Here is a 144,179-nt window from a genome sequence, read left to right on the forward strand (position 1 = left end):
TCCCTGACCCGACTGGTCCCCCACAGTCGCCTCAGGATGAGATCCCTCCAGTGGCGACTAAAATCCCAGTGGAACCAACACTCCGATTCCCGGGATCGCCTAGTCCGCATAGTGTTAGAGGAACAGTCGGACCTCGGGTGGTGGCTGGCGGAGCTGAAACTCTGCAAAGGGGTCGATCTTCTCATCTCCCCCCTGGAATTGAGGCTTTTTTCGGATGCATCAAAAGGACGGGGGGCTCACGTGCTGCACCATTACATCTTCGGCCAATGGTCCGAATCAGAAAGGTACCAGCACATAAATCTCTTGGAGATGAGGGCAGCCTTTCTGGCCCTCAAAGAGTTCCACCTGGTCCTGGCGGGGCACTTTGTGGTGTTGATGAGCGACAACACCACGGTAGTAGCTTATCCAAGCAAACAGGTCGGTACCTTTTCGCAGCAGCTGTGCCATCTTGCAGTAGATACTCAGATGGGCAGAGGACAATGCGTTGACCCTATCAACTCGCTTCATTCCGGGGCAAGCGGAATGTGCTAGCAGACAAGCTGAGCAGAGCAACTCAGATAGTTGGCACCGAGTGGTCTTTGAATCCTCTGATATCCAACAAAGTCCTGACTTTGTGGGGTTCCCCGACTGTGGATCTGTTCGCAACGGCCCTGAATTTCAGGCTCCCGTTGTACTGCTCCCCAGTCCCAGATCCCCAAGCTCTTTGGCAAAATTCTTTCCAACAACAGTGGATAAACCTGGACGCTTACGTGTTTCCCCCGTTCAGTCTGATGAGAAAAGTCCTCAACCGGATACGAGCAAGCAACAGCTTGCAAATGACCCTCATAGCTCCGCTATGGCATCACGCAGAATGGTTCCCGGACCTTCTGCATCTCCTCACGGAGATCCCGAGGGAGCTTCCTCCACAGCACGACCTTCTCAAACAACCACATGCCAACATCTTCCACAAAGCCGTAGCTTTGCTTCGACTTCACGCCTGGAGACTATCCAGCACCTCCTCACACACAGAGGCTTTTCGCAACCGGTTGCGAAAAGAATGGCTGGACACCTCAGGAGATCCACAGAGGCAGTCTACCAGGCGAAGTGGTCAATTTTCTGTGGTTGGTGTCATGGAAGGGGTATCTCTCCCCTCGATGCCTCTGTTCCAACTATTGCAGAGCTTTTTGTTTACCTCCGGGAAGAAATGCTTCTCTCGGTCTCGGCAGTCAAAGGCTATCGCTCAGCCTTGAGTCTCGCCTTTAGACTGAAAGGAGTCGATATTTCCTCCTCGGAACTTTCTTTGCTCATACACAGTTACGAGCTTACTTGTCCCCAGGCAGAGCTAAGACCTCCCCCTTGGAACGTGGTTCGGGTCCTCAGGTCTCTGAAGGGCTTCCCCTATGAACCACTACGCCAGGCCTCCAATCGCCACCTCACGTGGAAGACGGTGTTCCTGCTTGCTCTGGCTTCGGCTAAGAGAGTCAGCGAACTTCGTGGTCTATCTGCTGATGTCTCCCACTCTAGGAGATGGGGTAAGTAATCCTCAACTACGTCCCTGAGTTTGTAGGTAAGACTCAAAACCCGGGTGTGCCGGACTCCAGGTTCGGCCCATTTCGTATAGAGAGTTTTCGTTCTGTAACCAAAGATCCAGACCAACTGTTACTATGTCCAGTAAGGAGTCTGAGGTGTTACTTAAAAAGAACAGCAAAAGCTTGCCCCCGTGTACGAGCACTATTTGTCAGCACGGGGAAGGTCAAGAGGAGGGTCACGAGGAATACTATTTCCTCTTGAATAAGGAAAGTATTAGAATAAGCTCTGTATCCAGATCCTCCTCTGTCCAACCGACCCAGAGCTCATGATGTCAGAGGCATTGCAATGTCTCTGGCGTTCAAGAAGAATTTTTCTGTGGCACAGGTATTGCAAGCAGGCGTGTGGAAGTGTCAGACGACCTTCGCAGCCCACTATCTGAAAGACGTAACCCACAGGAGCATGGAAACCTTCTCCATTGGTCCTGTGGTGGCCGCACACAAGTGATCTAATGGCTCAGGCTCCTTGATGGACAAGTAGCAAAGGGTTGAGGGCTGAGGTTACCCGGGTTAGTCTGGGGTGAATGAAAAGAATGTCTGGCTCCTTTCTTTCTTTCTCCTTCTCCCCCCCTGGGGAAATAGCTCCGCAAGACCGAAGCATAGCTGACCTCACCCCTCTGCAGGTAAGATTCATTTCCCTTGTGCATCCTGAGTATGGATGAATACTTTGTTACGTCACCAATACCTCATGAGGGAGGATATTGGATATGTCTTAGAATCCTCGAGTTCCTACGTAAAGACAAGCCACGAGTCTCTCTGACACAAGCTTCTGCAGGCCGCTATCAGTGAGTTACCTTGTAACTACTTTGATTTTAGCAAGGGTAGAGTTCCTACTAATTAGATAAAAAATCAATTAGAAGGAACCCCGGGTCATGACCAAGGCCAGCTGGTAGAACTTCCTCCCTCCTAAGAGTAAGTCACGCTATAAATAGCGAAGGTTTGTATCTGTCGGAACAAATAACAAATTTGGAAATAATTTGTATTTTTCCTAACATACAAACCAGGAGCTATTTATACAATTGGCCCGCCACCCTGTCCCCCTAGAAGTCCTGCCATAAAGCACAAGTGGTTACTCAACCAACAGGTGAGTGAGCGGGGTAGCTAGTCTACCCCAACCCGCTCCCACTAACTAGCGGATGGGGTAATTACCCTCACTGAAATTGTCTTGGCTGGTTTTCAGCGTTGCCAAAAGTAATACCCTATAAATAGCTTCAGGTTTGTATGTTAGGAAAAATACAAATTATTTCTAAATTTGTTTTTTCTTGTATCTATTACAAATAGACATAACCATAAAAGATTAAGAGTAATTCAATATGAGGGGATTGTAGTCTCTACTGGAGTTCTTTTAAATCTTTCTCGTAATATGCAATGGACAGTGAACTGCCTCTTTATCTTGACATTGGTAACTGCGCAAAGGGCGATATATTTAAGTTACTATAAAAGCAAAAAGGTATTTTGTAAAGGAGGCATTATATAAGCAAGCACTTACTGTCAACTCCAGTTTACATTTACACCCTTTTTTTGAGTCTAGAAAGTCATTAAATTTCTCCTTTTATTAATTCCCACTTGCTTTGATTATTCATAGATTGGAAGTTTATATTTGTGCTGTTAACCGACAAATATACACACAACCTGTAGCACCATAAACATCATACTAGGAACATCTAGATTCTCATTACATAACTATCTTGTTCTGACAGATCCAAATATGGAAAAGTGAGTAATATTGTTTTCGTGATTTTCGCAATAGTTGTTGACAATATTATCTGCAAGAAATTGATGATAAAGAGGGTTATAACAATTTATGATTTATTATTTAAGTCCTTTGCATTTAAAGAGCTCTTTTAAGTATTGAGCTTTACTCATTTGTCTGGTAAATTTCATCCCCTTTTAATGATAATAATTTAAAGAGCTGTTCATTAAAGTGTCCTGAGGGTGCTGCTCAGTAGTTGTGTAGCACTCCTAGCTCCCTCACAATACTTGGTATACATCCCATCTAAGGTACTTGTTCGGCATGAGTCTTGAAGAAAGGTAGAATGAATGGCTTTCCTACCCTTTCTTATTGCTCCCAAGGGGATACAGCAACCACAGCCATTATATTCTGGTTGGATGTCTGATGCAGGTGAGTTACATCTGCCGTGAAGCAACTCCTCCATCCTCCTGGGAGGGGGGATGTTTGTTGACAGGTCTGTCTTGCCAAACATTTCTCTCGGTGGACTTGGGTTTGACACGGCCAGTACTATTGTTTCTCAAAGTTTTAAAAAGATATTAAGAAAGAGAAAGAGTAGATTTTAGAATGGGAATACAAGTCTGAAGATGAATCTGCTTTTGTAACTTTTTTTTAATTAAATTGTAGAAGCAATTCCAGAAAAAAATGACTAATACTTACTTAGCCAGCATATTCATATATGTAGACTCAGTTGGATGAGTTTCCTCAAAAGAGATTTAGCCCACAATTTTCAAAATTTTTGAAGAGAAGAAAAATAAGATTGAGCACAGTGGCATTAAGTATAATAATCTTACAGAATGGGTCAGTTAAATAGCTTTTTGGTCTTCAGATCAGTCTATTTAACTAGAACCAGCAGTTGAACCTAGTTAGGTTTTCATTAGATATGTGGTATACAACTTTGTTGACCAATGTGTTAGCGTTAGAAAAGAAAAGGTTGGCAATTTGCTGGAAATACTCCCTTGCCAATTCTATTATTATAAAGGAACTAAATGAAAGTCCGATAAACAAAGAGATCACAAGGAAGCGACACCAAAATGGCCACGGGCGAACCCCGTAAGGGAACCCGAACAAGCGGCGATAAAATGATATAATTAGAAAAACCCAACACTGTAAAAGATTAAATAAGTGTCGCTACCTAGAAATCCCAAACAGACAAATATAATACTCAACTTGGGAGCAGGGATCTCTAAAAAGTTGGACATCTTCAAAAACACAAAACAACACAGAGTAAAGCAAAACACGTCTGACCAACGCTGGTGCTATGGAGTAATAGGTTAAGGGGGTGGGGAGGTGTAGGGGTGGGGAAGGATAGTCGTAGTAGGAGGCAGCAGACGGGTGTAGGACGGCACCTTGTTCCGGGCGATGTTGATGAGGGAGAGGTCTAATTGGTGAGGGACCTATGGTCGTGGTTCAATCACGCCCCAGTTTACTATACCGACACTTATAGAGTGAGCAAGCTAGGTTTATTTCTGGCATTCCATGCATCCTTTTTTTTCTCTGGTATATTTAGCAATAACTATGCCTTAGAAATGGTGTTAGAGGAGCATTTCACGGAGCGACACAGGTCGAGCCCAGAAATAGATTTTTCCTTCGTCAAAATCCCTTTATTATTATTATTATTATTATTATTATTATTATTATTATTATTATTATTATTATTATTATTATTATTATTATTATTACTAGGCAAGCTACAACCCTCGTTGGAAAAGCAAGATGCTATAAGCCCAAGGGCTCCAACAGGGAAAGATAGCCCTGTGTGGAAAGGAAATAAGGAAATAAATAAATGATATGAGAAAAAATTAACAATAAGATGTTTTAAAAACAGTAACATTAAAATAGATATGTCATATATAAACTATAAAAAGACTTATGTAAGCCTGTTCAACATAAAAACATTTGCTGCAAGTTTTAACTTTAGAAGTTCTACCTACTCAACTACCCAATTAGGAAGATCATTCCACAACTTGGTCACAGCTGGAATAAAACTTCTAGAATACTGTGTACAGTTGTATTGAGCCTCGTGATTGAGAAGGCCTGACTATTAGAATTAACTGTATGCTTAGTATTACGAACAGGATGGAACTGTCCAGGAAGATCTGAATGTAAAGGATGGTAAGAATTATGAAAAATCTTATGCATCATGCATAATGAAATAATTCAACGACAGTGCCAGAGATTAATATCTAGATCAGGAATAAGAAATTTATAGACTGTAAGTTCCTGTCCAACAAATTAAGATGAGAATCAGCAGCTGAAGACCAGACAGAAGAACACTACTCGAAACAAGGTAGAACGAGAAAATGAAAACACTTCTTCAAAATAGATTGATCACTGAAAATCTTAAAAGACTTTCTCAATAAGCCAATTTTTTGTGCAATTGAAGACACAAATCTAATGTTTCTCTAAAGTAAATTTGCTTCTCGAGAATCATGCCTAAAATTTTAAAAGTCATACAAAGTTAAAGAAACATTATCAATGCTGAGATCTGGATGTTGAGGAGCCACTGTTCTTGATCTACTTACAATCATACTTTGAGTTTTATTAGGATTCAACTTCATGCTCCATAATTTGCACCATGCACTAATTTTAGCTAGATCTCTATTAAGGGATTCAACAACCCCAGATCTACATTCAGGAGATGGAATTGATGCAAAGAGAGTAGCATCATCTGCATATGCTTGTTTTCTAGGAGTTTTATCCTCTACTATAAAGGTTGCAGACAACCCTAATTATTATTATTATCATTATTATTATTATTGATGTTACTAGCTAAGCTACAACCCTAGTTGGAAAAGCAAATGCTCTAAGTCCAAGGGTTCCAACAGGGAAAAAACAGCCCAGTGAGGCAAGGAAATAAGGAAATAAATGAATGATCTGAGAAATAATGAACAATTAGAATAAAATATTTTAAAAACAGTAACAACATTGAAACAGATATTTCATATACAGTATAAACTATAAGAAGTCTTATGTTATCCTGCTCAACATCAAAACATTTGCTGCATGTTTGAACTTTTGAAGTTCAATCGATTCAACTACAGTACCCAATTAGGAAGCTCATTCCACAACTTGGCCACAGCTGGAATAAAACTTCTAGAGCTTTATGTAGTATTGAGCTTCATGATGGAGTAGGCCTGATTATTAGAATGAACTGCATACAGTACCTAGTATTACGAACAGAATGGAACTGTCCGGGAAGATCTGAATGTAAAGGATGATCAGAATTATGTAAATTCTAAATCTTGGTATTGCAGATTCCAATTGATTATCCTTGAAACTACTTTTGCTCAAAGCTGAAACTCAATGAATTAAAAAACTTCAATGCATTGCTATATGTCTACTGTATGTTACAGTACAGTACTGTATATGATAAACTGAAGATTTCACATTGGATTTAAGGATTTTATATAAAGGCTTCGATATTAAAACTAAGTAGAAAGGCATTATGTTACATAGTTGAAGGTAACTTTTGAACAATAGAACTTTAATCCACATTCCTTCTTCAAGACAAAAATGTCAGGGAGTTACGAAAGTTATCACACTAGTATTAATGCACAATCTAAATATTTTTCTTTCATTTGTATATTGGTTTCCTATAACAATAAGTACTATATCTAAGACCTAAGTCATTCAGTCATTAATTACCTCATGAAATTCAGAACATGGAAAGAAATGCTGGGAAGTGTCAAACTCAAGTCTGTCCGAGATTGATTGGGGAGCAGAGGCCATAGGAAGGTGAAGTCTAAGGAAGGAAGAGGAGAGGGTAGAAGCTCAGCCTATAATGCCCAAGCTGTCAGCAAAAGGATACGTATCAGTTGGTGAATAAACTGCAAGTACATTTTCCTAGATTTTATGCATAAGTTAGCATAGGCTTTCTGATGCTATGCACCATTGATAAACCACAAATGCATAAGGTTTGTGGACAATGAAGTCCCATCCACAAAAATTAGGCTAGAACAGACTTTCTTCGAACCGTTTGACGAGCGTGTTCGACAACCTAATACCCCGTTCACATGTTTGAACATCGCTTCAAACACTTGTCTGTCGAGCTGCGTTTGACGAACCATTCGACCGCGTAAACCCGCCTTAAGAACACATGTATTCTTCAATCTGATATCATCAGCAACTTATGGTATCAAGTTATGTCTCAAACTATCGACCTAAACACACCAGGACTCTCCACTGCTGGGGGAAGGACACTGGAAAATGGTACAACACATGAACATGCACTACCGGTGTCTTGAGTGATGTCAAGCAGTGCAGGCGATCGGTCTACCCCAAAGCCAAAGCAAAGTCCTTTAAAAAGGAGGCAACTGTACTACCCCATACAAATGGGAAAAAAGCATGTTAATAGAAGAGGGTACCAAGTTGAAACCATGCTCATGGCTTAATAGATTTCATTAGTAAACACGAAGTTATCTTCCTTATGAGCTAGAGGGGCTCATATGTCTACTTGAGCTGAATTATCTGCAGCCATCGGTAGATTCTTCCTAATCCTAGCTTGGTCTGTGGCACTGATCGTGTTTATATCTGTTGGGTCTTTAGAACTTTACCATTGGAGCACAAACCTATCCTGTGCCACTGCTGATCATAAGCAATTTTTAAAAACCTACAAAACCAGGATGAATCTACCGTATAGTCACTTAGAACAAAGATGGAAGCATACACTGCAAGGTTTGTAATGTAAACATATCGACAAGCAACTTAGATGATTGCTGTAAGAGAATAAAGTTGAATGCACAAAATAGATTGTAACTACAGTACGAATGGTGAGACAATTCACAGAAGATGCTTGAGATAAATACACATACTATATGCTACCAAACAGGACACCTTAATCTCCCTTTCTCATAAACAATGATATAGAAGCATGTCCTCCCAACATACCTCAGTCTAAGTGCTGCTAAATGTACATCCAATCCTGATACTTTATCAGTATCTCTTTTGGTTTTGTAAAGATCTTTTAGGTTAATAATCTTTGTTTTCCCATATGGTTAAACAGGAAAGTTCCAGTGTTCTGTTAAAATGTTACAGATCTTTCAACTGCCAAGTTTCTGTGAAAAAAGTCATTTCTTTTCTCTTTAGAAACGGGGTTAATAGGATCTGTTATTGTGTTATTTTAATGTCATGATAAACTCCATGCTCACTGTAGTAAGAGAGAAGCTTGGCATTTGAGGAAAAGGATCCACTGTTGTTTAAGAAGCATTGGCTTAAAAAAAATAAAGTCAGTTGATTCCATCTGATAAATATCAGAAAGCGAATGGAATTACATTAAAGGTTTATGAAAAGGAAATGTAACTAATTATGTTTTGACTAAATGTAATCAAGCATTAGTAAATTTGGTGGAATGTGCCAAGCATGAACATTAGAAACTAGCAATCTGTAGTCCCTGAGTTTCGGTTACACTCGCGGCATGTCCTATACTCAATTTTTTTTATCTAGGCAGATTTGCACCGACTCGCAGGGGTGGCCTTTTAGCTAGGAAAAGTTTCCTGATTGCTGATTGGTCAGAATTATTTCGTCCAACCAATCAGCGATCAGGAAACTTTTCCGAGCTAAAAGGGCACCCCTGCGAGTTGGTGTAAATCTGCCTCGATTAAAAGAAATTGACTATAGTGAGCAAGGGGTGGGGTTTATTAGGAGCCTATAAGTCTACTTGGGTAGTCTTAAACAGCCATTGCCTAGTGATCCCGGGTTCTAGCTTGGGTGAAGGTAGGGGCTTAGATGCCAGTCATATATTAGTGTGTTCAGTCTAATATTTGACCTGTCTCTTACTCCTGCCACTCATGAGTAACCATTTAACCTAAAGCCTTATATTAGTTCTGCTTCCTGTGACATTTGATCCAGTTCCTCTTCTGATTACGTTGAAGTTTGGGTTTGTTATGTATTTGTGATATAGAGAGCTGGTACTGATGGGTTGTGTGACATTCTTCTGGTTCATTTCCTCTTGCCATCTTAGAGGAAACTTGACTTCACCACTGCATAGGAACAGATCTCCGTCATAAATTGAGACTGGTGAACGCCAGACTGGGGTTCGAGTCCAGCTGAAACTCGTTAGTTCCTTTGGTCGCTGCAACCTCACCATCCTTGTGAGCTAAAGATGGGGTTTTAGAGGAGCCTCTAGGTCTATCTGATGAGTCATCAGCAGCTCTTGCCTGGTCCTCCTTGGTTCTAGCTTGGGTGGAGAGGGGGTCTTGGGCGCTGATCATATGTGCATATGGTTAGTCTCTAGGGCATTGTCCTGCTCGATAGGGAAACGTCACTGTCTCTTGCCCCTGCCATTCATGAGCTACCTTTAAACCTGTTACCAATTGGTTGTTAATATAGTCATCTCTTGGCTTACATGTCACTTCAATGGATTATGAAAAAATTAAAACACACATGAGTGTTTGTTTTTATCTAATTCATCGAATGAAATACAGTATGATGAACTACCTATTTTAGAGGAGATATCTACATTTTAGAAATAGGTCATTCAAACTTTTCCAACATAATTTGCCTCACATGCGCAGAATTTTTATTATTATAAAAGTTTTCAAGTACTGATGGACAGCAAGAAATAATCATTTCATTTTAACATTTAAGAGTTGCGAACTGCATTCAGTTTCGTTGTCAAGGCTGAAATTCCAGTCACAATACAGTACGTGTAGTGTTTATTGCCCTGTCAGTATTAAATAACTTTAAAAACAGACGACAAGATATTGAAAGGCTTGGTCTGATAATATTAGAAGTTTGTAAATATATGATTAAAGATGCACAATTTATAAAATGAGATTTCTGTCATTTTTTTTATTCTGTCTGGTAGAACAAATGAATTTTTAAAATCCCAAAATGAGTACCGGTATATAATTTTGGCACTCGGATAATTTTGTTTATTTTACTGTTGGTTTGCATTCCATTAAAATATACAACGCCTCCAGAAGGCTAAAATCACAGGCTACACTACCACTCGCACTTAAAGCACTGCCTCTACAATGTTTACAATTCTTCCAGAAGGCCAACACCTAAGCTCTCTTTGGTAACCAGAACGTTTAGTTTGCTACTTTTTCTTACTTGAATAAAAACTAGAATATTAAACCATGTTTCCCATAATCCGTCCAGCTGTAAATCTAAGTTTATCCAATTTTTATATTTTTCCATAGAATTGTAATATTAAATGGTTTTCTTTGTCCAAGAACTTATATTAAGATTTTGGTTAAAATGATTCGAGGTTTTTGTATTATTTTTTAAACAAAACAAACCTCTCAAAAATTGGTAGTACACAATGTGTTTTGGCATCAACAACAGAGGTTGAAGTGACTTTTCAGAAATTGGATTACAATTGGCTATCTATGTAAAGTGATGTAAGAAAAGCTGTCATTCTTGTGTAGTTAGTGGTATTGTTTTAGACACAATCTGTAGGCAATGCTGTAACATTTCAATGTATCTGTACTTAAATATAAAAGATTTATATTGAACTTAACATGTGTTGAACCAGTGAAAGTGTGTTGATTTTATTCATGTATGATTTTAATGCAATTGTTAAATGATATTGGGTTTTGAAGAGACCTTCATGGTTGCACGAAAATTCCTTTTGAACCAGGCTTATAAATTTAGGTTTATCACGGTTAGGCCTATAGGGTAAGGTAAGACTCGCAAGGTGACTTGCTGGAATTAAGACCGGTATTATGATGCTATAAGAAGTGTGAAGATATAATTATGAGATTGACTTTAGAGGTACTCTTTAATATTTTAATGTTCAATATGTACTGTATTTATAATAAGAATATGTTCAGTAATTATTGATCTACTTAAGGTTTTATTTTGAGAAACAATACACTTTGTTATAAAAGTTCACTAGAGTCAGAGAAACAGTGAAATATAGAGGCTGGTCTCCAAAACTGCAGGTTGCACTGGTAGTTACTGAAAAGTTCCTAAGATGTTATCAGCAGATATGGTATTATGGTGAGCAGATATGGTTATTCACATAATTTGTACTTAATTTAATTTTTTATATTACTTTTTTTTTTCTTCTATGGGTCTGTGGAAATGTGGATAGATTAAATCCCCCAGAGTTGATGTTCTCATAAAATATCTTTGTTAGTTTTTTGTGATATTCTTAAATGCATAATATTTGTAGTTTTAAGTAATGCAATATGTATAATGTATATATTACATTGTACAGTGTAAGAATACAACCTGTAAAAATACTCTTAAATGGTTGCTAAAAAAAGAAAAAGAAAAAAAGATTTGTACATCTGTAAATACTGTATTGTAATTTATAAAACTGCTTTTCTTAAAGCAGGAAATTTTATTTCATTAAATAAGTTAATTCAGATATTTTTTTTCATATGCAACACATTCTTGATGGCCTGGCCTATCCTTACCTTTTAAAATGCTGAAGCTCCCACTTAATTGTTGAATAATATTTACAGTTGTTATCCTTTTGAGTTTATGAAGAGATTTATATAGGACATTTTAGTATTGAGTAATGGATGATCATAATTTGATACAAAGTAATGAATATCTTGAGAAATTATGGGTTCTATTTATCAAAAATACTATTTTAATCCATCTCTTTGTCGATGTCTCACAGGATGTAGATACAGGATATGAATGTGTTGAGGTGGTTTGGCCATGTTGAGAGAATGGAAAATGGCTGTCTTCTAAAGAAGGTGATGAATGCAAGAGTTGATGGGAGAAGTACAAGAGGAAGGCCAAGGTTTGGGTGGATGGATGGAGTGAAGGAAGCTCTGGGTGATAGGAGGATAGATGTGAGAGAGGCAAGAGAGCGTGCTAGAAATAGAAATGAATGGCGAGCGATTGTGACGCAGTTACGGGAGATCCTGCTGCTTCCTCCGATGCCTTAGATGACCGCGGAGGTAGCAGCAGTAGGGGATTCAGCATTATGAAGCTTCATCTGTGGTGGATAATGTGGGAGGGTGGGCTGTGGCACCTTAGCAGTAACAGCTGAACTCGCTTGAGTCCCTTGTTAGGCTGGAGGAATGTAGAGAGTAGAGGTCCCCTTTTTTGTTTTGTTTCATTTGTTGATGTCGGCTACCCCCCAAAATTGAGTTGACCCTCACAAAGACCCAAGGAGCTCTTCGGACAGGCGTAAGGCCTCGAAACAGGCTTCTCTACCCGCCCAGCGGAGGGAGTCGTCTTTTCGGACGGGAAGCCTCGTCGAGTTAGCTCAGCCGAGCGATATAGAGGGACGGCTTCCTCCGTCGGGCAAACCCACGGAAGCCTCGCCCCCTAGAAGAAAGGCAAATGAGGACGGAGGTTCCCGCGCCCTCCGCAATGCCCATCCTCAGACCACAACCTAGTGCGGAGGCCCCCGTCAGTACGGTTCCTCAACCTCGGACGGAAGGCGCGGACGGCGACACTGAAGCCGCGCCCGCGCCAGCGGAGGACTCCGCTTATAGGAGGGTTATTGGTCTGATTCGCCACCACAGGATTGAGGAACCACTTCCTTCCGACGAGGATGCCTGGCGGTCTAGCCTTAATAGACTGATGGAGGAGCCCGTTCAACAGAAGCCCTCCTTAGCCCTACCTGTGGCCAGAGATGTGAGGCTTGGCCGTCCTCACATAGACAAGGTTATGGCACGAAACGCTGAAGGTTCCAAGGTTCAGGGTTCCTCCAAGTTACTCCAGGGGTTGAAGTCCCAAAGTAAATACTATTGGATGGAAGGACAGCCACAAGGAGCCAGCAAATTGGAAGACTCCTTGGAAGTTTTAGGTCAGGGAGCTTCGGAGGACAGAGCTTCTTCAGCACCTATCTGTTTTTATCCATCGGAGGTGACGATGCTGGAGGAGATGTCCAAAGATCTCGTCAACGTCGCCTCTTGGTTAGACCGGTGGGCCTCGACACTAGTAGGCTTCCAAGCTTCCGCCGACTCTGCAGTTCCGTCCAACCAAGCACTGCTGAAGGAACTTATCAGCTCCGGAGGACGGGCCTTGAAGTTCCTAACTTTTCAGTCCCTAGCGTTATCCGCCAACTGGGTTCTGCGACGAAGGGACACAGTCTTAAATAAATTATCCAGGCGTATGCCGGACAGGGAGGTGAGGACTTTGAGGAACCTTCCTGTGTGGGGTGACGGACTCTTTCCCCTGAAACAGACAGAAGAAATGGTTGAGAAACTTCTGAAACGGAAGGAAGTGAACACTCCCAGACCTCATAGCATGAGGAGGCCCACTTACAGAAGGCCTCCTTTGGATGGACCGTCGACGTCTCGAGCCCCCCCTAACCAGGTGAGGAGAGAGGCCCCGGCGTCCCTGTGGTCTCAGCCTTCGCAGCCCTCCCGCAGGGGCGATCCCACAGCCCCAGCCTCCTATAGAACAGCCCACTCAGCTTCCAGGAGAGGACAGTCAGGTTGCTCCTCTAGAAGGAGGTAGGGTGAGAGGCCCCCAACTCCTGCCCAAGCCTCAGGTAGGGGGATGCCTCAAACAATTTTGGCAAGCATGGAAGAATCACGGAGCAGAACCATGGACGGTAACAGTGTTAAAAGAGGGGTATAGGCTTCCGTTCCTGGCAGATCCTCCACCTCTTATCCCAGCAAGTCAGGTGGAGTGGTTAGCCCCCAGGGACCCCTTGAAGAGGGAGGCCTTGCAAGAAGTCTCCACTATGTTAACAAAAGGGGCATTGGAAACGGTGCTACAACTGGGTCCAGGTTTCTACAGCCGAGGCGGCTGTAGAAACCTGGACCCTGGTGGAGAAAGCGACGGGAGGTTGGAGACCAGTCATAGATCTGTCTGCCCTCAACAAGTTTGTGTGCAAGACCAGCTTCAAGATGGACACCCCGAAGTTGGTCCTGGAGTCCTTGAGGGAAGGAGACTTCATGATTTCCATAGATCTCAAGGACGCCTATTTCCAGATCCCTATTCACCCCTCCAGCAGAAAGTACCTTCGGGTGAAGTGGGATACCCAGATCTTGCAATTCAAGACTCTTTGCTTCGGCCTGTCGACAGCACCCCAAATCTTCACGAGAATCTTCATGACTGTCTCCGTATGGGCTCACGAACGGGGAATTCGTCTGATTCGCTACCTGGACAACTGGTTACTCCTTTCTTCCTCAGAGGCAGTTTTGAAGGAACAAGGCGCGAAGCTACTGCAATTCTGTTCTCCTGTCCCAGACCCAAAGGCGGCATTGGAAGACGCCTTTCAACACAGGTGGGACAATCCCTTCACACTGATCAGGCAAGTGCTCAACAGAGTAAGAACGGCTCTCAATCTAAGGATGACTTTGGTAGCGCCTTGGTGGCCGGAGAGGGAATGGTTCGCGGATCTAAAAGAGGTAGCGTGCCTTCCCCCGTGATCTCTGCCAGACAGACCAGATCTCCTAAGGCAACCACACTTCCAAAGGTTCCACGACAATCAACGGTCTCTGCACCTTCACGCGTGGAGGTTATCCAGCGGCTCCTGAGGAAAGAAGGTTATTCGGCAGGAACAGCTGAAAGAATGTACCGTTATCTGAGGCACTCATCGGCAGCGGTGTACCAGGCAAAATGGGCCACTTTCACGAAATGGTGCACCTCCAGAAACATCAAGCCCTTAGGAGCCTCGATTCCGGACATTGCGGATTTCCTCGTACATCTAAGGGACGTGGTGGGCATGTCAATTCCAGCCATCAAGGGAATCCGTGCAGCGTTAGGCCAAGTTTTCCTCCTGAAAGGCATTGATCTGGGTTCCTCTAGGCACATCTCTATGCTCATCAGGAGCTTTGAGCAAACCTGTCCTCCCCATGCCTCCAGGGTGCCGCAATGGGATGTAGCTAGAGTTCTGAAAATGCTGAGTGAGCCACCATTTGAACCTTTGAAGGACATAGTAGATAGAACTCTCACGCTCAAAACGGTCTTCCTGTTGGCTTTGGCTTCAGCTAAGAGAGTGGGCGAGATCCATGGTTTGTCCTACAAAGTCTCGCACACAAGAGGTTGGCGAGAGGTCTCCTTCAAGTTCGTTCCTACGTTTGTGGCTAAAACACAAAATCCAGCAGTCTGGGATCTGAAATTCGAAGGGTTCACTGTTCCAGCAATTCCTCGGTCAGGCAATCCGGAAGATTTGAAGTTGTGTCTAGTCAGGGCCATAAGGAAATATCTGGAGAGGACTGCCAGTCTCCGACCTGGTATCAAGAACCTCTTCGTCTCCACGGGCACGGTGAGAAAGCCGATCTCTAAGAATACCAACTCCTTTTGGCTTCGACAGGTGATCATCAAGGCCTATAGTAGTGCCGGTCTTCCCCTTCAAGGTAAGCCCAGACCACACGACATTAGAGGTATAAGTACCTCTCTTGCCTTTGAGAGAAACATGGCAGTAGCGCAGATCCTCAGGGCAGGCACCTGGTCGAACCAATCTACGTTTACAGCCCACTACCTCAAGGAATGTTCGAGGAAGTCTCTAGACGGGTTCTCTATAGGGACAGTCATCTCCGCGCTCCAAGCGATTTAACGGCCAAGCCCCAGGTATAATCGCGGTTATCAAGACCAAAAAGACACAGGTTCGTTTTCCCTTTTCCCCTTGTCTTCTCTTTTCTCTTCTTTCCCCGGAGATTTGACCAAGTAGAGACTGCACAAGACATGGATTCACAGTTTCATCACTGGATACAACAGCAAGCAATTTTTTAAGGGTGAGTACTTAGACACTAGCATGAGCTCTTTGTGTAGTTTTCCTACGGTTCGTTTTCCGTCAACCTTTGGAACCTAGTCTCCTATCTAGGTTCACAGCCGTTCTGCTTTGTTGGGTCTAGGTCAGGTAGACACTCCCACCTCCTAAAGTGTAAGTCTCCTAAGAAAGTAGTTTGAGGTAAGTCTCTGTGTTGGAACAAATCACAAATTTTTACATACATACATATACCAAAGGCACTTCCCCCAATTTTGGGCGGTAGCCGATATCAACAATGAAACAGAACAAAAAGGGGACCTCTACTCTCTACGTTCCTTCAGCCTAACCAGGGACTCAACCGAGTTCAGCTGGTACTGCCAGGGCGCCACAGCCCAACCTCCCACATTATCCACCACAGATGAAGCTTCATAATGCTGAATCCCCTACTGCTGCTACCTCCGCGGTCATCTAAGGCACCGGAGGAAGCAGCAGGGCCTACAGGAACTGCGCCACAATCGCTCGCCATTCATTCCTATTTCTAGCATACTCTCTTGCCTCTCTCACATCTATCCTCCTATCACCCAGAGCTTTCTTCACTCTATCCATCCACCCAAACCTTGGCCTTCCTCTTGTACTTCTCCCATCAACTCTTGCATTCATCACCTTCTTTAGCAGACAACCATTTTCCATTCTCTCAACATGGCCAAACCACCTCAACACATTCCTATCCACTCTAGCCGCTAACTCATTTCTTACACCCGTTCTCTCCCTCACCACTTCGTTCCTAACCCTATCTACTCGAGATACACCAGCCATACTCCTTAGACACTTCATCTCAAACACATTCAATTTCTGTCTCTCCATCACTTTCATTCCCCACAACTCCGATCCATACATCACAGTTGGTACAATCACTTTCTCGTATAGAAATTTGTATTTTTCCTAACATACTTACCGAGAACTACTTTCGGGTAATGGCCCTCCCTTCCTTCCCCGAGTGCCTTTCTGACCCTTAGTTAATTTTTAACATCCAAGAACTTACTGAGGGTCGAGACCCAAGCTAACACGCGACCTGGCTCAGGACTAGCCTCAGGGCACGTATCCTTCCGCCTGGGATAGTCCTCACAGAAAACGGAAGTAGGGTAAACTACACAAAACTCTGGTCGGTTGAGAGGAGATTCCAGGTACCTCCTAAGAAAGTAGTTCTCGGTAAGTATGTTAGGAAAAATACAAATTACTAAAAATTTGTGATTTACTGTAGCTTTTGTTCAAGTAATTTAAAATCCTTTTCTGCCTATGTAATGCAACCAAAACTGACCTTTTATTTCAGAGCTTAGGTCCCTATGTTTATTCTTCCATAAGGCAGAGGAGCTGCACTCTGGTAAAGGAAGCTTGAAAGATGTACTATATCCTCATTTTGTTATATAGACAAAGCTTTGCAACTAGGTAACTTATCCTCATATCCAGAAATTGTCTATTAATTGACACAAGACCCAGCAGTTTTGCCTGAATGTGGGCCTGAAATTTCCACCAACTGAGCTTGTTTGTACCTAAGTACAATGAAAGATTACTATGACTCATAACTAACACAGGAAACATCACTGAGAAGAGAACTCTAATTATTACTAAAATTGCTTGTTCTTATGAAAATATAAACCAATGTCCCTCATATAGTTGTATTCTAACGTAAGCTTGCAACAGTTGTGAAAGGTTGGTAACAAGATGGTTTTATTGGCAGGTGAGGGAGTGAGGTGTCAAAAACCCAGCTATTTTCCTCCAGTTGTCACTGTGTACAGACATCCTTTTTACACTGCTGACTTCATTTTGAAGCTCTCTTTTCAAGTATTCTAATCTTTAGCAGTCCATCATCACCGATGATGATGTTTAAAGTTCCTCAATAGATGTTAAATGAAGTGCAAATACTCCTGCCATTTATGTGCATTGACATGGCTCCCCAGGCTAGCCTTGGACGTATACCTTGCCCCAAATGAGGATTTGTAGTTACGTGAACATCTTTACTTGCTTGTCCAGAAGTCCTCCCTTGCTGCGCCATCCTCATCTGTTATACGACCTGCAAAAGAACCACGTGATGTGGTGCTCCTCAACTGAAGTGTATGCATTTGCCTTCCCATATTATCTCACGTGCTAATTTATCTTTTTCCTCGCCTGTTGCCGAGGCTTCTTACACGATGCCTGTAGCCCTGAAGAGAAGGAAGTAGTAGTCACCGAAGCATAGGATAACTGATTGGGCTAAGTCTCACAAGACATCGGCCAATTTCTCTAAACAGTTTCGTGGAAGAAACAGTGCTGTACCAAAACCCTGCTGGTCAGGGTGTTGGCCGCCACCTCGTTCTCGGAGGATTTGTGAATCAGCTGAAAGCCCTGTGCTTTGGACAGTGTTAATGTAAGTGTCCACTCTTGCATGTCTTGGCCCCTCTCGAAAGGGATTCATCTTCAGAGGTATCTCAACGATTGGTTGATCCTTTTGTTCTCAAGGAGGAGGCAGTCGATCCAGGATTGAGAAAGAATTCTTTCTTCAAACTGGGGATCGTGATCAATTGGAAGAAGTCAAGTCTTATGCCCAAGAGAAGGATGGAGTACCTGGGAATGCTGATACTGTAGACACTGTAGCAGTGAGAGTCCTTCCATTAGACAATCGTATCAACAAACTCAACGTCCGGCTCGTCAATGGCAATATCTTCTGGGCATCTTTCGTTGTTGGAAAAACTCGTACCTCACCGATCTCGCCTATCTTCAGGTTCCGGTGGAACAAGAAGTGAGGGATGACTTGCTGTGGAAGCTTAATGATGAAAACCTCATCTGGGGAGTTCCATTAATTATTCACCTCTGGAGATTGTGCTTTTCACAGACTCATTTAAAGAGGGTTGAGGCGCCCCCCCTTGGATTGTGGTTTGAAAAAGAAAAGCTCCTGACATCAACATGATAGGGCACTCTGTATTGTTGAGGGACACCATTACCATCTTCGCCATCGTCGACGAGCTCCCAGAGTGCATGGTCCTCCTCAGTGGTTGAAACGAAACTACTCTGTGGCGAAAGTACTACATGCAGGCGCGTGGAAGTGTCAGACGACCTTCACTGCCCACTACCTGCAAGACGTCTACAGGAACATGAAAACCTTTTCTATTGGTCCTATGGTGGCTGCACAACAAGTGGCTTAATGCCTTAAAGCTTTGATGGACAAGTAGCAGAAGGTAGAGGGCAAAGGTTACCTGGGATGAATGTTCAAGAATGACTGACTCTTCCTTTTTTCCATCTTCCCCTTTCTTGGGGATTTAGCACCTAGGGTCCTCTGCAAAGCTGACCTCAACTATCTGCAGGTAAACCATTTTCCCTTATGTAACCTGGTATTGTTTAAATACTTGTTGCATCTCCATACCCTAACGATTGGGTTATTGGGGTAATGTCTTGGTAACCTCTGAAGATTTGTATGACTCGGAAGAACTCTTACCTAGACAGTCACATTACTAGTATCACGAGCACACAGCTTGTGTAGGCCACGGACCATGCACAGAACGGTTTTAGCGAGGTGTAGGGTTTCCTGTAGATATGTGCAAAACACACAAAGGGGAAAACCCCGGGTCACCACAAAGCCAGTTGGCAAGGACTTCTACCCTCCTAAGGGATAAGTCATCCCCTATAAATAGCATTTATTCGTATTAAGTGATGGAACAAATGGCAAATTTGGAAGTAATTTGAATTTTTCCTAACAATACAAACCTGTAGCTATTCATACAAATTGGACTGCCAGCACCAGTCCTCCTTGAAGTCCTACCTTCAAGCAAAGTGGGTTCATAGCCCAGGTGTGTGAGTAAGTGGGGTAGCCACCACCCCCTCATCCCACTAACTAGCAGGTGGGTGGTTAACCCTTGCTAAAAGTCTAATGGCTCTTCTTTCCGCTTTGCCGAAATTAATATCCGCTATAAATAGCTACCCGTTTGTATTGTTAAGAAAAATACAAATTGTTTCCGAATTTTTCATATCAAACCCTCAACAAAATTCCCAGGAAATTTTAAATTTATGCAGTAACAGTGATTGCTCAAATTACTCAAAATGTAATTTATTGGTGGGAAATATGAGTAAGAAAGTCGATATTCTAAATCTAATTTTAATATTTTAAATAAAATCAACATCACAGTAATATTTAACAAGGAATGCATTACAGCACAACCCTTACTCAACTTGGAATACATACATGAACACTTAACAGTAGTGCAAAGTTGTAAACAAATTTTATTTCATACAATTCCAATTTACATGTACTTTATTGGAGTTCATGTTTTTGTGGAGATTCCCAGGCATTCCTTAAAACAATCATTTTAGCTCTGTGGTCGTTCTTGCACAGTCGTGGGGTTGGGTATTGCCTCTTCCCTCTAGAACACATATAGTACGTGTAACACGTTAATTTGAATAATATTTTACAGCTTTTGTGTCTATTACAGTATACTGTTAATGTTCATACGTAAAGATAGAGAAATTTTCGTTAATTTAACCCTTTCACCCACAAAGGACGTACTGGTACGTTTCACAAAACTCATCCCTTTACCCCCATGGACGTACCGGTACGTCCTTTTTTTTTTTTGCATATTTTTGATAATTTTTTGAGAAACTTAAGGCATTTTCCAAAAGAATGAGACCAACCTGACCTCTCTATGACAAAAAACTAAGGCTATTAGAGCAATTTAAAACAAATATACTGAAAAATGTGCTTGGAAAAAAAAATGCCTGGGGGTCAAGGGTTGGAAAGTTCCAAATACCTTGGGGTAAAAGGGTTAAAAGGGAAATGGAGGTCTCGGAGTGTTATTAAGGGGGCTGCTCCTAATTGCAGATATTATACATCCATGGGTATCTCTGTTATGTATCCCCAGTAAATGTCAAAAGATAGCTAAAAAATATATGCAATATGATATATTGAATAAAAATCTTGTGAATTTTCATTTATGGGGTAGTAACAGCCTCAATGAAGTTGTTAACTGGCTTTGTGATGATCTATATTCCATTGAGGTATTGGAATATTCTTGTTGAAATCTGTCGTATAAAAATTATTCATTACCATTTCTTTAGCAAAGCAATAGTCATAAATGCAGTTATTTAAATATTTATTATCAATACCGTAATAGTGTATCAGTTCATACCGTTTCACTAAAAAAAAAACCTTCATAACATGCAGCCAACAGTATCATGAATAAAACATTCAATTAGTAATTACTCAATGCGCTGGTAACAAGAGAAATTAGGCTTTTACGTGTCTGAACAGAAAATCCAGAACTATAGTTTTATGCACCAAAGTTCATCCAAGAGGAGAAGAAAGCTTGTTTCTCCTCTGATTTTTCATTATTGACGAAGACTTGTGCAAGATTTTCATACTTGTACGTACGCTTGAGGAAAGTGTCAGTGAGGCGAACTCCAGCTATTGTCTGAAATGAGAAAGAGCAAATTAAAGGCCACATTTTAGGCTAAAAATTACTGAGAATTCAAAACTGAACTTGAGCCAGGAATTCAGATAAACATACAAGGCACTTTATAGCTAATACCATGAGACATGGTACTCAGTTTGTGGCAGAACAGAAAAAGAAAGTCAAGTGAAATCTGAGAGGGAACAAACCTGGACATTTGAATAATGCCCATTATTCTTTCTATGCTTAAAAGAACCTACAATTGTGGGTTATTATTTCAGTGTTTACTTTGTAATTACCATACTAATAAATCACCAATCTAAGTGCATGAAAATATTCATAAAATTATCTGTGGGGCAACTAACATTCCAAGCATGAAGTTGTTGGCACACAGTCAAAGAAGATAAGGAAAAGAGGTGAAATATGAGAGAAATTACACCATGTCTTGGTAAAACCAGATATCCTCCAAAACACATTTCCCATTGCTGTCCTAATTCTCTTGGATGTTAAAAAGAATGGCAATTATTACAGATTTCTGTTAGTGCATTGTTAACTTTCAAGTAACATGTTAATCTTAAATTCACAATTTTGTACAACTTTCCATCATTGCGGTTTTGATATTCCATATATTAATAGCCATGTAATATTTTAAATAAAATTTTGATTTTTTACGGATCCTCGTGGTTAGGCTTGCTGCACACAGCCCAATGTTTGAAATCACCCGCGTTGCTTTGCACCCGGCCTTAGCGGTTTCCCTCCTGCACGACACGACTTCTCTGGCCGACTCTCTCTCACTCTGCAGGGTCTTAAATCATGGAAGCATCTTCTACAAGTGTTTGTCAAGCAACAAGTGCTCTTTCTTTACTCATGCCATGGCTCCTAAGAGAGCTGCTTAACCTTCTCAAGCTACTACTAAGCGGCAGAGGAAGGTTGTGACTTATAGAGAGGTGCCAAGTTCTTGATATGTATTAAGTTATGTATCTGTTATGCGAGGATTTATTACATACTGTGTACCTATGTTGCACACTTTATGTTCGATACTGAAAGCTACTATTGCGCCTTAAGGACTGCATCATGCGTCACGAGATTTTGCTGTGCAGAACTTCTTTGTAAACAGTAAGTTGTGTAGTACAGCGAGTTATTTAGGGTGTTAGTTGACCATGTGTAGGCAGTGGTGTAGTAATTTGTTTTGGAGGGAGGGTTATGAGATGATTCACCCTAAGGAACCAATATTACAGTACTGTATGCTATTTTTCACTCTTTGTGGGTATCTTTGTTGCTTAACAAAGATAGAAGGCTGACTGTACTAACATTTAATATAATACCCTTTGCATGATTGTTATGGAATTAGGGAGAACATTCATCACTAAGGTGCAATTGGAGACTGCAGTTATATAGTAAAAATGCTAGAAGAGGTTGGATTAAAGAAATGGAAGCAAAGAAGTAAAAACAGAGAACATTAGTAAAGTACAAGGCGAGGGTGGATCTCTTAGCTGAAGGGACACAACAAAAACCCAATGTAATGGTAGTTTTATGTCTAGGTTAATAGGCAAAAGACCTGAGATGGCAGCCTGGATCATTAAATCCATCCTCTTGCTAAAGTAAGAGCCTCTAAACAACAGCTAATTTCCTATGTGCACTGAGATGGTAGTCTAGATTATATCACTCCTCTCAATGAAGCAAACAAACCTCTTATTACATATGTTGATATTGGAAATTGTATGATTACCTTTGACCAAAATATCTTTTTTTTTCAATTAATCTATTAAAGGTTTGGCTAAAACTGTTCGGTTGCTTCCTGTTTAAATGGCTATGTGCGTAGTTTGTTTACAAACTCGGCCACTAGCTCATCACAGGTTTCTCTCTTACAAGGTATATGTAAGAATTAGTACCTAAACTGCTAAAACGAGTCCCTTTAAACAAATGAACACCAGTTCCCGTATTAAGTAAATAAACAATTGAACAACAGAGTGGTATTGTCTCAGGAAATCCTTCCGATAAAAAAGATAAGGATAAAGCATGATCAAATGAGGTATACGTTTAGTCTTTAAGCATCTTATTTCTGAAAGATATCTAAATAAGTTACTTAAGGTGAGCTATGATGTTGATTATTATTCTGAATCATCTAAAGACGACTTGGATATCTCAATTTTCCTACTTCGTTTTGGATAAGATCTATAAATTGTTATCCCAAATATGAATATTACAATGTAATTAAATTTCTTAGCCTCTGGTTGTACCTCCATTTCTGCTAATTTTTTTTTTTTTTTCATCTTGATGTCAAAGCTCATTTTAACTTTTATTTCATGGTAAAACTGTACGAGTTTCCGTCAGTGTTAAACAGCGCTCTTCAGATCCCAGTCCCAGGTCACTTGGCCTAAATGTATATATCCAATTATCTACATCTCATAAAGAGGTACAACTTACATTTGGCCTTACAAGGCACACAGCAGATAGCAAAATCGATTCTTTGAAGTGCCCTTTGACATAGATTTTTGGTTTTTATTTCTAAATAGTCTCTTATTAAGTTGCTGAAAGCCTAAAAGTATGACCAAGTAGTTTTGTTAAATTTACAATAAACAAATGGAAAATATCAACAGTATGCCACAAAAGGTACACTGTAAAATGTAAAATGTACCTCTAAAAGAACTTCATTTATATGTTTGCCACATTTTAATAGGTAATTACACCAATACGAGCACTAGGCTTGTAATTACCATGCCAGACATTGGATTCCCTATTAATTACACCAATACGAGCACTAGGCTTGTAATTACCATGCCAGACATTGGATTCCCTATTAATTACACCAATACGAGCACTAGGCTTGTAATTACCATGCCAGACATTGGATTCCCTATTAATTACACCAATACGAGCACTAGGCTTGTAATTACCATGCCAGACATTGGATTCCCTATTAATTACACCAATACGAGCACTAGGCTTGTAATTACCATGCCAGACATTGGATTCCTCTCTGGTTACGGCTCATTTTTCTTTTGCCTACACATACACCGAATAGTCTAGCCTATTCTTTACACATTCTCATCTGTCCTCATACACCTGACAACACTGAGATTACCAAACAATTCTTTTTCACTCAAGGGGCTAACTACTGCACTGTAATTTTTCAGTGGCTACTTAACTCTTGGTAAGGGTAGAAGAGAGACACTTTACCTATGGTAAGCAGCTCTTCTAGGAGAAGGACACTACAAAATCATACCATTGTTCTCTAGTCTTGGGTAATGCTAGTCTCTGTATCATGATTTTCCACTGCCTTGGGGTAGAGTTCTCTTGCTTGAGAGTACAGTACTGTACACTCGAGCATACTATTTTATCTTATTTTCCTTCTTGTTTTTTTTTTAAATTTTTATAGTTTATATATGAAAGATTTATTTTAATGTTTTTACTGTTCGTAAAATATTTGATATTGATTGTTCACTACTTCTCTTATATTTATTTACTTCCTTACTTCCTTTTCTCATTGGGATATTTTTCCCTATTGGAGCCCTTGGGCTTATAACATCCTGCGTTTCCAACTAGAGTTGTAGCTTAGCAAGTAATAATAACAACAATAATAATAATGTACCTCAGATAATCTTATCAGAGTTCACATCAAAGCATAAATTTAAACTAAATTAATTATGAAATAAGTTACTTGTAATCCAGTCTGCAACGGCACGATATGAAGAGTGAGCTGTGTGCTCTCTCCTGGCTGCAAAGGAGGTAAACTGCGACTGCTGACTCCACTCCATTCGGATCCTCCTCCGCCACTAAGAAAGTCTAGATTCAGCTCCAAAACACGCTCACTGAAAAAAACCCAAGGGTTAAAATATGTAATTACTGTATATTAAATAGGGTATTGTAAATAGAAGAGGCACTAGAAGAGTTGGAAGCCCCAGGCCTACATGGCAGAGGACTACGAAGCGCAAAGTAGGAGATGATGAATGGAAAAGTATTGAATTAAAAGCTCAAGATAAGAGACGACTGGCGAAATCTAACTAAGGCCCTTTGTGTCAATACACGTGGGAGGAGAAAATGATGATGAAATAGATTATGATGCTCTCTGAATTCCAAATTTGCAATACATAAAATCTTAATAGTTGAAAATGTTATTTTTATTAGTAAAATAAATTTTTGAATATACTTACCCGATAATCATGTAGCTGTCAACTCCGTTGCCCGACAGAATTCTATGGAGGGATACGCCAGCTATCACAATACTAGAAGGGGGTGTACTCACCAGCGCCACCTGTGGCCAGGTACTACAGTACTTCTTGTTGACATCTCCTCAATTTTTCCTCGGTCCACTGGTTCTCTATGGGGAGGAAGGGAGGGTCAATTAAATCATGATTATCGGGTAAGTATATTAAAAAATTTATTTTACTAATAAAAATAACATTTTTCAATATTAAACTTACCCGATAATCATGTAGCTGATTCACACCCAGGGGGGTGGGTGAAAACCAGTGTACAAGATTAAAGGATAGCTAAGTATCCCATATTTCATATAACAGTTATCTCAAATAACAATGAAATAATAAGTACCTGGTAAGGAAGTCGACTTGAACCGTTACTCTGCCTCTTTTTTAAGTTCGTCTTCCTTACTGAGCACAGCGTTCCTCTTGGAGGCTGAATCAACTCAAAGGTGCTAAAGTATATAGGGCTGCAACCCCTACTAAAGGACCTCTACACAACCTCTAACCCAGGCGCTTCTCAAGAATGAATTGACCACCCGCCAAATCAAAAGGATGCGGAAGGCTTCTTAGCCTACCGTAACAACCATAAAAACAACAATAAAAGTATTCAAGAGAAAGGTTAAAAAAGGTTATGGGATTAAGGGAATGTAGTGGCTGAGCCCTCACCTACTACTGCACTCGCTGCTACGAATGGTCCCAGGGTGTAGCAGTTCTCGTAAAGAGACTGGACATCTTTAAGATAAAATGATGCAAACACTGACTTGCTCCTCCAATAGGTTGCATCCATTATGCTCTGCAGAGAACGGTTTTTATTAAAGGCCATCGAAGTAGCTACGGCTCTTACTTCGTGGGTCCTTACCTTCAGCAAAGCAAGGTCTTCCTCCTTTAAGTGAGAATGGGCTTCTCTAATCAGAAGCCTTATATAATACGAAACCCCATTCTTGGACATGGGCCTCGAAGGTTTCTTGATGGCACACCATAAGGCTTCTGACTGTCCTCGAATAGGTTTTGACCTATTAAGATAAAATTTGAGAGCTCTGACAGGGCAAAGAACTCTTTCTAGCTCGTTACCTACCATGTTGGAGAGGCTAGGTATTTCAAACGATCTAGGCCAAGGACGTGAAGGAAGTTCATTCTTAGCTAAGAATCCGAGCTGTAAAGAACATGTTGCAGATTCGGTCGTGAAACCAATGTTCTTGCTGAAGGCATGAACCTCACTGACTCTTTTCGCTGTTGCAAGGCAGACGAGAAAAAGAGTCTTGAGGGTAAGGTCCTTGAAGGAAGCTGACTGGAGAGGTTCGAACCTAGGTGACATAAGGAACCTTAAGACTACGTCTAGGTTCCAGCCTGGAGTGGGTAGACGACGCTCTTTAGAAGTCTCAAAAGACTTAAGGATGTCTTGAAGGTCCTTGTTGGAAGAAAGGTCCAAACCTCTGTGGCGGAGAACTGAAGCCAACATACTCCTGTACCCTTTAATCGTAGGGGCTGAAAGGGATCTCTCATTCCTAAGATGTAATAGGAAGTCAGCTATTTGGGTCACAGAGGTATTGGTAGAGGATACTGCATTGGCTCTACACCAGCTCCGGAAGACTTCCCACTTAGATTGGTAGACTCTACGAGTGGAAACCCTCCTTGCTCTGGCAATCGCACTGGCTGCCTCCTTCGAAAAGCCTCTAGCTCTAGCGAATCTTTCGACAGTCTGAAGGCAGTCAGCCGAAGAGCGTGGAGGTTTGGGTGCAACCTGTCTACGTGAGGTTGACGTAGAAGGTCCACTCTTAGAGGGAGAGTCCTGGGGACGTCGACCAGCCATTGAAGTACCTCTGTGAACCATTCTCTTGCAGGCCAAAGGGGAGCAACCAGCGTCAGCCGTGTCCCTTCGTGCGAGATGAACTTCTGAAGGACTTTGTTTATTATCTTGAACGGTGGAAATGCGTAAAGGTCGAGATGGGACCAGTTCAGCAGAAAAGCATCCACATGAACTGCTGCTGGGTCTGGAACCGGGGAACAGTACAACGGAAGTCTCTTGGTCATGGAGGTGGCAAACAGATCTATGGTAGGCTGACCCCACAAGGTCCAAAGTCTGTTGCACACGCTCTTGTGGAGGGTCCATTCCGTGGGAATGACCTGATCCCTTCTGCTTAGGCGATCTGCTGAGACGTTCATGTTGCCCTGAATGAACCTCGTGACTAAAGTGAGGTTTTGACTTCTTGACCAAATGAGGAGGTCCCTTGCGATCTCGTATAGGCTCCTCGAATGGGTCCCTCCTTGCTTGGAGATGTAAGCCAAGGCTGTGGTGTTGTCGGAGTTCACCTCCACCACCTTGCCTAGCAGGAGGGACTTGAAGTTCAACAGGGCTAAATGAACTGCTAGTAGCTCCTTGCAGTTGATGTGGAGCGTTCCCTGTTCCTCGTTCCACGTTCCCGAGCACTCCTGTCCGTTCAAGGTCGCGCCCCAGCCCGAGTCCGATGCATCCGAGAAGAGATGAAGATTGGGGGTCTGAATAGCCAACGATAGGCCCTCCTTGAGAAGGAGATTGGTCTTCCACCACAAGAGAGTGGTCTTCATCTCTTTGGTGACTGGGATAGAGACTGCTTCGAGAGTCAAACCCTTGTCCCAATGAGCTGCAAGATGGAATTGAAGAGGGCGGAGGTGGAGTCTCCCTAGCTCGACGAACAGGGCCAGCGATGAAAGGGTCCCTGTGAGACTCATCCACTGTCTCACCGAGCAACTGCTCCTCTTCAGCATGCTCATGATGCAATCTAGGGCTTGGCTTATCCTTGGGGCCGATGGAAAAGCCCGAAAATCCTGACTCCGAATCTCCATTCCCAGGTACACAATGGATTGGGAGGGAATGAGCTGAGACTTTTCTAGGTTGACTAACAGACCCAGTTCTTTGATTAAGTCCAAAGTCCAGTTGAGACTCTCCAGACAGCGACGACTCGTGGAGGCTCTCAACAGCCAGTCGTCTAAGTAAAGGGAGGCTCTGATGTCCGATAAGTGGAGGAATTTTGCTATATTCCTCATCAGATGCGTAAACACCATAGGAGCTGTGCTTAGGCCAAAACACAGGGCTTGGAATTGGTAGACAACCTTTCCAAAAACGAATCTCAGGAAAGGTTGGGAGTCTGGATGAATAGGAACGTGAAAGTAAGCATCTTTCAGGTCCAACGAGACCATCCAGTCCTCCTGCCTGACCGCTGCTAGGACCGACTTCGTCGTCTCCATAGTGAACGTCTGCTTGGTGACATAAGCATTGAGCGCGCTGACGTCCAGCACCGGTCTCCAACCTCCTGTCTTCTTGGCCACCAGAAAAAGACGGTTGTAGAAGCCCGGGGATTGATGGTCCCGGACTATAACCACTGCCTTCTTCTGTAAAAGGAGCGACACCTCCTGGTGCAACGCTAGCCTCTTGTCCTTTTCTTTGTAGTTGGGAGAGAGGTTGATGGGAGATGTGGTCAGAGGGGGTTTGCGGCAGAATGGTATCCTGTAACCCTCCCTCAGCCAACTGACAGACTGGGCGTCTGCACCTCTCTTTTCCCAGGCTTGCCAGAAGATCTTGAGTCTGGCTCCTACTGCTGTCTGGAGATGATGAGAGTCAGTTTTTTCATTTAGAAGCCTTGGAACCTTTCCTAGACTTGCTCCTGGAAGAGTCTGGACGGGAGCTTCCTCGGCTGGGGGCTCTACCACGAAAGGGCGGAATAAACCTCGTAGCAGGAGTATCAGCCACTGGGGTGCGATAAGTCCTGGGGACTGAGGTAGCAACCTTAGTCTTACGAGCCGATGAGGCCACAAGATCATGGGTGTCCTTTTGTATCAGGGCCGCAGACAAGTCCTTAACAAGCTCTTCGGGAAAAAGGAACTTCGAGAGCGGAGCGAAAAGGAGTTGAGACCTTTGACAAGGTGTGATGCTGGAGGAAAGGAAGGTACAAAGCTGCTCCCTTTTCTTAAGAACCCCTGACACAAACATCGATGCAAGCTCGCCAGATCCATCCCTAATGGCCTTATCCATGCAGGACATCAAGAGCATGGCAGAGTCCTTGTCCGCAGGGGAGGTCTTCTTGCTAAGGGCCCCCAGGCACCAGTCTAGGAAATTGAACATCTCAAATGCTCTAAAAACACCCTTCAGAAAGTGATCAAGGTCTGAGAAGGTCCAGCAAACCTTAGAGCGCCTCATTGCTGTTCTACGAGGAGAGTCTACCAGACTTGAGAAGTCAGCCTGGGCAGAGGCAGGTACTCCCAAGCCTGGTTCCTCTCCTGTGGCATACCAAACGCCCGCTTTAGAAGTGAGCTTAGTCGGAGGAAACATGAAGGAAGTCTTTCCAAGTTGTTGCTTAGACTGCAACCACTCCCCTAAGATCCTTAACGCTCTCTTAGAGGACCTTGCTAAGACGAGCTTAGTATACGTAGACTTAGCTGGCTGCATGCCCAGCGAAAACTCAGATGGCGGAGAGCGGGGAATAGCAGAGACAAAGTGGTCTGGGTATACCTCTCTAAAAAGAGCCAAGACCTTACGAAAGTCAATAGGAGGCGGAGAAGACTTGGATTCATCCACGTCTGATGAGGGATCCAGGTGTGCAGCCTCATCATCAGAAACCTCATCACCAGAGTGTAGCGAAGAGATAGGTAAGGTATGCTGAACAGCAGAATCAGCAAGAGCTGGAACAAAAATACTTGTGGTTTCCTCCTCAAGTCTCTGTTGAGGGAACACCTGAGGCTCAGGCTGCAAAGGCTGATCAAAAGAAGTAGCAGAAGGTAGGCGCATGGGTGGAGGGGGCTGACTCCTGGCATGAGTGTCTGAACTCAAGAGTTGCGCTTGCTGTGTGGTTGGTGGATGCGCAGTAGCAGGTTCCTGAGGAACGAGTTGAGGTTCCTGAGGTGTGAGCTGTGAGCGATGAGGTAGTGGCTGCGCAGAACGCAGTAATTGTCTCGCGAGTTGAGGTTCCTGAGGCGCAAGGCTAAGGTGTTGAGGTGCTTGCCTTGAGGAGGGTTGAGGTCGCTGCAGCGAGAGCTGAGGAGTCTGACTCATGGATGGGAGAGGTTGTTGTACCTCAAGAGAGTGTTGCCTCACTGGTGGAACTGCAAGAGGAAGCGGAGGAAGTAAGGTATAAGCTTCCTGTTCCCATTGCTGAGGTTGCCTTAAGGAAGGCGGAGGGAGCTGCACACCACTGAAAACAGTCAACTCAGAACGTGGTAAGGTATCCTGAGGAGCCTCAACATCGTACGCCTGGCAGGCAGTACTGCGGTTAGGCGGAGCGATCGCAGGAGGAGGTGTAACCTTCTCAGCCTGACACTCACGCATCAAGACCGCAAGTTGTGACTGCATGGACTGCAGTAAAGTCAACTTGGGGTCGGCAGACACTAAGGTCTGCTGAGGTAAAGCCTTAACAGCAGAGATCTGTTGCGGCAGCACCTTACTCCTCTTAGGAGGAGTGCATTCAACTGATGACTGCGGCGAGTCAGAGCTGATCCAATGACTGCAGCCAGGTTGAGCTCTTGAGGTCTGGACTCTGCGTTTGAGTGGTCTTGAGACCTGAGTCCAACGTTTCTTCCCTGACAATTCTTCAGCAGACGAGTAAAAGACGGGCTCAATCGTCTGCAGGTGGGAGTGACGGTCTCTGGAAGACACGCCCGCAACCACCGAGGATACTTCTGTGCGCCGATCAAGGCCTGCCGAACCCTTTTGCCCTTCGACATTGCTTCTCCCCTGGGCTTGGGAGCTTGCAAGAGGTCCCGGACTGGGAGGACGACTGGCACGCACAGAAGTACCCTCACGCACCACACTGACACTGACACTAGCACTTGGCACTGCACTGACACTAGCACTCGTCACAGCACTGGCACTAATACCACCCACTGCACTCTTGACCTTAAGTTCCTTGACTTCGGCCATAAGAGACTTATGATCACTAACCACTGACTCTACTTTGTCACCTAAAGCCTGAATGGCACGCAAAACAACAGACATATCAGGCTGAGGGCAAATAGTAGGTTCGGGGGTAGCCACTACAGGGGGAGGAAAAGGTAGGGGATCATGAGGTGAGGAAAAAAGTGAAGAGCGAGAAGAACTCCTCCTAACTCTCTCTCTCTCTAACTTGGTTGAATACTTAAGAAATCGGACAAAATCAAGTTCCGAAAGTCTGGCGCATTCCTCACATCGATCTTCTAACTGACAGGGCCTTTCCCTACAGTCAGAACAAGCGGTGTGAGGATCTACCGAGGCCTTCGGAATACGCCTATTACAAGACCTACATCGGCTATGGGGTGGGGCTTGTGAAATGTCAGACATCTTGAATCAAAAGAGTTAGCCAAGTGGGGATTCCAAATCAAGCAAAAAGATCGTTAACCGTTAATCAGGACTAAATAATAGCTATCTAAGCTAATATAGAAGTTTTCCAGTAAAGCGACAGCCGAAATCTGAGAGAAATACTTCACCAAAAGCCGTGAAAATACTCCAAGATCATAAGCGTATCCCAGAACGTCTTGCCGGAAGCACGACAGAGGAAAAATTGAGGAGGTGTCAACAAGAAGTACTGTAGTACCTGGCCACAGGTGGCGCTGGTGAGTACACCCCCTTCTAGTATTGTGATAGCTGGCGTATCCCTCCATAGAATTCTGTCGGGCAACGGAGTTGACAGCTACATGATTATCGGGTAAGTTTAATATTGAAAAATGTCTTTTCTACAAGAGCCTGTAAATGTTCGTTAAAAGAGAGATTCTATAAATCACTTGATACAATTCATTCTGGTTCAATTCCTTTACATTTACAAATCCCTTAATGCCCTGCCTAAGAGTATTTCTAAATTTAAAAAAACATCTTGGTTTCATTATTTAATCAAATAAATCCACAGAACTATACTGCGTATGAAGGAATTAAAATATGCTTACCATATATTGGTGATCGATAATCCAACATCAAACTGCTCTTCAAGGCGAACCATGCTGGGAATTTTTTCAACAGTTACTCTCACATCTCCATACTGAGGTGCCTACAATAACAATTCTTAGTTAGGTGAGGTTCACAGAACTAATGAACGTACAATACTAGTAACTACAGAAGGTCTCCAACTTGCAAACATTCAAAGATACAAATACAGATCCAACTGAAAATGACAAAGGTACATACATACATATACCAAGGCACTTCCCCCAATTTTGGGGGGTAGCCGACATCAACAAATGAAACAAAAAAGGGAACCTCTCCTCTGTACGTTCCTCCCAGCCTGACAAGGGACTCAACCGAGTTCAGCTGGTACTGCTAGGGTGTCACAGCCCACCCTCCCACATTATCCACCACAGATGGAGCTTCATAATGTTGAATCCCCTACTGCTGCTACCTCCGCAGTCATCTAAGGCACCGGAGGAAGCAGCAGGGCCTACCGGAACTGCGTCACAATCGCTCGCCATTCATTCCTATTTCTAGCACACTCTCTTGCCTCTCTCACATCTATCCTCCTATCACCCAGAGCTTCCTTCACTCCATCCATCCACCCAAACCTTGGCCTTCCTCTTGTACTTCTCCCATCTACTCTTGCATTCATCACCACCTTTAGCAGACAGCCATTTTCCATTCTCTCAACATGGCCAAACCACCTCAAAGGTAAGACAAAGGTAAGATGAAGAAATATTGTGATAAAGCAATATTATATCATTTAAAACAGTAAGCAGAATGACATTTGTAATAACCGGATATTTATTCCATATGAAACCCAACTATATATTGACTTTGGTAGCTGGAAATAATAGGCATGGGATTCAGGTTGGGACAAAATTTAAAATAAATTGATTTACAAACAATTCGACTGACAAACAGCATGTTGGAACCTATTAAGTTTGTAAGTTTAGGACCTTCAGTATATGTTTTCTAAGCACCTTCACGATGGTAGACATGCAAACAGTCTGCCACTGAAGAATTGGGTTGGATGGACGTCCAAATGCTATTGTGGATTCTACTCTTTTGAGAGTTTAAATCACTGAGTGGGAAAACATAAAGCTATTGCAATTAATGCTTTTGAAATACAACTTAAACCATATTATTAATATTCTATCTTTTTTTCTCTTCTTGTTTTGTTAAAAGATTTTGTAGTTAATATAGGAGATATTTTTTCAATGTTACTGTTCTTAGAATATCTTATTTTTCCTTATTTCCTTTCCTAACTGGGTTATTTTCCCTGTTGGAGCCCCTGGGCTTATACCATCCTGCTTTTCTAACTAGGGTTGTAGCTTATCAAGTAATAATAATACTAATAATAATATATATAAAAAAAAAACCATTAAAAATAATCTATAACATACCATTCTCTGCAACTGGCTTGTCTGGAGTCGACCCCGATCACCCATGTTAGTTCGCCACACGATGTCTAGCTTGCCTATTGCAGTGGCTTGGCGTAAGGCACTTGGATTATTCTTGGCTTCAAGCTTTGGCTTCAGGCAGTACAGGTATTGCCTTGTGTCGTGAGGATTAACGACATTCATTTGTCCGAAGACCAATGATTTTGAATCTTGCGGCAAATGATTCAGGGGAGTCACTAGAAATGATATATTAATTCATTAGTCTTTGTTTACCATAAAAATCTGTAATAATTGGTATTTACTAATAAAATACCTTTTCAAGGAAGTACTGTATAGTACATGAAGCTTATAATTACAGTATAATGAATACTTTATATATTTTTTTTTTTAAATTGGCAGATAATATTTTCCTGATTACAGAAGATGAAAATGATCTTAACCCTGGATAGGTACGGTGGGTCGTTTGCGACCCCGAGCGTCAAAAAAAAACAGGTTTTTCTCACGTGACTCACCCCCGTGACTGAATTTGTGGGTGATCGACCTGCAGGAGGTGTCTCCCCTACACGCTCTAGTAGTGTCCAGATGTGCATTGCTGTAGCTGTACTCCTTCCCCGATTTCTGAGACGCGTCGGGGTCGTTCGCGTCCGAGTTTACCCTTCTAGGGTAGTTTGCATAATTATCAAAGTTATTACGTATTATGAAATTGTCGTAGAATGGTGCAACTTGTATAGGTTATCAGTTGTGGAAAGTCTTGGTGGATTGTTTGGCTACCATGTGCATGTTTTTTTTTTTAGTTAAAATGTCGTTCATCACCACGAGGACCATTTTACCGCTAGTGCCCCTTTTTCATTTTTTTTCATTTTTTTGCCAAGTCATTTTTCCGTAAGATATTGCCAAATAGTGTCGTAAAACTTTTGCTTGTTTAGTGTTGGAAAGTGTGTCTAGATGATCTGGCTACCCATGCATGACTTTGTTTTTGTTAGATACGACGTAGTTATTGGTATATTGGGTATTTAACTGCGGTTACCAATTTCTGTTTTTTTTCAATATTTGTAAAAATTACTACGTAGTAAGGAATTGCCGTATATTATTCATTTTTTTTTTCATGTTTATGTGTTAGAAAGTGTGCCTTGATGGTTGGGCTAACACGTGCATGTCTTTTTTTTTATCTGAGATGTCGTATATTAGAATGTCGGGCATTTTACCGCGAGTGTCCCTTTTTCATTTTTTTTCATTTTTTTGCCAAGTCATTTTTCCGTAAGATATTGCGAAATAGTGTCGTAAAACTTTTGCTTTTTTAGTGTTGGAAAGTGTGTCTAGATGATCTGGCTACCCATGCGTGATTTTGTTTTTGTCAGATACGACGTAGTTATTGGTATATTGGGTATTTAACTGCGGTTGCCAATTTCTGTTTTTTTTCAATATTTGTAAAAATTTACTACGTAGTAAGGAATTGCCGTATATTATTGATTTTTTTTTTCATGTTTATGTGTTAGAAAGTGTGCCTTGATGGTTGTGCTAACACGTGCATGTCTTTTTTTTTATCTGAGATGCCGTATATTAGAATGTTGGATATTTTTCCGCGAGTGCCCCTTATTATTTGTTTTGCATTTTTTTGCTTAGTCATGTTACCGTAAGGAATTGGCAAGTAGTGTCGCAAAACTTATATTTTTATAGTGTTAGAAAGTGTTTCTAGATGATCTGGCTACCCATGCCTATTTTTTTTTTAGCCAGATATGGCGTATATATAAGTATGTGTTCGATTTTCCTGTGATTGCCATTTTTTCGTTTTTTCCCATTTCTTTCAAAATTACTACGTACTAAGGAACTATCACAGAGTAATATTTCATTTATATGTTTATTTGTCGGAAAATATGCCTTGATGGTTTGCCTAGCACGTGGCTGAAATTTTTTTTTTCTGAAATGCCGTATATTAGAATGGCCATTTTTCCACGAGTGCCCCTTTTTATTTGTTTTGCATTTTTTTGCTTAGTCATGTTACCGTAAGGAATTGGCAAGTAGTGTCGCAAAACTTATAATTTTATAGTGTTGGAAAGTGTTTCTAGATGATCTGGCTACCCATGCCTATCTTCTTTTTTTAGCCAGATATGGCGTATATATAGGTATGTGTTCGATTTTCCTGTGATTGCCATTTTTTCGTTTTTTCCCATTTCTTTCAAAATTACTACGTACTAAGGAACTATCACAGAGTAATTATTCATTTAGATGTTTATTTGTCGGAAAATGTGCCTTGATGGTTTGCCTAGCACGTGGCTGAATTTTTTTTTTCTGAAATGCCGTATATTAGAATGTTAGCCATTTTTCCTCGAGTGCCCCTTATTATTTGTTTTGCATTTTTTTGCTTAGTCATGTTACCGTAAGGAATTGGCAAGTAGTGTCGCAAAACTTATATTTTTATAGTGTTGGAAAGTGTTTCTAGATGATCTGGCTACCCATGCCTATCTTTTTTTTAGCCAGATATGGCGTATATATAGGTATGTGTTCGATTTTCCGGTGATTGCCATTTTTTCGTTTTTTCCCAATTCTTTCAAAATTACTACGTACTAAGGAACTATCACAGAGTAATGATTCCTCTAGATGTTTATTTGTCGGAAAATTTTGTTTACTTTTTTTTTGATTGAATATCATCAAATTTTTTTAGCTAAAATATTGTTTTACATTTTTTTTTTCGATTTTATTTCCCTTCAAAAAAATTTTTTTGGGTCAGAATTTTAATTTTATAGTCGTCAAATAATCGACAATTATCCAGCAACCCACCATACAATTTTTATGCATATCCAATAATAATTAGATTAGTAAATAACACCTTGAAATTGACATACCCTTCCTACATTTCAAGTGGCAGATTAGGGAGTCTGAGTCAGTGTGGTTGGCGGCCATTTTGTGGACATATCCGAAGCGTAAGCTGCCCTATCTATATATATTCTTGTTCCCTATAGAATTTGTGATATTTTGGTATATTTTTACCTGCATAAATATCATATTATATATTAAATATATGTATTTTTTTACGGAATTTCTAAGTACTCAAAAAATTACCTTTAGATATGGCCCCTGATATAAATGTAATTTACAAAATAATGAAGATTTTTTTACATATTTCTATTTTAGAATAACATATGTTTATTCCCTAAAAAAATTAGCCACTTCCTATTTCATTTGGGTACCCAAAAAAATTCATGAAATTTGGACAAATTTTTTTGGCCAAAAAAAGTTACCCTTTTTTTCTCATTTCAGATCTTCACCTCCATGGGTCTGACTTCATCCAAAATACATCAAGATGTGTCCTAAACATTCAAGAATCAATTCCTAAAAGGATTTGTGTATATATGTATAAACTTTTTTTTTATGAATTTTTATGTCAGGTCTTTTTTTTTTTCTACTTAATTTTTTAAAATATTTATAATAAATAGTTTTTCTGCAGATGAGTAGTATTTATCTATACAGTTGTTTTGAGCATTCATTGAAGTTTTTTTGGCAAAAGAAAAAAGGAGGTTACTGCAAAAACTGATTTTTCAAGAATTTTTTTTGGCGTCGGGGTCGTTCGCGTCCGAGTATACCCTTAAAGGGGTGTCCGAGGACCGTACCTATCCAGGGTTAATAGGGTCATATACCTGTACAGTATTGTAAAAAAAAAAAAAAAAAAAAATTCAATTCAAATAAAATCTTTTTTATAAAACTTTTATCAGAAACAATATTGTCAAATCTAATGAGAATTTAAAAGTAATGTGTATTTTCCTTAACAATAAAAACCTGTAGCTACTTATAGGGGTATTAACTCCAGCGAAGCTGAAGACGAGCCATTGGATTTTAAGCGAGGGTTAACCACCCATTTTGCTCGGAGGTAGGACTTCAAGGGAGACTGGTGCTGGCAGGCCAATTTGTATAAACAGCTACAGGAATGACTTACCCTTTACGAGGGTGGAAGTCCTTGCCAACAGGCTTTTTGGTTTTGACCCAGGGTTTCCCCCTTTATGTGTTTGGGACATAACTGGTGGAAACCCTACACCTCACTAAAACCGTGCTATGCATGGTCCGCGGCTTACACAAGATGTGAGATTGTGATATGTACTAGCAATGCGACTGTTTCGGTAAGAGGTCTTTCAAGTCATAGGATTCTTCTGAGGTTACCAAAAAATTAGCAAATACCCACCTCGTTAGGGTATGGTGAAGCAACAAGTATTGAAACAATACGAGGTTACACAAGAGAAAATGGTTTACCTGCAGATAGTTGAGGTCAGTATTGCAGAGGACCCTGGGTGCTGATTCCTCAAGAGAGTGGAGGATGAAGAAAAGAAAGAGCCAGTCATTCTTAAACATTAATACCAGACTAACTCTTGGTTACTTTTGCCCTCAACCCTCTGCTACTTGCCATCAAGGAGCTTGAGGTGTTATACCACTTGTTGTGCAGCCACCACAGCACCAATGAAAAAATTTTCCATGTTCCTGTGGGTTATGTCTTAAAGGTAGTGGACGGTGAAGGTCGTCTGACGCTTCCACACTCCCGCTTGTAGTACCTGTGCCACAGAGTAGTTTCATTTGAGCGACAGGGATGTTGCAATGCTTCTAATGTCATGAGCTCTGGGTCAACACAGAAGAGGACCAGGATTCATTGCCAGGTCAATGACTTTGCGAATCCTAGCAGAGATGGTGTTCTTCGTGACCCTTCTCTGGACCTTTCCCATGCTGAAGAAGAGTGCTGACACTCGGGGGCGAGCTGCAGGTGTCCTTTTGAGGTAATACCTCAAACTCCTCACAGGGCATAGTAACAGTTGACAGTTGATCTAGGTCATCGGTTACAGTACGGAGACTCTTAATCAAGAAGGAATCGAATCTAAGATATGCTACCTACAGATTTTGAGTCTTTGCAATAACCTCAGGGATGAAGCTGAGGATTACCTCTCCCCATCCCCTTGAATAGGCAATGTCTTAAGAGAGACCATGAAGTTCACTAACTCTTTTGGTCAAAGCCAAGCGAGTAGGAACACCGTCTTCTGAGTGAGGTGGCGATCTGTTGCCTGGTGTAATGGTTCGTAGGGGTTACCCTTCAGAGAATAAAGGACCCGAACTCAGTTGGTTTCCCTTCCAACAAGGGACAGGTAAGCTCATAACTTTGTATGGGGAGAGAAAGCTCCAACAATGAGGAAATATCTACTCCTTTCAGCTTAAAGGCCAAACTCAATGCTGAGCAGTAACCTTTTGCTGCCGAACCCGAGAGGAGCACTTCCTCCTGTAGGTACACAAGGAACTTTGCTATTGCTGGAATAGGGGCAGATACCCCTTTCACAAAACCAACCACAGAAGACAGTCCACTTAGTCTGGTAGACTGACGCTGATGATTGTTGCAGGTGTCCAGCCACCTGTTACGCAACTTGTTGCAAAAATCCTTTCTGAGTGAGCAGGTGCTGGATAGCTTTCAGGCGTGAAGACGCATCAAAGCTACGGCTTTGTGGAAATTTTCACATGTGGCTGTTTGAGAAGATCGTGTCATGGAGGGAGTACTCTTGGGAGCTCTGTTAGGAGCTACAGAAAGTCTGTGAACCACTGCATGATGCCAGAGCCATAGCAGAGCTATGAGAGTCATTGAGAGATTGATGGAGGCTCTGATTTTTTTTAGTACTCTTCTCATCAGACAGAACGGGGAAAAGGAGTAAACATAGATGTTGTCCCACAATTAATTAATTCAGCTGACAAAACAAGCTACTCAGGAGAACCACTCAACCTTCCAGCGAGAAGGGGGTTCCCCGAGGGAGTGGCAAAGCTAAGGTCATGCGCACCCTCCACCGGCAAGAAAGGCTGTAGGATCATCGTCCCAAAAATAAGAGCAGAGTCGAAGCTGAAAAGTTAAATTACAAAAAGTTATTTCAACATGATTAATGAAGAAAACTGTTCAGAAGCGCAACTTAACCCGCGAATGGGAAAGTTGTTCCCCCTGCAGAGGATCTGCTGGCCGCCCACGTAAATGGAGCAGCGTTGTCAGTGAGAGAGAGCAAGACCGAAGTCAGGCTCTGTGAAGGCTGCAAGCAGATTCCCTCTAAGAACACGTAAGGGGGATAGGGCAACGTTTACATCTGAACGGAGGAGTATCGAAACGATGACGACTCTCCTGTGGCGGCGGTCGAGTCACTCGGAAGGCCCCAGCCTACGGGGTGTCCGTCGTTCAAGGGGGAAGATCGTAAGCAAAGGTTCCCAGCCCTTGAGAACCTGCCGCACTATGCCGTCACACAAACAGCAACATTCTCTGTAAAGAAAAGCTTAAAATATATATAAAAATATTAAGAATGTTTTCATATACTGTATATAAAAGAAAACATAAGATTAAAAAAAACCAAGTCAAATGGCCAGAAAGTTGGAGAGGGGATAGAGACAACGTCTCTCTCCCAGAGCCAAAAGTAAAGTGAGTTACAATCACAGGTGTGAGTGAGAGGGGTAGCTACTAGCCCCCTCGCTAACTAGCAGATAGGTGGTTAACCCTCGCTAAAAGTCTAATGGTTCGTTTTTCAGCTTCGCCGAAAGTAATAGCCTTATGAATAGCGTTGATTTGTATTTGAGTTACGGAACAAGTTCAAAATAATGACGGAACAAGTTCAAAATAATAACTAAATAACTTAATTAAAATCTGCATTCGTAATCTTGAAGAAAATACTTACCGTTAAAGTAAGGCGATGGTTCTAAATCCACTTTTTCTAAACACAGAGGTCCAGAAGTAATATTTTGAACTCCAGCTTCTAGATAAACTTCATCTGACTGTAAATTATAAAACAATAACCAATTATATTCTACCACTACTGAAATAGTTATCAATGAGATTTTACAAGGAATATTTCAAGTCATGACCTAGATTATTAACCTGATGAAACTTGAGGGACAATACAGAAAAAAAAACAAGTACACGAACTGAAAAAAATATGAAAATAAAGCAAAATCTTATTGTAGTATTTACACCCAGAACAATCCATTATGAAGCTATTTACTTTTCTTAAAATGGTATGTTTTTAATAATGCCTCCTTCAGATCTATTGAGAACTAAGTGTTGCTGGTCAAACAACTAAGATTCAGTGATAAAGAAGGAAATATCTAATGAATTGAGTAAAATAAAAATAAAATGGACAACATTGGATATATAAATTGAGAAAAAAATGTTATTTTGATTATAAAATAAATTTTTGAATATACTTACCCGGTGATTATATAGCTGCAACTCTGTTGCTCGACAGACAACTCTACGGAAAAAACTCGCCAGCGATCGCTACACAGGTTGCGGGTGTGCCCAACAGCGCCATCTGTCGACCAGATACCCAGTTCTCAATGTAAACAAAGACTCAATTTTCTCCTCGTCCCACTGCGTCTCTATTGGGGAGGAAGGGAGGGTCATTTAATTTATAATCACCGGGTAAGTATATTCAAAAATTTATTTTATAATCAAAATAACATTTTTCAATATTTAACTTAGCTTGTGATTATATAGCTGATTCACACCCAGGATGGTGGGTAGAGACCAGTAATATATGTTTACACTTTTATGAGCTAAGAGTTTTTTATTTCATTTTAGAAGTTATCAAAATAACAAAAACAAAATAAATAGGTACCTGGTAAGGAAGTCGACTTGAACAATTACTCTGCCTTTTAAGTACGTCTTCCTTACGGAGCCTCGCGATCCTCTTAGGATGCTGATCGACCCCTAGGATCTGAAGTATCAAGGGTTGCAACCCATACAACAGGACCTCATCAAACCCCTAATCTAGGCGCTCTCAAGAAATGACTTTGACCACCCGCCAAATCAACCAGGATGCGAAAGGCTTCTTAGCCTTCCGGACAACCCAAAAAAACAACAATAAAAACATTTCAAGAGAAAGATTAAAAGGGTATGGAATTAGGGAATTGTAGTGGTTGAGCCCTCACCCACTACTGCACTCGCTGCTACGAATGGTCTCAGTGTGTAGCAGTCCTCGTAAAGAGACTGGACATCCTTTAGATAAAAAGACGCAAACACTGACTTGCTTCTCCAATAGGTTGCGTCCATTATACTTCGCAGAGATCTATTTTGCTTAAAGGCCACGGAAGTTGCGACAGCTCTAACTTCGTGTGTCCTCACCTTAAGCAATGCTTGGTCTTCCTCACTCAGATGTGAATGAGCTTCTCGTATTAACAGTCTGATAAAGTAGGATAAAGCATTCTTTGACATAGGCAAAGATGGTTTCTTAACTGAACACCATAAAGCTTCAGATTGGCCTCGTAAAGGTTTAGTTCGCTTTAAATAGAACTTAAGAGCTCTCACAGGGCATAAGACTCTTTCTAGTTCATTGCCTACCATATTCGATAAGCTGGGAATATCGAACGATTTCGGCCAAGGTCGAGAAGGCAGCTCATTTTTGGCTAGAAAACCAAGTTGTAGCGAACATGTAGCTTTTTCTGACGAAAATCCGATGTTCTTGCTGAAGGCATGAATCTCACTGACTCTTTTAGCTGTGGCTAAGCATACCAGGAAAAGTGTCTTTAAAGTGAGATCTTTCAGGGAGGCTGATTGTAGCGGCTCAAACCTGTCTGACATGAGGAATCTTAGTACCACGTCTAAATTCCAACCAGGTGTAACCAAACGACGCTCCTTCGTGGTCTCAAAAGACTTAAGGAGGTCCTGAAGATCTTTATTGTTGGAAAGATCTAAGCCTCTATGCCGGAAGACCGATGCCAACATGCTTCTGTAGCCCTTGATAGTGGGAGCTGAAAGGGATCGTCCTTTTCTCAGGTATAAGAGAAAGTCAGCTATTTGAGCTACAGAGGTACTGGTCGAGGATACAGAGACTGACTTGCACCAGTTTCGGAAGACTTCCCACTTCGATTGGTAGACTCTAAGGGTGGATGCTCTCCTTGCTCTAGCAATCGCACTGGCTGCCTCCTTCGAAAAGCCTCTAGCTCTCGAGAGTCTTTCGATAGTCTGAAGGCAGTCAGACGAAGAGCGTGGAGGCTTTGGTGTACCTTCTTTACGTGTGGCTGACGTAGAAGGTCCACCCTTAGAGGAAGACTTCTGGGAACGTCTACAAGCCATCGAAGTACCTCGGTGAACCATTCTCTCGCGGGCCAGAGGGGAGCAACTAGCGTCAACCTTGTCCCTTCGTGAGAGGCGAACTTCTGCAGTACCTTGTTGACAATCTTGAACGGTGGGAATGCGTATAGATCTAGATGTGACCAATCTAGGAGAAAGGCATCTATATGTATTGCTGCTGGGTCTGGGACTGGTGAGCAATATATTGGGAGCCTCTTGGTCATCGAGGTTGCAAAGAGATCTATGGTTGGTTGGCCCCAAGTGGCCCAAAGTCTCTTGCATACATCCTTGTGGAGGGTCCATTCTGTTGGAATTACTTGCCCTTTCCGACTGAGACAATCTGCCATGACATTCAAGTTGCCTTGGATGAACCTCGTTACTAGTGTTATGTCTTGACCTTTTGACCAGATGAGCAGGTCCCTTGTGATCTCGTACAACGTCAGTGAGTGGGTCCCTCCTTGCTTGGAGATGTACGCCAAGGCAGTGGTGTTGTCCGAGTTCACTTCCACCACTTTGCCTCGAAGGAGAGACCTGAAGCTTTTCAAGGCCAGATGTACTGCCAGCAGCTCCTTGCAGTTGATATGCATGATCCTTTGACTCGCGTTCCACAGTCCTGAACATTCCCGACCGTCTAATGTCGCGCCCCAGCCTACGTCCGATGTGTACGAGAAGAGAACGTGGTTGGGAGTCTGAACAGCCAGGGGAAGACCCTCTCTGAGGTTGATACTGTCCTTCCACCAAGTCAGACAAGACTTCATCTTTTCGGAAATGGGGATCGAGACCGCTTCTAGCGTCTTGTCCTTTTTCCAGTGAAAAGCTAGATGGTATTGAAGAGGACGGAGGTGTAGTCTTCCTAATGACACAAAAAGTTCCAGGGATGATAGCGTCCCTACCAGACTCATCCACTGCCTGACTGAGCAGTGTTCCTTCTTCAGCATGTTCTGGATGCATAACTGGGCTTGGGTTATTCTGGGGGCCGACGGAAAAGCCCGAAAAGCTAGACTGTGAATCTCCATCCCTAAATACACAATAGTTTGGGATGGGACCAGTTGCGACTTTTCCATATTGACAAGGAGACCCAATTCCTTGGTCAGATCTAGAGTCCACTTTAGATCCTTCAGACAGCGACGACTGGAAGAGGCTCTGAGAAGCCAGTCGTCCAAATAAAGGGAGGCTCGGATGTCCGATAAATGGAGGAATTTGGCTACATTCCTCATCAGCCTCGTAAACACAAGAGGAGCTGTGCTTAGGCCAAAGCACAGGGCCTGAAACTGGTAGACCACCTTTTCGAAAATGAATCTCAGAAAAGGTTGGGAGTCCGGGTGGATGGGGACGTGGAAGTAGGCGTCCCTTAGATCTAATGAGACCATCCAGTCTTCCCTTCTGACCGCTGCTAAGACTGACTTTGTGGTCTCCATGGAGAACGTCTGCTTTGTGACAAAGACATTCAGAGCACTGACGTCTAGCACCGGCCTCCACCCTCCTGTCTTCTTTGAAACCAAGAAGAGGCGGTTGTAGAATCCCGGAGATTGAAGGTCCGAGACTTTGACCACCGCTCCCTTCTCTAGTAAAAGAGACACTTCCCGTTTCAAGGCTCGTCTCTTGTCCTCCTCTCTGTACCTGGGAGAGAGATCGATGGGAGACGTTGCTAGAGGGGGTTTCCGTACAAAAGGGATCTTGTACCCCTCTCTGAGCAACTTCACAGATTGTGCATCTGCGCCTCTCTTCTCCCAGGTCTGCCAGAAGTTCTTGAGTCTGGCTCCCACTGCTGTCTGAAGATGCGGGCAGTCAGACTCTGCCCTTATAGGACTTGGATCCTTTCTTCTTCCCTCGTTTCCCTTCGGCACGAGCACCTCCTCTGCTGGAGGCTCTGCCACGAAAGGGCGGAATAAAACGAGATGCTGGAGTGTCCATCCTTGGTCTAGCTGACAAGGTAGGCAAAGGGGGAGCTTTGCGAGCTGAGGACGCAACAAGATCGTGAGTGTCCTTCTGCACTAACGAAGCGGCTATTTCCTTAATCAGGACTTCTGGAAAAAGGCACTTGGAAAGAGGAGCAAAGAGAAGCTCAGATCTCTGGCACGGTGTAACTCCAGCAGAAAGGAATGAGCAGAGATTTTCTCGCTTTTTTAGGACTCCGGACACAAATGATGCAGCAAGCTCATTAGACCCATCACGTACGGCCTTGTCCATGCAGGACATAATGAGCAAGGAAGTCTCTTTATCTGTCGAAGAGATCTTCCTGCTTAGGGCTCCTAGACACCAGTCTAAGAAGTTAAAAACTTCGAAGGCCCTAAAGATTCCTTTCAAAAGGTGGTCCAGGTCCGAAGATGACCAACATATCTTTGAGCGTCTCATGGCAAGGCGGCGGGGAGAGTCTACAAGACTTGAGAAGTCGCCCTGGGCAGAGGCAGGAACTCCCAAGCCGAGAACTTCTCCCGTGGCATACCAGACGCTCGATCTAGAAGAGAGTCTAGCAGGGGGAAAAGCAAAGGCTGTCTTCCCTAAACTCTTCTTGGACTGCAACCATTCTCCTATCACCCGCAAAGCTCTCTTGGACGAGCGTGCGAGGACGAGTCTAGTAAAGGCAGGAGTGGTAGACGGCATGCCTAAAACAAACTCTGAAGGCGGAGAACGAGGAGCCACAGAAACAAACTGGTCAGGAAACAGCTCTTTGAAAATGGCCAAAACTTTTCTAAAGTCCAAAGAGGGTTGAGTAGACTTAGGCTCGTCCAATTCTGATTGTGGTTCATCTATATGTGCAGCAACATCATCATCAGAAAGTTCCTCATCCGACAACTGATGAGGAAACGGCAACGGAGTGGGTAACGGCTGGTTCGCTGAGTCCGGTCGCACTGGTGCATGCGTGACTGAGCCGGACGCAACGTCATGGAACTGCTGCCCAGTCTGTGAGCTGGCAACAACCATGGTAGCGCGGGGACGCACAGCGTCTACTCCAGACTGTCTAGACTGATGTGGGTGCGCAGTGGAAACCACACTGGGTTGCGGAGGTTGACGCACCGCGTCAAAACAAAGCAACTCTGACGGTTGTTGAACATCCAGAACGTCAACGGCAACCTCCGTGCGTCGCTTAACGTCAACATGCGGCTGGCAGATCAAACTGGAACGCATGGGTGGAGGAACTCTCTCAAATGGTGTGCGTGAGAAGGTTACCTCAGCGTCCACAGGATGCACAACCGATCGCGTGGAGGGTTGTAGGCTAGGTACTGCACTAGCTGGTACGGCAGCCACCTTCTCCGCACGAAAGTCCTGCATCAGAGACGTAAGTTTAGACTGCATGTCTTGCAGTAGAGACCACTTAGGGTCTACGGGAGCAGGTGCGGCGACAGACGGTGTTACTGTCTGAAGCGGTACCGCTTTGCCTCTCTTAGGCAGTGAGCAGTCATCGGATGACGGCAACGAGTCCGAACTGACCCAGTGGCTACAACCGGGCCGTTGGACTTGTGCTGAAGGGACCGATTTACGTTTTAACGGTCGCGAGACCTTGGTCCAAAGTTTCTTGCGAGAAACACCTTCAGAAGACGAGGTATAAATGGGCTCTCTCGTCTCAGTTAGGTAGGAGCGATCTTGGGTAGATACGCCCGATACCACGGAGGGAACGTCTGTTCGCTGATTAAAGCCTCTCGAACCCATGCGTCGTACGACATTGCTTCTCCCCTGGACTTGGGAGCTTGCAAGAGGTCCCGGACTAGGAGGACGACAGGCACGAACAGACGAACCCTCAAGCGCAACACTGTCCACAACACTATCACTTGGCACTTTAGCACTTCCCACTGCACTTTGGCACTTAAGCTCCTTCACATCCGCCATGAGCTGATTACGGTCACTAGCAAGGGACTCAACTCTCTCACCCAGAGCCTGGATGGCACGCATCATATCAGCCATCGATGGTTCCTGAGTGCCAGGAGGGGGGTTAGGAGCAACCACTACAGGGGAAGGAATAGGTTGTGGGGCATGAGGAGAGGATATATCAATAGAACGAGAAGAACTTCTCCTAACTCTATCTCTCTCTAGCCTACGTGTGTACTTTTGAAATTCGATAAAATCGAATTCCGAAAGGCCAACGCACTCCTCACACCGATCTTCCAATTGACAGGTTTTATCCCGACAATTGGAACAAACAGTGTGAGGGTCGTCCTTCTTCCTAAATTTGGGGACTTGTGAAGGGTCAGCCATTTTGAATTGGTCAAGGGAAATTCCAAAAAACGATCAAAAAGTCATCAACAAAGAATCCGTTATCAAAAAGAGTTCAAGGATTTGTGTGAAGAAAAACCCTGCACAGCGAAAGCTCAAAACTAGAATATAGTACTTCACCAATTAGATGTGAAAAACTCCAGTTTAGCAACAGCGAGTAAAGTACGTCTTGCCGACACGGCGACAGAGAGAAAATTGAGTCTTTGTTTACATTGAGAAGTGGGTATCTGGTCGACAGATGGCGCTGTTGGGCACACCCGCAACCTGTGTAGCGATCGCTGGCGAGTTTTTTCCGTAGAGTTGTCTGTCGAGCAACAGAGTTGCAGCTATATAATCACCGGCTAAGTTAAATATTGAAAAAATAATTTTGATAAATTTCTGTTTTACAAATAGTACTTACCAAATTCCAAAGTGACAAATACAATGCATTTTGCTTGAGCCATTATAATGGATTTCCACCAAGCAAAAGCTCAATGGTCTAGAGGAAAGATAATTACTGTATCTGGAAGCACTTTTGTCATAAAATTCATGACTGGAATCGACTATCAAACTTTTGTTCTATGTATTATTCAAAGTTCAATGGAAAGTTCTTTTAACTTATATGATCTTGAGATTGTTTGACAATCTTGAATTCCTAATTTTCATTAACACTTTTCATTTTGAAACTAGTCACAATAACATTAAATAACCAAAAATAAAAATCATTACATAAAAGTTAGTCTATGGGTGAAATAATTTAATTATAAAGCAATACATTTTATATACATTGAGTTATTTTAAATAACGAACTGAATACCATATTTCTAAACAGCAATACGAGTTTAATTACTGTTGTACCATCTTTCATACCAAGGTTAAACATACAGTTGCCTGGCAAAGGTATTCAACTTGAGAAACACAGTAGGGGAGTTGGAGACAGTTACCTTAATGGTAGCTCTATTGCCAAGTGGTAATAAGATAAGAACCAAAGATGCGTCAGGGGTTTCTGGCAAATATTGTTCTCTCTCTCTTGGGAAACCATAAGGTTATACTGTAATATGTTATTTTGATAATAAAATAAATTTTTGAATATACTTACCCGGTGATTATAATAGCTGCAACTCTGTTGCTCGACAGAAAACTCTAAGGTAAAATTCGCCAGCGATCGCTACACAGGTTGCGGGTGTACCCAACAGCGCCATCTGTCGTCCAGATACCCAGTACTCAATGTAAACAAAGAACTCAATTTTCTCCTCGGTCCACTGCGTCTCTATTGGGGAGGAAGGGAGGGTCCTTTAATTTATAATCACCGGGTAAGTATATTCAAAAATTTATTTTATTATCAAAATAACATTTTTCAATATTTAACTTAGCCGGTGATTATAATAGCTGATTCACACCCAGGGGGGTGGGTAGAGACCAGCAAAATATTTTTACATTATTATGAGCTAAGAATTTTTATTTCATTTTAGAAGTTATCAAAATAACAAAAACAAAATAAATAGGTACCTGGTAAGGAAGTCGACTTGAACAACTACTCTGCCTTTTTAAGTACGTCTTCCTTACGGAGCCTCGCGATCCTCTTAGGATGCTGAGCGACCCCTAGGATCTGAAGTATCAAGGGTTGCAACCCATACAACAGGACCTCATCAAAACCCCTAATCTAGGCGCTTCTCAAGAAATGACTATGACCACCCGCCAAATCAACCAGGATGCGAAAGGCTTCTTAGCCTTCCGGACAACCCAAAAACAACAATAAAAAAATTTCAAGAGAAAGATTAAAAAGGTTATGGAATTAGGGAATTGTAGTGGTTGAGCCCTCACCCACTACTGCACTCGCTGCTACGAATGGTCCCAGAGTGTAGCAGTCCTCGTAAAGAGACTGGACATCCTTAAGATAAAAAGACGCGAACACTGACTTGCTTCTCCAATAGGTTGCGTCCATTATACTTCGCAGAGATCTATTTTGTTTAAAGGCCACGGAAGTTGCGACAGCTCTAACTTCGTGTGTCCTTACCTTCAGCAAAGCTTGGTCTTCCTCACTCAGATGGGAATGAGCTTCTCGTATTAACAGTCTGATAAAATAGGATAAAGCATTCTTTGACATAGGCAAAGATGGTTTCTTAACTGAACACCATAAAGCTTCAGACGGGCCTCGTAAAGGTTTAGTTCGTTTTAAATAGAACTTAAGAGCTCTCACAGGGCATAAGACTCTTTCTAGTTCCTTTCCAACCATATTCGATAAGCTTGGAATATCGAACGATTTTGGCCAAGGTCGAGAAGGCAGCTCGTTTTTGGCTAGAAAACCAAGTTGTAGAGAACATGTAGCCGTTTCAGATGAGAATCCGATGTTCTTGCTGAAGGCATGAATCTCACTGACTCTTTTAGCTGTGGCTAAGCATACCAGGAAAAGAGTCTTTAAGGTGAGATCTTTCAGGGAGGCTGATTGTAGCGGCTCGAACCTGTCTGACATGAGGAATCTTAGTACCACGTCTAAATTCCAACCAGGTGTAACCAAACGACGCTCCTTCGTGGTCTCAAAAGACTTAAGGAGGTCCTGTAGATCTTTATTGTTGGAAAGATCTAAGCCTCTGTGACGGAAGACTGATGCCAACATGCTTCTGTAACCCTTGATAGTGGGAGCTGAAAGAGATCGTTCTTTCCTCAGATATAAGAGGAAGTCAGCTATTTGAGTTACAGAGGTACTGGTCGAGGATACGGATACTGACTTGCACCAGTTTCGGAAGATTTCCCACTTCGATTGGTAGACTCTAAGGGTGGATGTTCTCCTTGCTCTAGCAATCGCTCTGGCTGCCTCCTTCGAAAAGCCTCTAGCTCTCGAGAGTCTTTCGATAGTCTGAAGGCAGTCAGACGAAGAGCGTGGAGGCCTTGGTGTACCTTCTTTACGTGTGGCTGACGTAGAAGGTCCACCCTTAGGGGAAGTGTTCTGGGAACGTCTACTAGCCATCGAAGTACCTCGGTGAACCATTCTCTCGCGGGCCAGAGGGGAGCAACTAGCGTCGTGAGAGGCGAACTTCTGCAGTACCTTGTTGACAATCTTGAACGGTGGGAATGCATATAGATCTAGATGTGACCAATCTAGGAGAAAGGCATCTATATGAACTGCTGCTGGGTCCGGGATTGGTGAGCAATATATCGGGAGCCTCTTGGTCATCGAGGTTGCGAAGAGATCTATGGTTGGCTGGCCCCAGGTGGCCCAAAGTCTCTTGCATACATCCTTGTGGAGGGTCCATTCTGTTGGAATTATTTGTCCCTTCCGACTGAGACAATCTGCCATGACATTCAAGTTGCCTTGGATGAACCTCGTTACTAGTGATATGTTTAGACCTTTTGACCAGGTGAGGAGGTCCCTTGCGATCTCGTACAACGTCAGAGAGTGGGTCCCTCCTTGCTTGGAGATGTACGCCAAAGCCGTGGTGTTGTCCGAGTTCACCTCCACCACTTTGCCTTGAAGGAGGGACTTGAAGCTTTTCAAGGCCAGATGTACTGCCAGTAGCTCCTTGCAGTTGATATGCATTGTCCTTTGACTCGAGTTCCATATTCCCGAGCATTCCCGACCGTCTAATGTCGCGCCCCAGCCTACGTCCGATGCGTCCGAGAAGAGAACGTGGTTGGGAGTCTGAACAGCCAGGGGCAGACCCTCTCTGAGGCTGATATTGTCCTTCCACCATGTCAGGCAAGACTTCATCTTCTCGGAAATGGGGATCGAGACCGCTTGTAGCGTCTTGTCCTTTTTCCAGTGAAATGCTAGGTGATATTGAAGAGGACGGAGGTGTAGTCTTCCTAATGACACGAACTGTTCCAGGGATGATAGCGTCCCTATCAGACTCATCCACTTCCTGACTGAACATCGTTCCTTCTTCAGCATGTTCTGGATGCATAACTGGGCTTGGCTTGTTCTGGGGGCCGACGGAAAAGCCCGAAAAGCTAGACTGTGAATCTCCATCCCTAAATATACAATAGCTTGGGATGGGACCACTTGTGACTTTTCCATATTGACAAGGAGACCCAATTCCTTGGTCAGATCTAGAGTCCACTTTAGATCCTTCAGACAGCGACGACTGGAAGAAGCTCTGAGAAGCCAGTCGTCCAAATAGAGGGAGGCTCGGATGTCCGCTAAATGAAGGAATTTGGCTACATTCCTCATCAGCCTCGTAAACACAAGAGGAGCTGTGCTTAGGCCAAAGCACAGGGCTTGAAACTGGTAGACAACCTTTTCGAAAACGAATCTTAGAAAAGGTTGGGAGTCCGGGTGGATGGGGACGTTGAGGTAGGCGTCCCTCAGGTCTAACGAGACCATCCAGTCTTCCCTTCTGACCGCTGCTAGAACCGACTTTGTGGTCTCCATGGAGAACGTCTGCTTTGTGACAAAGACATTCAGCGCACTGACGTCTAGCACCGGCCTCCACCCTCCTGTCTTCTTTGACACCAAGAAGAGACGGTTGTAGAATCCCGGGGTTTGATGGTCCAGGACTTTGACTACCGCTCCCTTCTCTAGTAAGAGAGACACTTCCTGTTTCAATGCTCGTCTCTTGTCTTCCTCTCTGTACCTGGGGGAGAGATCGATGGGAGACGTTGCTAGAGGGGGTTTTCGTACAAACGGGATCTTGTACCCCTCTCTGAGCAACTTCACAGATTGTGCATCTGCGCCTCTCTTTTCCCAGGTCTGCCAGAAGTGCTTGAGTCTGGCTCCCACTGCTGTCTGAAGAAGCTGGCAGTCAGACTCTGCCCTTAAAGGACTTGGTTCCTTTCTTCTTTCCACGTCTCCCTTCGGCACGAGCACCTCCTCTGCTGGAGGCTCTGCCACGAAAGGGCGGAATAAAACGGGACGCTGGAGTGTCCATCCTTGGTCTAGCTGACAAGGTAGGCAAAGGGGTGGCTTTGCGAGCAGAGGACGCAACAAGATCGTGAGTATCCTTCTGTATCAAAGAAGCGGCAATCTCCTTAATCAGGTCCTCTGGAAAAAGGCACTTGGAAAGAGGAGCAAACAGAAGTTCGGATCTCTGGCATGGTGTAACTCCAGCTGAAAGGAATGAGCATAGGTTTTCACGCTTCTTAAGGACTCCGGACACGAAAGATGCAGCAAGCTCATTCGACCCATCACGTACGGCCTTGTCCATGCAGGACATAATGAGCAAGGAAGTCTCCTTCTCCATCGGAGAGATCTTTCTACTAAGAGCTCCTAGACACCAGTCTAGGAAGTTAAAAACCTCGAAGGCTCTATAGATACCTTTCAAAAGGTGGTCCAGGTCCGAAGATGACCAACATATTTTAGAGCGTCTCATGGCAAGGCGGCGGGGAGAGTCTACAAGACTTGAGAAGTCGCCCTGGGCAGAGGCAGGAACTCCCAAGCCGAGAACTTCTCCCGTGGCATACCAGACGCTCGATCTAGAAGAGAGTCTAGCAGGGGGAAACGTAAAAGCTGTCTTCCCTAAACTCTTTTTGGACTGCAGCCATTCTCCTATCACCCGCAAAGCTCTCTTGGACGAGCGTGCGAGGACGAGTCTAGTAAAGGCAGGGGTGGTTGACGGCATGCCTAACACAAACTCTGACGGAGGAGAGCGCGGAGCCACAGACACAAACTGGTCCGGAAACATCTCTTTGAACAGGGCCAAAACTTTCCTAAAGTCCAAAGAGGGTTGCGTAGACTTAGGCTCGTCCAGTTCTGAATGCGGTTCATCTACGTGTGCAGCACCATCATCATCAGAAAGTCCCTCATCCGAGTATTGATGAGGAAGTGGCAACGGAGTGGGTAACGGCTGGATAGCTGAGTCCGGTCGCACGGGTGCATGCGTGACTGAGCCGGACGCAACGTCATGGAACTGTTGCCCAGTCTGTGAGCTGGCAACAACCATAGCAGCGCGGGGACGCACAGCGTCTACTCCAGACTGTCTAGACTGATGTGGGTGCGCAGTGGCAACCACACTGGGTTGCGGAGGTTGACGCATCGCGTCAAAACAAAACAACTCTGACGGTTGTTGAACCTCACGGACGTCAACGGATACCTACGTGCGTCGCTGAACGTCAACATGCGGCTGGCAGATCACACTGGAACGCATAGGTGGCGGAACTCTCTCAACTGGAGTGCGTGAGAAGGTTACCTCAGCGTCCCCAGGACGCACAACCGATCGTGTGGGTGGTTGTAGGCAAGGAGCTGCACTAGCTACTGGTGCGGCAGCAACCTTCTCCGCACGAAAGTCCTGCATAAGCGACGTTAGTTGCGACTGCATGTCTTGCAGTAAGGACCACTTAGGGTCTACAGGAGCAGGTGCGGCGACAGACGGTGTAACTGTCTGAAGCGGTACCGCTTTGCCTCTCTTAGGAGGTGAGCAGTCATCGGATGACTGCAGCGAGTCCGAACTGACCCAGTGGCTACAGCTGGGCCGTTGGACTTGCGCGGAAGGGACCGACTTGCGCTTTAACGGTCGTGAGACCTTGGTCCATGGTTTCTTACGAGAAACCCCTTCCGAAGACGAGGTATAAATGGGCTCTCTCGTCTTTGTTAGGCAGGGGCGATCTTGGGTAGATACGCCCGATACCACGGAGGGAACGTCTGTTCGCTGATTAAAGCCTCTCGAACCCATTTGTCGTACGACATTGCTTCTCCCCTGGACTTGGGAGCTTGCAAGAGGTCCCGGACTAGGAGGACGACAGGCACGAACAGACGAACCCTCAAGCGCAACACTATCCACAACACTATCACTCACTTTAACACTTCCCACTGCACTTTTACACTTCAGCTCCTTCACATCCGCCATGAGCTGATTACGGTCACTAGCCAGGGACTCAACTCTCTCACCCAGAGCTTGGATGGCACGCAACATATCAGCCATCGAAGGTTCCTGAGTGCCAGAAGGGGGATTAGGAGCAACCACTACAGGGGAAGGAATAGGTTGTGGGGCATGAGGAGAGGAAATGTCAATAGAACGAGAGGAACTTCTCCTAACTCTATCTCTCTCTAGCCTACGTGTATATTTTTGGAATTCGATAAAATCGAATTCCGAAAGCCCAACGCACTCCTCACATCGATCTTCCAATTGACAGGTTTTATCCCGACAATTGGAACAAACAGTGTGAGGGTCGATAGAGGCCTTCGGAAGACGCCTTGAACAGTCCCTAGCATTGCACTTCCTAAATTTTGGGACTTGTGAAGGGTCAGCCATTTTGAATTGGTCAAAGGGGAATTCAAAAACTATCAAAAAGTCATCAACAAGAATCCGTAATCAAAAAGAGTTCAAGGAATTGCGAAGAGAAAGCCTGCACAGCGAAAGCTCAAAACTAGAATAGTGTACTTCACCAATTAGTTGTGAAAACAAATCCAGTTTAGCAACAGCGAATAAGCACGTCTTGTCGGTAGCACGACAGAGAGAAAATTGAGTTCTTTGTTTACATTGAGTACTGGGTATCTGGACGACAGATGGCGCTGTTGGGTACACCCGCAACCTGTGTAGCGATCGCTGGCGAATTTTACCTTAGAGTTTTCTGTCGAGCAACAGAGTTGCAGCTATTATAATCACCGGCTAAGTTAAATATTGAAAAATAACAAATTCTAAAAGAAATTTGGATTTTTCCTAGCTCTACAAAGTTGAGCCCTTTAAAATATGGAATATGTTTTCAGCGGAGCTGGATCAGGTGTTGAATTCGTTAAGAAGATAATTTAATGACAGGTGGCAAGTGCAGAAGCTTATCACTTTTGACCTTCGACTCAGGACTCAGAGGGGTGGTAAGCTCAACTTTAAAAGACTCAGGTTTGTATAACTAGGGAAGTATAGGAATTACTTTTTAAATTTGTCGTTTGTGTCTACTCGTATACTGTACAAACCTTTCATCCTTTAAAGTAGTAGGGAAACTAACTGATTGGTTGGTCGGAAGTCTTCCCAAAACTGAAACTGGTTGGTTTGTTTTCTTCCCTGAAAGTGTCAATCTGCCTGGTTTTGTACAGAAACAAACGAGCTGAATTCAGCAACCTCCTATCTGTCTACCATAGGGATGAATAAGCTGATAGGGCTTGGCCCTGTCCAAGAAGATTGGTAAGTGGTCAAAGGAAGGTTCCCTTCCCCTGAATGGGATAGCAGTCCAGAATAATATACCTGGCATAAGATGATGTATGGGTTGGTACATATTCAACCATTCTACTGCTTGTCTAGGGAGGATGAAAGAGGTACTTCTCTAAATTCTAAAGAATGGAGTTCAGAAGTACAGTTTACCAGCATCAAGTCAGATCTAGTAAGTAACATTACAATTGCTTAATCCCAAAAAGAGGGGTAGAAAGAATGAATGAGAATAGCCAGTCAATTCTACCTTCATTCCAGACTTACATCTATGCATCACCATGGAAAAGATCCTTACTGTCCTGCATGGGAGCTGGGCTAACTACACAACTACTAGAGCAGCCACCACACAACCAAGCACAAAGGTGTCAAGAGACTGGACAGTAGATTAAAGACTGTGAAGGTAGTCTGGTGTCCAGTATACAAACCCAGCTTTCAACATCTGTCTAACTGTAAGATTCCTTCTGAAGGCAAGGGTGAGGCCTAACCACCATCTTTGCAAGCCAAGACATGAAGAATACTGTTTTATGAGTGAGCTTTCTATCTGTCAACTACTTAAGGGGCTCAAATGGCTCCTCAGTGAAACTATGGGAAGAGGAGTATTATTATCATTATTATTATCATTATTACTTGCTAAGCTACAACACTAGTTGGAAAAGAAGCATGCTACAAGCTCAGGGGCTCCAACAGGGAAAATAGCCCAGTGAGGAAAGGAAATAAGGAAAAATAAAATATCTTAAGAACAGTAACAACATTACAATAAATATTTCCTATATAAACTACAAAACTTATAACAAAATAAGAGAAAGAGAAATAAGATAGAATAGTGTGCCCAAGAGTACCCTCAAGCAAGAGAACTCTAACCCAAGACAGTGGAAGGCCATGGTACACAGGCTATGGCACTACCCAAGACTAGGAGTGTCCTTTTCCTACAAGAGCTGCTTACCATAGCTAAAGTCTCTCTTCTACCCTTACCAAGAGGAAAGTAGCCACTGAACAATTACAGTGCAGTAGCTAACCTCTTGAGAGAAGAATAATTATTTGGTAATCTCAGTGTTGTCAGGTGCATGAGGACAGGAGAATATGTAAAAAAATAGGCCAGACTATTCGGTATATGTGTAGGCAAAGGGAAAATGAACTATAACCAGAGAAAGGGATCCAATGTAGTACTGTCTGGCCAGTCAAAGAACCCCATAACTCTCTTGCAGTAGTATCTCAATGGGTGGCTGGTGCCCTGGCCAACCTACTACCTCCAACTTCAAACGTCAGAGATCGCGGAATGGTTAGAATTAAGGATCCTTATTTGCACAGAGTAGTATCATCAAAAGCAAAAGCAGCGTGCAACATCAGCAATGGAGTTCGTTGCCAAAGCAAGGATCCAGGAGCAGCAGATTAGTTTTGGACCATGGCCAAATAATCAATGCAATAAGAGGAAGAAGCAAATCTGTTAGGTAGCAGTGATTGCTTGAAACGATAAATAACGAGAATTATTTCGCAAGTCAAATGTATGTCTAACTTTGATAACCTTATAAACTACAGATAATCAAAATTATTTTATTAACAAGGGAAACATGACGCTGTAACATAATATAATTTAAAATTGCATTAACCTGAAATTAAGTTACCAGTGAATGCTCAAGTGTATTTTTGCCAGTGAGAAATTAATTTTTCCCTTTAAATAACGAAAATTCAGCAAACACTGGACTTTAATTTATAAACTACTAAATTTACTCACAAAAAGGTCATTCTAAATCCCTACATACTTTTCAAAATGGCAATAACTGTGATCAAATATGAGACAAGAAAAGCAGAATACTTACAACATAATCCTGCATGCAATTGTGCAGGGCATCAGGCGATCATGCAGAAGCAAGCAATATGACCATGCAAATACATGCTGATTAGAATGATAACCTTTGTTTAAGAGCTAAAATTTTTCTGTGAAATATATATATAAAAAAAGAATAAAGTCCAATAGAGCACTAACAACACCAGAAAATATTAATGGTTATTCTCATTCAACTTAGTTTTTCAAAATAACCTTAATCCGAGAGAATTTAAAAGTTGGAAAAGTTCTAAACACAGTAAGACATTTACATCTACGAATACTGATTTGTAAAAATGCAATTATAATATTTCAATAGTGTAATTATAAAAACACTTCAATAAAATTTTCTGTATAAATAACCTGTTGGTACCTTGTAAGCCATGTCTTTGCCAAGCAATAGAGTATTAGGTGAATAACCATTACTGTATATTGTACAGTATTTTAGGCTAATTGATATGTGTGGATGAGATCATGATGAGGGGTAGATGGAGATGGTTTGGGCATGCTCTTCGCACTCCCCAAAAGAGATTAGTTCACCAAATGTTCAGCTAGGCTCCACAAGGCACTAGAAGAGTTGTTGGAAGACCCAGACCTACATGGCTGAGGACTATGAAGCACAAAGTAGGAGATGATAAATGGAAAAGTATTGAACTAAAAGCTCAAAATAAAGACGACTGGTGAAATCTAACCGAGGCCCTTTGCGTCAATAGGCGTAGGAGGAGATGATGATGATGATATTTGTAATGAGTACTAAAAACATAATGTATGTATGTATGTGAAGTTAACTAAGGTTATAAATGAATATACAGCACCATTTGTTAAATATAAAGCTAACCACTAATTTTTCTACTCCTTTTCATAAATTTTCTTTCTTACTACCTCTATGTGCTAGAATCAATATGTACAGCACCAGTAAAAATATAGTGGGACATGCATATGGCAGAGCTACAGTCAAATTTGTGTCTTCATCCAAGTAAACAGTATGTACATAAATACAATACAGTACTGTATGCAAATGTATACGATACATATAAAACATATTTACACTTGATGAGATGTTACATAGTGAAGCTATCTTTAGTAAATTGTAATTTACTTTAAAAAGAAAAATAAATTTCATGCAACTACATTTTGAAAAACTACATCTAGAATAGGTGAGCTCTTACAGAGATGAATTATAATATTTATGATATTAACCTGAAAATATATTATGAAAACCAATGACCTCAGTGAAAGAAATAAAAAAAAAAATTGTTCCATCTACACAAACCTGCATTTGCCAATAAAATGCCAAATTTGGAATAAATTTGTATTTTTCCTAACAATACAAACCTGTAGTTATTTATAGGGGATATTACTTTCAGCAAAACTAAAAGACGAGGCACTAGAGTTTTAGCAAAGGTTAACCACCCACCTGCTAATTAACAGGGGGTGGGGGAATAGTAGCTACCCCACTCACTCACACACCTGGGCTTTGAACCCCACTTTGCTTATAGGTAGGACTGCACGGGGGACTGGTGCTGGTGGGACAATTTGTATAAATAGCTACAGGTTTGTATCGCTAGGAAATAAACAAATTAATTCCAAATTTGTCATGTATTCCGTCACTAATACAAACCAATGCTATTTGTAGGGATGACTTACCCATTAGGAGGGTGGATGTCCCTGCCAATTTGCTTTTTGGGTTTGACCTGGGGTTTTCCCCTTTATGTGTTTTGCACATAATTGGTGGAAACTCCACACCTCACTAAAACTGTGCCATGCATGGTCCGTGGCCTACGCAAGCTATCTGCTAGTGATACTAGCACTGTGACTGGTCCAGGTAAGAATTCACCGCGTCGTCGGACTCTTCTGAGGATACCATGGACGTTACCCAATCCCACCTCACCAGGAGGTACGGGGAAGTAACAAGTATATCTATCTATACCAAGTTACACAAGGGAAATGATTTTACCTGCAGACAGTGCAGGTCAGCTTTGTAGAGTACTGTAGGTGCTGTTACTCCACAGGGTGGAAGATTAAAGAATGAAAGAGCCAATCATTTATCCCAGACTCAACCATGATTAAACTCTACCCTCCCTCATCTACTACTTGTCCACCAAGGAGCCTGAGGTTTTAAAACCATTTATTGTATAGCCACCACAGGGTCCATGGAAAAGGTCTCCATGTTCCTGTGGGTCATGTCTTGCCGGGAGTGGGCGGTGAAGGTCATTTGACGCTTCTATATGCCTGCTGACAAGGCCTGCGTCACAGAGAAGTCTTATAAACGCTAGGGCGTTATGAGCTCTTGGTCTCTTCTATGTGGAGAAAGATAAGGATTTGATGCTTGGTCCATGACCTTGCGAATCAGAGTCGAGAATGTGTTCTTGGTGATCCTTCTCTCAATTTTCTCCGAGCTGACAAAGAGTGCTGACACTAAGTGGCAAGCTCTTGTAGTTTCCTTGAGGTAGGGACTCTAGTTTCTCTTTGGCATAGTAACCGTTGATCTGGATCATTGGTCATGCTGTGAAGGACTCCCAGACCAAAGGGTTCGGATTCTGGGATCTTAACTGCCAGAAACAAGGTCAAGCACCTAGTCCATCGTCCTGAATAAGAGACATTAAGGCGTCCCATGGGGTTCGCCGACTCTTGGCCGAAGCCAACATGAACGAGAGACCTGTCATCAAGGTCGGGTGAACATCTGCTGATTGGAGTCCTGAATCGAGGTCTCCTTTCTGACTAAGGGTCTGTAGGCTCAAAACTCTGAATGAGGAGGGGCAATGCCGACGTGGAGGAAAAGTTAATTCCTTTGGATCTGAAAGCAAGACTCAAGGACTGGAGGTGGCCTTTCATTCCCGAGACCGAAAGAAGCTAGCCTCCCAATGGTACCCGAGGATCTCCCCTAATGCTGGCATAGTGGGATACCCCTTCTATGATACCAACTTACAGTCCACTTAACCTGGATGGCCGAAGTTGAAGAGCTACATAGGTATCCAGACAGCCTCTTTGCAACCTGTTGCTAAAGAGACTCTCTGAGAGATGAGGCGCTGGATAGTCTCAAGGCATGAAGTTAAAGTGAAGATACTGCTTTGTGAAAAATATTCACATGTGGCTGTTAGAGTCGCTGAATTTGTTCTCTCAGGATCTCCGTCGGGAGTTGAAGATGAGTCAATTGGGCATGACAAGTCTGCTGAGCAAGACATATTTTGCTGACGAAATGAGTCTTCTGGGCAAGATGAGTCTGATAGCCTGTTCCTGAAGATCAAGGGCGGGGGATGGATGAATCCAATTCCCATGGGACCTCTCGGGATCTACATCAGTAAGTGAGACAAGTCCTCTAACAAGACAAGACTGCTGATGATGAAGTCTGCTCTGAAGGGCAATTGCTGAGAATGGGTGAACCCAATTCCGATTGGAGGAATCCCCAGGAGGGGACGCCAACCAGGAAAAGGAGATTCTCTCATGATGGGAAAGGCAACCACTGTTTGCTGCAGCTGTCGGCAATCCTTCCAGCAAGCGGGAAGATTGACGTACAGTGGCTTAAGGAGAGACTACTCCCTCGCCAGGTAAGTGGATGAATCCCTCTCTTTGCTGAAAGAATCCTCCGAAGGAGAAACCAACCCATTGGGCGAAGGAAGTCTTTTCCACGGACATGAAAGACACGATCAACATCTGCAGCCATAGTATAGTCGGCAATTCTACCCACAAGCAAGATCACTGATCAGTGGTTAGAGGGATTCTCCCCTGGAAGGGAGAGTTCCAGCATCTAGAGGCGATCCCCTTGGCCGCACTCTCTGTTTTCCATCCACGAGTTCTAGCCCAAGTTGAAGGTCGACATCGGGTGCTGTCCGATAAATGAGCCAGAGCTCAAATCTAAGGTCTCCTCGAAGGGAGGGGTACCCCTTGTCCGTAAAAAGGTTGGCTTTATCTTTGAGAGGTTTAAGAGACAGTACTGTTTAGACTCTGACCAGAGTCCAGAGTCCGGGTGGTACAGCATGGCCCTACCCCCTTCCTTTGATACATCTGGACGAAGAGTTCAATCTGGGGAAGGGCCAAGGAGGCCGACTCCTCGGCGAAAATTCTATTTGTTAACTGTCTTCTCGGGTCCATCTCCTGCCTGGGTCTCATAGACCCTCAAAATAGGGGAGGATCCTATTTGTGCCCCAGAAGAGGCTGGATTCAAAGGAATCCAATGTAGGCTTGATGAACCTGAGTGAAATGGTAACTTAAGAGATGCAAACACTGCTGGATGAAAGTGTGTCTCGTAGAGGGAAGACTTCTTTCATCCTCCTCCTAGGATCCCATTGATCTACGGAAAAAAACTTCTGCATGACGATGATAAACATATCCAAGAGTACCTGTCTCTGACAAGGAAACTGGGCTATCTCTAAAGGTTTACTTCAATCCTCCGATCTCGGTAAACTCAGGGTGAAGTATCGGTGATAACAAACGTAAGCCACCGAGTCCGTTAGGATCAGTCCATTGTACTGAAGTCTTCGGAGAACGAAGCCAATCGTGACAGACTATGTTGATGCTAGGGTAAACCTTCTTGTGAAAACTGCTAGATGGTCGAAGATACTTCCTCGATGATGACATTCCATAATCTAGGAGTAAGAGTCTTAGTTGTCGAATGTACCCAGGAAGTCCTGTGGACTAACTGCTTGTTTGACCGTATGCCTTCTCCTCATCAAACAAAATTTGAAAAAACTAACCTGTTGCATGAGAAGAGGACAGAACTGGAGAAGAGGCTCTATGAAAACACATTGATCTGTCCAAAAAATGTGACGGCTGAGACAGGCATCCGAATGGATGTTCGGAACGCGTATGTAAGGAGAGAATCGCCCTCCCACTTCCACAGGTAGGAGAAAGAGAAAAAGTATATTCTCTCATAACTGAGCTGTGAATTCTCTGTCCTTGTTGGAAAGAAATGCATACTCCAAACTCGTAAGAGGGGACATGTCATAGGGTAATCTCCTCGAGGACGAGAAAAAGGGAGTTACTGTACTGTATCTCTTACATAAGAGCATAAAAAATGTACCAGCATCCCTTTCCCAGTCACGACCAAGAGGCATTTTCTTGGTGACACGAGTATCACACAAGTACAGTGCCATATACATGGTCCAAGACTGTGTCTTTGCCCTCTTGAGGCGCCACCGTTGGATCAGATAATCCATTGATGGTCCTCATGCAGGCCAAGACCTGCCAGAAGGGATGCTCCGATTCCTCCTACTCTGCCTCCGATAGCTTCGGACTAGCAGCTTTAGGAAGATGATTGTTGACGATATCGCAGTCTTCCACCCACGAGACATCATCTCGGGGTGGGTCGATGTCATACACAACCAACATAAAAAAGTAAAGGACCAAGAACATGAGTCTGTGGAAGACTAGAGGTTACATTTCTGTAGGCACTATGGCATCCATCAAGTTGATAAAAACCATCCCTTTATGAACTAAAGAGTTTAAGGGTCTATTGCTGGAATAGTGCCCTCAAGAAGAGACGACAATCTTACACAATCCTCACCATGGAGCATCTGAGTGTAAAGGAAGTCCTCAATGGTTCTCTGATGTGTAGACCTGTCACTGTACCTGAAGTGTCTGTTAGGAAAAATGAGTCTTGCCGGCAAGGCGAATCTGAAGGGCTAGCCAAATCTCTTTATGAGACAAGATTGCCAACAAGACCTGCTCAGTGGCAGAGAAAATCCATTTTACCTAGAGGAATTGCTCAAAAAGGAGCCTCACAGGTGAGGATGGTCATTTTCTCCCCATAGGGAGAAGGAGCTCCATTCCTGTTGTAGTGAACCGTGCTGCTTCCCGAAGAAGGCAGGCCTCTGAATAGGGGTTGGCCATTCTAAATTTGCTGAAGTCATACTCCTCCTAAAGAATAAGGGTTAGTATTCACGTAGGAACAAATTGTATTTCCAAAAGAATTATACTCTATTCTGGACCACTTGATTTTAAAAAACCAAAAAAAGGCACTGTACTTAAAATTGATTCATATGCAAACATACCTTGAAAATTAAAAAATGTAAGAGTACTGTACTTCAAAATAAAATAAATATGCTAACATTCACAAAAACTTCAGAATTAAAAGACAAAAGCTCATAGATACTCCATAGGTATTATTAGGCAATGGATATAAATGGTAGAAAGTGAATAAAATGAAGGTCTAAAGTTCCTGTGGGGAATAAATCTGCTTGGTGAACAAAAAAAAAGGGTAAGTGATTAATGGTGGAAAGTGAATAAAATTAAGGTCTAAACTTCCTGTGGGAAATAAATCTGTTTGGTGAAGAACAAGAAAAGGTAGCAGCACCTGGTGTTATGACCAATTTTGGATTGCTGACTTTTCCAACCTTATATAGGCAAGATCTCAAGTGATATATTTTTGTCTGCATTAATCATTGTAAAACGAAGCAAAAACTGAAAAGCACATAGAGCAAGGTGATGAAAATTCTATGATAGTGAAAAATAAAAGACAATCTCAGTTGCAAAGTAAATACTAGCTACACTTGTGTGTCAGCCTACCTCATGACTGCTGCAGGCTGCTATCTAGAAGTAGTATAAGGTCTATGATATTATCATTGGAGAATATATAGTTCTGACATGTATTCTAAACTATTATTTCTCTCTGGAGGAGGTAGCTTTAAGCGCTAAAATTCACTTTAGTCACCAAGATGTTTCATATGATTTACAAATGTTGGGCATGCTGGTATCATTAGGGCTAACTACTGTAGAAATAAGAAACTAGGAAAAAATGTCTCATTATCCCCTTCCCCACCATCTAAGTGTTAAGAGCAGGGAGCAAAGGCTTTCTCAAGATGGCAGTAAACTTGAGTAAATATAGCACTTCTAATAAGCAAGACAGTGATAACTTCTTACCTCTGCATTGTAAAATTTAGTTTTAACATCAAGGGGTTTCATCACTTGGAACTTGAAGAACTTTCGAAAACTTTGCTTCTCTCCTGAAGTCGACAAGTAATTAACAGTGCACACTAAACTGGAAGATAATTTCTAAAAATAATCAAAAGAAGATATTTTAGAATATTTTTAAAATATTTTATTTTAATTGTTTATTACTTCTTATATTGTTTATTTATTTCCTTATTTCCTTTCCTCACTGTGCTATTTTTCCCTGTTAGAGCCCTTGGACTTAAGGCATCTTGCTTTTCCAACTATGGTCCTAGCTTAGCTAGTAATAATGATAATAATAATAATAATAATAATAATAATAATAATAATAATAACTACAACAATAATGATAATAATAATTTGTAACAAAACATTTCCCAAACAAACCACTTTAAAATCTTCACTTACATATGAGTTCCTATATCCTTCACTTCATGTTGAATAACTTCATTTACAGTCTCATTTCCCTCTAAATTCTGAAGCGGCTCGTTTTCATCTTCTCCCAGTAGAGACAATCGCTGATTGCTCATCTGAAGAACAGCCTATGGAGAAAAAATATTATGAAGTCAAAACTATAGAATTGATAATCCACGTATATTTATTTTTGGGTAAAAAGTAGAAGGAATATCTTGCTAATTTTCAACACTAAACAACAATAAATGGTACACATTTGGAAGTATGACATATTTGGAAATAATTTGTATTTTTCCCTAACTAATACATACCTGTAGTTATCTATTTGGATATTCTTTCGGCAAAGCTGGAAGGCAGCAATTAAACTTTTAAAGCGAGGTAGCAACCCTAACCTACCCACTATGGTGAGTAGGTAAGGGGTGGCTGGGGGTACCCACCACCTATATCTACTCAGCTCGGTGAGCTGCATCACTTTTGATTGCAGGCAGGACTTATTTGGGGACAAGTGATGGCGGGACAATTTATATAAATAACTACAGGTTTTTATTAGTTATGGAAAAATACAAATTATTTCTAAATGTTTCATTTGTTCCTTCACTAACAAACCTTACATTATTCATATGGATGACTCACCCTTAGGTGGGTGGATAAGTCCGACTACTGATTTAGTCATTGACTCGGGTTTCCCCTGTACAGTAGTGGACTGTATCAAAGTAGAACCTTGACACCTCACTAAAAAAAACAAGGTGAGTATGATAGTGGTCCGCATAATCTCAGTGGTTGTGAAAGATAGCATACAAAAGTCTCGATAAGAATATTCTGAGTTAAAATACGAATATCTAACATAAAATAGATGTTTACCCAATGCCTAACTCGCAGGAAGCATTGGGGATATTTACAAGTATATAACAATAATAAATTATAGTAGGTTACACAAGGGAAATGGTTATTACATGAAGAGGTTAAAGCCAGCTTGCAGAAGGACCCATGGCGCTGTTCCCCAAGAGAGGGGAAGATGAAGAAAAGAAAAGAGCCAGTCATACTTATTCATTCATCCCAAACTTAACCTGGGTAAAAAAATGCCCTCAACCATCAGCACCTTGTCCAACAAGGAGCCCGAGGTATTTTAAACCACATGTTGTGAGGCAGGCCACTCCCTACACTCATCGCAGGGCGAACCCTGATAGTAGCGACGCCCCCTGAAAGTCGGGCATAAAGAGTGCGGGTTAGTATCAACAGACAACACGAAGGTGCCCCAAGGGCGATCCTCGTGAACAGGGCAGGTTTGCATAGGAGCATCAAAACACAGTCACACCTGTAGAAGAAAAAGAGTAAGCACTAAGCCTTGAGGAGGAGAGAGCAGACACGTCCGTTCTCTACCAAGCCAAAAGAAAAAATGACGCAGCTCACCAAGCTGTGAGTAGATATAGGTGGCTGGGTAACCCCAGCTAACCCCTACCTATTCACCATAGTGCCTAGGTAGGGTTGCCACCTCACATCAAAAGTCTAATGGCTGACTTCCAGCTTCACCGAAAGAATATCCATATAAATAACATAAGGTTTGTTAGTGAAGGAACAAACATAATATCACATAATGAACAATCTAATATGATATGGAAGACTTATGAACTTCTTTTTATAAACAAGCACCTTACCATTCATCTAGACTTTCAAGACTCTTAAAAAGAACACAATGTAAAATATTAAAAATGGTCACGAAAAATAAGGGAAGAATCACTCCCATGTTCATATGTTATTAATCTGTCTACCAAGGCCTTCCCCCGATTTGGAGGGTATCTGACAAAAACAAAAAAAGGGTACTTTTCTTCTCTTAGCTCCTCCCAGCCTGACGAGGGTTTCAGACGAGTTTGGTTGGTACTGCTAGGGTGCCACAACCCACCCTTACTCGTCAAGCTGGGCGGAGCAAAGAGAGGAAAAGTCCCCTTTTGTTCTTTTTTTCTAATTTTGGCTAACTGGGGGAAGTGCCTCGGTAAATAGTATAATAGTAAGTTATTCTGTGATTAATGAACAAGTACAGTAACCTTACCTTGATGGAAACTTCTCTCACTAGTTCACTTGTATCATTATGAACACACAAACAGCAGCTAAATGTTTCACCCAAATAAATGTTTCTGAAAAGAAATGCACATAAAATCAATTGCTTTCCAATCGCAAAAAAAAAAAAAAAATAATAATAAGTTCTCCCGTCCTAAACCTGGTAAGCAGATAGCCTATGTGATTTAGAGCTAAGGCACATTTTTTATAATACAGTACAGTACTAATGAACAACAATAAGAATCTGGTATGAAATAAAAACTTTGGTAGCAATCCTTTGTATAAATCTATTTGACTTCTAGAAAGGGTTCTGTATTATTTGGAAAGATTATATCGTCCAGTTCTGGTAAATTGGCAATGTTTTATAGTATATTTTTCTTTGAATGAATAATAAAGCCACTTCCTGAGAAAAAAAAAAAACAACAGGTAAGGGTGGCTTTCCCTTTCTAGGTATTATACTCACTTATACTTTCTGTGTGTTGAGAATGACTCTATTAAGCGTTATGTTTTGGATGCCAGACTAAAACTTGAGAAAACATACTACTAACAAAATAATATTTTGCATTTTTGGGCTCGAGCCATGTCTTCCTGATGAAATATCCCAAATAGAAGCTACTTAGAGGAACTTCATTCCGGACGACATGGCTATACAGTATCATCCAAAAATAGATTTCCCTATGTCAATATCCCTGTTTTAGCTTGAGTCACGTCGTCCTGATGGAAGTTTCTCTAGGCAGCTTCTACTTGGGATATTCCATCAGGACAACATGGCTATCTCACCAAAAAATAGATTTCTCCTATGTCAAAATCCCTTTTCTGGGCTCAACCTGTGTCGCTCCGTGAAATGCTCCTTAAAGCAGCATTTCAAAGGTATAAATACTGCTAAATATACCAGAGTAAAAAGTTGCATGGAATGCTAGGAATATATCCAGCTCGCTCTCCCCTAAAGGGTGTCGGTATTAAAACTGGGGCGAGTGATACCACTACCAGAGATCCCTTTCCAATCAGACTTCTCCTTCCTCAAAATCCCCCGTTACTACGAGGTGTCGTTCACTACAGCTACTGGCCCCCCCCCACCATCACCCCTACCTAACCTTCTCCCATCATTCCTTGTTAGCACTCGTGAACGTTCGGACGTGTTTTTCGTAGCTCTGTGTTATTTTGTTCTTTGAAGATGTCAGGCATTTTGGAGATCCATGCTCCCAAATTGAGTATTTTATTTGTCTTTCATTGGGCAACACAGGTTCCTCGCCCAGAAATAGAATTTTCCTTCGTCAAAATCCCTTTCATATTAGAACACGTTCTGTACAGTATTCCATGTACGGAAACTTTACGTCCAAGTTACACTGAAATGCATACAGTTAAATGGAAACTGTAGACGTACCCAAAGCTTTGAGGTAACAGAAGCATCTGGCCGACACCAGTGTTTGGTAGCCCAGCTGGGATGGCCATATCATTTCGAATTTCCGCATTGAGATGATCTCCAGGAAGGTCACGTGCATCACACCCTATTGAGAGACCCATAAACAACGAGGGTCTCGTCAATCTCATGACTGCAAAGAAAGAAACTGTGAATAACAAGATATTAAATTGATTTTACTACAAATTTCATAATCTCTTAAGATCTTAATGACAAAATTGGACTAAAGTTTCTTATCAAAATTGTTTTAAATCATTCACTTTCTATCTTTATTGCTTTCTTAATCATTTAAATTAGGCATGGGCAACCTGCAGCCCATGGGCCAATTACGTGTAGTTGTAAGGCATTCGAGACTTTCACGGTTACTGAATTTTAATTTTTTTTTTTTTACTTGAATAATTTGAATTATATTAATTTATACCAGTAATCAATATTATTATCATTGGGAAATGATGAAAAATGATATTTTAATTATAAAATGTTATTTTCATTAGTAAAATAAATTTTTGAATATACTTACCCGGTGATCATATAGCTGTCAGCTCTGCTGCCCGACAGAAAAACCTAAGGACAAAATACGCCAGCGATCGCTATACAGGTGGGGGTGTACATCAACTGCGCCATCTGTCGAGCAGGTACTCAAGTACTCCATGTCAACACAGAACCAATTTTCTCCTCGGCCCACTGGGTCTCTATTGGGGAGGAAGGGAGGGTCCTTTAATCTATGATCACCGGGTAAGTATATTCAAAAATTTATTTTACTAATGAAAATAACATTTTTCAATATTAAACTTAGCCGGTGATCATATAGCTGATTCACACCCAGGGGGGTGGGTAGAGACCAGCATTACATGTTGACATTATTATGAGCTAAGTATTTTGTATTTCATTTTAGCAGTTATTCAAAATAACAAACATAAAATAAATAAGTACCTGGTAAGGAAGTCAACTTGAACAATTACTCTGCCTTTTTAAGTACGTCTTCCTTACTGAGCCTCGCGATCCTCATAGGATGCTGAGCGACTCCTAGGAGCTGAAGTATGAAGGGTTGCAACCCATACTAAAGGACCTCATCAAAACCTCTAATCTAGGCGCTTCTCAAGAAATGACTTTGACCACCCGCCAAATCAAGTAGGATGCGAAAGGCTTCTTAGCCTTCCGGACAACCCAAAAACAATAATAAAACATTTCAAGAGAAAGATTAAAAAAGGTTATGGAATTAGGGAATTGTAGTGGTTGAGCCCTCACCCACTACTGCACTCGTTGCTACGAATGGTCCCAGAGTGTAGCAGTTCTCGTAAAGAGACTGGACATTCTTAAGATAAAAAGACGCGAACACTGATTTGCTTTTCCAATAGGTTGCGTCGAATATACTTTGCAGAGATCTAATTTGTTTAAAGGCCACGGAAGTTGCGACAGCTCTAACTTCGTGTGTCCTTACCTTCAGCAAAGCTTGGTCTTCCTCATTCAGATGGGAATGAGCTTCTCGTATTAACAGTCTGATAAAATAGGATAAAGCATTCTTTGACATAGGCAAAGATGGATTCTTAACTGAACACCATAAAGCTTCAGACGGGCCTCGTAAAGGTTTTTAAATAGAACTTAAGAGCTCTTACAGGACATAAGACTCTTTCTAGTTCATTTCCAACCATACGATAAGTTTGGAATATCGAACGATATTGGTCAAGGCCGAGAAGGCAGCTCGTGTTTGGCTAGAAAACCAAGTTGTAGAACATGTAGCCGTTTCGGTTGAGAATCCGATGTTCTTGCTGAAGGTATGAAACTCACTGACTCTTTTAGCTGTGGCTAAGCATATCAGGAAAAGAGTCTTAAAGGTGAGATCTTTCAGGGAGGCTGATTGTAGCGGTTCGAACCTGTCTGACATAAGGAAACTTAGTACCACATCTAAATTCCAACCAGGTGTAACCAAACGACGCTCCTTCGTGGTCTCAAAAGACTTAGGAAGGTCCTGTAGATCTTTATTGTTGGAAAGATCTAAGCCTCTGTGACGGAAGACTGATGCCAACATGCTTCTGTAACCCTTGATAGTGGGAGCTGAAAGAGATCGTTCTTTCCTCAGATATAAGAGAAAGTCAGCTATTTGAGTTACAGAGGTACTGGTCGAGGATACGGATACTGACTTGCACCAGTTTCGGAAGATTTCCCACTTCGATTGGTAGACTCTAAGGGTGGATGTTCTCCTTGCTCTAGCAATCGCTCTGGTTGCCTCCTTCGAAAAGCCTCTAGCTCTCGAGAGTCTTTCGATAGTCTGAAGGCAGTCAGACGAAGAGCGTGGAGGCCTTGGTGTACCTTCTTTACGCGTGGCTGACGTAGAAGGTCCACCCTTAGGGGAAGTGTTCTGGGAATGTCTACTAGCCATCGAAGTACCTCGGTGAGCCATTCTCTCGCGGGCCAGAGGGAAGCAACTAGCGTCAACCTTGTCCCTTCGTGAGAGGCGAACTTCTGCAGTACCTTGTTGACAATCTTGAACGGAGGGAATGCATATAGATCTAGATGTGACCAATCTAGTAGAAAGGCATCTATATGAACTGCTGCTGGGTCCGGGATTGGTGGGCAAAATATTGGGAGCCTCTTGGTCATCGAGGTTGCGAAGAGATCTATGGTTGGCTGGCCCCAGGTGGCCCAAAGTCTCTTGCATACATCCTTGTGGAGGGTCCATTCTGTTGGAATTATTTGTCCCTTCCGACTGAGACAATCTGCCATGACATTCAAGTTGCCTTGGATGAACCTCGTTACTAGTGAAATGTCTAGACCTTTTGACCAGGTGAGGAGGTCCCTTGCGATCTCGTACCATGTCAGAGAGTAGGTCCCTCCTTGCTTGGAGATGTACGCCAAAGCCGTGGTGTTGTCCGAGTTCACCTCCACCACTTTGCCTTGAAGGAGAGACCTGAAGCTTTTCCAGGTCAGACGTACTGCCAGTAGCTTCTTGCAGTTGAAATGCATTGTCCTTTGACTCGAGTTCCATAATCCCGAGCATTCCCTACCGTCTAATGTCGCACCCCAGCCTACGTCCGATGCGTCCGAGAAGAGAACGTGGTTGGGAGTCTGAACAGTCAGGGGAAGACCCTCTCTAAGGTTGATATAGTCCTTTCACCAAGTCAGACAAGACTTTATCTTTCCGGAAACCGGGATCGAGATCGCTTCTAGCGTCTTGTCCTTTTTCCAGTGAAAAGCTAGATGGTATAGAAGAGGACGGAGGTGTAGTCTTCCTAGTGACACAAATTGATCCACGGATGACAGTGTCCCTACCAGACTCATCCACAGCCTGACTGGGCAGCGTTCCTTCTTCAGCATCTTCTGGATGGATAGCAGGGTTGGGGGTTGATCGTCTTGTTCAGCAACGTCCTCATCAGAGGGTTCCTCATCCGAAACTGATGAGGAAACGGCAACGGAGTGGGCAACGTCTGACTCGCTGAATCCGGTAGCACTGGTGGATGCGTGACGGAGCCGGACGCAATATCATGGCACTGCTGCACAGTCTGTGAACTGTCAACAACCATGGGTGCGCGAGGAAGTACAGCGTCAACCCGAAAGTGTCTAGACTGTCTGGGTTGTGCAGTCAACACCCTACCGGGTTGCTGAGGTTGACGCACTGCATCACAACAAGTCACCTCTGCTGGTTGTTGAACGTCTTCCTAGTGACACACTGAACGTCAACAACCACCTCCGAGCGTCGCTTAACGTCAACGTGCGACTGGCAACCCACACTGGGTCGCATCGGTGGAGGAACCACCTCAACTGGCAGACGCGAGTAGGATACCTCAGCGTCAACAGGGCGCACAACCAACCAGTTGGAAGGTTGTTGGCCAGAAGGTTCTTCTCCGTATTTAAGTCCTCTATCAAGGACACAAGCTTGGACTGCATGTCTTGCAGCAAAGCCCATTTAGGGTCTACGGGAGCAGGTGTGGCAACAGACGGGGTTAGCGACTGAGGCGGAACCATTTACCATCCCTGGAAGCCTTGTTATGTGTGACATAATAGTACAGCAAAACTTCAAAGGCTCGACAAAAGTTGAGAAGTTGACCTGTAAACAACTTGGAGCGTCTCCTGGCTAGGCGCCAGGGCGAGTCTACCAGAATTGAGAAGTCTATCTGGGCAGAGGCATGAACTCCCAAGCCGAGAACTTCTCTCGTGTCCTATCAGACTCTCGCTCTATAAGCCAGTTTAAAAGAAGGGAAAACAAAGGCTGTATCCCTAAAACTCCTCCTGGTGCAAAAACCAGTCGCCTAGCCAACGTAACGCTCTCTAGGAGAGCGAGAGAGCACTAGCTTAACAACAACGGCTTCGAAGTAGCTAGGCCTAGTGTAAGTTCTGACGTTAGGCGAACGAGGAGCAGCAGTTACAAGATCCGGACGAAGATCCTTAAAAAATCATCATGATTTAATTAAAGTCCATAGGAGGCTAAGCAGCTTAAGGCTCCTCTCCAAATGACAGAGTCCTCAAAGGAATATCAGTAGGAGGGAGAACAGCACTTTCTCATCTACAGGAACCTTGTCCGAGAAAAGCTAGGTTATCTCAGTGAGGGTCTCACTGGTGCATTAGCAGCAGACCAGAAGGCAACGTTATGTAACTGCCTGACAGTCTGTGAACTGTCAAAAACTGAACTGTCAACCACAACAGGTGCGTGAGGACATACAGCACTGGTGCATTAGTGGCAGACCAGAAGGCAACGTCATGTAACTGCTTGACAGTCTGTGAACTGTCAACAACTAAACTGTCAACCACAACAGGTGCGTGAGGACATACAGTGTTCACTCGAGACTGCTTTGACTGTCTATACTGAGCAGTCAAAACAACTCTAGAATGCGGAGGTTGACGCACCGCGTCAAAACAAAACAACTTAGGTTGTTGTTGTAACTCGCGAACATCAACGGAGGGTTCCGTGCGTCCGTGAACGTCAACGTGCGGCTGGCAGGGTACACTGCGCATGGGTGGTGGAACTCTCACAGCCGGAGTGCGGGAGCAGGTAGCGTCAGTGTCTACTGTACGCACAACCGTGGTTGGTTGTAGGCTAACGGGTGCAGCGTCAACCTTCTCCGCACGATACTCCTGCATAAAAGATGCTAACTGTGTCTGCATAGACTGTAGCAAAGACCACTTAGGGTCTACAGCTGCAGGTGCGGCAACAGACGGTGTTACTGCCTGTTGCGGTACCGCTTTGCCTCTCTAAGGAGGTGAGCAGTCGTCGGAAGACTGCAGCGAATCCGAACTGACCCAGTGGCTACAACTGGGCCGTTGGACTTGCGCGGAAGGGACCGACTTGCACTTAATAAGCTGCGAGACCTTGGTCCATGGTTTCTTACGAGAAACCTCTTCCGCAGACGAGAAGTAAATGGGCTCTCTCGTCTTTGTGTGGGTGGGGCGATCTTGGGTAGATACGCCCGAAACCACGGAGGGAAACGTCTGTTCGTTGATCAAGGCCTGACGAACCCATAAGTCGTTCGACATTACTTCTCCCCTGGGCTTGGGAGCTTGCAAGAGGTCCCGGACTAGGTGAACGACAGGCACGAACAGACGAACCCTCGGACGCAACACTGTAACACTTTGCGCATATCACTTTATCACTTCGATTTTCTGTTTTGCACTTATTTCACTGAAATCGAAACTTTTACTGATTTCTACATGAAACACGCAATTCTACCCTTCATTAAAAGGTAGTAATTGCGAAAACAGTCGTATAATGCAGCTCATTAATACTAGCAAAAACAGAAAACATATATAAAGATAAAGAATTCAGTGGCTGGGAAAGAGACTAAACACTAGTTCAAATAAACTACGTTTACAATCTCTCACCGCACATAGCCTGGGGACAAGAATAAAACCCTAGAAACGTTTTACCTTCTTCCCCGTACAGCGACTAGGGAGGAGAGTAACACGAGAACAACGTTACCCGCTTGAACGGAACGTTTTTTTTTTTCTCCTCTCTCCCTCCGTCTCTATCTCTCTCTCTCTTTCTCTCCTGATTTCGCACCTGAGAGAAGAGCCCAATTATATATCGTCAAAACATGTCATTTGGCTAAAGGAAAAAAACTGAAAGGTTTTCCAAATAAAAAGTTCCTTTAATTTAGAATTTAAACCATTTAAGCTAAGAAAGAATGAACGAAACGTCAGAATCGATTTACTCTTACTGCAAAGTGAAACCGTGATATACTCTCTCTCTATCGTAACGATAGAGCGCATGTTGAACGTCCTGAACGTCAACAACTGCGTAGTCTAAAAAACTAAACGTTAGTTCATCTTTGAAAACAGTACGAGACTGTCAAAGAAATTCTTTCATAAAACATTAAATTGAAAAAGTTTTAAATTCTTTAAAGGCTAAATACGATATAACGGGCTCAACGTTGATTAACTTCGGTTCCAAGTTAGGACCGCCTACTATCACGAAAGGTCGCATATAAACAAAACATAAAAATTTATTTTTATATGTTTATAATAAATGGAAAGTTAATCGAAGAGGCCTAATAAAGGCGGAGAGATATAAAAAAAAATAGATCTATAACGTGTTAAGCAAAATTACTAAAAACCTAAACACACTTCCGTCTAAGGGAAGGGTCCGCCATTTAAAAGTGAAAGAGAGTCCATACTCTCTTTGTCACCATAATTAAATCTATCCAAAACGAGTTCAAGTTTTGAGATGAAGATAAAACCCCTGCATAGCGAAAGCTCAAAACTAGAATAGTGTACTTCACCAAATAGTTGTGAAAACAAATCCAGTTAGTAACAGCGTATTTAGTAGGTCTTGCCAGTGGCACGACAGAGAGAAAATTGGTTCTGTGTTGACATGGAGTACTTGAGTACCTGCTCGACAGATGGCGCAGTTGATGTACACCCCCACCTGTATAGCGATCGCTGGCGTATTTTGTCCTTAGGTTTTTCTGTCGGGCAGCAGAGCTGACAGCTATATGATCACCGGCTAAGTTTAATATTGAAAAATAAATTTTTGAATATACTTACCCGGTGAATATATAATAGCTGCTGCTCCAGCGGCTCGACAGAAAACACACACAAAAACTCGCGAGCGATCGCTATGAAGGTTGTGGGTGTGCCCACCAGCGCCAACTATCGGCCAGATACCGCATATACATGTAAACAGACCCAATTTTTCTCATCCCGCTGGGTCTCTATCGGGGAGGAAGGGGGGGCCTTTAATTTATATATTCACCGGGTAAGTATATTCAAAAATTTATTTTATAATTAAAATATCATTTTTAAATATTTAACTTAGCCGGTGAATATATAATAGCTGATTCACACCCATGGTGGTGGGTAGAGACCAGAGTTAATTAAGTTTACAGCGTATATGCTTAGAGTTTTTGACAGTTATATCATAACAAAACCCAAATATATAAAGGTACCTGGTAAGGAAGTTGACTTAGACGATTACTCTGCCTTATTAGTCTGTCTTCCTCACGAAGCCCAGCGATCCTCTTAGGATGCTGAAAGATTCCCAGGAGCTGAAGTATTAAGGGCTGCAACCCATACAACAGGACCTCATCAAACCCCTAATCTGGGCGCTCTCAAGAAATGACTTTGACCACCCGCCAAATCAACCAGGATGTGAAAGGCTTCTTAGCCTTCCGTACAACCCAAAAAACAATATTAAAAACATTTCAAGAGACAGATTAAAAAGGATATTGGAATTAGGGTAATGTAGTGGTAGAACCCTCACCCACTACTGCACTCGCTGCAACGAATGGACCCAGTGTGTAGCAGTCCTCGTAAAGAGTCTGGAAATCTTTTAAGTAAAATGACGCGAACACTGACTTGCTTCTCCAAAAAGTCGCGTCCATAATACTTTGCAGAGATTTATTTTGCTTGAAGGCCACGGAGGTTGCTATAGCTCTAACTTCGTGCGTCTTAACCTTAAGCAAACATCGGTCTTTCTCATTCAAGTGAGAATGAGCTTCTCGTATTAAAAATCTGATAAAATATGACAAAGCATTCTTTGACATAGGCAATGATGGTTTCTTAACTGAGCACCATAATGCCTCAGATTTACCTCGTAATGACTTAGTACGAGCTAAATAGAACTTAAGAGCTCTAACAGGACATAATACTCTTTCCAGTTCGTTGCCTACGATCTCTGATAAGCAAGGAATATCAAAAGATTTAGGCCAAGGACGAGAAGGCAGTTCATTTTTGGCCAGGAAACCAAGTTGAAGTGAACAAGTGGCTTTTTCTGTAGAAAAGCCGATGTTCTTACTGAAGGCATGAAGTTCACTGACCCTTTTAGCCGAAGCCAAGCACACTAGGAAAAGTGTCTTGAGGGTGAGATCCTTCAGGGAGGCTGAATGTAATGGCTCAAACCTGTCTGACATGAGGAACCTTAGGACCACGTCTAAGTTCCATCCAGGAGTTGCCAAACGACGTTCCTTAGAGGTCTCGAAAGACTTAAGGAGATCTTGGAGATCTTTATTGTTGGAAAGATCTAAGCCTCTATGTCGAAAGACCGAAGCCAACATGCTCCTGTAGCCCTTAATCGTGGGAGCTGAAAGGGAGCGAACCTTTCTCAGATGTAAAAGAAAATCTGCGATTTGGGCTACAGAGGTACTGGACGAGGACACAGATGCTGACTTGCACCAGTCTCGAAAGACTTCCCACTTCGACTGGTATACTCTAATGGTAGAAGCTCTCCTAGCTCTTGCAATCGCACTGACTGCCTCCTTCGAAAAACCTCTAGCTCTTGAGAGTCTTTCGATAGTGTGAAGGAAGTCAGACGAAGAGCGGGGAGGCTTTGATGGACATTCTTTACGTGGGGCTGACGTAACAGATCTACCCTTAGAGGAAGACTTCTTGGAAAGTCTACCAGCCATTGAAGTACCTCGGTGAACCACTCTCTCGCGGGCCAGAGGGTAGCAACCAACGTCAACCTTGTCCCTTCGTGAGAGGCGAACTTCTGCAGTACCTTGTTGACTATCTTGAATGGTGGGAATGCATATAAGTCCAGAAGAGACCAATCCAGTAGAAACGCGTCTATGTGGATTGCTTCTGTATCTAGGACTGGAGAGCAATAGATTGGTAACCTTTTGGTCAACGAGGAGGCAAAGAGGTCTATGGTGGGTTGACCCCAAGTAGCCCAAAGACTCTTGCCCACGTCCTTGTGGAGGGTCCATTCCGTGGGTATCACCTGACCCCTCCGACTGAGACAGTCTGCCAAGACGTTCAAGTCCCCCTGGATGAATCTCGTCAACAGGGAGATGCCTCGATTTCTTGACCATAAGAGAAGGTCCCTTGCGATCTCGAGCAGCGTGAAGGAGTGTGTGCCTCCTTGCTTGGAGATGTACGCCAAAGCTGTGGTGTTGTCTGAGTTGACCTCTACCACTTAGTTTCGAAGAAGCTTTCGAATATCATCAAGGCCAAGTGGACTGCTAATAGCTCCTTGCCGTTGATGTGCATGCTCTTCTGACTTGAGGTCCACAGACCCGAGCATTCCCGACCGTCCAGGGTCGCACCCCAACCCAAATCCGACGCGTCTGAGAACAACACGTGGTTTGGGTTCTTGACTGCTAGGGATAGTCCCTCTCTCAGACTGATATTGCTGTCCCACCATTTCAGGCATGCCTTTACTGGTTCGGAGACTGGGAATGATACCGTCTCTAACGTCTTGTCCTAGTTCCAGTGAGAGGCTAGATGGAACCGGAGAGGCAGAAGGTGTAGTCTCCCTAGTGAGACAAACTGCTCCAGGGATGAGAGAGTCCCTACGAGACTGTTCCAACTCCTGACTGAACAAACGTTTTCTTTTCAGCATTAGTTGGACTTCGAGCAGGGCTTGTTCTATTCGGTGGCAGACGGAAAAGCCCGAAAAAACTGGACTGCGAATCTCCATCCCCAAATATAGAATAATCTGGGATGGGATCAGTTGGGACTTTTAGGTTGACCAAAAGTCCCAACTCCCTGGCCAGACTCAACGTCCAATGTAGATCCTGCAGACAGCGAAGACTGGACGATGCTCTGAGAAGCCAGTCGTCCAAGTACAGGGAGGCTCGGATCCCCGATAGATGGAGGGATTTTGCCACATTCCTCATGAGCCTCGTAAACACGAGAGGAGCAGGACTGAGGCCAAAGCACAGGGCTCGAAACTGGTACCCCCACATTCCTGTAAACAAACCTCAGAAACGGTTGGGAATCCGGGTGTATAGGAATGTGGAAGTATGCCTCCTGAAGGTCGAGAGAGACCATCCAGTCGCCTTCCATTAATGCTGTCAAGACAGCCTGGTAGACTTCATCGTGAAGTTTGTCTTGACAATGAACACATTGAGCGCACTTGCCTCTTACGTACTCCTGCAGTGAACATGGCTGCCAGATCATTGGAGCCATCCCTGAGGGACTTGTTCCTGCAGAGAACGTGGCTGTCAGATCATTGGAGCCATCCCTGAAAGCCTTGTTTATGCATGACATAATTGTACAGCAAAACTTCAAACGCTCGAAAAAAAAACTCCTAACAGGAGATGGTCTAGCTCTGAAGTCGACCATAAAATCTTGGAGCGTCTCATGGCCAGGCGCCAGGGAGAGTCTATGAGGTTTGAGAAGTCTATCTGGGCAGAGGCAGGAACTCCCAAGCCGAGAACTTCTCCCGTGTCATATCAGACTCTCGTTCTATAAGCCAGCTTAAAAGTAGGGAAAGCAAAGGCTGTCTCCCCCAAACTCCTCCTGGTGATAAACCAGTCGCCTAGCAAACGTAAAGCTCTCTTAGAAGAGCGAGAGAGCACTAGCTTATAAAACAACGGCTTCGAAGTAGCTAGGCCTAGTGAAAACTCTGACGTTTAGGCGAACGAGGAGCAGCAGTTACAAAAAGATCCGGACAAAGATCCTTAAAAATCAGCATGATTTATTTAAAGTCCATAGAGGGCTGAGCAGCTTTAGGCTCCTCTCCGTCTGACAGAGTCCTCAAGGGAATATCAGTAGGAGGGGGAACAGCAACTTCCTCATCTGAAGGAACCTTGTCCGACAATAGCCGAGTCTCAAGCAAGGGAGAGACCTGCCGTGGTGGCAATGATTGACAAGCAGAGTCCACACGCAAAGGAGCAACAGTAGCAGTCAAGGACGCTATGTCATGTAACTGCTTAAAGGACTGACCAGCAACAACCAACAGGTGCGGGAGGACGCTCGACGTCAACTCGAGACTGCCTTGACTGCCTAGACTGAGCAGTCAAAACAACTCTTGACTGCGGTGCTTGACGCTCAACGTCAAAACAAGTCAACTTCGCTGGTTGGCGAACGTCCTGAACGTCAACAAGAGCATGCGGCAGTGGCTGAACGTCCACAAGCGGCTGAAAGTCAACACTGGACTGCATCGAGTGAGGCTCTACAAAACGTGACTGTCGTGACTTTGTAACGTCAACGTCAACAGGACGAGCAAAGGTTCGTTTGGGCGGCTGACGGCCAGGATCTCGATCAGCTAAGCGGCGAGGATCATCGTGAACCTGCTCAGCAGAATAGTCCTCCATAAGAGAGGCAAGCTTATTCTGCATGTCTTGCCGTACAACCCATTTAGGATCAACGGGAATGGTTGCGGTAAGAGACGAGGGTAACGTCTGTGACTGCAAAACCTTGCCTACAAAAAGACTCTCGGAGCCTGTGTTACGCTTTTGTTTAGGCGGCGAGCAGTCTTCCGATGACTGCATAGGGTCAGAGCTGTCCTAATAGTTAAAACCAGGACGCTGGACCTGTCCTGAAAGGACTGACTTTCGCTTAAAGGGCCCCGAAACCTTGTTCCACGGTTTCTTATGCGAAAAGCCTTCGGATGACGAGGAGAAAATCGTCTCGCTCGTCTTATGGTAGGGGCGGTGTTGATGAGACACGCCTGAAACCATAGAGGGAACGTCTGTTCGCTGATCAAGTCCTCTCGAACCCATAAGTCGTACGACATTACTTCTCCCCTGGGCTTGGGAGCTTGCAAGAGGTCTCGGACTAGGCGAACGACAGGCACGAACAGACGAACCCTCGGTCGCAACACTGATAACACTTTGCGCAATTATCACTTTATCACTACGATTTTCTGTTTTGCACTTATTTCACTGAAATCGAATTTTTTAACAATTCACATTAGGTATGAATAAAACTGATTTCTACCTGAAGTACGCAATTCTACCCTCATCAAAAGGTTATAATTGCGAAATCAGTCGTATAATGTAAGCACATTAATACAAGCAAAAAACAGTAAACATATTTTAAGATAAAAAGATCAGTGGCTGGGAAGGAGACTAAACACTAGTTCATTCAAAACTACGTTTTCAATCTCTCACCGTACAGTGCCTTGGGACGAGAATAAAAACTAAAAACGTTTTATCCTTTCTCCCCGTACAGAGACTAGGGACGAGAGTAAAAAACTGACTCGAGAACAACGTTACTCGCTTGGGACGAGAATAAAGATCGGAACGTTCTCTCTCCTCTCTCTCCCTCCGTCTCTATCTCTCTCTTGATTTCGCACCGAAGAGAAGAGCCCACTTACCTTTCGTCAATAAACAGGTTATTTGACCAAAGGAAAAAACTGAAAGGTTTTTCAATTAAAAAGTTCCTTTAAAATAGTATTTAAAACATTTAAGCTTTGAAAGAAGAATGAACAAAACGTCAGAATCGATTTACTCTTTCTGCAAAGTGAAACCGTGATACTCTCTCTCTCTATCGTAACGATAGAGCGCAAACTGCGTAGCATAAATAAACTAAATGTTAGTTCATCTTTGAAACAGTACGAAGACTATTCAAAGAAAATCTTTCATAAAATATCTACTAAAAAATATTCATTTAATAAGTTTTAAATCATTTGCTCTGTAAAGGTTATTTACGATTGAAAGGGCTCAACGCTGTTTAACTTCGGTTTCCAAGTTAGGACCGCCTACTCTCAGGAAAGGTCGCATATAAACAAATCATTAAAATTTATCTTGATGTTTATTATAAATGGAAAGCTAATCGAAGAGGCCTAATAAAGGCGGTTGAGATATAAAATATATAGAAGAAAATCTATAATTAATTTATAACGTGATAAGATAAATGCTAAAAGCCTAAAACACACTTCCGTACTAAGGGAAGGGTCGGCCATTTAAAAGTCAAAGAAAGTCCAAAAAACAATCCAAAGTCATCAAAAATTAAATCTATCCAAAAACGAGTTCAAGATTTAAGTTGAAGATAAAACACCTGCACTGCGAAAGCTCAAACCAAAAGGAAGTACTTCACCAAATATTTTGAGAAAACTCCAGGTTATACAGCGAGTATTGATACGTCTTGTCGTTAAGGCCGACAGAGAAAAAATTGGGTCTGTTTACATGTATATGCGGTATCTGGCCGATAGTTGGCGCTGGTGGGCACACCCGCAACCTTCATAGCGATCGCTCGCGAGTTTTTGTGTGTGTTTTCTGTCGAGCCGCTGGAGCAGCAGCTATTATATATTCACCGGCTAAGTTAAATATTTAAAAATATGTATGTCAGTTTCATGTACACTCTTATAGAAAAGCAAATAAAACAAGGAAGAATTGCAAAACAAAAATCAGTATATATTGGGCAAGTAATATTTCTTGCATACAGTATGTGCATTGTCATGCAGCTCTCTCTCACTTGGATATAGTAAAATGTGGCCCCCAGTTGACAAACAATTACTCATGCCTGATCTAAATAGTGGCATTGAGGGGAAAGATGCCCCTTCCTCAACACCAACCACAGAAGACAGTCCACTTTGCCTAGTAGACTGATGCTGATAATCGTCGCAGATGTCCAGCCATCTGTTTTACAACTTGTTGGGAAAATCCTCTCTGAGTGAGGAGGTGCTGGATAATCTTGAGGCGTGAAGCCATAGTGAAGCTATGGCTTTGTGAAAGATGGTCGCATGTAGCTGTTTGAGTAGATCGTGTCATGGAGGGAGCTCTTTTGGGAGCTCTGTTAAAGGCTGCAGAAGGTCCAGGAACTATTCTGCGTGATATTGTAGAGGAGCTATGAGAGACATCGAAAGATTGACCGGTGTCCTTGTCTTGTTGAGTACTATACTCTTCTCATCATACAGAACGAGAGAAAGGCGTAAATGCTGATGTTGTCCCACCATTGTTGGAATGCATCTTGCCAGAGCGCCTTGGGATATGGGGAACAGTAAAGTGGGAGCCTGAAATTCAGGGACATTGCGGACAGGTCCACATCTGGGGAACTTTCTTGGCTACTAGATGATTAAAAGACCACTCGGAGCCCGATTATCTAAGTTACTCTGCTAAGGTTGTCTGTGAGCACATTCCTTTTGCCTGGACTGAAGTGTGCTGATAGGGTCACCGAGTTGTCTTCCACCCATCTCAGGATCTTGACTATCAGATAGGATAGAGGATGTGAAAAGGTACCGCCTTGTTTGTTGATATTGGCCACTACCGTGGTATTGTCGTTCATCAACACCGCAGAGTGACTCAACAGGAACTGTTTGAAACGCTGAAGGGCCAGGAAAGCTGCCTTCATCTTTAAGAGATTTATGTGCTGGTACCCTTTGGACTCTGACCATAAGCCTGAGGCTGTGTAGTGCAGCATGTGGGCCGATCGGCAAGGTCCTGGTGAGTGACGATCCGGACGAATGAGGAGAGCCATAAGGACGTCTATTTGCCAGAGGTGAAGGAGAGCGTCTAAGGCGACGAGGAAGACCACGGACTCTGCGAGCTTGCCGATAACGATCCTCTGCAGGGGTAGACTACTCAGCAGAGAGATCTCTGGAAGATCTCGGAGTCTCTATAGGAGATCTCACTCTAGGATAAGAGAGATGCCCACCTGCAGTAAACACGTAAGGATGGATTCTCATTTTCTATGCGAGAGGCAGGACTGCTTTCTGATGGGTATTGGACGCTTAAGTAATTTCTTAGCAGTACACATGGCAGATATCAGGTATCTCAGAACTGGCAGCCACCAAAGTAAGGATGTATTCACTAAGTTAGATTAGGTTAGGTTGTGTTACTTTGGATTTAATATGTATTGAAACTGATTAATCTGCAAGAGCTTTATAGGCCATATTGCTAGGCCTCAATTTTACCCATGTAATTTAATTTACCGTTTATATTTTGGTAGAGTCCCACCCAGTGCCATTACCACTTGCTAGTACATAGGAGCTTGATGTTTTTCTTTTTTCGGGAGCGAAGCGGAGCAAAAACCATTAAACTTCATCAAGATATTACTGAAATCTAATGGTTTTTGGTCCACTGAGGGCTCGCTTTTGCTGGTATTATTCTACTGTATTACAGGGCAATGTCACCTAGGAAAAAAAACAATTTTTTCTCTAAAAAAATTCCGCTCTCTTCGAAAATGGCACTGTGTGGGACTCTACCGAAATATTACTAATTTACCTGAAGGAAACGGTCGTTTTTCTATAAGGAAAAGTTAGTTATTACTAGGAAAGGTTTCCCAACCGTAACTACAATAATACCGACTAGCCTACCTTAATCAGGACACACATTAGTACCTGCAATCTCGTTACCCTAATACAATTGTATCTACAAGGGCTACACCACTCGTCACTTCTGGTGAAGTTAACTTACCTTTCAAGCTAAGAACGTGGTCCTTGTCTTTTCCGTCCATTATCGGATTTATGGGGAACGTCAAATAATAAGGATTTTGTTTCTATTAACCTGAAAAAGTTTAAATAATGTTGATTTCCAAACTTAGCTTTAGATAAACTTAACAGCTGACCACTGTGGGCAACTCTACAGCTCGTTCAGGTACATCCACGAAGTGCGACGTAAAACAATTGTCACAAATACTATAAAATGATAATTATAAAGTATCCCAAAATATATTTATTGGATGATTATATTCACTGCTATTAAAAAAGTAAAAAACTCAAGCAAGACTTTTGGGATAGATTACATTTCTGAGTATTCTCAACATTAAAAAGAAAGAAAAAAACCTCTGTTAGGTTTATGAACGCGCCAACTTGTTTACATTGGTTAGTTGACATTTGTCGATCTTTCGACTTCTTCCAGGAAATCTGATCAACAAAATCTAAAAAGTTGGTAATTTATATACATCAAACATAATACATATTAGTTTGATAATACTAATGAAAACATATAAAAGTATTTTATTTTATAGACTCTCTAATCCAATCACATAATGTTAGTTTTATTTGACATTCTAGGTAAGGATGCAGTTTTTCACATGATAATGTACACTTGAAATTAAACATGATATAAAAACAATAGAAATTTCTAGTTTAATATATTGTTTGTGTATATGTCCAGTTACTAGGACCAATACTTAATCCCTAGAGAGGAAAACTTTATTGATTTTCAGACGATCTCTTTATATAGTGTGCGATCCATAACTATACTTTGAGAAAGAGAACAATTAATGGTAAAATATTTGCATATGCAATACAGTGCTTAAGTATATCATCAGAAATTTCCAAAGTCACTACATTTGGATAAGCAAATGATATTCACTTCGAATAAAGCTGAAATATAGTCTATAACGGTGAATTTCTAGGATTTGAAATTGGACCTCCATAATTCACTTGTAATTTTTTAATCTCTCGCATCACTTCATCTATAAAGTCACTCAACTGTCTAAATACTCTAACACACTTGATCTATTATAAAGGTTTTATATATATATATATATATATATATATATATATATATATATATATATATATATATATATATATATATATATATATATATATATATATAAAATATATATATATATATATATATATATATATATATATATATATATATATATATATGTCAACGGTTATGGAAGTGGATAAGCAACTTGCTGGAGTAACGAGAACTTTGATAGTAGAGGAAATATCCCCCTAAATCTCAATGAAATCATTGGCTGGCTGGCAGCAGGGTGACGGATGGGGTTTAAGGCGATAAACGAGATATCTTCTCGGCTTTTACTCCTGATGCCTAGCGGTTGATATAACTGGAATTAGTATGGACCGGCAGGGGTCACTTGCCTTAGTTAGATAGGCATTGCGCATCACAAGGAACTCGCTATCCTTTGATGAATCTAGCCAATGAATCCTCTATGGATTTAGTTAATCTATGTAAAGCGAAAATGATAGAATGGCCCCCAGTCCCGGCCGTAGCGTGGTGCTAAGACATAAGAAAATGAGTCGTACCCAACCATAATTGGTAGCTTTGCTTTTTCTGGCGGCTATGACCAACTGTCTAGGAGCCCCCGTCCGGTAATAAGGTGCGGAAAATCTGTGTGTGTGTGTGTGTGGGTGTGTGTGTGTGTGACCGATCGCCATGGCTTAAGAGCTATGGACTTTGCCTTAGAATCAGGCTGTGAGCAAATCATAAGTGAAGCTACTCACAGGTCTGGTGACTGCTTGGACCTCGTATACACCGACTCCCCTGGCGTTATAACACGTAAGGTTGGTTCTCCAGTTGGGACATCTGATCATGTCTTGATTAGATTAGTAGTGAATATTGACCAGCCTGTCCCTAATGTATCATACTCATGTATGTAAGATTTATATGAAATCCCAATCAGACTGGAATAGGATTTTGAGTGATCTTTTGGGCTTGAATTGGTCACAATTGTATAGTAGTGTTGATCCTGTTGTCTCTTTGAATGAGAATCTAGTCAACATGATTGATAGGCGTCAATGATGATTGCAGACGTGCTTATTTTGAGAAGCAGGAGGCCTATCGTCTTTGGAACAGTAACAGATCAGATTTGACTTGGAATAAATATACTCAGCTTCGAACTTTTGCTCAGAGAGTTTACGCTTCATTTGAATAGGAATACAATTTAACAATAAAAGAAAACCTTTCCGGGTAGACCCCAGGAACATACGTGGTGGACAGTGGACTACCCTTAAATCTGCACTCTTTGGTGTAGATGCAACAGTTCCTCCTTTACTTAAACCAGATAGATGGCTCTGTTACTCACAGTCCAAAGGGAAATGGGTTGCTGAATCCCTTAATGGAGATATAGTTGAAATTAGTGCATGGTGCAAATTATGGGGTATGAAGCTGAATACTAATAAAACTCAATGTATGATTGTAAGTAGGTCTAGGACAGTGGCTCCTCAACTTCGGGATCTCGGCAATGATAATATTTCTTTAACTCTGTATGACTTAAGATTTTAGGTGTGATTTTCGAGGGCAAATTTACTTTTGAGAAACACATTAGGTCTGTGTCTTCTTCAATTGCACAAAAAGTTGGCTTATTGAGAAAGTCTTTCAAGATTTTCGGTGATCAATCTATTCTGAAGAAGTGTTTTAATTCTTCCATTCTACCTTGTTTTGAGTATTGTTCTTTTCCAATTCTCTTCTAAATTTGTTGGACAAGAACTTTCGGTCTAATAAATGTTTTATTCCTAATCAATACATTAATCTCTGGCACCGTCGTTCAATTAGTTCGTTATGCATGTTGCATAAGATTTTTCCTAATTACAATCATCCTTCCCAGAGAGTTCCATCCTGTTCGTAATACTAGCCATGCAATTAAATGTAATAGTCAGGCTTTCTCCGTCATGAGGTTCAATACTACACAGTGCTCTTGAAGTTTTATTCCAGTTGTGACCAAGTTGTGGAATGATCTTCCTAATCGGTTGAACTTCAAAAGTTCAAAGATGTTGATCAGGCTGACATTTAAGTCTTTTTATAGTTAATATATGAAATATCTGTTTTAATGTTGTTAATGTTTTTAAATTATTTAATTTCAATTGTTCATTATTCCATTTATCGTTTATTTATTTATTTATTTCCTTTCCTCACTGGGTTATTTTCCCTGTCGGAGACCCTGGGCTTATAGCATCTTGCTTTTTTCAACTAGGGTTGTAGCTTAACACGTAATAATAATAATAATAATAATAATAATAATAATAATAATAATAAAAGAAGAAGAAGAAGAAGGACGAATAGAGAATTCTCGTGTTATGAGAATACTTATGTCTTGTTTCTATACGAGCGTTATTGGAATTATATTATATTGTATTATTTGTCTCGTTATTAGATGAAGTAAAACAAGTGAGTCAGGCTTAATGACTTTTTTAAAACCGTTATTCGGAAGTAAAACTAAAGAACCGCAGAAGACAATCATCGTTTAGGAGAAAATTGTTACTAAAACGGTTAAATTGGGCAAAACAATCGTATGTATTAGATGCCCAATGGCAATATATATATATATATATATATATATATATATATATATATATATATATATATATATATATATATATATACACAGTATATATATATATATATACACAGTATATATATATATATATATATATATATATATATATATATATATATATATATATATATATATATATATATATATATATATATATATATATATATATATATATACTTAATATTCAATTACAGCCGAGTTTGGTATCTGTATCTTTCATAACTTCATATCCTTATTTCCTCGTTAACTTTTTGTGTACATAAGCGACGCCTTTTATATATTGCCAATGTAATCAAGGAGAATTCTAAGATATTCTATATTTCTAATACAAAATTTAAGAGAGTTATATGATTATTATTTTTAAAATATACTTATATTTTTATCAGATATCAATTTGTTAAAAAAATATATTTCTAAATAAAGTTTTGTCGGAAAACAACAATAGTTTCCTTATAAACTATTCACTTCGACCTATTATTTAGAGTTCTTTTAGGCTAATTATATCATATGTTTGGCTATTAATAGATGCTAAATAGGGTACCACTATGCATTTATATATCATAAAATGTTACAAATTTATAAAATAATTACGTGAATAGAATAAGTGAATACTGTGAACATATTTATTTCAGGTTCCAAGTCGTAAAATAAACTAAAAGAAATTTCTCAGCAGACTAAAATATTTTCAAATATAGTAGCAATTTCTCAGTCAGGAAGACCAACACTAAGATTTTGTAAAAGTAAATAAATCGTAAATAAAATCTTTCTTTGATATTACATAGAATGAAAATAATATGTTCTTTGTAAAGCATGCTATAATCACATCCTAGTATATTGTAATTTCCCATTTTATTTAGTTAGTTTTTTGAGGAGCTATTCTGTCGCATGTGGTAATTCTGGTTCTCTTTCACTGTGAAGACCCCGTAGTTTTTGTTATTGCCAGAATGAATATTCCAGCTGTCTTTAAAAATCTCTATTTCTATTGAAGTTTGGTGGAATTTCTCCATTAAAATAAAATGAAATTAATTAACTTTTGTCATATTTAAGTAGTATTAATGCTTTGATATTTATATTTCATTATTTTTGGAAATTAACAAAAGTTTTTCATTAGCACAGCTTAATGTCTTCTGTTTCCAATATTCACTGATAGATGGCAAAAACATGCATTTTTTGCCTAAAATTAAAAAAATAGATTTGTTAATTTTTTCGCGTAAAAACAAGTTCAAACACAATATGATCTATCATAATTGCTTCTATTACACATGTATATGCATCTTTTATGGATATAAGGAATTCTATGTATAAATAAAGACGAATTAAGCATTTATATGTTATGGCATTCTCATTTTCTTTATTGAGTTCAACTTCCCAGTTTCTTTAAACAAGAACCTGTCACTTTATGATTTAGTCTGTCAAGGGTCAGAGTTTTGATTCCACCATTATTGTTGGTTGTGTTAACGAGTGTTGTCCAAACTTTAGATATTTGTCCCATGGAAACTCTACGAAGTCACGTTTTATCACCAATTAAGAACAAAATCTATTTATATGTTCTAGTGTCTGCAATGAACTTGTGGTGAGAATAATTTTGTTTTAGTTAATTAAGTTTAAATATGTCTACCGGAAGTAGAGTGACAGACCATTGGCTGTATTGACAGTTTGGGAATCTGTGTTAGGACGAGTGTTCTATGAAGACCCTAAACCCGAAGTACTTGGTAAAGTATATGTTTTAACCATTCCATATTTGATATAACTCTGTCTAAGGGTATCATAGTGCCTTTAATACAGTTCACATGATACTTTGCCAATATTGTGTTTTTAGCATCCTAGATAGGCTACCTACTTTTGATACCTTAAATTTACTTTGATTCCCCAGCACCAACTTTACTTAAGTTTCTAGCTCCAAATTTAGCCTATTTTAGTTTCCTTCTTCAATTTTACAATTGCTCCCGACTCAGTTGTTGGCTCAGGGTGTATGAATGGTGACAGCTGACTAAGGATATGGCAGTGTAAGGGGGATCGTAGGGTGCGTTAGCCCCCCCCTCCTCCCCCCGTTTAGGTAAGTAGGTATGGACATGGCTTGTAGGTAAGATTAGGGTGGTCAAATTTAGGTTAGTGTCCAATTTTTTTGCACGATGGAGGAACTGGCCTCAGAAATACTTTAGCTTAGAATAACTTAGAGTGGTTGTTATTTTCTTTTTAAGGCAATGTAGATATGGTTACAAGGTAAATTTTTAGTTTCAGCCAAATTTGGAAAAATGCAATAAAAATATATTTGTTGCATCAGAAATAGTGTGGTTTCAATGAATTTAACGTTTATTTTGACTGCAAACCAACCGATTTAGAGATTTACTATGTATACCCTAGTTCATCCCACCAATTATGGGGGACACCCTTTGGGAACCGGGGTTTTGGGTGGGGGAGGGGGGGGGGGAGGGTGTTGGGGCATTGAATGATATTTGCAATAAATGAATAATTAATGTTCCAGCACCCCTCCCCCATACCCCTAACTAGGCCTACCGGGGGGAGGGGGGTAGGGCCCCCCAGCGACCCCCCCTTAAAGCCACAGTAATTTTCAGGGCACCACAGAACCTAACAAACCCACCTAACCTAACCTAGGGGCCCTGTTTCCCTACCGGGGGGGGGCTTCGCCCCCCCTGTGACCCCCCCTTATAGCCACAGTAATTTTCAAGGCACCACAGAACCTAACAAACCCACCTAACCTAACCTAGGGGCCCTGTACCCCTACCGGGGGGGGGGCTTCGCCCCCCCTGCGACCCCCCCTTAAGGCCACAGTAATTTTCAGGGCACCACAGAACCTAACAAACCCACCTAACCTAACCTAGGGGCCCTGTACCCCGCCCCCCCTGCGACCCCCCCTTTAACCAGGGGTAAATTTGAATATATATATTTTGTTAAATCACTTCTTACCTTAAACGGAAGATGACGATGAAGATGTGGAAGGTTGTGGTTGACCCTCTTCTGAATCATCAAGTACTGGAATACGTTCAGCCTCTGATTGGGGAGGATACAATTTACTGGCTGCAATAAAAAAATGATGGAGCAGCTCCTCCTCAGGGTATTTATGTATAAAAATGAACCGGGACAAATACTGCCTGAAATATTCGCAACGAAAATGTAAAGGCGAATCACATTTACCACACTGGACACTTAAAGGTAATACGGAATGCTCCCTTAGAAAACGATTCACTACTTCAGGAGTTCCATTATAATTCCCATGAAATCGGCCGATTACATCAAAATAGGAATAACGACATATTTCACACAACCGTACCGGAGGATCCATGACAGTTAAGTGACGTGTGCTGAAAATATAGAAACCGGAACTTTTGAAAACCGAAAACAAACGACAATCACGGGTTTCTCCCATAATGAAATAGGGAAAAAAACAAAATACTATCGTTTACAATGTTATATTGCACGAAAAACAGATCCTTGAAACAAGACTGAGAGACCAATGAATCGTCCAATAATAACCCTTGAAAAGAACCCAGTAGTATTTAGATTGGAGGAGCGACATTAGTGGGAGGAGCAAATGCGCATTCAAGCAAATATTGTCACATTACGCAATGGGGCGGAGCCAAGTAAGATGAAAACAGACATACAAACGAACAAGAGCTAGGTCCCGTGGCAGCGTAAAGGTATACAGAACACTTAGAAATAAAATGCAGACCTACAATAACTGAAATAATTATCTCAGTAGCCTAAGTAGACATCAGCGTCAATAATGTATTGAGAGAAAGTTTTTTGTTATCACGTGCTTTACTAGGAAAATATATTAATATAATACATTTCCCAATTTGGTTGAATCTAAAACTTTACCGGTTACAAAACTGTAGTTTATGCATTGCGGGAGTTGCACCAGATGACATAGCAACCTATGTAAATTATGTGAAAAATATGTAAATTAATATTGTCAGATATGTGTTAATGTCAATCATTGTACCTTTATCTGTGTTAACATTTAGAAGTACTAAGATGTTCCACTAGTAAGAAGATGACATCCTAGATTAGTTTAAGGAAATTATTGGATTGTTGCTATTGGTGAAGCATTCTTGATAGGGACAGCATTCAAGGTTAGATCATGTGAAACATGCTACAGTATTTCGGTGTTTTGTAGTGACACCACACGGGTAGATATTCACAGGTTGGTCTGCCATTGTTTCAAGTTTATGCTTGGCATAATGAACAATTAAAAGTTCTTGGGTTGCCAATTTGCACTCTATGGTTATTAGTACTGTAGATTGTCTGATAAAATTACAGTTTCAACTAGGAATGGATTCTGGATCTAGAATTAAATATATACCTTATATGTAGCCTCCTGGCTAGTACAGTGGTAGTATGTTTGCCAAGCATTCACATGGCGGCAGATCGATCCCCGCCTGGGAAATTGGGTTTAAACTGTTTACTGGGGAGGTTGCTGCTGTGTTCAGGCACCACAGAGGCTGGGCCTGCCCAGTTGATGTTCTGATATGCATCTAATCTGATGAAACTAATTAAAACCAGCAAATTTTAACCTTTATATAGTGTGTTTCGAAGGAATTTACAGGGTGCCTGAAAACTTGAAATCAATCAATCAATCAATCAAAGGAATTTGACTTAAGTTCTGTCACAAATAAGTTATTTTAGCTACAGTATATAGAGTCCTTTCAATGACGTCACTGGGAATCGCCGGCGGCCATGCTGGAGGACATACAAAGCGAAAACATAGCGGCTGCTACAGCGAATATGGACAATGAGAGCGACTTTGTCAAACAATTGTCGGGTGATGATAAGCGTTTTTACAAGCAGAAACTCGATCTAATTGATGGCCTAGATCCATACCAGATGCAAAATTCATTCAACTTATGGCACATGCAATTCAGATGCTTTTTAAACTTACAAAGGCAGAACATGAGTGGGCATAAATTTCCATTGAATAATCTGCTTCCAGAATTTGTTGTTTTTCCCTTTAATGCTTTTAAGTCCAAAATTAGATAACACTGGGCCAATGAAGAGTGTTTATAATTATAAAGCTAATATTGATCATTTAGCCTAACCTTGTGTATTATAATTTTTGATTGTCAAAATGTATGTAAAAGTTTTGCATTATAATGTCAAATCTTTATCAGTTCATGCTTAACCATTGTGTTTGTCTTTGGTTACAAATGCTATAATTTCTTATATACATATAAACATACGATGGACAAACTCTATTGTAATGCTCTTGGATGATCGTTTTGCCTCCTTGCAATTAAATGCGCAAGTTTAATTATTTTTTCGATGTTTCATATATAAGCTGAAGACCCCTTCGGGTTAAACCAGCTTTCAGATATTATTATTATTATTATTTATAATCAATGTATTCATCACAGAGGCCTGTATGTCTGCACAATTTAATACACAAATTAAAATAAATATACACTTAATTATATATAGGCATGAGCACCTTGACGAAATAGAGACCTTTGTTAATATAGCTAATATGGGTGCTTTTAATTTTTGTTTTGAAAATCTGAGATGCCCCTTTTGATGTTTAAAAATTGAGATGCCCCCTCCCCCACACACACTACACACTGAACTGACGATGATACTTGTGAAGTCACCCATGCGATCGGATATAGCATGTTTACACAGGAATAATAGTATTTTTAGGGCCTAGCCGAGACTGACCTGATATGAAATGATCAGAACAGATACGTGCCCAGGGTAGTGAGGATTCACGTAGATCAGCCCGTGATATTCTGATCAACCACAAGTCACGTCTGCGCTTGGATAATTCTTCTGTATCTTTGTCCTGATTCTGAGTAACTGCCGGTATGCGGTAGAAACCCTTGTCATCTCTTTGTCCTCAATTCCCACAACCAACAATAGCGCAAAAACTGGTCATTGTGTGAATGTGAATGTGATGAGATGGCTAACTATTCAAGAGTTCAACCACAGCTATTCACTGAACGCGTCTTTGTATGTCCTCCAAGATGGCGGACCGGAAGTTTGATGACGTATAATGAAAGGACTTTATTGGCCCCCCTTAAAGAGAAGTAATAATGAGGGGTCACATTGAGAAATTTTGCTTTTTGGGTAAGGAAATGCCAGCAATGACTCGTTTGGATCAATGATTAGAAAAAATACTTGTATGGTTCACAACCTTTTGTATCTTGTCATCACAGTTTTAGTGTTTGGTTTGTTATCAAAGGATAGTAGAAAGTTGTAAGAGTTATGCTGTCATAAAGTATCTTGTAGGGCAGTACAGTAGTTTCTAGATATTTTCTGCATAATCTTGGTAATGGTTAGGGATCTGTCAACTTGTTGCTGAAACCTATTCTAAGACTATGAACAATAAGTGAAATATAGACTTCCTCAAAGTTCATATACTGTACTGTATTGTGGTTTGAGTAAGGTCATTGAAGGTTTCCCATGCCATCTGACTTTGGATGGCTCTGTCAAGACTGTAAGTTTAGGCCCTTGACCAAACCTTCATCTCCTCATAAAAAATTTGGTTAATGTCTAGGAGAGGGCCGCATGAAGATATCACTGATATTCAATTTATTTTTACTAGAATATGTAGGAATGTATGTATATAATGGTATACCAGTGAGATAATTTAGTGAAAATCAATAATAGTCGAAATATCGACGATCAAACTCACGCTACTCTAGTCTTCCTCCCAGATTTTTCTAAGTCTGTTGTTATTGTTGAATGTGTCTTATTTTGCTCAAATGAGCCTGTAACCACTATAATCCGCAGACAAACTAGTCCACTATGACGTCTTCACGTTTGGCCAATCACAGTGCGACAATACATTTTCTTTCCCAATGACGTCTTCACGTTTGGCCAATCACAGTGCGACAATACATTTTCTTACCCATCACAGTGCGACAATACATTTTCTTACCCAGCCATTTTAGTTCGTTCTTAGACATCGAGGCCGTAGCAAGCACGTCATCTTATATTGCACAAGAAGTTGAAATTCCATCTTCTTGTCCTGACTGTTTCCTAAGTTACAATGAATTTGTTCTAACTTATTCGGGGTTATATTGAAAAACTAGTGCATTTGTGCCAGAGAGACAATTTAATTTTACAAAATAAAAATTGTCCTGCATGTCAGGGAACCTTCGCAACGGCTTCACGTTTTCCTCAAAGCAGCAGCACATCTTTATCAACCAACAGGTTAAGGTAAGCTTCATTAATTTATGGAGTATATTATAATGGTGATAGTATAACGATGTATACAGCAGTACCATCACTTTGGATTTGTTTGATGGATGTGTTAGGTAGTGTCCTTAAGGGGGGGTCGCAGGGGGGGCGAAGCCCCCCCCCCGGTAGGGGTACAGGGCTATTAGGCTAGGTTAGGTGGGTGTATTAGATTCGGTGGTGCCCTGAAAATCACTGTGGCCTTAAGGGGGGGGGGGGGTCGCCAAGGGGGGGGCGAAGCCCCCCCCCCCCCCCCCCCCCCCCCCCCCCCCCCCCCCCCGGTAGGCCTAGGTAGGGGTACAGGCCCCCCAGGGTAGGTTAGTTGGTTGTATTAGGTTTGGTAGTGCCCCGAAAAATCACTTTTCTCATCCTCCCCCCCACCCAAAAACCTCGCTTCCCACTGGGGTCCCCCATAATTGTAGTAGTAGGTTTATGCTTACATTTTGTGTGTAAGAGTTAAGTCTTAGTGTCTTTTTTATTCATTTCCTCATGTTTCTATGCACTGTGCAACAATAATCTGGTTGTTTTTGCCGTTTTTCGTCGTTAATACTTGAAAAACGGGTGCGGCCTTCTCCTAGACATTTACCAAAAATTTTGCCGTGCAAAGTAGGTCATTTGTGGTACACTAGATATTGTCATTGTAACGCTGGGCTGACTTGAGTTTATTAGTTAGTATAATTCTTAATAGTGAAATCCACACTTACTTTACCACAGCTTTCATAATCATTTTAGTGGTCTGTGGTAGCAAGTTTAGTATAGTATTTTCATTATAGGTTGAGAAAGTTGTCATGCAGTAATAGTGATACAAACCTGTAGTAAAAATAAAAAAGTAGTTGTAGTAATGAATACCAAAATTTCATTACCAAAATAAAATTCTTTGAAAAGTCACCTAAAATTAAAACACACAGCTCTAGGACAGTACAGCATGACATAGCTGTGCGTGTACTTTGATCCCATGTGTATCTTGTTAGATTTTTAGGTCGAACGCTAGGGGTCCTCTTGGGTGTACTGTAGTTAGGGATTTGGAGGCTGGGTGTACTGTAGTTAGGGATTTGGAGGCTGGGTGTACTGTAGTTAGGGATTTGGAGGCTGGGTGTCTGAACCCTCATCTCCCTTACTCTGTAATACACTGGTGGTAATTAAAAAACATTACTTTTATACTTTTATTTTCTGACCCTGCTTTACTGTAGGTCCCCCTTTCCTGGAGGCCCGGGGACACTTTCAGAAAGTGTCCCCTCTTTCCTCCCATGGCTACACCTATGGGCCCTTTTTGGGTTCTGTGAAGTGTGGGCCATAGTTACAGCATATCCTGGTGTTATGTCAAACTTACAGGTATTAAAAGTAAATTTATCATGCAGTGAGAACAGAACTGAAGGACCTGTTTTGTAAATGTGCTGGTATGGGGGTTAACCAAATTATAAGTATGTTCGGTATTGATTTCAGTTGACTGATTGTATCGGACATCATTGTGTGGGTGAAGTTAAAAAGCAACAAGTCTGGTGAATTAAGGAACTAGGAAAGATTCTTCTTATTGGTTACTGTAGTTGAGTTGTATTATGAAAATAAGCAAATTGAAGTATTAATACAAATGTAAACTTGCACTACTGTAAACCCCATTTGTTGGATACTGTACAAGTTGGAACTTGCTTAGTATTACCAGGATTGACAACTAATCAGGATATCTTTCTGGCACTGTCATTGGGTAGATTGCCAGCATCTACGACTTTTAATAATGTCTCCATCTTTGTCTTGCATTGATTGTATTGTGTTGGAATCTGTTGTTCAATGGTCATGGTTTGGTACCAGTGGTATAATTTGTGCGTAGGTTGATAGCATCTTGTCTTACAGTGGCTGGAGGTTGTCTTCATATTAGTTATTAAGTGATTGTGTGGTTATAGCCCCTCTGCATTTAGTCATTTTGGATGACAATGTTTTAAGTGTTGCATGCCCATGATAATTGCCGTGTTCTGTTTCTAAGGCTCTTAGGTTTTCTGGAAAGCTAATGACTAGGAAAGGAAACTTAGTTATTGTCGGGTATGCATTTTGCGACTAAGGGCATCAATAGCATATTTAAAAAGTAAGAAACGTTTTTGTCAGAATAGTAAGAATCAATACTGTATAGCTAAAGGGAGAATCTATTATATGATAGAAACAAGACAAATTTTTCAATATTAAACTTAGCCGGTGATTATATAAGCTGCAACTCTGTTGCTCGACAGAAAACTCTACGTTAAAAATCCGCCAGCTATCGCAATGCAGGTAGGGGGTGTACTTCAACAGCGCCATCTGTCGTGCAGGTACTCAGTACTCAATGTAAACACAGAACTCAATTTTCTCTCTGTCGGGCTACCGGCAAGACCTACTAATTCGCTGTTACTAACTGGATTTGTTTTCACAACTATTTGGTGAAGTACACTATTCTAGTTTTGAGCTTTCGCTATGCAGGTGTTTTATCTTCATCTCAAAACTTGAACTCGTTTTGGATAGATTTAATTATGGTGACAAAGAGAGTATGGACTCTCTTTCACTTTTAAATGGCCGACCCTTCCCTTAGACGGAAGTGTGTTTAGGTTTTTAGTAATTTTGCTTAACACGTTATAGATCTATATATTTTATATCTCTCCGCCTTTATTAGGCCTCTTCGATTAACTTTCCATTTATTATAAACATATAAAAATAAATTTTTGTTTTGTTTATATGCGACCTTTCCTGATAGTAGGCGGTCCTAACTTGGAACCGAAGTTAATCAACGTTGAGCCCGTTATATCGTATTTAGCCTTTAAAGAATTTAAAACTTTTTAAATTTAATGTTTTATGAAAGAATTTCTTTGATAGTCTTCGTACTGTTTTCAAAGATGAACTAACGTTTAGTTTTTTAGACTACGCAGTTGTTGACGTTCAGGACGTTCAACATGCGCTCTATCGTTACGATAGAGAGAGAGTGTATCACGGTTTCACTTTGCAGTAAGAGTAAATCGATTCTGACGTTTTGTTCATTCTTTCTTAGCTTAAATGTTTTAAATTCTAAATTAAAGGAACTTTTTATGTGGAAAACCTTTCAGTTTTTTCCTTTAGTCAAATAACATGTTTTTTTTGACGATATATAATTGGGCTCTTCTCTTAGGTGCGAAATCAAGAGAGAAAGAGAGAGAGAGAGATAGAGACGGAGGGAGAGAGAGGAGAGAAAAAGTTCCGTTCAAGCGGGTAACGTTGTTCTCGTGTTACTCTCATCCCTAGTCTCTGTACGGGGAGGAAGGTAAAACGTTTCTAGGGTTTTATTCTTGTCCCCAGGCTATGTGCGGTGAGAGATTGTAAACGTAGTTTATTTGAACTAGTGTTTAGTCTCTTTCCCAGCCACTGAATTTTTTATCTTTATATATGTTTTCTGTTTTTTGCTAGTATTAATGAGCTGCATTATACGACTGATTTCGCAATTACTACCTTTTAATGAAGGGTAGAATTGCGTGTTTCAGGTAGAAATCAGTAAAAGTTTCGATTTCAGTGAAATAAGTGCAAAACAGAAAATCGATAAAGTGATATGCGCAAAGTGTTAGTGTTGCGTACGAGGGTTCGTCTGTTCGTGCCTGTCGTTCACCTAGTCCGGGACCTCTTGCAAGCTCCCAAGCCCAGGGGAGAAGTAATGTCGAACGACTTATGGGTTCGAGAGGCCTTGATCAACGAACAGACGTTTTTCCCTCCGTGGTTTCGGGCGTATCTACCCAAGATCGCCCCACCCACACAAAGACGAGAGAGCCCATTTATTTCTCGTCTGCGGAAGAGGTTTCTCGTAAGAAACCATGGACCAAGGTCTCACGGCTTATTAAGCGCAAGTCGGTCCCTTCCGCGCAAGTCCAACGGCCCAGTTGTAGCCACTGGGTCAGTTCGGACTCGCTGCAGTCTTCCGACGACTGCTCACCTCCTAAGAGAGGCAAAGCGGTACCGCATCAGGCAGTCACACCGTCTGTTGCCGCACCTGCTCTTGTAGACCCTAAGTGGTCTTTGCTGCAGACCATGCAGTCTCAGTTAACGTCATTGATGCAGGACTTTCGTGCGGAGAAGGTTGACACCAACCTCTAGCCTACAACCAACCACGGTTGTGCGTCCTGTGGACGCTGAGGCGACCTTCTGCCGCACTCCAGCTGAGAGAGTCCCGCCACCCATGCGTTCCAGTGTACCCTGCCAGCCGCATGTTGACGTTCAGCGACGCACGGAACCTTCCGTTGACGTTCGCGAAGTACAACAACAGTCGAAGTTGTTTTGTTTTGACGCGGTGCGTCAACCTCCGCATTCTAGAGTTGTTTTGACTGCTCAGTCTAGACAGTCAAAGCAGTCTCGAGTGGACACTGTACGTCCTCACGCACCTGTTGTGGTTGACAGTTCAGTTGTTGACAGTTCACAGACTGTCAAGCAGTTACATGACGTTGCCTTCTGGTCTGCTACTAATGCTCCAGTGAGAGACTCACTGAGGTAACCTAGCTTTTATCGGACAAGGTTCCTGTAGATGAGGAAGTTGCTGTTCTCCCTCCTACTGATATTCCCTTGAGGACTCTGTCAGATGGAGAGGAGCCTTAAGCTGCTTAGCCTCCTATGGACTTTAATTAAATCATGATGATTTTTTTTTAAGGATCTTCGTCCGGATCTTGTAACTGCTGCTCCTCGTTCGCCTAAACGTCAGAACTTACACTAGGCCTAGCTACTTCGAAGCCTTTGTTTTTAAGCTAGTGCTCTCTCGCTCTCCTAGAGAGCGTTACGTTGGCTAGGCGACTGGTTTTTGCACCAGGAGGAGTTTTTTAGGGATACAGCCTTTGATTTCCCTTCTTTTAAACTGGCTTATAGAGCGAGAGTCTGATATGACACGAGAGAAGTTCTCGGCTTGGGAGTTCATGCCTCTGCCCAGATAGACTTCTCAATTCTGGTAGACTCGCCCTGGCGCCTAGCCAGGAGACGCTCCAAGTTGTTTACAGGTCAACTTCTCAGCTTTTGTCAAGCCTTTGAAGTTTTGCTGTACTATTATGTCACACATAACAAGGCTTTCAGGGATGGTAAACGGTTCTGCCTCAGTCGCTAACCCCGTCTGTTGCCACACCTGCTCCCGTAGACCCTAAATGGGCTTTGCTGCAAGCCATGCAGTCCAAGCTTGCGTCCTTGATAGAGGACTTAAATGCGGAGAAGAACCGTCTGGCCAACAACCTTCCAACCGGTCGGTTGTGCGCCCTGTTGACGCTGAAGTAACCTACTTGCGTCTGCCAGTTGAGGTGGTTCCTCCTTCTGGCCAACAACCTTCCAACCGGTCGGTTGTGCGCCCTGTTGACGCTGAGGTAACCTACTCGCGTCTGCCAGTTGAGGTGGTTCCTCCTTCTGGCCAACAACCTTCCAACCGGTCGGTTGTGCGCCCTGTTGACGCTGAGGTAACCTACTCGCGTCTGCCAGTTGAGGTGGTTCCTCCACCGATGCGACCCAGTGTGGGTTGCCAGTCGCACGTTGACGTTAAGCGACGCTCGGAGGTGGTTGTTGACGTTCAGGACGTTCAACAACCAGCAGAGGTGACTTGTTGTGACGCAGTGCGTCAACCTCAGCAACCCGGTAGGGTGTTGACTGCACAACCCAGACGGTCTAGACAATTTCGGGTTGACGCTGTACTTCCTCGCGCACCCATGGTTGTTGACAGTTCACAGACTGTGCAGCAGTTCCATGATATTGCGTCCGGCTCCGTCACGCATCCACCAGTGCGACCGGATTCAGCGAGTCAGACGTTGCCCACTCCGTTGCCGTTTCCTCATCAGTTTCGGATGAGGAACCCTCTGATGAGGACGTTGCTGAACAAGACGATCAGCCCCCAGCCCTGCTATCCATCCAGAAGATGCTGAAGAAGGAACGCTGCTCAGTCAGGCTGTGGATGAGTCTGGTAGGGACACTGTCATCCGTGGACCAATTTGTGTCACTAGGAAGACTACACCTCCGTCCTCTTCTATACCATCTAGCTTTTCACTGGAAAAAGGACAAGACGCTAGAAGCGGTCTCGATCCCGGTTTCCGGAAAGATAAAGTCTTGTCTGACTTGGTGAAAGGACTATATCAACCTTAGAGAGGGTCTTCCCCTGACTGTTCAGACTCCCAACCACGTTCTCTTCTCGGACGCATCGGACGTAGGCTGGGGTGCGACATTAGACGGTCGGGAATGCTCGGGATTATGGAACTCGAGTCAAAGGACAATGCATTTCAACTGCAAGGAGCTACTGGCAGTACGTCTGACCTGGAAAAGCTTCAGGTCTCTCCTTCAAGGCAAAGTGGTGGAGGTGAACTCGGACAACACCACGGCTTTGGCGTACATCTCCAAGCAAGGAGGGACCTACTCTCTGACGTTGTACGAGATCGCAAGGGACCTCCTCACCTGGTCAAAAGGTCTAGACATATCACTAGTAACGAGGTTCATCCAAGGCAACTTGAATGTCATGGCAGATTGTCTCAGTCGGAAGGGACAAATAATTCCAACAGAATGGACCCTCCACAAGGATATATGCAAGAGACTTTGGGCCACCTGGGGCCAGCCAACCATAGATCTCTTCGCAACCTCGATGACCAAGAGGCTCCCAATATTTTGCTCACCAATCCCTGACCCAGCAGCAGTTCATATAGATGCCTTTCTACTAGATTGGTCACATCTAGATCTATATGCATTCCCTCCGTTCAAGATTGTCAACAAGGTACTGCAGAAGTTCGCCTCTCACAAAGGGACAAGGTTGACGCTAGTTGCTTCCCTCTGGCCCGCGAGAGAATGGTTCACCGAGGTACTTCGATGGCTAGTAGACGTTCCCAGAACACTTCCCCTAAGGGTGGACCTTCTACGTCAGCCACGCGTAAAGAAGGTACACCAAGGCCTCCACGCTCTTCGTCTGACTGCCTTCAGACTATCGAAAGACTCTCGAGAGCTAGAGGCTTTTCGAAGGAGGCAGCCAGAGCGATTGCTAGAGCAAGGAGAACATCCACCCTTAGAGTCTACCAATCGAAGTGGAAAATCTTCCGAAACTGGTGCAAGTCAGTATCCGTATCCTCGACCAGTACCTCTGTAACTCAAATAGCTGACTTCCTCTTATATCTGAGGAAAGAACGATCTCTTTCAGCTCCCACTATCAAGGGTTACAGAAGCATGTTGGCATCAGTCTTCCGTCACAGAGGCTTAGATCTTTCCAACAATAAAGATCTACAGGACCTCCTTAAGTCTTTTGAGACCACGAAGGAGCGTCGTTTGGTTACACCTGGTTGGAATTTAGACGTGGTACTAAGATTCCTTATGTCAGACAGGTTCGAACCGCTACAATTAGCCTCCCTGAAAGATCTCACCTTAAAGACACTTTTCCTGGTATGCTTAGCCACAGCTAAAAGAGTCAGTGAGATTCATGCCTTCAGCAAGAACATCGGATTCTCATCCGAAACGGCTACATGTTCTACAACTTGGTTTTCTAGCCAAAACGAGCTGCCTTCTCGGCCTTGGCCAATATCGTTCGATATTCCAAATCTTATCGTATGGTTGGAAATGAACTAGAAAGAGTCTTATGTCCTGTAAGAGCTCTTAAGTTCTATTTAAAACGAACTAAACCTTTACGAGGCCCGTCTGAAGCTTTATGGTGTTCAGTTAAGAAACCATCTTTGCCTATGTCAAAGAATGCTTTATCCTATTTTATCAGACTGTTAATACGAGAAGCTCATTCCCATCTGAATGAGGAAGACCAAGCTTTGCTGAAGGTAAGGACACACGAAGTTAGAGCTGTCGCAACTTCCGTGGCCTTTAAACAAAATAGATCTCTGCAAAGTATAATCGACGCAACCTATTGGAAAAGCAAGTCAGTGTTCGCGTCTTTTTATCTTAAGAATGTCCAGTCTCTTTACGAGAACTGCTACACTCTGGGACCATTCGTAGCAACGAGTGCAGTAGTGGGTGAGGGCTCAACCACTACAATTCCCTAATTCCATAACCTTTTTAATCTTTCTCTTGAAATGTTTTATTATTGTTTTTGGGTTGTCCGGAAGGCTAAGAAGCCTTTCGCATCCTACTTGATTTGGCGGGTGGTCAAAGTCATTTCTTGAGAAGCGCCTAGATTAGAGGTTTTGATGAGGTCCTGTTGTATGGGTTGCAACCCTTGATACTTCAGATCCTAGGGGTCGCTCAGCATCCTAAGAGGATCGCGAGGCTCCGTAAGGAAGACGTACTTAAAAAGGCAGAGTAATTGTTCAAGTCGACTTCCTTACCAGGTACTTATTTATTTTATATTTGTTATTTTGAATAACTGCTAAAATGAAATAAAAAATCCTTAGCTCATAATAATGTAAACAATTATTGCTGGTCTCTACCCACCCCCCTGGGTGTGAATCAGCTTATATAATCACCGGCTAAGTTTAATATTGAAAAATGTTATTTTTATAATAAAATAAATTTTTGAATATACTTACCCGGTGATTATATATTAAAGGACCCTCCCTTCCTCCCCAATAGAGACCCAGTGGACCGAGGAGAAAATTGAGTTCTGTGTTTACATTGAGTACTGAGTACCTGCACGACAGATGGCGCTGTTGAAGTACACCCCCTACCTGCATTGCGATCGCTGGCGGATTCTTAACGTAGAGTTTTCTGTCGAGCAACAGAGTTGCAGCTTATATAATCACCGGGTAAGTATATTCAAAAATTTATTTTATAAAAATAACATTTTTCAAAACGAGATAGATTAATATTAGTCCTCTTTTGCAAAGGAGCCATTTGTATTAGTTTGCTTGAGAGATTTCTGTGGTATAAGGTTTTATGATGGAAGTTAAACTATTGAGGCAATTAATAGTTAAAATTTTGTAATTGTCTATAATTTCAGGTGACTTTCCTCATATCATTGTTTGGGACCCAGAGATTTGCCTTCCAAAAGCCACAAATTTATGAAATTGGAGGTTCTCTTCATTTGCTATGAGCCACAATGCTTATTAGGATATATGTATTTTCCCAACTGGAACTGAAGATGTGATATAATGCAGTAAAATAATGTAAGTTGTGTTTTTTTTTTTTTTTTTTTTTTTTTTTTTTTAAATTCAGAGTAGAGTACCGTATTGCACAGTACTATACAGTACTGTAAATGTTTAGACTACTGAACTTTAAAAAATTAGATGTTTTATTGATTTCAAGAATTTTGATATATAGGAAATTTTTATTTATTTGTCTTGGAATTATTAAATCAAAATATAAAATAAAAAAAAATATTGCATTTCCAAAGTAATGGAATTTTTTTAAACGTGTAAAGTTAAAAATATTTTAGTATGATTCTAGTCGGGTATTACACTACATTTGAAAAAAAAGGCATACTTCTGTTGTTTACTCATACAATAACTTTAATGTTATAGTTGTGGACTTAAAATTCTAATCTTTTTCCATGCCATCAGGTTTGGAAAGTGTTTGGTTGAAATATGAAGCTTAAGAAATGAAGATGAGGATATCAAAATTTTAAATCTACTTCTAATGTACCTTCATTTTATTGATTCATTCTTGATAACATTTGTATAACTTTTGTTGTGAGTCTGATTATACAAAAATCCAAAATTATTTGAATTTTAACTGCTGAAGTTGAGAATAGGATGAAAGCAGCATGGGGAAAGTGGAGGGGAGGTAGCAGGAGTGGTATGTGATAGGAAAAGGCCAATCGAGGTAAAAGTCAAGATCTATAGCACAGTAATAAGACCAGAGTTAATGTGTGGGTCAGAAAATTTGGGCTTTAAGACGAAAAGAGGAAGCAAAACTAGAGAGAACAGAGATGAGAATGCTGAGGTGGATTGTGGAAATATCACTGTTTGAAAGATTGGTGAATGATGAGGTAAGAAGAATGGCAGGTGTAGTAAAGATTACTGATATGATTAGTGTCATGACTGAGATGGTGTGGTCATGTGTTGAGGATGGATAGTGGGGAGGGAGTGAGGAGGGCTTGGCAGGAACCTGTTTGGGGAGAAGATCAAAAGGGAGGCAGAGAATTAGGTGGCGATATAAGGTGAAGGATGATATGGAGAGAAGAGGTTTGGTGGAAGAGGATGCCTTTGATTGAAGGCATTGGAGAGGGCGCTTCAGGCAACATACGCCTTAATGTAGGGATGAGGGGTGGGGGGGGGGTGAGATGATGATGATTCTTAATATTTTTATAACTTTTGTAGTGAGTTTAAATATAAAAAAAATTAAAATTATATGAGCTTAATTGCTTGGTAACTTAACATAAGTAAAGCCAGTTTTAAATATTAAACTTAGCCGGTGAATATATAAATAGCTGACGTCTCCGACGGTCGACAGATTCCAAAAACTCGCGAGCGATCGCCATGAAGGCTGCCGGGTGTGCCCACCAGCGCCGACTATCGGCCAGATACCGCATATACTTCTCAACCAAACCAGTTCTTCTCTGTCGGTGTTACAGACAACACTGGTTCCGCTCGCGCTTGACCTCGAGTTTCTACCGATTGGTGAAGTACTTGGTTTTGGTTTTATTGCTTTCGCCATGTTGGATTATTCAATACTATCTTCAAAAGAAATGCTTTTGAAAGGAGAGGAAAAGTTTTTGCCCTTGCTTTTTTAATCTCGCTCTGGTTTTTCCATAGAGAAAAGATGGCCGACCCTTCCCTCAGTGTACGGAAGTGTGTTAAAGGCTTTTAGTAATTATTTTATCACTTTATAAATTATTGTTGATATTTATAGATTTACCTCTATATATTTTATATCACCCGCCTTTATTAGGCCTCTTCGATTAGCTTTCCATTTATACTAAACACCGAGGTAAATTTTATGTTTTTGTTTATAAGCGGCCTTTGCCTATTCTTTGTAGGCGGTCCTGACTTGGAAAACGAAGTTAAACAACGTTGAGCCCATTCAACTTTTATTTTTGTTTAGATTGATGAGATGAATATTTTTAGAAAATATTTCAAGAAATTTATTCTTTGAATAGTCTTCGTGCTGTTTTTCAAAGATGAACTAACGTTTGGTTTATTTATGCTACGCAGTTTGCGCTCTATCGTTACGATAGAGAAAGAGAGAATCACGGTTTCACTTTGCAGAAAGAGTAAATCGATTTTGACGTTTTGTTCATTCTTCTTACAAACTGAAGTTTTTTAGATACCAATTTAAAGGAACATGTTAATTTTCAATTTCTTAGTCCTTTTAGTTTTTTCCTTTAGTCAAATAACCTGTTATTGACGAAGAGTGAGTGAGCCATTCTCTTGTGAGTGACAAGAGAGAGAGAGAGAGAGAGAAAGAGAGAGAAAGAGAGAACGATCCGATCTTTATTCTCGTCCCAAGTCACTGTACAAGGAGTTTGGGAGCGAGTAACGTTGTTCTCGATTCAGATTTTTACTCTCGTCCCAAGTCTCTGTACGGGGAGAGAGGATAAAACGTTTTAGTTTTTATTCTCATCCCAAGGCACTGTACGGTGAGAGATTGAAAACGTAGTCTTTACTGAACTAGTTTTAGTCTCCTCCCCAGTCACTGATCTTTTTAACTTTATATATTTCCGTTTTATTCGATATATATGTATATGTTTATTAATTTTTGCATGTGTTTCATTTTGTACTAATGTGCTTACATTATACGACATATTTCGCAGTTCTAACCTTTTGATTTACGGGAGAATTGCGTGCTTCAGGTAGAAATCAGCTTTATTCATGTCTAATGTGAAATTATTAAAAAATGCGATATCAGTGAAGAAAGTGCGAAAAACATGTTCCGTGTTGCGGAGGGTTCATTTGTTCGTGCTTGTCGCTTGCCTAGTCCAAGACCTCTTTCAGGCTCCCCTGCACCAGGGAGAAGGAATGTCGTAGGACCTAAGGGAGTGAGAGGTGTAAAGCAACGAACAGACGTTCCCTCAAAGGTATCAGACGTTGCTCGCCAAGCACGTCCTTGCCATAAGACAGGAGAGACGAAGTTTCTCCTCGTCTTCCGATGATTCGTCTCTTTAAAAACCTTAAACGTTTATTAGTTCCTTCAGAACAAGTTCAACGTCCTAGCTGTAGTCGTCATGAGACGTTCATAGCGATGACGTTCATGTACAGACGTTTCTACCACAGACTCGACGTGACGTTGAGCGGTAGACACCGTAGACACGACGTGACGTCGAGTAGCAGTCACCGTAGTCACGATATAGCATCGATCAGCAGTCACCGCTGTTACTACATGACGTTTGAACGTCAGCCACCACAGTCACAGGTTGATCCGAAGTTAAGTGTTTTGCAAGATATGCTGTTAAAGCTTTCTTCTTTAATAGAAGCTTACGATCCTGTTCCTGTGCGAAAGGATCCTTTGCTTTTTGTACGTCACGGTTCTGGGATACGTGATTCAGGTCTTCAACCTTCTAAACGAGCTCCCTAGTGACAGCTTTGCTGTTAAACGAGATGCGGAGCATAAATCTCTATGTAACTTTGATCACTTTGAACGTCAGCCACCGCAGTCACAGCGTGACGTTGAGCTGCAGACACCGCAGACACGACGTGACGTTGAGCGGTAGACACCGTAGACATGACGTGACGTCGAGGGTCAGTCACCGTAGTCACGATATAGCATCGAACAGCAGTCACCGCTGTTACTACGGGACGTTTGAACGTCAGTCACTTCTGTCACGACGTGTAGTAGAATAACATTCTCTGCAGTCACAACGTGACATCGACCCTCCAACTTTAACTTCTGTTCATATACAAGTTGATGTAGCCTGTCAGGCTTTTCCTTCACGTCATTCTGAATATAAATCTCCTTCTCGCAAGACTTTAGATTTATCAGATGATGTGCCTTCTGAAGAAGTTGATGACCCCCTTTCAACTAATGTACCTTTGGGGAGTCATTCAGAAGAGGAGTAACCTAGGGTGGTCCAACAATCCCTTGTTTTATATTATGAATTTCTTTAGGGAAATTTTGTCCTACTCGTTTTGTAACGGCTGCTCCGCCGTCTGAGTTTACTCTTGGCATGACTTTCTTCGACTCCTACATTTACGAAGTCAGTTCTCTTTTGTTCTCCAAGAGAGCCATGCTCTTACTGGGAGACTGGTTGGAATCCAGGAGAAGTTTAGGAAAGTCTGCTTTTGCTTTTCCTCTTCCTTAATTAGCTTCTCGCTCGAGCGTCTGGTGTGACACAGGAGAAGTTCTCGGTTGGGGAGTACCTGCCTCTGCCCAGGGAGACTTCTTAAGCCTAGTGGACTCTCCTCGTCGTCTAGCCATGAGACGCTCCAAGATTTTATGGTCTGCTTCAGAGCTAGACCATCTCCTGTTAGGAGTTTTTTCGAGCGTTTGAAGTATTTATTTGTTGGATGGGTCCCTGGGAGCCTTAAGTAAGAAAGTCTCTCCAGCTGTCAATGTATTGCCGTACAATTATGTCATGCATGAACAAGGCTATCAGGGATGGCTCCAATGAACTGGCAGCCACGTTCACTGCAGGAGTACTTAAGATGTAAGTGCGCTCAATGCGTTCATTGTCAAGACAAAGTTCACGATGAAGACTACCAAATCTGTCTTGGCAGCAGTAAGGGAAGGCGACTGGATGGTCTCTCTCGACCTCCAGGATGCATACTTCCACATCCCGATTCATCCAAACTTTCAACAACATCTGAGGTTTGTGGACAGGAAAGTAGTGTACCAATTTCGAGCACTGTGCTTCGGCCTCATTCCTGCTCCTCTTGTTTTTACAAGGCTCTTGCAAAATGTAGCAAGCTTTCTACATTTTTTTGAGGATTCAGAGCCTCCCTTTATTTTGACGACTGGCTAATCAGGGAGTCGTCATTAAATCGCTGTCTGGAGAGCCTCTAATGGACATTAGACCTAACCAAGGAGCTAGGTCTCATAGTGAACATAGAGAAGTCGTAACTTACAGTACTCCATCCCAGACTATTCTTTATTTGGGGATGGAGATAGTGTCGAATTTTTCGGGCCTTTTCGTCTCCCACAAGAATGGAACAAGCTCTTGTTAAAAGTCTGTCACTTGCAAGAGAAAAACAGTTGCTCTGTGAGAGTTTGAACGAGCCTCGTGGGAACTCTTTCATCGCTGGAGTAGTTTATCTCTCTGGGGAGACTCAACCTTTGCCCTCTCCAATTTCACCTAAACCATTGGAACAAGGAGAAGGGCTTAGAGAGTATCTCTTTCCCAATCTCCAACTCAGTCTAGACATGTCTGACTTGGTGGGACAGCAACATCAGACTTCGAGAAGGTCTTTCTCTTGCGATCAAGAACCCAAACCATGTGTTGTATTCAGATGCATCGGATTTGGGTTAGGGAGCTCCACTGGACAGTCTGGAATGCTCGGGTCTTTGGTCCATGGATCAGAAGGAACTCCATTTAAGGCAAGTAACATCTCTCTTTTGACGAGATTTGTGCAAGGAGAAATGAATGTCTTAGCGGACTGCCTCAGCAGAAGAGGACAAGTTATCTCCATGGAGTGGACGTTGCACAAGACTGTGTGCGAGAAGCTATGGATGACATGGGGTCAACCCACCATAGATCTTTTTGCGACTTCACTGACAAAGAGGCTCTCGACTTACTGCTCTCCAGTTCCAGATCCAGAGGCAGCCCACATAGACGCTTTCCTGCTGGACTGGTCTCACCTGGACGTTTATGCCTTGCCACCTTTCAAGATCCTAAACAAGGTGCTGCAGAAGTTCGCCTCTCACGAAGGGACCAGGTTGACGTTGGTTGCTCCCCTCTGGCCCGCGAGAGTGGTTCACAGAGGTACTTCTATGGCTGGTAGACGTTCCAAGAAGTCTGCCGTTGCGGATGGATCTCTTGCGACAGCCTCACGTAAAGAGTTTTCATCAAAGCCTCCCCGCGCTTCGTCTAACTGCCTTCAGACTATCGAAAGACTCTCTAGAGCTCGAGGGTTTTCGAAGGAGGCAGCTAGACCGATCGCGAGGGCTAGAAGATCCTCTACCATCAGGATCTATCAGTCGAAATGGGAGGTATTTAGAGACTGGTGCAAGTCCTCCTCTATTTCCTCTTCCAGTGCCTCTGTAGCGCAGATTGCAGATTTTCTGCTTTATCTGAGAAACGGTCGCTCCCTCTCTGCATCCACCATTAAAGGCTACAGAAGCATGTTAGCTTCTGTTTTCAGGCATAGGGGTTTGGATCTTTCTAATAACAAAGATCTCCAAGACCTGCTTAAGTCTTTCGAGACTTCCAAGGAGCATCATATTTCGACTCCTGCTTGGAACTTGGACGTGGTCCTACAGTTCCTTATGTCAGACAGGTTTGAACCATTAAATTCAGCCTCCCTGAAGGATCTTACCCTCAAGACACTTTTTTTTTGGTGAGCTTGGCTTCGGCTAAAAGGGTTAGTGAGATACATGCTTTTAGCAAGAACATCGGCTTCTCCGCTAATAAAGCAGTATGTTCTCTTCAACTTGGTTTTTTGGCCAAGAATGAACTTCCGTCTCGTCCTTGGCCTAAATCATTTGAAATCCCCAGTCTTTCTGAGATTGTGGGGAATGAAGTTGAAAGAGTGCTGTGCCCCGTTAGAGCTCTTAAATTTTATTTATCCAGAACTAAACCGCTACGAGGTTGTTCAGAGGCTTTATGGTGCTCTGTTAAAAAGCCCTCTTTGCCCATGTCTAAGAATGTGTTGTCTTATTTTATTAGACTTTTGATTCGGGAGGCACACACTCATTTAAGTGAGAAGGATCGTAATTTACTTAAAGTCAAGGCTCATGAAGTTAGAGCGATAGCAACTTCAGTAGCGTTTAAGCAAAATAGATCCATTAAAAGTATTATGGACGCGACCTTTTGGAGAAGCAAGTCGGTATTCGCTTCATATTACTTGAAAGATGTCCAGACTCTTTACGAGGACTGCTACACACTGGGACCATTCGTAGCAGCGAGTGCAGTTGTGGGTGAAGGCTCTACCACTACATTCCCTTGATCCCAATATCCTTTTAATCTACTCTTGAAATTTTTAATCTTGTTTTGGGTTGTACGGGAGACTAAGAAGTCTTTCGCAATCTTTTTGATTTGGCGGGTGGTCAAAATATTGTTTCTTGAGAGCGCCCAGATTAAGGGTATTGATGAGGTCCTGTTATAGGGGTGTTCACCCTGGATATAGCAGCTCCTGGGAGTCTTTCAGCATCCTAAGAGGATTGCTGGGCTTCGTGAGGATAGCGGACTAATGAGGCAGAGTAATCATCAGAGTCAGCTTCCTTACCAGGTACCTATACTTAAGTTTGTTTTTTGAATATTTGTCAAAAACTCTTGAGCATATACGCCTTTATTGTTTTAATACTGGTCTCTACCCACCACCATGGGTGTGAATTAGCTATTTATATATTCACCGGCTAAGTTTAATATTTAAAAATTATATTTTCATTATATAAATTTTTGAATATACTTACCCTGTGAATATATAATATTAAAGGCCCTCCCTTCCTCCCCGATAGAGACCCTACGGACTGAGAAGAACTGGTTTGGTTGAGAAGTATATGCGGTATCTGGCCGATAGTCGGTGCTGGTGGGCACATCCGGCAGCCTTCATGGCGATCGCTCGCGAGTTTTTGGAATCTGTCGACCGTCGGAGACGTCAGCTATTTATATATTCACCGGGTAAGTATATTAAAAAATTTATTTTATAATGAAAATATCATTTTATGATTTGTTTGATATATAAATACAGTGCTTCAATTTAAATTCTTAACATATAAGAATAAGATATTTTAATTAGTATATGATTGGATTTAAATAGCTACATAATTTATATTACAGGAGGAGCTGGATGAGCAAGTACAGAAGTGAATATAATCTCAGAAGAGGATCCTACAGACCTTGGCTTTTGTTGAGGGTGCAGACCTGCTAACTCCAAAGTTCCATTATGTTTTGCAAGTTAAGCTGGAAGAGGTTCCTTTTGCTCATGTCAGAGAATTGGTAATGTCGATGTGTTCCAATACCAGCAAATAACTATAATTCCCTTAGTAGCTAAAGAGCGAATGCTTGTTTTCTGTTGACCATTTTGACTTTCGTAGGGCTATTGGTACGTGTGATGCTCTTCTTACAATTTGCAATGCCACAGAAATCCACACATCTGGTCATGAAGTTCTAGAAAATTGTATCCTCTCATTTCAGATTTTTTTTTTTTTTTATATTCTAGCTCCCCATTTTATTAGATAGCAGATTCCTTTATTAGAAACATAACCAGGTGACCTTTTCGCCAGTTACAAATAAAATACAGCACATTATTGAAGAAGTCCTAAGATTTTTGGAAACTTGGCTACCCAAGGGAAATGTGATTCTTTAGTTTTGCCATTATTATTACCTGTCCTCTTGACTATCAGCAACTGCCTCCGTTTACATTGTTAGACAAAAATTTGACAATTAGATCCTTCATCCATCATTTGTTCCTATACTAACAAACCTTACATTATTTATTGAAGCGTGATTAGATATAGGTGGCTTGGGTACCCCCAGCCACCCCCTACTTACTCACTATAAGTAGTTAGGTTGGGTTGCCACCTCTCACTATAAGTAGTTAGGTTGGGTTGCCACCTCTCACTATAAGTAGTTAGGTTGGGTTGCCACCTCTCACTATAAGTAGTTAGGTTGGGTTGCCACCTCTCACTATAAGTAGTTAGGTTGGGTTGCCACCTCTCACTATAAGCAGTTAGGTTGGGTTGCCACCTCTCACTATAAGTAGTTAGGTTGGGTTGCCACCTCTCACTATAAGTAGTTAGGTTGGGTTGCCACCTCATACTTTAAATCGAATGGCTGCCTTCTACCTCCGCCGAACGTATATCCACAATAAATAACTACAGGTTTTTATTAGGGAAAATTACAAATTATCTATGAATTTTTCATATATATATTTATCTCAACTTTTTTTTATGAGTTTTTTAGCACTGGGTATGGTCCAGTGCTAGTGTCAGGGAATATCTTCATACAAAAGATACATATACCGAGGCACTTCCCCCAATTTTGTATGAAGATATTCCCTGACACAAGCACTGGAGCATACCCATTATTCCATTCTATTTTTCCATTCCATTCAGAAATTCTGAGATGAAATCCACCATGTTACCTTACAAGCTACAGAATTGATTTTGAATCTTTCTTTTTTATTGTGGAACTCAATTTTACGTTATGCTCTAGAGTTTAGTTCCACTGTAGTTGAATTTTGAGTCATGTTGCTAATATAGTTATACATACTGTACTTGAATTGGTGGATCTTCAGAAATTCAAACTGTGTGATAATTTTTCTGTTAATTAGGTCTGTTTTGTCACATCATAGTTTACCTGTTCTTTAGTTTTTAATTTCATTTATAATTTGTTCGGTTTTAGTTATTCTCTTTTTATAGATTCTTCTTCTTAGTTCCATTACCCTGTTGGGATGCATTCCTTATTTGGGCCCTTTTAGGCATAAAGTATTCAGTTTTTCCAGTTAGGGTTGCACCTTGTCATAATGAGGAGGATTTTGAAACTGCAGTGCTCAACCATAACAGTTTTACAACATTTTAGATCAGTTTGCCAATGATTTAGGAAGGTCTGTAGAAAGTTGTAATATGTTGTTTAGATAAACCCAATTAAGAACTGAAAAGTTTATATGATGTAAGATTTTATGTTCCAAACATTTGAAATCTGTGGTTTTCCAATTGCTACATTCTTTTACTTCTAATCAAAATTTGCACCAAGTTTTAGGAATATTTTGAAGTATTGCTGTAACATTATAGTAACAAGATACACAGAACTGTAAAGGTAAAATATTGGTTAACCTGGCATCTGTAATTTACGAAGCTTGTTTACTTGCAAATGGAAATCAGAAATTCACACAGCCTCTACATTTTGACTCGCTTACTTTTCTTAACCTACTCAATTTATACAAAATCTTGCAATGTAAATGGTGAAAATCTTATAATTGGTTGTAAATTCTTTATTTATTACATCTAAAATAATTATTTTTTTATGATGTTTAGTAACCCTGAAAAAACATAAATCAAAGCAATAAATCATTAGCTATAAATCTTGAAGTTCAGTAGACAGTATTAGTATTGCAAGGTCAGTAAAAGTGGAAGGGTAAAAATGGCCAACCTTCGACTCAAAGAAAACCCACTACGAAATTTGTTTGGCCATTTATATACTGTGAAGTATCTGTCTTTACTGTATCATTTTCCCCTGATTTTGTTTTGAGGTTGATCTGTTTGTTTTTGTTTCGTAGAGGACTGATTTGTCAGGGAATGTTAGTGATTAATTTCAAGTACTCTATTTTCACACAGGCTGCATAATTTTTCAAAAAAGAAAATTCTAGTTTATATATTCTAATGAAATTTTTATTATAGGAATAGGAAATAGCTATGAATTAGATTTTGAGGCAATATCAAGGTATATTTTTTTTCAAATTTAGATTCTTATAGAAATCTTCCCCAATTTTTTTTTAAAGAGCATTTTCTTTCTGATGATAATTGCTCTGAAATAACTTCAGATGAGAAGTTACAAGATTGAAGTCAATCTCTCACTTTACAATTCCTTTTGCTTTCAATTATCTGAATTAGTCTGTTGCAGCTACAGTATTAAGCATAACAAGTTATTCATATTTTTTTCACTGGTGAAGTTTACTTGCAAATACTGTACAGTATAAACAAATATATCAGTTTTCATATTTAAATTAGTATTGTATAAATAGCTTTGCATAGAGAATAACACCTTCCTTAACATTTAAAATTATCTTGAATTCAGTCAATTGTTGGCAGTTAGTGCTGTTAGGGAACCTCTTGCGATCCACTGTAGGTGTTACTCGAGGTCTTTGCAATGTTCCTGTGAGAGTCCTAGTATACTTCCTTTATATCCTCCTCCTAGCTTCAATTCTTGCCGTTCTTTTACCTCTGTAAATATTTCAGGTTTTACCCTTGATGGGCTTGGTAGCTGAATGACCTTGCCTGGCTAAATTAATCATAATCTATAATTCCTATCCGGTCTTCAATGTATTATGCTGTATTTTCATTATTTTTCCAACAAATAATTTGAAATTTTTTTATACCATTTGCTTTACATTCTAATCTGAGCTTGGTGAATTACAGATAAATGCCACGTTACTTTTTTTGTACTTTTTTTACCTTTACTAAAATGTTTTGAAAGAGTGGATATGTACGTACAGTTTTTATAATATATTTCATGTATGTCTTTATTTATATATGATAATTTCAGGTATTTCTTGCAATGTTTTCAAAATTGTATTTCTCATTTAACCCTCAGGTAATTCACCAGTAGTGTGTACTGAAATTATTTATTGACTCTCGTTGAAATGATTGTATGTCAGTATAGTTGTACCTCATGTTATGCTGCTTTCTATAAGTTTAAATTTTGCCTTTGTTTCCTTTATTGAAAAATAAGAAAAATAAATGTATTCGTTTTAAATTAATTACTACAGTATTAGATTGTACTGTATGTTGATTAGAAATATTACAAAATTTAATTTTCAATCTACTTACTGCATTAGCAACAATTTGAGTTGAGGTTGCACATTGGTGTTTATAAGGTTTCGAGTTCTTTAGTTTTAATGGTCAATTTGAGTAAATATTTTGGGTTACAGCATAAGTCTTTGAAGCAATTAACCATTTAACATGAGGTATGACTTCATTGTAAAAGATTTATACCATTTTTGAAATCTTGTAATTAAGGCTAGCCATATTTTGAATTATGATCAAAATGTTTACAAAAGACTTTCAAGTTGCAAAACTTTACCATCTTCATATTTCTCCTTCATTGATGAAGACTATTGATTAAATAGCACAAAGTTAAATGACATCAGATTCCATTTTTATCTCTGGTACCGTACAGCAATAGATTATTTTATGGTCTTGAGTAAGTTTTATAAGGAAACTCCTATTGATAGTAGTCTTTTCTTAGCCATACATATACAGTGAAGAAGGTTATTTAGGTTTTAGGGGGCAGAGATTTTACATTAGCAAAGGATGGCTTTATTTCAAATTAATAAAATGTTAATTGTAATTAATACTGGATAACATGGTCCTCGCAGGGGACATAGAAGTTTTTGTTAAGTTAATGATGAAACTTACTGCATATTTCTTACAACAAATCTATTACCTATAATTTCCCCATTTTGTGGTGTCAAGTTTGTCTGAGATGTATCAAACCGTCCTGAAAAGAAAGTGTCCGTTGTGGTGGCTGATGTGGTAACGTCCCTGACTGGCGGACGCCAGACTGGTGTTCGAGTTCCGCTCAAACATGTTAGTTCCTTTGATCGCTGCACTCTCACCCTCCTTGTGAGCTAAGCATGGGATGTTTGGGGGGAGCCTATATGTCTATCTGCTGAGTCATCAGCAGCCATTGTCTGACCTTCCTCGGTCCTAGCTTGGGTGGAGAAGGCTTGAGTGCTGATCATATGTACAGTATACTGTATATGGTCAGTCCCTATGGCATTGCTTTTAAAGCTTATATGAAGTTTCCTGTTTGTTTTACTTGGGTTAACTTCCCTTTTTTATGGTTTGGTTAATCTTTCACCATCATCTCCTCCTACGCCTATTGACGCAAAGGGCTCGGTTAGAATGAGCTTTTAAATCGATAATTCTCCATTCATCATCCTCTACTTCACCCTTCATAGTCCTCGGACATGTAGGCCTGGGTCTTCCAACTCTTCTAGCACCTTGTGGAGCCCAAACCATCTCCACCTACCCCTCACCATGATCTCATCCACGTATGGCACTCGATTGATCTCTAATAGTTTAATTTCTAATCTTGTCCTGCCATTTATCCCCAATATTCTTCTGAGGGCTTTGTCATTGTCATACAACAATTCATGTCCATACAGTAACACTGATCTCACTAAACTGATCTAAAGCCTGATTTTTTAAAGGTAACCAGCCGATTTGATTTCTAAATTTTACTTAACCTAGCCATTGGCTTATTTGCTTTTTTCAATCTTTCATTAAACTCAAGTTCTAAAGATCCTGTATTAGAGATCATAGTTCCTAAATATTTAGCTTATTCCACCTCATTAATCCTTTCTCCTTCCAATGATATTTCATCTTCCATTTCATATTCCATACTTCTCATCTCTGTCTTTCTTCTCTTTATCTTGAGGCAACCTTATAAGTGATATTTGCAATATTTGAGTAATTATTTTGCTCTTCATTTTTCCAATAGTCACCAGAGCATTAGTTGTTTGTTTATGCAGTGTGTTAATATATTGCATCACCCAGCTAGTAATGTGCCTGAGCATTGAAGGCAATGTTAAAAACTATAATATGGCATTATTTCAAAGCTTATACATTTCTACTGATAAATTTGCTTACCTGCAAAAATTGGTCATTAGAACACTTTGATGATGTCAACCTATTGCTCACATATTAAGTAATGAGCTCATGTGAATATATTTTGCAAGAAAATGGATGTTTCTCCCATTTCTGCTTTGGCAAATTGTCTGGATTTTTGTTCCAGGCCTTTCTTGTGCCATTTTTATTTCTGGTGCTTCCATTGCAGAACAGAGGCAATTACTAGAGGCTCTGCTCCATGCTTCTGTCGAGGCAACATAAGCATGTAGGTTAAGAGGTGTGTTCATCTTTGCCATGTGGCAGGTACTTACTATAATAAGTGTATCAAGAATCTATTTACTGTGTACCTGTGCAATCATTCTGGGCAAAGGATTCCTTGCTTCACTGTTACCTCATTTTCATCTATGCCATTATAGCAATTGTAGCAGTGACAAACCTGTTCCAACTTTGTCCATAGAAATGAATACAGCTGTCGCAAGTCCCTTCTCTCTCATTTTTAAAGGCACTCCAATGACAAAAACCACTCCAGCTTCATTTCCACCACCACCATTGAGAGGAGCCATAATGGAAGCCTTTCCATTATGAACCTAACTTGAAAGAACCAGTGTTCACCACCACACCTTATTTTAGTTGGGGCTGTAGTTCTTTATAGTTCCTAGATATAGTCTGGGAAGCCAGATTTCCATTGCTGAATTTGAAGGGTCTGCTCTGCCTTGTTATAGCTGTGCTTTGATATCCACAGGGAAACTCAAGCCCCAGATGATATAAATATTTACATGCTACTTGTCCAAGAGATATATCGCAACTTAACATGGACATCTGTTTTTAAGGGCCATAATTTCTAAATTAGTCAAAGAGCTTTATCAGAAGCAAATCAATTTTAATGAACCCAATTTGACCTTGACAGCTATTTTTAGGGGCCTGTAAGAAATGATAGATGTTGCTTATCTTTTGGTTGAGGTTTATAACTTTACCAGACTGTTTACCAGCTTTCATACATTGCATCTAGAATTACCAAACAAAGTCAGCAAGTTGTTATCTCAAAGAAATAACATACACATGAATAACTAGTACTGGTTATGTCTAAGGGTGGTCACATGACCATTGGAGCTCATTTCAGGAGAGGTTCTGGATCTTTTATCACCTCTTTTTATCTGCAATGGTCACTTAAGATGGTTGAAGACAGTGGTGAACTCGATCACTCACTTTTGAGGATGGAAGCATCTAGAGGTGATTTTTGAAACCACAAAAAAAGGGGTTAATTGTAAGTAATGGTATTATATGGAAGAATCAGCCTAGTTTTAGGAACAGTATACTGTATTTTAATTCATTTAAAGGTAGCTGTAACAAATCTCACACTTGTTTTAACTGCATTAATTTGAAACCCCAATTATTTTTGAATGATATAAATTATCAATGTAAGCTGTGATTTCAACCAATTTTTTATTATTTGAATAACCACTAGTTTCAAATTTTGTTCAACCAGCCATGCATGCAAGCATCAATAGAGGATCAAACAGAAATTCCAGTTAAGTAGAGCCATTTTTAAGCAGTGTTTTCATAGTTTCAAGTGACAGTAATGGTCTTGTCCATAAAAATAGCCTATTATAATCACTAGAACTGTCCCCATCCAAACGTTACCAGATATGATCTGAATTGGGAGTTAATCTCTGATATTTTCAACAAGTTATAGGACTAAGAAAATAAATTTTATTCCAATTTGAAATGCCACATGTTAATTGTTAAAATTGAAAGCAAATGCTATATTTTTAGAAACTGGTTATTTGTATTTTACGATTACTGGTCTGAATTGAAAATCATACAATTTTTCTAATGTTTTTTGTGCATAATTATTTTTTCTTGAATGGCAAATGAATACGTGAATTATTTTTTTTCTGCAGAATTTTTTTGTTTGGAGGGTTAAATGAGAACATAAATATCATTTAAAGAAAATCGGTAAATATAGAACTTGCTAAAATTGAATTGATTGCTTAAATACAGATGTTCATTTTCATACTTGTGTCTTGTGTAATGTCGATAGATAAAATTGGAAAGATATAATAAAGAGAAAGAGAACTCTTCAAAGCCAGCATTGCTTTGGCTGAAGGAGGGTGAGTGAGTGTTCTCAGCGGAAGGCAGCTGAGCAGATGTCGTCATTAGAGTAAAGGTTCAGTTCATGATGTTTGTAACTGAGGATTTTCTGTGGAAATCAGTTGTTCAATGGGAGAGATCTCCGTTTTCTTGTTTGTTCCATTTGATGTATTCTTGTTCACTTGACAATGCAAAAGCTCTTTCGTGTTTTCTGTAACAGATTTGTTAGTGGAAAGATTTTTGTAATCTTGTGGAACTGAGTAGACAAGTCAGGAATCATGTGAATACTTAGGGTAACATTTTATGTTAACATGACTAGTTTAACTAGACAGGTAACATAGTATATTATATTGATTCTACGGTTTTCATACTATTATAGTTAGTTAATCATGAATGTAAATTGCGTAATACAATTGAATCAGCACAAAACAGGTAAGGATGATTATTTGGTGGTCATATGTGGGCTACAGATTCAAGTATACAGAATGTGGATCTTACTGAGCTTCAGTTAATTTACTATAAATAAGTAACTTACATTTATTCATTTATTGTGAAGACTGTCAACTGTATAAGAAAAATGTCTTGTGGTGCAGTTAGACCTGAACTTATCATTGCAGTACAGTAAATATAGTAGAAGAACATGTCATGTCCATAATATCAAATTTCAACTACAGTATTTAAGTGGTGTAGTAATATTCTAGGAGAAGGTAACCAAGTCAACTTTGAAATCAATAATCTTAGTTTCTTGAAATGTCACTCTTGGTCTTCCATTGCGATATTCTTTTATTACATCAAAGGATCCTTGTGCCTCTTTAAAGGGTGGTACCAGCTTGTTTCGCAAACGTCCAATTGGTCTTTGGGCTTCAGTCATACTTTGTATCTGAAATAGTAGAAGGGCTAAAGCATCACGATGATCACTTTAGACGTTCTTTCTATGGTAAAGCAAACAATCGTGTGACATGGGAAGTCGACAAGTAAGAAAGAAAGGGTTTGTTGGTAGAGAATATTGTAGAAAGTTTACATCAGGTCAGATAGAATATGAAATAATTGACAGGCTTCAGACTTTAATCTTTTGGTTTGGATTTTAAAGAAAAAACTAAATTATTTAAGAGGACAACTTAACCCCTACTTATCTCTTATCTATGAAGTGGAAAATGTGCATGCAATATACCATTTAAGAAATTAAAAGAGTTGTAAGATTATGCTAACTAATTGATATAGCTTTTGCTTCTCACAGTTATAACATTGCTGATTCAGAAGATAGATATAGATTGAGTTATTGCATAAGATTTTACCCTTAATAACTTTAGTGTAATTTGAAGGTATGCAATGTTACTGATAGTTCAATTCCATTAGATAACAAGAAGAATGTGAACAAAGTGATATGAGACAGTGAAGTCTCTCTCTCTCTCTCTCTCTCTCTCTCTCTCTCTCTCTCTCTCTCTCAATATAGTATAATTGTTTATTTTATTTGATATTTCAAGATCTATTTGGAAATTTGGAACAGTTGTACTGTAGGTTTTATCAACTAATCCCCAGTGAATACACTAGAATGGTTTTAGTGACGTAATTCATTTTATAAATACAATGGGGAGTTAAAAATCTTCAACCGAAGTTTTGCCAAGAGTTGTATCGATGTCAGCATTCAGGGAATATATTTTGTATATCCGGTGGGATCAATGAAAAAATTCTTAATATTTGTAGTAGATTTTGAGGTTGTGATGAAAGATGGAGAAAGAAGAACGGGTTGTAATCAGGGTTTCAAAATTTATTCCTTAGGCCAGAAACTTCCGTAAAACATTTGAAATACATTATATAAATCGTACCAAGGAGAAAGGAAGGCATTGATGACTCAGTATTATTTATGTGAGATCTGCATTCCCACCAGAGAAATGGCTATGATTGCAGAAATGCTTGAAGACTACTGTACAATGATTTCAGCATACTAAACTGTAAAACTGATTGTTAGCTAAATTTAATGCAATTGATTTCATGAAGTTCTTATAAAATATACAGGTATTTCTTAATACAGGGTGACTTCTTAATAGAGTTAAATTGGATGTTATTAATGCAAGAGGTCAATTGTACATAGCAGAAGAAGATATGAGAATAACATTAAAAATCTTACAATTTTACAACTCTGTGACGTAAGATGTAGCTACTTTCAGGGACATGGGTGTACAACATTACTAATTACAAAGGTGTAGATGTACATTGGTGGAACAAAATTAATTTACTAAGATATTTTATTTTTTAAGTTACCCTAAAACTAGAAAACAAATGAAAAAGATTTTTAGGAAGAAGCTACAGTATAAACATCCATCTAAGAAGAATTGACATTAATTTAGAGAAAATGCAATATTTCTCTCTCTCTCTCTCTCTCTCTCTCTCTCTCTCTCTCTCTCTCTCTCTCTCTCTCTCTCTCTCTCTCTCTCCTTGTCATTGTGTTAGGAGAATAATTCTTATGATAATTTCAACTATCAAATCATACATATAAAAATTGTTGCAGAAAATTGATATTATTCTACTCTGGAACATTAAAATTTTATTGAAAATCCATATTATTCAACGGGATTCATCGAAAATTAAAATTTTGTTTCCCTACCAACCAGTAGTCCTACAGTATCAGCCTGTTCAGTTAAAAGATATAGTTGACGCTGGTTTCAAATATGTCATTTTGGAAGTTCTAGAAACTAGCACAGTCGGATGTGGCAAAAGCTAAGATTTCAAAGCCATTGATGAAGCTCTTTATGTAGAAGCAGGGAATGTAGGAGAAACTTTCCTCTATAAAGAAGGAACACTGAAGTAGAATTGTGCCATCTTTATATAGGAGGAGGGATTATGATGAGCAAGTAGACCTTTTTTATTTCTAATATTCCTGGATAACATATCTGCAATTCATGCCAGACCTAAATTATATAAAAGCTATGAAAGGCAATTATTGTCAATTGATGTATTAGTACTACTGTATATTTTATAAAACGACAAACTACTAATAAGTTCTTGGAATTCATTTCATGGTATATTGCATACACAACTTAGGTATCATCATTTTGATATTGCCTCATTAGAGATTAGGAATGCAGTAGATAAGAATTGTTAGTTTAGTATCTAGATTGTTAAAAATGATTTTTGTTTTAGTTTTGTATTTCAGTATAGACATTTAGACACTTCCAATGATAGTCAAGTTCTTTTGTGTAGTTTACCTTTCTCTGACATTTTAATGCAAATTTTTCTATGTCATTCTCTCTCTCTCTCTCTCTCTCTCTCTCTCTCTCTCTCTCTCTCTCTCTCTCTCTCTCTCTCTCTCTCTCTCTCTCTCTTCAGAAAATTGCAAATACTTATAAGCTTCCAGCGGATGTAGTAAACAGTAACACGGTAAACAAGTTCAAGAATAAGTTAGACAAGATCATAACAACTTTCTAAATGCTTAAACTAAATCGCTCTACCAAAGAGCAAATGGTCTCCACGGATGCACTAAAAAGTCTTTTGAGACATCCGAAATCCTTGTAACTCCTTGAAGCTCTCGCTCGTGTATTCTATTACCTTTCAACACACACAAGTGACCTCATCATGACTACTTAGCTCAAAATGACCCTTTTTCTAAGAATTTGCTATGGTGACCCCTTTTAGGTATTCTACTATTAATCCTTCCAGCCATGTGGATTTAAATCCATCTTGCAGTCGATATCCTTCAGTCCTACTGGTGGCTTATTTCCTCGATTTCAAATGTTCCAAAATATCCCATTTAGTTTTCTATACAGTTTTCAGCTATACTGGTTGATTTTTTTGTTAGTTAAGATCCAATTTGTCTAAAGCTGTTGATCCTAAGAGAGAGGGAGAGAGAGAGAGAGAGAGGGGGAGGGGTAACATTTACTTAATTACATAAAGGAATTATTGTGAAGCCTTGTTGCCACTCTCTCTCTCTCTCTCTCTCTCTCTCTCTCTCTCTCTCTCTCTCTCTCTCTCTCTCTCTCTCTCTCTCTCTCTCTCAAAGAAAATATTTGTTAAATCACCGGTAGCTTATTCAGTCTCTAAACCTATTCGAATAAACGATTTTTTTCCCTAAAACATCATCACTGATCAAATAACATTTGAATGAAATAATTATATTAGTTGATTTTTCATAATCCAGCCAACAAACAAATGTAATCACCTCATTAGTTATGGCAAAATTCTCTTTATAAGTACTATTGGTTCCTCGTCAATGTTTTCGGTCTGCCAAGCAAAGGTCGTTACTTGCAGTTTTGCGCAAGGTGGAAACACAGAGAAACACGTCTTCGGTGTTACCTAATTATAAAGATAGTTGTTAACTTACCGGGTACTTTTTTTTTCTTTTTTTCTCTTTTTTTTTCTTTTTTTTCTTTTTTTTTCATGTCCAAAAGGACGATAAATACTTTCATGTGTAAATTACCTTCGACATTTTGTGAAACAAAACTGGTTATAAGTAATAAATTAGTTTCTTCAGTACACAAAATCTAGGTTAATGATGATCTGCGAACTACGAATTTGTGTCCATGATTCAGACCAGGATCCATATCTAGGTGGGTTCTGATTTAAACTATTTGTGCTTTGTTTTTTGGCACGTATGTTCATTTTCATGTTCGGTGGAGACTTGTTTTTTCGTATCGTGGTAAGTTAAATTGTGTACCATCTCATAAAGGGAATTGGGAGTGAAATTTTGTCGAATTTATTCATGTAACTTATTGAGAAAAAAAGTTATGTATGTATGTATGTACCAACTCCTATCAAGTTTGAATGCATATTGCGTGCTTAATTATTTGTTGATTATTGATTATCATAATCATATTTGTAACCAGGTATGAACCGCGGTAACGTCAAAGGGGGTGGGTGGGTGGCTTCTGAGGCGTGGTCTGTATTTGTGAAAAGGAAAATTTTTGGAAGATATAAATTATGAATCAAATTCATGTACATTATGTAAATTAACAGTCGAAAAAAAAATGATATTGTTACCCCAAATATAGCTTGTGTTCTTAATAGGCCCCACGTTTATTGAATTGTGCTACGACCTTTTTATTTATTTATTTACTAAGTGTATTAGCTCGAAGGAAATATACATAGTTTGCTTAACCATATTGATACATTAGGTCACTTACTTTACTTTAAGGGCTGTTTTCATGGTCCTATCACACAGAGGAACACTTGAGCCCTGCAGGACCTACAGGATCTGTTTGTCATTTACATTATTAGGTATTTATCGTATCATGCATCGTATTCCGTGTTTGTCAAACCCACATATTCTTGAAACACTCGGGAAACGAAAAAGTCTTCAGTTTCTTTTTGAAAGCCTTAATTAATATCTTTTACCCCCACCATAAGGTTAAATTTCGAGCATATTTTGCTATATATTTTTTTTACAATTGCTCTAACAGGCTTAATTTTTGTCCTAGAGAGGTCAGGTTGGTCTCATTCTTTTGGAAAATGCCTGAAGTTTCTCATAAAATTATCAAAAATATATGAAAATATGTAATTAACTGTGTTTTGCAAGAACGTACCGGTACGTCCTTTGGGGGTGAAAGGGTTAGTCTTTCGAATGTATAGTGGGAGCTTATTGTATAGTCATGGGACCGCTCATTTGAAAGCTGTAGAATCTACAGTAAAAGTTTAAAGGTCTAAATTCCGATTATGAATGGCAGAGGCTAGAGACAGTGGCATTGCCCTAATGAGCAGGACAATTCCCTAGAGGCTAACCATATGTACATATGATCAGCGCCCAAGTCCCCTCTCCACCTAAGCTAGGACCAAGGAGGGCCAGGCAATGGGTGTTGATGACTCACCAGATAGACCTATAGGCTCCCCCAAACCCCCTATCCTTAGCTCACAAAGATGGTGAGGTTGCAACGACCAAATGAAATTGACATGTATCTTGGTTCCATTAACTCGAAACTATCTAACTATTCTCGTGTCAGCACAATATGTAGCAATTCTCAGTTTTGGACGTCCGATTCTGATAACTAGTCATTGCAGAAAGTCCTTAGTCTAGCTTAAATAGGTAGCCAGTGTAATTTAATAAGTATTGGAGTGATACTTTCTTGAGGTGGGGCACCTTTTTATCAATCATGCAGCTATGTTTATTATGTTTTGTAATATCTTAAGTTGTCATTTGAGATCGTAACAGAGCGAGTTTCAATAGTCAATTCCGGAAATAACACAGGACTTATCATAGTCTCAGTTTGCCTACGAGTGGACTTGTCCAGTGTAGTTCAAGACCAGGGAAGCCGGAGAATCGTTTAGCGGATGTCCAGAGTTATTTGTTTGGTTTTAGAGACAGATTCGACCAGCGGTTATCCTTATTAGCCAAACTTACAAGTTACAGCTGATGGTAAAGTTTATTTGATTTTGAGATCCCTGAAGGTCCCTCACTCCAAATTTTCTCACCTGAAGATCAGCAACCCTAAGAGAGGATCTTTAGGGGATAGTTTAAAGATTAATAAAACACTCAATCATAAAACCAAAGTCATTTATTGAAACGTACGATAATACCCAAAATATGAATATGGATATTGTGCAACGATATTTTCACAAAACTTCTCAAAATGTCACATGAATTACTGCAGGGATGAGTTTAACAAGTCTTGCAGCCACGCATTGGCTTTATATAGCATGATATATCAATTTCTTTAGTAATCCCAGGGCCACCTAACGTTACTAGATTTGCTTAGAAGTATGAAACACATATCCCACCATAAAGCTGTTGCAGTCAATCGTAGTTTTTTTTCCCAGATAGGCTTACTTGACGTCTTTTTTTTGTTCCTCCAATTCGTTCACTCCAGGGATACATGTTATGAAGTATGAACCCACTTCTGCAGTCACAGTCTATAACTATAACTATTATACTGTGGTATAACAATCTTTATTTGTGAAATTTTACTTAAACTTTAACTAGTAAAGTAAGGCAAAGCCCCTTCAGACGGTATGTTCCTGTGTACTAGTACCCCCTCATTTGTGGCCAGTAGTTTGTGTGGTGTTTTTTGAAAATTTGATTAATACAACCAATGAATTTTGACTTGTTCAACAAATAAACCTCTTGTATTTGTTAGGGCTATCATGGATATCTTGTAACTAGTTTTTTTATGCATTTTAGTAAACTCAGCTGTTGACATTGGATAGTCAACTAGTAATAAGTGTCTTGAGTTTGGAAAGAGTCTTTAAGTAATTACTTGTGACACTGAGGACTGAAAGAGGACACAAAGGCTGTGATGCAACAAGAAATTGCAAGATCTTGAATCCTCTGTCTTCTGTTTGAAGTTAAGTATGACGCCATCAAAGATGAACTGATTATGTAAACTTCGCTTGAATAGTGAAATTGTTTTTAGGTTCTATGCTTTTTAGAAGACAGGTCAGATTTGGGGCATTTAGTGCTGGTATGAAGTTCCTCAATCACGTACAGAACAATATTAGATTATGTTGCGTAAATAGCAGATATCTAAGATCTTGGTGTTTTTTAGAAATTTGTTTTTCTTTCAGTGAGAGTTTTTGTTCTTAATTTGAAACTGGAGTGATAAGGCCTCATAGGATTCACTTAAGCTGTGTTGGTCAAACTATCATGAATTTGTTTTAATTCATGTCTTTTGATTAATTCCCGTAGTTACCAAGATTTGATTAAATCAATGCATTTTTTTGTAGATTGATTGATTTAAAGTTTTCAGGCATCCTGACATCTAAGGTCATGAGAAAGATTTAAATGCAATTATAGATTAATTCGAGATTTCCATTTAGACATTAAATAATAGTCACCTACTTTTTTTGGTCAACAAAACTTAGCTTTACTTTTTTTTTGGCAAAATAATTTTAGGAGAAATTAGTTGAGTGCAATGAGTCTTTTTATAGTTTATATATGACATATTTGTTTTTGAAGTTGTTAATAGTTTATATATGACATATCTGTTTTGGCGTTGTTGATAGTTTATATATGACATATCTGTTTTGACGTCGTTAATAGTTTATATACGACATATCTGTTTTGACGTTGTTAATAGTTTATATAAGACATATCTGTTTTGACGTTGTTAATAGTTTATATACGACATATCTGTTTTGACGTTGTTAATAGTTTATATAAGACATATCTGTTTTGACGTTGTTAATAGTTTATATAAGACATATCTGTTTTGACGTTGTTAATAGTTTATATACGACATATCTGTTTTGACGTCGTTAATAGTTTATATACGACATATCTGTTTTGACGTCGTTAATAGTTTATATAAGACATATCTGTTTTGACGTTGTTAATAGTTTATATAAGACATATCTGTTTTGACGTTGTTAATAGTTTATATACGACATATCTGTTTTGACATCGTTAATAGTTTATATAAGACATATCTGTTTTGACGTTGTTAATAGTTTATATACGACATATCTGTTTTGACGTTGTTAATAGTTTATATATGACATATCTGTTTTGACGTTGTTAATAGTTTATATATGACATATCTGTTTTGACGTTGTTAATAGTTTATATATGACATATCTGTTTTGACGTTAATAGTTTATATAAGACATATCTGTTTTGACGTTGTTAATAGTTCATATATGACATATCTGTTTTGACGTTGTTACTTTTTTTAGAATGATTTATTGTTAATTTGTTTCCATCACATATTTATTTCCTTATTTCCTTTCCTCACTGGGCTATTTTTCCCTATTGGAGCCCCTGGGCTTATAGCATCTTGCTTTTCCAACTAGGGTTGTAGCTTGGCTACTAAATGATGATAATAATAATAATAATAATGATAATAGGCAAAAGCAAAAAAATCTGTTGAAATGTCCTTTTCAATTCTTTCTACATTTGTGTTCCAGTTTGCTTGGTATGGCATAATAGGCAATCAAATGACGAGCAGCCAGACGCTGTTGTTCCCCAAGTTGAGAAATTGCCTCCTGTCTTCTGCATGAGCCGAAGTAAGTATGACATCTTCAGTTATCTGATACTGTTAACTCCGTTTGCTTTTTAGAAACTAGGTTAGATTTTTTGCCATTTAGTACTGGGGTGAAGTTACACGAAGACAGAGATGGATTGTTAAACTATAGACTGAGTAAATATCCGATATTGAAGATTTCGTATTTCTGGATATGTTTTCCTATTGTATGAGAATATTTTTTTTTAGGATTCACTCAAACTGTATACGAACAAACATTCATACATCGTTTTTTTTTTTTTTTTCTGAATGATTTTTCTTTTTCGTAAATCCCGTTAGTTAGAAAGCTTAGATTAAATTCATGTTTATTTTTATTATTGTAATTAAAATAAATGGTTTTAAACTCAAATAGCCTATTTTAGTTTAGTTCTATACCTCTGTTTAGGTGTGAAATAAGTCAGCTACTTTTAGATAAACATTTAGATAAGAAAAAATCAAATCAATTTTATCAATTTTTTTTTTTTTTTTTTTTTGCAAAAAGTGTTCAGGTTAGTGTATGTGGGAAGCTACACATCGGTTAAGTTGAATTGTTATCGTAAGTGAGCAGTGATATCAGTGCGCTGTGTGTGATGCACTGCAGATGCTAATTCAACTTAGTTTAATTTTTTAGCAAAGGATTTTCTACTCATATTTTTGAGAATTTACTGTTGAAAACTTGACATAGGAACTCTAGGACATTTTATTAGTTCTTAAGGTATCCTAGATTCCTTTTGGTCCTGTATTATTCTAATTTCTTCACCAAAATATCAAAAAATATAGAATATCATAGTTTTTGTTGCTTAAGTCATCCTAATCATTTTGGAGCTTGGAATATCTTGCTTTTGGGGGCTTAAAATATCCTTCTTTTGGGGCCTAAAATATCCTACTTTTAGAGGCTTAAATATCCAACTTTTGGGGCTTAAAATATCTTAAATATCTTGCTTTTGGAGACTTAAAATGTCCTACTTTTGGAGACTTAAAATATCCTACTTTTGGGGGCTTAAAATATGCAACTTTTGGGGCTTAAAATATCTTAAATATCTTGCTTTTGGAGACTTAAAATGCCCTACTTTTGGAGACTTAAAATATCCTACTTTTGGGGGCTTAAAATATCCAACTTTTGGGGCTTAAAATATCTTAAATATCTTGCTTTTGGAGACTTAAAATGTCCTACTTTTGGTGACTTAAAATGTCCTACTTTTGGAGACTTAAAATATCCTACTTTTGGGGCTTAAAATATCCTACTTTTGGGAGCTTAAAATATCCAACTTTTGGGGCTTAAAATATCTTAAATATCTTGCTTTTGGAGACTTAAAATGTCCTACTTTTGGAGACTTAAAATATCCTACTTTTGGGGGTTAAAATATCCAACATTTGGGGGCTTAAAATATCCAACATTTGGGGCTTAAAATATCTTAAATATCTTGCTTTTGGAGACTTAAAATGTCCTACTTTTGGAGACTTAAAATATCCTACTTTTGGGAGCTTAAAATATCCAACTTTTGGGGCTTAAAATATCTTAAATATCTTGCTTTTGGAGACTTAAAATGCCCTACTTTTGGAGACTTAAAATATCCTACTTTTGGGGGCTTAAAATATCCAACTTTTGGGGCTTAAAATATCTTAAATATCTTGCTTTTGGAGACTTAAAATGTCCTACTTTTGGTGACTTAAAATGTCCTACTTTTGGAGACTTAAAATATCCTACTTTTGGGGCTTAAAATATCCTACTTTTGGGAGCTTAAAATATCCAACTTTTGGGGCTTAAAATATCTTAAATATCTTGCTTTTGGAGACTTAAAATGTCCTACTTTTGGAGACTTAAAATATCCTACTTTTGGGGGTTAAAATATCCAACATTTGGGGGCTTAAAATATCCAACATTTGGGGCTTAAAATATCTTAAATATCTTGCTTTTGGAGACTTAAAATGTCCTACTTTTGGAGACTTAAAATATCCTACTTTTGGGGGCTTAAAATATCCAACATTTGGGGGCTTAAAATATCCAACATTTGGGGCTTAAAATATCTTAAATATCTTGCTTTTGGAGACTTAAAATGTCCTACTTTTGGTGACTTAAAATGTCTTACTTTTGGAGACTTAAAATATCCTACTTTTGGAGACTTAAAATATCCTACTTTTGGGGGCTTAGAATATCCAACTTTTGGGGGCTTAAAATATCCTACTTTTGGGGGCCTAAAATATCCTACTTTTGGGGGCTTAAAATATCCTACTTTTGGGGGCCTAAAATATCCTACTTTTGGGGGCCTAAAATATCCTACTTTTGGGGGCCTAAAATATCCTACTTTTGGGGGCCTAAAATATCCTACTTTTGGGGGCCTAAAATATCCTACTTTTGGGGGCCTAAAATATCCTACTTTTGGGGGCCTAAAATATCCTACTTTTGGGGGCCTAAAATATCCTACTTTTGGGGCATAAAATATTCTACTTTTGGGGGCTTAAAATATCCTACTTTTGGGGCTTAAAATATCCTACTTTTGGGGCTTAAAATATCCTACTTTGGGAGCATAAGATATCCTAATTGGTTTTTGATTGAACTGATTTATTAAACATATAATATTGCTTAGAAATTACTAAAAAACGTACTAAATTTGTTCTTTAAAAATCTTGATTAGTAATTTTCTGAGAGTTCCTATTAACACTTTTGTCTTTCAGGTTAATGTGGCCTTCTGCTTTGATGTTTATAACAATTTAACCAAAAGGATGATACAAATCAAGGACAATCCTGGATCAGTCGACTCTCCTGGTAAAGTTCTTCAGTGGGAGAAGATGAACACCTTTTTGGGCATTTGTAGGAATGCCCAAATTTAATTAAGCTTTTTACAATGATGATTTAAGTATTAAATCTTGAACAATGGGCTCAGTTATATTGTTAGCTGAGTAATTTTCTTAAATTCTTTCTATTTTAGTTCCATAAATTTAACTTTAATACATTGAATTCCCATTCAAAATTGCTTTAATGAATAGTTGATGACTTAAATTTAGTTATGAATCAATTTAGGCCTTTTTAAAAACCATGTCAATAGCTAAGTTTGCAATCTTGTGTAAGCTAACCTGAAGTTTTTAGAGCGAAATTTCAGGTAAGAGTTATTTCAGGTAGGAGTCATTTCAGGTAGAGGGTGTATAACAGGAGTTCTACCAGGTAGAGGCTGGGATATTTCAAGTAGGAGTTATTTCAGGTAGAGCGGGGGCTATTTCAAGTAGGAGTTATTTCAGGTAGAGCGGGGGCTATTTCAAGTAGGAGTTATTTCAGGTAGAGCGGGGGCTATTTCAAGTAGGAGTTATTTCAGGTAGAGCGGGGGCTATTTCAAGTAGGAGTTATTTCAGGTAGAGCGGGGGCTATTTCAAGTAGGAGTTATTTCAGGTAGAGCGGGGGCTATTTCAAGTAGGAGTTATTCCATGTAGAGCGGGGGCTATTTCAAGTAGGAGTCATTTAAGGTATGTGTTTTTTCCGGTAGAGGGCAGACTATTTATGTAGAGACTGGGATATTTCAAGGATTTATTATTTCAGGTAGTACTTTCACGTAGAGGCTAGAATAGTCAGGTAGGAGTTCTTTCAGGTAGAGAGAGGGCTTTTTCAGATAGAGGGTGGGCTGTTTCAGATAGAAGGTGGGCTGTTTCAGGTAGAGGCTGGGCTGTTTCAGGTAGAGGCTGGGCTGTTTCATTTAGAGGCTGGGCTGTTTCAGGTAGAGGCTGGGCTGTTTCAGGTAGAGGCTGGGCTGTTTCAGGTAGAGGCTGGGCTGTTTCATTTAGAGGCGGGGCTTTTTCAGGTAGAGGCTGGGCTGCTGCATTTGAAGACTGGGCTATTTCAGTTAAATTTTTAGTCTAGTGATATCGAGATCTTTATTTATTTAATCTAAGGGGGTTGGACATTCAAATCATGAGATCCTAGAAGCAAAATTTTCCTAAGGTTTTATATTTGTCAATTTTGACTTTCATGAATTAAGTATTTCTAGTAAGATTGGGAAAACCTTTATGAGTATCGAAACAGTTTTTAGTTTGTAATCTAGATTCTTTTTAAAGTTCAGGATATGGGAACATATTCGTAAATTAGTTGGGAAAATTTCAAACTGTAGTGTTATTGTATTAAGAATGAATAGCTTATATAAAATCACTAAATTATCTGGTGCCTAAACTTCCAGTTGATGGAAATAAGGTTTTTGTTTTTAAGGAGACATAATTTATAAATTTTTGGGGCATTTAAATTGAGCTGCTTCAAATGCTTATTTCAAGGTGTGTTCGTGTTTAGCCTTCCAATTTTTCTTTCTGTCCTATAAGCTTAAGGTTCCTTAACACAAAACCCTTTCTAGTTTCAATAGTATATCTTGGATAGTTGATCCCCCACATCGCGTTTTAGATTTTATAAAGGGTAATAACTAACAAATGGATTTGAAGCAATCTAAACAATACACTATTGGTCCTATTTTTAAAAATCTAGAGTAAATATTTTAACGTCCGTAATTTGTATAAAAACTTATCCATCTTTTATTCTTAAATTTGTAAGATTCAGTATTTAATTAAATGTCCATCCTCCCCATGTTAAATCTCTCTCTCTCTCTCTCTCTCTCTCTCTCTCTCTCTCTCTCTCTCTCTCTCTCTCTCTCTCTCTCAAAATATATAAGTTAGTAACTAGAGTAGTTTATAGAAGATTCTAGGAGTATACTTTGAAATAAAAAGTTATATAATATAGGTAAAGGAAAGGTTATTGTACATGTTTTTCATATTTTAATTAGATATTGTTAGAGAAGCTTAAATTTAAGTTTAGGAAAGATGGTTTTAAAACTTTGTGCTTTTGGGAAGGTCGAAAGGCTGATTTGTTGATTGGTATAGATTTAAATACTAAGAATTAAAGTAGGACTTGAACATTGCTGGATAATACAGAATAGTGAATAGATTTAGGTGATCATTGACAGACGAGATGGTTAGATTTCATGTGAAATGACTAGGAGGACTTCGGTGTGAAATAGCGAGGAAGGCTTTGGTGTGAAATGGCTATGAGGGCTTTGGTATGAAATGGCTATGAGGGCTTTGGTGTGAAATGGCTATGAGGGCTTTGGTGTGCAATGGCTAGGAGGGCTTTGGTGTGAAATGCTTAGGAGAGTTTTGGTGTGAAATGGTTAGGAGAGTTTTGGTGTGAAATGGTTAGGAGGACTTTGGTGTGAAATGACTAGGGGAGCTTTGGTGCGAAATGACTAGGGGAGCTTTGGTGTGAAATGGCTAGTAGGGCTTTGGTGTGAAATGGCTAGGAAGACTTTGGTGTGAAATGGCTAGGAGGGCTTTGGTGTGAAATGGATAAGAGGGCTTTGGTGTGAAAGGGCTAGGAAGGCTTTGGTGTGATAAGGCTATTAGAGCTAGAAAGTGGGAAGGCTAGTATGTGAGTGTGTGAAATGGCTAGTAGAGCTAGAAAGTGGGAGGGCTAGTATGTGAGTGTGTGAAATGGTAGGGCTTTGGCTAATATTAGTGAAATTCCTCATCTTATCTTAAGCTACATGAACATACCTTGAAATTAACTTCGATTTTTTTTAAATCAGATTGTTCCTTGTAATACATAGCTAAAGTTTCAGAACTCCCATTCCCACTCCTTGATCCTTCCCCCTCCCAATTTGGAAAGATTTTTAAAAAAAAATAAAGGGAACGTTCATATGACTGAGCCTCCCTCCCCATTTGGCCCCCTCCCTCTTCTGGTATCAGTACTTGCCATGTTCCTCACCACTGAAAGGCCAGAGGGCCCATGATGTATATATCTTGCTTTTGACTAGAACCACTGTTCATTTAGGCTGTTTATGAACTTCCCATGTACGGAACTCGTTCATTCTTTTGCTGGTTTAATGAGAGAATAATATTGTTAACTTGGTTATGTTGTATTGTCAAAATGCTAGATTTTGTGTCATGGTGAACATGTTTAGTCTAATTTGATTTCCTTGAAATCTTGTCAGGGTAGATTCTGACTTGTCAATTCTAGTCATGATTAATAATTCAGTCAGGTTAAAGGATCTTTAAAGCCTCAAATGATTTTAGATATTGGTATTTCGTGCTTTTAAATATTTTTTAAATCTAGTTTAAAAATTTTCAAAATTTTAATCTTGAATTGTAGGAGATTGTAATGTCAAATTGAACAGGTTTCTATTGTGCATACACTGTAATTTATTTCAAACTAGATCAAATTTGTCATGTATTGTGTAAATTGAGTTATGAAAAACTTTTTGTCAAGATAGTGATTTAAATTGTCCAAGAATGTGTGAGTTTTCTATGTTAATGTGAAATTAGTAACTGTATTGCTAAATTTTTCAGTTTTATCTGTCAATGAAAATAATAAGATTGGAAAGATTAATTTAGTTTTAAAGTTTGAGATAACTTTCTTTAAAAAAGTGTTGACTTTGTAAGTCTTGCGATCCAGTGCTTTCCATTACACTGAGATACCCGAGCTCTCTGAAAAGGGGTCCAGCTGGGACTATAAATGTCCCAAGATATCTGATTCCTACTGTTTCTGTTCACGACATAAAGAAGGGACAAAGAACTGCTGTAAGTCATTTTAGAAGAAATGTGTAATACATTCTTGAATATATTGTTGTTGGTATAGCTTTAGTTGTTAGTGGGGAGTTACTGCCAATGTTGATTAGGGGAATTAAGGAATTATTGAAGTCCTTATTTGTGTAATTCAGGATTAGGTAACCTGGTTTAGGGAATGTTTATACCGGATTAAATTATTTGGCTTCAATTCTATTTAGTTTGATGTGCTCTTGGTTAAGTATTTTTAAAATTTATGCAGGATTAGGCAAAGGATCCAAACTGAAGTTTGACATTTTGAGGTTAGATTTTGCATACGTACTTTGATACTGATGTACAGGAATGTATGTATCTTGTGTAGTAATTTACAAAATACCTGCTCCAAAGTTATACTTTTTTTTTTTTTTTTTTTTTTTTTTTTTTTTTTTGTGCAAGGAAACTTTATAATTCATAAATGTTAGACATAATCTGATAAGCCTCTGAAGCTTGTACAAAACATCAAGTCAGTGCATTAGTGTTATATTGTAATAAACTATATAACTCGCCAATTTCTTTTAATTTTAATGACACTTAAGATTTGAATGCACAATTTAAGTTGCTCACATGTAACAAGCTCATAATTTCTACACTAATATTTCTAGACAACTAAAGCCAAAAACTGTTAGATTAACTGAAAGCTTGATAAAGTCCGATCTACTTATGCTAAAGTCCCTTACGTTTAAATGCTAATATAATTAATATTAACGTCATAAACTGTTGATTAAACTGTTTAAATCTTTAGTTAACTTAAGTCTATGGTGAGTAAATGTTTAGTAACTTAAGGTAATCTAAAATTAGAAGTTAGTACATTAATTTTCAAAGTACTTTATCACAATATATAAGTACTATAAGAAAAATCCTGCAAAATAAGTTTTTAGAGATTTTAATGTCTTGATATTTCATGTACCCAGCGTTTCGATTACATACAAATTAGCCACTAAATCTGTATTCGAAACTTGCAACTTTTCGAGTTAGGTTGAGCGTTTCAACATTTTCATATCGATGCGAAGTACAGAAAACCTTTACTGATTTGGTGGGAAAGTTTTGAATTTCAGTTGATTGCTTTAGATTTAGTTAATACATAATTCGGTACAGTAATACAGTAAAGATTATTTAAGAGAAATTGTAGTTTTCTCATAATAGAGTACAATACACTTTTCAAATGTCCGCCTTTGCATTAATTTCAATGTAAATATTAGCGTAATCTCTTAAGTAACTTGAGGGGACAAGCAAAAGGCCAGTTTGTCACTATGGAACAACGCAAAAGTTTTATAAATGTAATTTTGATCGTTGGTTCACGACATTAAGCTCAGAGAGTGCACTACTTATGTTGCTGCTCTACCACTTAAAATTAAACCTTGGGATTAAATTTAGGAACTAATTGATGCAGGACAATGCATTCCTTGTACATCAGTAAATTTGTAACGAGCAATGAACGAATGGTTGGATGATGTCTGGTGTAAGTGTTACGAGGAGGATCTACTGTAGTCTATAGAGAGGAATTATAGTTTCTTACTAGTGGTGTCTTTAGTGAAAAATTGGTTTGATTGCGTACTGATTTTAATAGATCTGTGTAAAGGTTATCTTAGTGAGACATTTAAATTAGTTTTTCTCGGGTCAAATCAAGGTTAGCAAGTGTCTATTCCTCAGGTTGACACCAAAAAATTTTAACCCTTTTACCCCCAAAGGACGTACTGGTACGTTTCACAAAACTCATCTCTTTACCCCCTATGGACTTACCGGTACGTCCTTGCAAAAAAATGCTATAAAAATTCTTTTTTCATATTTTTGATAATTTTTTGAGAAAATTCAGGCATTTTCCAAGAGAATGAGACCAACCTGACCTCTCTATGACAAAAATTAGGGCTGTTAGAGCAATTAAAAAAAAAATATACAGCAAAATGTGCTAGGGAAAAAATAACCCCTTGGAGGTTAAGGGTTGGAAATTTCCAAATAGCCTGGGGGTAAAAGGGTTAATCTAAATTTATTTTTATAGAAAGTTAGATACTGAGATTAGAGTAAACTTTGTTTAGTAGGCAGCTCTAAAAAAAATATTTTATTTCACGAAGGACAATATTAGTTTCCTTGCATAATTGGCCGAACGGGAGTCTCAAATCAAAGGGTTTTGAGAATGATTTAAATAATTATTATGCCTAAACTCATTTCATACTTGAATCGTAGATTTCTAAGATTTTTGTAATGAGTAATTTAATGCATATATGAAAAGCAAATTCACCCATCAATCAATCTAAAGTAATTTCACTTGTTTTTTTTTGCATTAATTCTTTAAAGATTAAATCTAAAGCTTTCTTTCAATAGTAGCTTAATCAGTAGCTCACTTTACCAGATTGATATATCCTAATCGCTTTTATCTATAGATTGCCAAAATTATATTAAGTTATTTTAGGAATCTTTTAATATATTAACTTTTTACGTGGCCACATTAAGATGAGGCGATAGGCGAGGTGGTGAGTATTAGATATGCAAATATAAAAATATTCTTTATTAATATTAAGGACAAGCTTAAGGTTTTTGATATAATTAGTTTCTAAGGGACAAATTTCAGGCTTGTGCTTTTACCTTAAGCAATGAAATTTACAAATGATACCTAATGAATAAGATACTTTATAAATCCTATTTTTCATAAAGTTCTTTTAATAAATGGAATTAATATTTGATGAAAGAGTAAAGCCATTAGTTCCGTCCTATTGCAATATAAACACTTCGTAAGTCTGGGATTAATTCTTTTCAAATCAAATTTGTTATCTTCACTATTTATGATAGTCCAAATGCAGATAATTTGGTTAGAAGCCAACCAGTTGGGCTACATCTAGATTAACTGGAGATCGTCCACTATTACGAAGAATTTAACAGTTAAATTATTATTATCATACCTATAGATGTTTTTAACATTGCTAATAACCGTTTCAAACCATATAATGGCCTAATATAATTCAGTTTCCCAAGTTTTAACTTGGACATTAATTTCATGATGAATTTCTGATAATTAGACTCAAATTCAAAATATTTTTAGTTCACAAAATACAATTTAATATAACTACGGTAATTTTCCAAATTTATTAAAAAATCTATCGACTATTAAGATCGTAAATACGAAGTTTACAATGCCAAAGATATTTCGTTGAAGGTAGACTGACTTAAGTATTCATATAAAAGAGGATGATTCCGAATAACTTAAAATCTCCTTAAGCTTGTCCATAGTTTATGGTTTAATAAAAGATGTTCAAGAGCATGTAATATCAATAAAATGTATTCAGGCTGGGCATCATGTGTGTGTGTCATACTATAGACTAATTTTCATCAACTAGGCCTGATTTTCGATTATTATGTGTGCCTGTATTATAGGAATAAATACTATGCAATATGACATTAAGGTAAAATGTATATTTGGTCATTAGCAACAGTTTAGTAGGTAGGCCTACTGTTAGATTAAGTGTTGGTCAGCTTTGTAGGTAGATCTACTGTTAGTTTAAGGGTGGTTCAGCTATGTACGCAGGGCTAGTGTTAGTTTAAGGTTTTTTCAGCTTTTTAGGTAGGCCTACTGGTAGTTTAAGGGTTGTTCAGCTTTGTAGGTAGGCCTACTGGTAGTTTAAGGGTTGTTCAGCTTTGTAGGCAGGCCTACTGTTAGTTTAAGGGTTGATCAGCTTTGTAGGTAGGCCTACTGTTAGTTTAAGGGTTGATCAGCTTTGTAGGTAGGTTTACTGTCAGTTTAAGGGTTGATCAGCTTTGTAGGTAGGCCTACTGTTAGTTTACGGGTTGTTCAGCTTTGTAGGTAGGCCTACTGGTAGTTTAAGGGTTGTTCAGCTTTATAGGTAGGCCTACTGTTAGTTTAAGGGTTGATCAGCTTTGCAGGTAGGCCTACTGTTAGTTTACGGGTTGTTCAGCTTTGTAGGTAGGCCTACTGTTAGTTCAAGGGTGGTTCAGCTTTTTAGGTAGGCCTACTGTTAGTTTACGGGTTGTTCAGCTTTGTAGGTAGGCGTACTGTTAGTTCAAGGGTGGTTCAGCTTTTTAGGTAGGCCTACTGTTAGTTTTAGGGTTGATCAGCTTTGTGGGTAGGCTTACTGTTAGGTTAAGGGTTGTTTAGCTTTTAAGAAAATCTTAAATTAGACTTTCTCCACGTACCTTTCAAAAGGGGTCTTATTTGAGAATGTGTTACACATGGAACTGAAATGACTTTTGTGGTCCACGTGCAAGGTTAATGTGTACTTCGGTCCGATCTGCCTATCTGCTAGGAGGAGTAGTAAGGATAGTCAGGGCAGTGGTTTGCACGTGTCTTCTCCTTTACCCGACTCAATCCTGCACATGAAATGGGACGGATGAGAGATGCCTTTGGGCAGTTGTGGTTCCTGTCTGCTTTTGAGAGAGCAAAAGGTTTCTGGAGTAATTGATTGCGGTGGAATTCCACTATAAGACTGGTGAGGTTTTCACTCCCACCCATTTTTTCATTTAATGATAGTTTCTAAATGAAAATTTAGATTTGAAAAGATATCCCCTTGCTCTGTTTACAATCTAAAATGTAATAATTTGAAATTTCCTAAGTTTCTATTTATGACTTGCTATTTTCATTAAAATCTAAAGTATTAACTAACTAGAATACTATAACATTATCTTGAAAAGACATAATATTCTTGGCATATTTAACTCACAATCATTGCATTAATGTCTGTAAGATTTTCAATAAAACATTTCAAAAGAGAAGGAAATGGAAAGCATTCAAGGGCCTGGTGACTGTTTAAAAAGAAAATGCCTAATTAGTCTTTTGTTACCAGGTGGGAAGGGGCGGGCCTTGGTGGGCTTTCCATTTCCTTCTCTTTTTTTATTGGAAACTTAAACTAATTTACACAATCATGACACTTGTAATCTCAAATCTCTACTTCAAACTCATTCCAATGCTCATAAAAATCAAAGATAACAAAATACTTTAGTATCCCATGTTATGGGATCTAAAATGTTCGTTTTCTATGACATTGTCACTGGTTGAGTTTGTTGATAGAAAACGGGATTAAAGAATTTGATATTGTTTGTCTTTGACTTTGTAGTGTATTCATATTTATACTTAATATTGCTATTGAGTGTATTGAAACCTGTGCTATGTATGGCAAGCAATCTTCTACAATAAAAATCTTGATCGAAACTTATTGGTTTTTCTTATTTCATAATTTATAAACTTAATTTTACCACAGAATAATAGTCGACTCAGTCGACAATGCTTAAACCCAGAGTAAAAGTAACTAAATTTGAGGCTATGAATTATCATCATATGACTAGAGTTGTCAGGATTGAATATACTTTGAGAATTGGACTAAACATGAACACCATAGTGCATAGTCTTCATTTTGATAATACTTCCATACCAAGAGACAGTATATATTTCTCTCATATCACCAGTGCAAGAGTGAACGAGCTCTGTCCATTGGAAGGGAATAAACCAGTCTTATAAATGAACACTTGTGGTTTATCATAGTTAAAAGCAAGGTTTATACTTCATGGGGTCTCTGGTCTTTCAGAGGAGAGAGAGAATGCAGGCATTTTACTGGTACCAGAAGAGGGAGGGGGACGACTGGGGAGAACACTCAGTCATATGAACGTTAGATTAAGGAGAACACCATGTTACTGAAATTTTTATATTTTTTTCCAATATATTTCTTTATATTATGGATGTAATGAAAATAAATAAATTTTATATAAGTTTTTATTTCTTTTATTCACATCTTTAGTTTCATATTTATATACATTGCAACAAATTTGGTCAAAGTTTTCCTGCTCTCCTAAACATAACTACTGTAACTTCTATTTTATACACTATTACTGAATCTTCTATTCATACATTACAACTATATATTCTATTCATACATTACTACTGTATATTCTATTCATACATTACTACTGTATATTCTATTCATACATTACTACTGTGTCTTTGTTTATAAATTGCTACTGTATCTTGTAATTTTGAAGTGAAAATACAGCTGTTTTAACAATGAAAACCGCAGAAAAGACATTATCCATGTAAAGTGCAAGAGATTTGTAATGGTAAAGTAAAATACATTATAGAAGACATCTTGAGGCATTCAAGGCTAAGCCATGGATGTTTTTTTTATGTATTTTTTATGTCTTCCATAATGTATTTTACTTTCCAATTACATATCTCTTGCACTTTACATGGCTAATGTCTTTTCTGCGGTTTTCATAGTTAAAATAGCTGTATTTTCAGTTCAAAATAACATAATACAGTAGAAATTCATAAACAAAAGATACAGTAGTAATGTATGACTAGAAGATGGAGTAGTAATGTATGACTAGAAGATACAGTAATAACGTATGGATAGAAATGGTAATGCATAAATTGAAGATACAGCAATAATGCATAAATAGAAGATACAGGAAGCAATATATAAACAGAAGCAATGCATAAGAAGACAATAAAATCACAATATAAAAAGATTACTGATAAGTTGAAATATTATTCAAACTTTAAATACAACTTTACTATATATATAAGAGTACAATAGCCCTATAAAGACCACTTGCCTGACTTATTTTCCTTGAATCTAAACCATCTTAGAATGACAACTGAAAGTGCAAATGAAAACAATTCTGATCATGTTGATTCTAAGCAATGTCTGCATGATTTGGTTTCTACCACAAGGGAAATAATCCCTAATGCTTCAAGCACCAATGTTTTTAGAAGTTACCTAATAGTGACATACTTCAAACTAGCAAGATATAAACTCATCCCCTCACTTCGTATGCTTAAAGATCTTATTGAACTCTTCCTTCAAACAACTTGAAAATTTCGTGCAGTCATTAAAGTTTATGAATATTGTCCACCTAAGGAAACAATCTGGAAGCTACCCTCTCCAATAAGATGAAATTTAAGTTATTTCCTAAATATTTCCTCAATTTAAATTTAAAATATTTTATCAATGAAATAATTCCTCTAAATCTTTATCAAAGACTACCAAGAGGTATGTCTTAACTAGACTGCCTTTCTAAAATGGATCTACTCGTATAAACAATCCCCTTGAGTCTCATTAAAAGCTATACCTACGTCAATCACTATTACTTTCGTTATGAAAGCACAAATTATTCAAAGTCATTTGTAAATACAAATTCCTTAAAACTGGTCCCTGAACTTTTCATCTTAAAATCCTGACCTGATGAACATCTGCACTTTCTTTCCTAAAATTCATATGGAGTCCCATTTAATAATAAAATTAATCATGATCAAATGTTTTACCTATAAACCTGTCTTAATTGTTTTAATTTAAACTAATAAATTTCTGTACTTTACCTTCTGTCATACTTCATTGACGCCATGACATTTTTTCTTATGTATTCCTTCAAAACAACTGAACCTTTTATTTCTAGTTTTATAGCAACTCTTTCCTTAAATCTTCCAATCAATAAGTTCTTTGAGATTTTTTAACAAATAGTTCTAACATACATTCTTTCCTAGACCTTAAATCCAACAACTATCCTTAAGAATCTATAAATAATCTAATATTATTTCTTAATTCTTATCTACCCATTCTCTTAACTTATAACTCTACCATTAATTTATATATCAGTCCTAACTTCAAACCTTTTGAAAACTGAAGTCTTTAACAATTTATTCCCAGATAACAAAACTGAAGCTTTAATCTTCCTTATGTCTTTCCATCAAGTTATTTGACCTACATTATGTAATTAGTGATGTGAAGCAAATTACATAAGGTCATTACAAGTAATATAGGCATGAATACATTGCTTACAATCAGTTATTTTTGAGCAAAACAGTGAAGTCATTCTAAGGCTTACTATCCAAAACTAACAACTCCAAAAACATCAAGTTTAGGACACATTTCTCAGCTACTTTGAACAAGGATCTGACGTGTGACTGCTGTAATGTTCCACAGAGGATTTTTCTTTTAGAAATCTAATCATTTCTATTGAAAGTAAAATTTAAGAAAATAAGTGGAGAATGAGGGATAAAAAAGGACGTCTTAACTTTATTGAAATTAAAATACATTACATCAATTTTTTCTTCAACAGAACGGGAACTTACTGAAAACCTGAATGTTAGAGAGAGAGAGAGAGAGAGAGAGAGAGAGAGAGAGAGAGAGAGAGAGAGAGAGAGAGAGAGAGAGAGAAAGAGAGAATCTTTATCAGATACTACAGTATATGTAGACAGAATTTCAAAATTGCTATGAAAATTTTAAACCACTTTACTTTAATTCTCACTGGCTTCTGGCATTGCATTTCAAAACTTATCAAAATAAGAACTATCTCAATCTTAATGTTATAGTTTAAGCTGTAAAAATTATTAAAGAAAAACACTGAAGACAAATATTCATGCAGAAACTTAATCAATTTCTTAATGAATCAAATAGATGGATTCGACAAGATTCTCTTTAGCATTTAAATAAAAATAGCTATGGTATCAATGCTTGTACTACAGTATAGGGGTAGATAGTATAAGATGAAATTCAGTAAGATTTTAGCCTAATTTGAATGACTTTCAACATGGGGACCAACTTCGACATCACGAACTCTCCAGTCATAAGTTAGGGCAACTAAAAGTTATCGAATAGAATGATAATGAAATATTAAAGAAATAAGCTTAATTTCAAAATGCAAGAGGATACATTTAAACTTTAAGATAAACTATTAACCAAGTCTAAAGGGGATGAGGTACGAAAGCAGACGAATAGTTGAGGAATGGTATGAAGTTACAGTTCAAAGAATTTTAAACAATGCATATAATAGGTTTTAGATGTTAGAGCGTGGAAAACAAAGCTAATAACCCAGCAGTCACACGTATCGATAACTTGCTTAAAATAGTTACATAAATTCACATATATTAGTCATTGACTTAACACTCCAGGACAGGAATGTCAAACTCAAATTCTTTCGAGGCCAATTATGCACTTGACTGGTCTCGAGGACCATCAAAAATTTGGTAATTATCTATTGACAAGACTGAGATTAAAAGTTTTATGCAGGTCATCGTACTTTACCAAAAATACATTTTGGTTCATTTTAACAGTTTATTTACATTTTCTCAGTTATAACAATTATAGCTAGTTGAAAAATCTAGTCATCTTCAGGGCCATATTTAGCCCGCCGGCCTGGTTTGACATTTCTGTTCTAGAGAAAACTCTAGACCTTAAATCGATAAAAAAATCTAATGAGGGAATAATTTCAATGATCTTTATAGGATATTTTCTTAAAGTCCCTAAGCATAACGTGTTTTCCTGCTTCACAGGACATGTTTAGAGAATACCTTTAGTGATCAAATTAATTTTCATGACTAATCAAGGTTTTAAATTATTTCACACCTTTCTGCAAAGTCAATTACTAACCTTATTATAAAAAATAATTACTTTCAAATACTGTAGCTTATATGAATCTTGTTCCTTTTAGGTTTGAACAACCTTAAAACCTAAAACTATTTCCTTCCTCTAAGGCTAATTTAACTTGAGAGACTTCGTAGGAATATTCAGATGGTCTTAAATTACAGAGAAGCTTAAATATCAAAACTTTAAATTCTTTCAGTGCTTAAAAAGGAAAATACTTCAAATGTTTATGCCATAAAAACCAATTTTGAAAATTTTTAACCATATGAAGTACTTAGATAGGACTTGATAAGGCTTAAAGAAATTAATCAAATTTTAAGATTAAAATATGATTGGTCAAAAGTAAATCTTCGGAGTGGAAATTCAATTCTTGTATGAATGATTCAAGATTGAACTAATCTAAATAAATTTGGTCAAGAACAAGAAATATTTCTACATATAAGACTTTTAAAAGGAAATTGAAGATTCGGCTTGTCGACAGCATAAGTTGTAGAGGGTCCAGAAATCTCTATTTTTCTTGAAGAATTCCTCTCTTCTTGCCATGGGTTCTTTCATCCTGTGAAAATTAAATATAGATATCAGTTTGACATATGAATGGTTATTTTTTCTACACAAAATCATCTGGACACTAATACAGCTAGAGATCTATAGCATAAATTGCCCTCTTATTCCAATAAAGTAATCATTTGCATGAACCACTCAACAAATCTATCTATTTACCAAGGCACTTCCCCCAATTTTGGGGGATAGCTGACATCAAACAAATAAAAAAAGGGGACATTTCCTCTCTACGTTCCTCTCAGCCTGACGAGGGATTCAGCCGAGTTTGGCTGGTACTGTTCCTGCTCAACAAATACATTCATACATATACCAAGGCACTTCCCCCAATTTTGGGGGGTAGCCGACATCAAACAAATGAAACAAAAAAGGGAACCTCTCCTCTCTACGTTCCTCCCAGCCTGACAAGGG

At 40.1% G+C, this 144,179-nt stretch overlaps 1 protein-coding gene and 2 long non-coding RNA genes across 3 annotated transcripts; 2 read left to right on the forward strand and 1 right to left on the reverse strand.

The window, feature by feature from the left end:
• Positions 1-19,986: 19,986 nt before the first annotated feature.
• LOC137629680 (trafficking protein particle complex subunit 13) lies at positions 19,987-83,395 on the reverse strand. The gene is made up of 10 exons (XM_068361237.1): positions 83,221-83,395; positions 67,673-67,841; positions 66,281-66,365; positions 64,228-64,361; positions 63,790-63,907; positions 40,451-40,547; positions 33,783-34,015; positions 32,376-32,476; positions 24,950-25,100; positions 19,987-21,309 (listed from the first exon to the last, which is right to left on the reverse strand). The coding sequence occupies exons 1-10, from the start codon at positions 83,258-83,260 to the stop codon at positions 21,169-21,171; spliced, it is 1,269 nt and encodes a 422-aa protein (XP_068217338.1). The 5' UTR covers positions 83,261-83,395; the 3' UTR covers positions 19,987-21,168.
• Positions 83,396-102,908: 19,513 nt separating this feature from the next.
• On the forward strand, positions 102,909-114,916 carry LOC137629689 (uncharacterized). Its single transcript, XR_011041581.1, has 3 exons — positions 102,909-103,056; positions 110,760-111,490; positions 111,722-114,916. It is a non-coding gene; the product is annotated as an uncharacterized lncRNA (long non-coding RNA).
• A 10,624-nt stretch (positions 114,917-125,540) lies between these two features.
• On the forward strand, positions 125,541-133,941 carry LOC137629695 (uncharacterized). The gene is made up of 3 exons (XR_011041582.1): positions 125,541-125,631; positions 127,190-127,288; positions 129,961-133,941. It is a non-coding gene; the product is annotated as an uncharacterized lncRNA (long non-coding RNA).
• Positions 133,942-144,179: the final 10,238 nt, after the last annotated feature.

The sequence above is a fragment of the Palaemon carinicauda genome, chromosome 2, assembly GCF_036898095.1.
Source record: "Palaemon carinicauda isolate YSFRI2023 chromosome 2, ASM3689809v2, whole genome shotgun sequence".
Classification (NCBI taxonomy): Eukaryota; Metazoa; Arthropoda; class Malacostraca; order Decapoda; family Palaemonidae; genus Palaemon; species Palaemon carinicauda.

Coding starts and splice junctions, on each gene's coding strand:
- LOC137629680 (XM_068361237.1), bottom strand. CDS start 83,260: ATGGACGGAAAAGACAAGGACCACGTTCTTAGCTTGAAAG. Junction 67,842..83,220: donor CCACGTTCTTAGCTTGAAAG/GTAAGTTAACTT, acceptor CTTTCTTTGCAG/TCATGAGATTGACGAGACCC. Junction 34,016..40,450: donor ACCATCGCCTTACTTTAACG/GTAAGTATTTTC, acceptor TATCATTTCTAG/TGACTCCCCTGAATCATTTG.